The 144,179-nt window shown below is 32.9% G+C and overlaps 1 protein-coding gene across 8 annotated transcripts; it reads right to left on the reverse strand.

Annotated features, from left to right (window-relative positions):
- Nucleotides 1-4,113: 4,113 nt before the first annotated feature.
- Blimp-1 (PR domain zinc finger protein 1) lies at nucleotides 4,114-92,856 on the reverse strand. Of its 8 annotated transcripts, XM_074178600.1 has the most exons (8): nucleotides 44,575-44,839; nucleotides 39,615-39,695; nucleotides 35,182-35,231; nucleotides 23,909-24,097; nucleotides 23,713-23,832; nucleotides 17,064-17,316; nucleotides 15,354-17,009; nucleotides 4,114-6,405 (listed from the first exon to the last, which is right to left on the reverse strand). In XM_074178600.1, the coding sequence occupies exons 2-8, from the start codon at nucleotides 39,655-39,657 to the stop codon at nucleotides 6,173-6,175; spliced, it is 2,544 nt and encodes an 847-aa protein (XP_074034701.1). In that variant the 5' UTR covers nucleotides 39,658-39,695; nucleotides 44,575-44,839; the 3' UTR covers nucleotides 4,114-6,172. The 8 variants fall into 8 exon arrangements, with proteins under 8 accessions (XP_074034701.1, XP_074034703.1, XP_074034708.1 ...); XM_074178602.1 differs by lacking the exons at nucleotides 39,615-39,695; nucleotides 44,575-44,839 and adding an exon at nucleotides 92,518-92,856; XM_074178607.1 differs by lacking the exon at nucleotides 39,615-39,695.
- Between the last annotated feature and the right edge of the window lie 51,323 nt (nucleotides 92,857-144,179).

A 144,179-nucleotide genomic window follows, 5' to 3' on the forward strand; every position in this document is an offset into this window, starting at 1 on the left:
TGTACACACCTTAGCAACTTTTGATGCTTTATGAAGCTAAGATCAGACCTCCTTTAGAGGGCTCCTTTAGAGGCTACTTTTACTCACGCATCACGCTTAGTGGTGCGTGTGTAAAAGTAGCGATTTCTATAGTGCTCGGTGCTCGTATTTTGTCCTTAAAAATAATTTTTTCAAAATTCACGTCAAACAAAAACTAACTAAAACTAACTGAAAAAAATGCGAGTCAGGGACAGTTTTCATAAAATAAAAAAGTATATACTTTTATTCCGAGATGAACAAAGAAAAAATCAGTATTTTCAATAGAACAGTATCTATTATATTTTACTCATTTTATTCAACATATTTTTATAAAGAAGACAAGAAAAGTTAATAAAAAACCAATTCATACAAGTTCACTTTCAGGACGTATACAGACATGTATGAGTAAAATTCAAAATTTCATATATTACGTTGCTTAGCGTTTCTCTGAATGATATCTATTTCAATTCCATGAATATTTGTTGTACAAACTAACTATAGTCCGTTCATAATTTGTTGATAGCTCACTGCAAGTTTGACCCTCATTAGAGAACTGAAATACAGAGAGGACAGCTAATATGATATAATAACAAAAACCAAACTAGAACAGGCAGTTTAAGATGTTTTCGACTAACCCACCTTGTATCTGAAGAAATACAATACAGCTATAAAACTTTCAATCCGATTATGTAGGTATTTTGAGTGGAAATGAGTGACCAGTGTCGTAGAGTATATGATTAAAACATTAGTTACTTTAAATAAATAAATATATTAATATTCTTAAACTGTAGGTACTGTAAACTGTATTTTTATTTTGAAAAAATTTCTTTATTTTATTCAAAAATAATAAGTTACTTGCAATTTGTAAAAGATACATTTATTTAATTAATACCTATTTTTAAATGATATAAACTACAATTACTTACAAAACTATTCAAATTCAAAATAAACAGGATCATCTTCGAAATCCGAGTCGTCTTGCAGGTTAATAATTAGCGGTTGTGTCTCTACAGTCGCATCAATTATATTGTCAAGATCCCACATTTTTTGTTCTTCTTCTATTGCATGTCTTACTGCATCTCGCAGTATTGCATGTTCTGTAATATGTTGTAAAGACTCATATAACAATTCACGTACAGCTTGTATTTTATATGACGTATTTTTTCTAGCCACATAGCTTTTCATTTGTGCCCAAATGAGTTCAATTGGATTTAATTCGCAGTGGTAGAGTGGAAGTCTAAGGACTGTGATGTTTCGTCTTTCCGCCATTTTGTCAACTACGTATTTCTTGAACTTAGATTTGTGTTGCCGGGCAATTTTTAAAAGTTCTGCTTTAACCATTCCATCTTCGTAAGGCAGGGACTTATTCCGCAGCCAGTCAATGATATCCTGTTTCTTCCACGCAGTCGTTGGAAGTCTTTCAACTAGTCGTGAATGATAAGGTGCATTATCTAATACTATAATTGAGTTTGGTGGTATATGTTCAATCATCTGCTCAAAATACTCTTCGAAAACATCAGCTGTCATCTCCTCGTGATAGTCTTTTGTGCTTTTGGATTCAAATTCCAACAAACCATGCTTAGCAAATCCTTTTTCACTGCCAATCTGAGAAACTATTAATCTACTGCTTTTATCAGAGGGTGGGGAAATACCAGTAGACCAACCTTCCATAAAGGCTTGCCTGGAGCTTGATATATTTTTATCTGTCCAAATTTTTGTGAGAGTATGACCTGCGTTTACCCACGTTTCGTCCTGATAGTAAATTGGCCTTCCTTCAGCCCAAAATTTTCGTATAGATCTTAGATACTTTCTTCTCCAACATATTATCTCTTCCCGGTCAATCAAAAGTGATTTTCGGTCTGATTTCCTCCACCGGAAATTTAATTCTTTTAAAACTTGCCACAATTTGGTTCGTCCGACATGAGGCAAATCCGGGTCGTCTCTAACTTTTTGTAAAATTTTGTTTAAGTTGGGTATTTCTTTTTTGTAAAAAAATTCGTGAATTTTCCTTCAAATACCATTTTTGGCAAATTCATCAATTTCAATAGGTTTTCTCCCCCTCTTTAAGTATTCGTTTGTATTTGGGTTAGCTATACCTTTTTTTTCTTTCTGATAGGAACCTATATATTGTTGACTCCCCTACGCCCGTCATGTTGGCACAACTCTTGATTATGTTCTGAACAGTGTTTGTGGGATTCTGAGAAACCAGAGCATCGTGAACGTTCAAAACAATAGTCTTCTCTCTTGGTGAATAGACAGACTTACTGACTGTACGCAACAGTACCGGTGTAAAACTTGATGATGATGATGATGACGAAGCCATCGCAAGCAATCAAACAAAACAAGCAGGAACGAAAGGTACGTATATGTTTGTAGGAATATGAAAAAAAGTTACTCACGCACTGCACAAAATTCGCAAAATAAATATTAGAGACGTTAATTACTGCCGTAGACGCCGAAACACCAACGAGCCGTAAATTAAATGCGATTAAAAAATGTACTAAACCAAAAATTATTTTCGTTCGTAACAACTTCACCCTTTCAAGGCAAGTTTCGAATATAAACTGAAGCTTTATATTTAATGAATAAACATCTCAGGAACCTCCGCCTATGATTTTACGAGTTTTACGACCGTTTTATGACTTGGGCCCTCTTTTTGTGCTATCGACAAATTATGAACGGACTATAGGAAAAAGTGATATTCCTGTACTCGTAATTCAGTGTTTAATGTTTTGAAAGTAATTGTTTCGGTAGGGTTCTTTCCAGTTTGTGTCTGGAAGAAACTTCTGTGCATGATGCATCTTTGTGAATAGTTTATTTTGGAATTGATTCCTTAAGGGGTACCTAATTATTGAACTTGTAGCAAACATTTATCCACTGCTGATAATTGTTCAAACATTCATTAACTCAGCACTTGTGTCCGGGCTGTTTCAAAACATTACAAACTTTCAATATACTGTATAATATAAAGAGAATATATTCCAAAAACACTTTATTGTGAGATTTTCACTAAATTGTTTTACAAAAACGCAACACGTGTTTCGCCATACAATGGCTTCAATGGATTTTCATCAAGTATCGGCCGATTCCATTATATATATAAAGAGAATAAACAAACTATAAAACACTTGACGATGAAAATGTTCACCAAAGAAACTTTTAAAAAAATTTTTAAACCAACCACAAACTCACAAAATAATCCTCTATTCTAAAATTAACTGTGAATTGCCGGAGTAGGTGTTCGCCCGACTCACGATCGAAAAGTCGCGTGTTCGATATCCACCGGTTATATTTTTCGAGACAATTCATCTAATTGAAGTCGGGATGATTCTGCAAGGTGGCTTGGGAAGTTGTTATTATTGCCTACCTAGAACACGAATTTAATGATCAGAGTAATCCATTCCTTTGAAACAAAAAAAGTTCACTCACTGTCAGTAACGTCAAAATTGTTGTCACTATGTCACTGATGACATAGTGTGTTTGCAACCACGCATTACCTCTTTCTTCAGGTAACCCCTCGTCTGAAGTTGACTATATTTCGCAATCTCCCTAAACTCTGGTTTTCTCTCTTGCTGCAAAGCGATATCTTTTGCGAACGTCGGGAAACACAATAACGTCAGAGATCAAATATGTCGTTTGAGAAAGCGACAAAAAAATCATTATTTAATGAAAGTTGTGAGCAGGCTGTTACCTCAGGAAGTCTTCCCCATCTACAGTTAAGCATGAAACTCAAGAGTATCAACTATAACAATCATCAATATGGTGTCCGAAGCGAAGATCATCTAAGAAATTTCGGAAATTTCTTTTTAATATTGTTTCAATTCGTGTATAAGTATTTAAAAATTTATTGATTTTTACTATCACTTGTTCCAACTCTGGAATTAAATTTCTTCTTTGCTTAGACCTAATTTGTTTTTTCAATTTTTCGTTATTTGCACGTTGTTTGTTATTGAAGTTTACTTCTTTCGTAATACCTTACTCTAACATTTTGGTTTCAAATTCAGAATCTGTCAAGACTTTTTTGAATTCAGTTAGTCATCTGCTTAAACTCAAATTAAGTGAAACGGTAAACCTACTAAATGAAAGTGTATGGTGTATTTTTTATAATTTTAATAGTCATATGAACATTTTTACATGCATCAAATATACCAAAATAGTTTTGAAAACTTCAAAGTGAAAATGAAAAAGATACAAAAATCTGACAACGTAAATAGCGAATTTTCTAACACTAAGTATGACCTAAGTTATGGGGTGAAGAAAATAATCATAAAACCATACCTTTGTAAAGAAAAAAGAACAAGGTACCCACCTTAGTCTACTTTATCATTCTGAAATTCGTGCACATCATGTATTTGTTCAAAACAAAGGCAGCTCTTGAGGGTTTCACCCACCATAGAAGAAATATTAACCTCTACAGCAGACTAAGAATCTAATCCAGCCTACCAACTTTTGTTCGAGTCAATATTTACTGTCTGTGGAGGATATTATGAACAGCTTATGCTACAAAAATAAATAACGGATCCTAAAGGAATTGTTTGTACATGGTACATACTACTTTGCAACTATCTTATAAACTTTTGGATATTATTTGCGAAATTGAATATGATATTACCACCAGTTTATGAATAATGATTCACTGTTCCCGCAATTAAATAAAAACGAAAATATACTCTGCATAATAAATAAAATGTATGTACACAGGCAAGTTGTCGAAACCATTTACAAAACTTTTACAAAACTCCTACAAATTTCCAGGTAGGTACCTGAACTGAGAAATATTTACAAACTCCAAATATACAAAAATATGTTTTTACAAAAAATATGATCGATGATATATACTCATAATTTGAACCAAACTCAATTTTAATACTGATTCTCTTAGTGCAAGCGGAAAATTGATTTCTCCACTGCTAGTATCATTCAATCAATGGACCAGGTTGATGTGAAAACATGCTTTGATGTGATGTTGTAGTTGATCTATCGTATGTGTGTTATTTAAATCTGAGAAGAGTGATATCTGATTATATCGCCCAAAAATTATAATACTGATCCATCGACTATTTAAGCCGAATATTTTCACACACTTAAAAAGAATTGTCACAAGCACCATTTAGTATTCGAAATATTACGTACACAGAATTACATGTATTTAAATATTAGCGTTAGGAGAAATGGATGAACTTATTTGGTTTATATTTATTTGGATATATTGAAATAAGTAATTTATGGACGAGATATGCATTGAATAAATTGTTTCAGAAATTGAGAAGTTCATTTTCGCCAGTCATTGTTTTAATGCATATCGCAGATTTGGAAGTGAATTAAGAAGTAATTCAATATTTATCGTCGAAAGACCTAGATAAACTATGTGGAAATTTTCAACTGTTTAGTGAAACAATTTAATCTTTGAATTGTTACCCAAAAACTAGATCAGAAAAAGACAAGAACAAAAATGCCAAGAATCCCATTTATATACTGATCAAGTTCATCGGTTTTTAAGTCTTTTCAGGAAATTTTCGGTCATAACATCTAAACATTAAACCAAGTAACCGTCAATTTTAGACTATATAAAAATCCAAGTCATGGTTACAATATTGCTTTTTCATAATCAGTCTAAATTCAAAATTCGGGTATTTCCATAAAATACTTCATATATATATATATAACTATCAATAAATACTAAATAAATTATTCATCTCAACAGTAGTAATGAGTATCTTCAGAAAAAAACACTTTAATCAGTACTATACTTCGCTCCAAAATGCATAAAATTTGAATGTTTCTACAAAATCTAAGAAAAGGAAACAAAAATGTTCTCTTCGATATGTTATCATAATTATTTTCCAATTGGTTTCCAATAAGTATTCATGCCATTTCATGTTATCAGAAAATTTGGCATTCAACGTAATAATGAATACTATAACAAGTAACCTCCCAAAGATCATTTTCGTTTCCAAAAAAACTGAGTCTGCAACAAACATAAACAAAAAACATACAACATTTTTGGAACACAGCATGTCAGCATTCTTCAAGAATAAATAAACATTAAAAACTTAACAGAAATTATAACTAATGAGCAGTCACACAGATTTGGACTGTGTAATGGAAATATTCCACAATTATGTCCCAAATCCGCAGCAGAAATAAATACATTTTAGGTACACTCAATTATATGGGGTTGACTCGACTCTATGACACTCGGCCTGGTCTCCTTTCCGGGGTGGAGGTTGATTTGGGTAGACCTCTGGTGTGTGCCATTTTGAATCAAGGAAGGTAGCGGCCTGGAAAGTCCAGGATGTAGCACAGGATGGCTCAGTTGAGGTTGGGAGTTGTGGTTTTCGTAAAGATCTTTTGGGTCGTCGTGGCCATCCTTGAGATCCATGGATCCTGTAAAAGTTGAAAAAATTAAATAAAAATTCATTAGTTTGCTAAGTAAAGAAATAAAATATGTTGCAATAGGGACCTTAATTGATGAAACATCCAACTTTCGAGGACACATACAATGTAATCTAGATAATTTTTTTTTATATATATGAACAAATCAGGCCATTTACTGAAAAGTTTTTATCAGAACGACTGAACAAATGTTTATTGGTACCCAGAAAAAGCAATTGAGCACAAATTTTCAAAGAGTCAAAGAGTAATTCCCGAGAGTTATTTCTGCTTTGATAATTATTCATTTCAAATAATGGTGGACGAGCGGGTTTGATGTCGTCGAGTGAAACTACATTTTTATCAAGACTCGTTGCTCCGATCGACTTTCCACACGAGTACTTTTATTCATAAAATTGTCCAAGTAACCTTAATTTGTTGAAAAATATTGAAAAATATCTGTCATTTCAAAGTTTTGGGGTGTGGACCATCGGGGGTAGTCCGTTCCTGACTTTGTAGCAAAACAACTGACTCCTGCATGAAAGCTCATCGACGGAATTCATTTGTTTAGTCAACTACCAAAATTTGGATGATTTTGAATATTCACTTGAAAAGTTATCAAAGAAAAACATTTTTCATTTTGTAACTTCGAGGGCCCGTAACTTGGTTACGAAGACTTTTAGGAAAAAAAGTTATATGAAGTACTGGTGATATTTTGACCCCATCTATACATTCCCGAGAGGAAAAGAGGAAGTCCAGGGACACCCTGTATATCATTCGAAATAATTTTTTTGAACACTGAGAGAATGAAAGTTCGATTACATTTTTTTCTCATTTTTTCAGTGGAACATCCTTTATTTTATTTTTATTTGAAAGCTTTCTATGAAAATACGGGGTTGCTTGCGTATATACCAACAGACAAAACAAATTCCGAAAACAATTTTTGTCCGAAAGAAGAGTTGGAAAGATTACGTTATTTCATTATCGAAAAATAATCCGATTTCGATACTGAGGGAATCAGTATTTGAATAAATTTTTTTCAAAGGAAAAATTATGTTATTCTGTAGATTCTATACAACCCCGAATTTTTGCAACTGCTGTTGTGAAATGGGACGATCAGATAAATCAGCAGTGACGGAACAAGCGCTTAGTGAGAAAGATCACCAAATCCTCTTTGGAGGAGTTGAGTTGTTATCGCTGGCCGAGGAATATCATAGTCGGCTAGTCCAGGACGTGAAAGAAGAAACACTAGAACTCAACCCAAAATGGAACCCAATCCTCGCCAAAACGAAGATAGCGCACCGCCCAGATGCCCATAAGATCAACACAACTTACTGCTTCGTCGCCTCGATTTTTCCCAACCTATCTCGTTCAGAATTAAATATATCATTCGATCGAGAATACAACAGCCTGCTTTCAACATTTGAGAAGCCTCTGAAGAAGCTAACGATGTTATGAAACGTTATGAAAAAATTCGGCATTATGACGGCCCTCAAAACTGACAAAAGATACTGATGTTATATCAATCATTATGATATAATAATAATATAATAATCAATTAATGACTATAAGGAAATGAATATTCCGAAATAATAATCTCTCCCAACTACCTACACACTACGGTCTGGTAAACGTCTGTGGAAAAACTACTTCCCCGGCTAATACCACGCTGGATATTAAATTATATCCGACAGATATTTATGTAAGATTTCTCACAGAGGCTAGTCTCGCAGATGTTTCTCGTTTATCCAGCAGCAGGTCCATACTGAACTTATTCAAGTAGATCACCTGCAGACCGCGGTTACGAGGTATTAGTTTCATTATCAATAATATTATCTTGTTTGAATTGGAAGTGGGTTTATTTTTTAAGTGACATTAGTTTGTGGGAGACAATTTTTCGGTTTTCTACTTCCCCATCTTTATACGAAAAATGTTGTAAATGTCGGAAGTGAGAAAGCAATTAAATTCAAAGTGAACTGTTCACAAAGATGTACGGATCATGCATAGAAGAAACATTCAAATACGAACTGAAAGTGAAAGCCCTAACGAAACATCCACTTTCACATTATCACTAAGTATACACGAAATGAAAAGTACTACGAAAATCACTTTTTCCTATTTATTTTGTATTCCCAAACGTTCGCCAAGGAATTGAAACAGATATCAATCACAGAAATGCTACATAATATAATATCTGAAAGAGTTACGATATAAAATTCCACTTACGTGGAATGATATTCCCAATGGCGTACTTCGAAGTTTCGGAATAACTTACTTATATTATTACCTCATCAATATCTTTATTGATAACGTAACAAGACAAAGCATGCATATCATTCATAAAATTACGACTTTTTGTCATCTGACGAGACAATTCTATTCATGTCATGATGGTAGTACGTAAAAGCATTCGTAATTGCTTTCTTCATTTCTTAGGAAATTTTCCACATTTTTTGCGCGAAGATGGTGAAGTAAAAAGCCAAAAAGGTTTTTTTTTTCATCAACAAATATCCATTTTGTAAATTTTCCTTTTTCTAGGTTCTACACCTGGAAAAATGATTGAAATTCACCTCGGAATTTTCATTTCGAACGAAAAAAATTACTTCAGTTTTATTGAAAATATACTCTCTCTATTGAATAATTCACATCTCCGAGAGTAATTTCAGTAGGCAGTGTACTTTTCATTGAGAATTAAACGTATAATTTCATGTGGAGAGAATGGGTATTCCCTCTTAGTGAAATGTAAATTTTCGCCATCTCTTTAGCGAATGTAAAGTTACGCTTGTATTTGTGAGTGATTATTGTATTGTTCATTCTTGTCTACAAAAGCGCATCGGTTTGTCTGACGTGTGCATTAGAATATCTTTGTTATTGGTGAAAATAAGTAAAGAAGGTGAGTACATTTCTTGTAGAATTTCAATAACTAGTCCAATAAACAGATGAATTCATTGAGTTTTCTTGTTATGCATTATACAGTGTTTTTTTTATTACAAGTATATCCTAACCTCACATCGCGAATTATTTCATACTATATGGAATAGTACAACATATATTATTTTAACTGATTTTCAAATAATTACATAACATATATTTGAAAATGTTTGTGATAATTACTGAATGGTATTGAGAAAAAGAGATATACTCGATAGCAGTGGCGTGACTCATCAGTGACGCCGTATGCACGATCCATTTTAAAAATGAATTTCGATGAGGAATAAAGTTTCGTATTGGTGGTTGCAAATATCGACAATGTTAAATCGTAATTCCATTCACCTAAAAAATATCTGAACGTTTTATTCGTATCTCTCATAATTTTGGATAAATTTGAGGATTTATGATTCTTATTATTGAACTTGAAAACATTTTTGCGATGGGAGGCAAGTTGGAACTCAAAATTGAAGGAATCGAGAAACACTTTAGGACCTTTTTGTTTCTGTTGAAGAGGTGAACAAAACACTTCACCACCTCATACCATATCATTATAGCTATATTTGCTATATTTCAGATGTTGGAAAACATTTGGAAAAATCTAATTTTTTATTTAAACGGTTGAATATGTATCAAAAATTTTTGAGAAATATTAATATTGAATTCAAACTAGTAGTAGTTTTTCTCTAGGAATGTGTGTTCGTCAACTTACTGTGTTTTTAGATTTCTAAACCTATTCATTTGATGATATTTCATTTCTCTTTTAGGATAATAATAGAAATTCAGGAAAAAAGAAAAAAAATATTACTTTCATTTCTCTATCCGAATAATACCACCATGAGCAAGAAAGAAAATGTGTTAGTTTGAAGAATGTTTTTTTTATTTTGTACTGTTATTTGACTTTTTTGAAAATGAAAAAAAATGTTTTGTAGAATTTCATTTCAAGAATGTATATGAACTTATTTTGTATATATATTTTTTTAGTATATCAATGTGTGATATGTCTTGTGCATTCAATTATCTAAATTATGAGGAAAAATGGCCACTTAAGAGTCAAGAGTCAACATCCGATTGAGGTATCATTATCTTCAAAACTACTCTGAATACGGACCTTCTTACAACGGAATATCCCAAGGTAATATAACCCGTAAATGAAAAATTACACCGTAAAATTTTATCAGAGTATTGAATTCCACTGTGAAATTATATAATAGTGTAAAATTCTACTGTAAAATTCTGTCAAGAGTGTAATATCTCGATATAAATTTATATCGCAACTTTACCCTATAAAGTTTTATTTCAACACAAAAGTACACTCAAAATGAAAAATTACACTGAAAAATTCCACACTTGTCTCGCTAATATGGGCGGTAATTAAATTGCCACCGGTACCGGTGGAAAAATTTTTACCAGTATATGGGAGGCATGAATAATGACGCTTCCCTCTTATCTTCTGAAGGAACTCAGAAGAAACTATTGGAAAACAGCTTTGTTCACTCTGTGTATTATTTCAGTTTAGTTTTTCTTTTATGACTGATTGTAATATGTTTTCATAGAAACGATAAGTTATTGATAAAACAAAAAAAAATAAAACAAGAAGTTTGAGAAGTAGTTTCAACTGATTTTTCAATTGCAAAACTTTTGTATTTCTGCTAAATCCAAAAGGTTATGGGCCCAGTACACGTAACTGTGTTCTGAGAAATCCTGTAAATAAGTTTTGCACAAGTTTATTTTGCGAAAAAGTGTCAGTGTCACATCGAGTTATACTTCTGGTTCTAACAAGCCAAGAAAGTGAGTAAAGATGGACAAGCTGAGGTCTCTTCACATCCAAAAGTTTGATGGAACTAATTTCCACCTGTGGAAGTATCAGATGCAAATTATCTTCAACGCCGAAGGACTTCTGAACCTAGTTGACGGACAGAAACGAAAGCCTGCAATCACAGATGATGAAAAGGAAAAGAAAGAATGGGAAGAATCCAATTCGAAGGCCATGCTTATCATTTCAACAGCAATGGAGTTTGATCAATTACAGACAGTGATGAGTTGTAAAACAGCACCAGAAATGTGGAGTCGACTAAAAATCATCCACGAACAAAGGTCGTCAGTTAATAAGGTGACGCTGAAACAGAAGTTTTTCAACTATAGAATGTCCGAAATTGATAGTATTGCTCAGCACATTAGCAAAATCGAATCAATGGCACAAGCTCTTGCTGACGTAGGTGAACAGATTTCCGATATCGATAAAATAGCTAAAGTTTTGGGAAGTCTTCCTGCCAAATATGGATCCTTCATCACAGCGTGGGATTCCTATGATGAAACCAAGCAAACGTTCAATAACCTGACGGCTCGTTTGCTGAAGGAAGAAATGAGTCTATCCCAAAATGACGAAGCCGCAACAGCATTTGTAGCAGCAAAACCAAATTCGCATCATTCAGATAGATACGACTCCTCTAGTAGCCATGCTAATCGTTCGAATCTTCAGCAAAAGAAGAATGTTGAATGTTTTTATTGCCACAAGAAAGGTCACTATAAGTCCGAGTGCAGGTACAGGTCAGCTAATAAAAACAAAGATAACCGACAACTGAAAAATCATCAGTGGAAATTCAAACATCAAGCCTTGAGTGCCGAGTGGAAAAATCTCGAAATTAAAGGCTACGATAATGCTTGGTTGGCGGACAGTGCAGCATCAAAGCACATGACATTTCACAAAGAATGGTTCACAGAGCTCCATCCAATAAATCCTCGAGTATCAATTCAGCTCGGAGATAATTCTTTTGTATATGCAGAAGGAATTGGTTCAATAGAAGTGGAAGCTGTGTTAAGAAAGGAAAAGTTATCATGTACTTTACAAAATACCCTTTATGTGCCAAATCTGAAGAAAAATCTTTTCTCAGTGAGAGCTGTGACTGAGAAAAATTTGAAGGTTATTTTTAAAAATGATAAGATCGAAATTTATAACTCTACAAAGTTAGTGGCAGCTGGAAGAAAACAGTATAATCATTGCTTCAAAATGTTATTTGAAAACCCTAAAGAAAGCCAAGCCAATGTAGCAAGCATACTCAATTCAGTTATGTTATGGCATGAAAGATTAGGTCACGTTAATTTCCAAACTTTGAAGGAAATGGCTGATGAAGGTCGAATCCCAGGACCGAAAATAGCTAGTACAGAAGGTTTGTTCTGCGAATCCTGCCAATTTGGGAAGCAATCTCGAAAACCATTCAAAGCCAGTATCAATGAACGAGCTATTAGACCCGGAGAATATATACATTCCGATGTAAGTGGAAAGATGCCTTGTACATCCATTGGTGGAGCTGATTACTTCGTTCTGTTCAAAGATGAGAACACCTCATATCGCTGGGTGTATTTCATAAAACACAAAAGTGATGTGTATTCCAAATTCCTCGAATTTGAGAGAATGCTCGAAAGACAAAGTGAGAGTAAAATGAAAATACTCCGGACAGATAATGGAGCAGAATATATTAACCAACAATTCAAAAATCATTTACAAAGGAGAGGAATCATCCATGAAAGAAGCTCCGCATATAATCCTGAACAAAATGGTACAGTTGAAAGGGATATGAGAACAGTAGTCGAAAGTGCCAGAGCTATGCTTGCAAATACTGATTTATCAGACGAACTTTGGGCTGAAGCAGTCAACACATCAGTTTACACTCTGAATCGTCGAGTTTGTAAGAAAACAGGCAATGAAACACCCTACGAAAAATGGTCAGGAAAAGCGTTGGATCTAAGTCATATGAAGAAATTTGGGGTTGAGGCATATGCACACATTCCTAATAGATTCAGGAATAAACTCGAACAGAAATCAAAGGAAATGATATTTGTTGGATATGATGGTTACAGTTCTAATTATAGACTTCTTGATCCCCAATCGAAGAAAATTTCAATTATGCGAAATGTTAACTTCAACGAAGATATAGTCGCAAAAAACGGCCCCAAATATGGATACCTAGAACTTCAAGGAAGAGACAGTACGAACCCTGCAGCAGAACGCAATGAAATGGAAACAGATTTTCATCAAGATCAGGGGCAGGACGATTCAATCATTGATAATGAATCGACAGAAAATCCATCCAGTATTCAACTTCGAAATGGAGCCTGCATCAATATACCATTGAGATATCGTGAAAATTATGACATAGCAATGGCAGCTGTCATCGATGAACCAAAAACGTATTCAGAAGCAATGTCTAGTGCTTTCAAAACAGAATGGAGAAAAGCTATGGAAGAAGAAATGGCCTCTTTGGAACAAAACAACACCTGGTGTCTTGAGAAACTGCCCACAGATCAAACAGCTATTGGTTGCAAGTGGGTTTTTAGAATCAAATATAAACCAGACAACACTATTCTCAGATTCAAAGCAAGATTGTGCGCTAAAGGTTATTCGCAAACAGCTGGAATCGACTACCACGAAACGTTTTCTCCTGTGATTAGATATGACTCAATACGAATTCTTCTTGCACTGGCGGCAGCTGAAAACATGGAAATGAAGCAATTCGATGTCAAGACGGCATTTTTAAATGGAGATCTTCAAGACAATATTTACATGTGTCAACCAGAAGGATTTGAAAGTAGTGATCCTTCCTTGGTTTGCAAGCTAATAAAAAGCCTATATGGTCTGAAGCAGAGTCCACGTTGCTGGAATCAAAAATTTGTAGAATTTATGACAAAATTCTCGTTTACACAACTGAATGCAGACAAATGTGTTTTTCGAGCAAAGTTTCAAGGAGAAGAGTTATATATTGCTCTTTACGTAGACGACGGACTGATCTTATCGAAGTCAACTGAAATTATTGATATGGTATTGAAGGAACTTGCATTACAATTCAAAATAACTACCGGAAATGGAAATTACTTTGTGGGAATTGAAATACATCGAGAAAGAGAACTAAACCAGATTTTCATAAGCCAGCAGGGATATTTATCAAGGATCCTGGATAAGTTCAATATGTTCGACTGCAATCCGAATTCCACACCAGCAGATCCAAATGTAGTCCAGGAAATGGGACAACGCACGACTAGTGAAGAACAGGAAATGGAATCTATACCCTACAGAGAAGCAGTAGGATCTTTAATGTTTTTGGCAACTGTAACAAGGCCAGACATTATGTATGCAGTTAGTCAAGTGAGCAGATTCTTGTCAAAGCCAAGGAAGGTACATTGGGTTGCTGTTAAACGAATATTTAGATATTTGAAAGGAAGTCGTGATGTTGGTATCAAATATGGAACAGGAAGAATGAACTTGCAAGCCTTTTCTGATGCAGATTTTGCCGGGAACATTGATACTCGCAAATCAACAACTGGCTACGCAACTATGATGAATGGAGGTATCGTAACATGGTCTTCACATCAACAAAAATGTGTATCGAGATCAACAACCGAATCAGAATACATAGCAGCGTCTGATGCAGCTCAAGAAATTGTTTGGATACGTTCGTTTCTACATGAATTGAAAATTGTAGTAGAAGAATCGACAATATTGTTCGTCGATAATCAAGGTGCTATTAGTTTGGTTAAAAATCAAGAACATCACAGGAAAACCAAACATATCGACATAAAATTTCATTACATAAGGGAACAAGTGGAGAATGGATTGCTATCTCTATCGTATGTCTGTTCAGAGGAACAACTTGCAGACATGTTCACCAAGCCACTTCCAAGAATGAAATTTATGAAAAATAGAAATGCATTATCCATCTCTTCAAGAACGTGAACAAAGAGTGGGAGTATTGGAAAACAGCTTTGTTCACTCTGTGTATTATTTCAGTTTAGTTTTTCTTTTATGACTGATTGTAATATGTTTTCATAGAAACGATAAGTTATTGATAAAACAAAAAAAAATAAAACAAGAAGTTTGAGAAGTAGTTTCAACTGATTTTTCAATTGCAAAACTTTTGTATTTCTGCTAAATCCAAAAGAAACCATTCCTAGCTAGGCAACAATTTTTTGTTCAAAGTGATAAAGAATCAATTGATTGGTGATGAGAAGTTATTCATTGATAGATAAAACAAACTCACCCAAACTGCCATCAGATCCAGAATAGTCGTAGTAACAATTTGGAGATCCATCATTTTTAAGCTCTTCCTCATTCGGCCTGCAGCCTGTTGTCTTCCAGTGCGTCCTCAACCCCGAAGCACTAATATAGTTTTTGCCACACTCCAAACACATGTAAGGCCTCTCGTTCGTGTGCAGACGTTTGTGAAGTTTGAGATGAACGAATTGGGTGAACTTGGCAGGGCAGAATTCACATACGAACGGTTTGAGTCCACTGTGCAATCTCATATGCGTTTTTAGGTTGGAGGTGGAAGAAAATTTCTTATTGCAAACCGCGCACTCATGTGGACGTTCGCCTGTGTGCACCAGGTGATGTTTCTGTAGATGAGCAAGCTGAGTAAATGATTTCGAACAAACATTGCATGTGAAAGGTCGTTCTCCACTATGTGTTCTCAAATGAACCTTCAAGTTGGATAACTGGCCAAATGTTTTCTTGCAGACATTACATTCATAATGCATTTTACCATCTTTCTTTTTCAAAGGATAAGGAAGACTCCTGTATCCTCTAGAGGGACCTCCGTTTGGGCTAGTGGGGTTACTTGAGCACAAATCGACGTCATACCGTTCAGGGCTTCGGGAAGAAGGGGCTAGCACACTATTATTGATCTGAAGAGGCGGCAATGGAGTTAGCAAGTGGTGAGTCATATTGAGATGCGCTGAGGGAACCAGCAAATTTGTTCCATTATTGTGATGATTACTTACGAAATTACTCGCAGGAGGGGAGTGGGGATGAGGGGGAGAAGAATTCATAGTACTGTGAACTATACCACCTGGAGACGGGTAGACCGCATAGTAACTTGTGGGTTGGTTATTGTTGTGGTAAGATTCAGTGGTGTGAGTCAGATAGATATTAGTTTGTAGCGGACTTGTTGTTTTCAGTGCGGCTCTACTTGGGGAAACTATATGCGACTGGATATTGGAGCTGGAATCTGCGCTACAAGAAACTGTGCCATATCTGTGGCTCTTCTTGTACGAATACGCCATCTCCGTAGGTGAACTTGGAGGTGTAGATGTGTTGCCCTGACTTTTGTCGTTATTGTTATTGTCAAGCTTAGTTCTCAGTAAAATATTTTCCAGAATACTTGAAGATGGGGGTGTGTATTTAGGAAGTCCATTAGTCGATTTGACTTCTGCTTCATAAAAGTGTTTGTTATTAGGAACTTCATGGGGTGGTGAGTCCATCACGATCACGGATGTTGGGGGTATAATAATTCTCGAGGTTGGTGTTGTTAATTCAGGTACTGAATCATCCATTCTTGAGTCTTTATCAGCCTCTTGATCACAATCATTTTTAACAGGCTTATAATGATAGGGTTTGGTGACCTTGTATTTAACTTTCCTGCATTCATTTTCTTGGTTTTCTGGGCATACTGGTTTGATGACAGCGGTTTCTTTCGTGGATTTTTTACTATAATCTAAAACGTAGTTATTTTCACTATCAGAGTCACTGGATTCTTCGGGCGGGGTGAAAATGTCTTCGTGGTACTCATTGCTATGGTAGCCTTCGTCCGACCTGACACTTCCCTCAGGTGGAGTCAGTTGTTGTTCATATGGATTTTCCTTTAATGGTGGATCGATTGTACTAACTGTTAGCATTTCTGTCGACTGGTGTTCTTCCCCTAAACAAAAAAAATTATAATGTTTGGTCTCTTACATAATTCTTAAGGACTTACTTATCCTTTGAAGCATTTGCTCTGAAGATACAGGATAGTTCAGTCTCTCAGCAAACTCCTTGCAGTACCAAACCAGCAATTCTTGGTTTGGTTCGATAGGTTTGATAGTGTAGAAATAAATATTCATTTCGTGCTGATACGCGATCAAGTTTTGGGAATCAATGGAGGAAGGCGGACTGACGTATCTCATCCAGTTGGCTTTAGAAGTATCAAATCCATCAATGTAGTAGTAGAGTTCATTATCCTTGTAAATCTGAAATAATCATCAAATAATATAAGTTTGATATTCTCGATTACAGTTGATGATTATATGATAAAGTATTGAAAATGTTAAGAACAGAAACATTGATCCCATCTCTTAAGTAAAATCTTGTTTTACGGAATCATTGCCTTTGCAATCGTTCGAAAAGAAAGGAAATGCCTAATTATTATTATTCAGAGGAAGGTTGCAAATAGTAATGAAATAAATGTGCCTAATAATTTTCCCGTAAGTGCTACAACTACGCCTGTGTCGGACAGAGTAGATGAATTATTGAATAAGCACAAAATATTTTCTCCTATTCTTCCAAATTTCTTTTGAAAAAATTGTTTGATTCTATTATTTTTGTTTTAACACTAACTTGTATCACTTGTATCACACTATCTTCTGTCGAACAGTTTACTAAAAAATTCCATTAAGTTAGGTGCACAACATACTACAACTAGGTAACTGATGCAGGCGGTTTACAGGTAATCATCAGAGAAAAAATATATTCAATAAATAGGCAATTTTAAATAAACAATTTATTTAGAAGCCTGATTTCCTGAACTGAATATGAAACAAACAAAGATACCATTCTTTTATAAAACATTACATTTGAACATTATGTATCGAAATCAAAAATATTTATAGTGCTAAATAAATGAAATTTAGAAATCAAGCCTCCATATTCTTTCTACCACAATCGTGAAAAAACATGGATTTGAGTTTTCCCAGAAAAACTGATTTGTAGTTACCTAGTTGTAATATTCACTCCACGATATGATAGTTGGTCATCATTTCTATTATATCATATGAATAAAGTAACCATATGAATAAAACAGATTTGAGATTATGCGAACCACGGTTCAGAATAGTCGTCGATAGGAGTCACAATCATATAATTCGTGATCGTTATTCATAGTTGTGACAATATCAATCAAGCTTCAGTTGGAAAAATATATCATTTTAGTTATAGTAAATATGTTGTAGGTATTTTATTTTTTTTTTGCAGATTTCCACTTCGAAAAAAATATATATTGAGAAGAAAAGAGAAAAAAGATCATATTATAAAGGCAAATAATTGAAAGTATGAACATGCAGAACTGATAAGCCAATTTTTTCATAAAAACCTATTAATCTATTACTTATAAATATTGAAGAGGTGAGAAAATCTGAGTGCTGAGTTTTCTGAAACTTCGTCGGAAGTTTTTATAAATAAGTGAATTATTATCATTATTAGAAAACAGTGTTTCTGAAGGATTAGACAAGCAAATGTATATTTTTTAGTTAAACTCTCGGAAAACTTGATTTTTTATAATTAGACTGACATATTTGTAATAATTGATTTCTGACTTTGTGTAACTCAACATTACTCTTGAGTCATTGAGTCCTACTATGAAAAGTGGAATGAATAAAAAACTCAATATTATTCAGTCATCAATTCAGATAACCGTTCTAATTACCATGTAATATCACTAATCCATGTAATATGAATTAGTCGTCACAATCATTTCATAATGTTATCTCATCTAAACTTCTATACTTTCAAGAAAATGTAAATCGAGATCATTGTTACAATTCAATTCATTTTTTTTCTATAGTACTGAAAATAGGATAGATATAAATGTGATTTTCATAATAAAAATGTTCTCGATCCTTGTATTTTTTGATTTTTTTTCAAAAATAACGATATTATTAATAAAATATAGTCACCTCATGATGATTGCATCTGTTTTTATAGAATCCCTCTCTGAGTTGTACCTACACCAAGCAGAAAGAAACCAATCACCAAGGGTTATTGATATCAAGAGGATATTTTGATGAAATGAAATAATTTTTTTTCATTAAATATATATATATATATATATATATATATATATATTTATACAAACTATATATATATATATATATATATATATATATATATAACAGAATAATTAGTGACTGGATTAACTATAAATCGATTCAATTCGTGAGGTTGCAGTCAATAGCTGGGCTGTTACAAAGAAAACTCTTTGTTATATGTCAAGCTTTCGGTATATTTCACACCTTCGTCAGGACAACTACAATAATAAGATTATATATCTTGTAAAAAATATATAAATATGGAGAACTTACTAACGTGAGAATAAAATATAAAATGGTTCAAAAACAGATAGAAAAACATTAATAAATGACAGTTAATAAAAATTTTGGCTGACAATGTCAAGTGGGAAAATTCTGAATGATACTCGAATTACTAGATTTTTTATTTTCTTTATCATATTTCAGTAGGTACGTGTAAATTTTGCTGAGACTATCAATATCAGTTCGTTTATTCATTGAATGTTCTTCGTTATTAATATGTATCATTTCCAAAAATATTCTTTTCGTTGTATTGGTTTCTCTATCTAAAATATTTGGATTTTCAAAATTCATTTTATGATCCTCCGAATTAACATGTTCTGTTAATGCACAAGAATTAACATTTCGTCTACAGTCGCTCTTATGGGAAGTGATGCGACTACTTAGAGGTCTAGATGTTTGTCCTATATATGTTTTAGAACAATCCATACAAGAAATTTTGTATACTAAATTGGATTTTTGTTTATTTGAAATTGGAGCTTTTACTTTACTATATAATTTAGATATAGAAGTGACATTTGTTTTAGATATTTTGAGGTTATTATTTCGGAATACATTAATTAATTTTGGTGTCAATTCTTGAATATATGGGAGTGATTTATATATGAATGAAGGTATAACGTTGTTATGTTCAACTTCTTCATTATTATTTTGAAAGTTTGTTCTTTCACAAAATAAAATTCTGACCATACCTACAGATGGAAAAGAAGAAATTTTGAATGTATTTAATTCATATGATCTCAATATCCAATTCACTATTGAAGAGGAAATAAACAACTCAATTCCTTTCCTCGATATGAAGTTATTGAGATCAGAACAAAATATTATCATCACTGAATGGTACAGAAAACCAACATCAAGTAATAGATTTATTAATTACCATTCCTATCATCCAAATAAAATGAAAATCAATTTAATAAAATCATTAAAAAACAGAATCATCAAAATTACCCATCCTGATTTACGAAACCAAAGTTTGTCTAATTTCAGTAAAATTCTGATCCAAAATTCTTATCCTAAATCTTTAGTAAACAGAATTTTATTTTGTGAAAGAACAAACTTTCAAAATAATAATGAAGAAGTTGAACATAACAACGTTATACCTTCATTCATATATAAATCACTCCCATATATTCAAGAATTGACACCAAAATTAATTAATGTATTCCGAAATAATAACCTCAAAATATCTAAAACAAATGTCACTTCTATATCTAAATTATATAGTAAAGTAAAAGCTCCAATTTCAAATAAACAAAAATCCAATTTAGTATACAAAATTTCTTGTATGGATTGTTCTAAAACATATATAGGACAAACATCTAGACCTCTAAGTAGTCGCATCACTTCCCATAAGAGCGACTGTAGACGAAATGTTAATTCTTGTGCATTAACAGAACATGTTAATTCGGAGGATCATAAAATGAATTTTGAAAATCCAAATATTTTAGATAGAGAAACCAATACAACGAAAAGAATATTTTTGGAAATGATACATATTAATAACGAAGAACATTCAATGAATAAACGAACTGATATTGATAGTCTCAGCAAAATTTACACGTACCTACTGAAATATGATAAAGAAAATAAAAAATCTAGTAATTCGAGTATCATTCAGAATTTTCCCACTTGACATTGTCAGCCAAAATTTTTATTAACTGTCATTTATTAATGTTTTTCTATCTGTTTTTGAACCATTTTATATTTTATTCTCACGTTAGTAAGTTCTCCATATTTATATATTTTTTACAAGATATATAATCTTATTATTGTAGTTGTCCTGACGAAGGTGTGAAATATACCGAAAGCTTGACATATAACAAAGAGTTTTCTTTGTAACAGCCCAGCTATTGACTGCAACCTCACGAATTAAATCGATTTATATATATATATATATATATATATATATATATATATATATATATATATATATATATTTATACAAACTATATATATATATATATATATATATATTTATACAAACTATATATATATATATATATATATATATATATATATATATATTTATACAAACTATATATATATATATACAGTGTGTCCAAGATAAGGATCCTAAGCATGGGAATCTCAGTACCTGTTGGAGATACAGCTTAGGTTAAATTAGGAAAAAGTTGTGTTCTTTAAAGCTTATTTACATGCCGTTTAGAAACTTGAAGAATTTTCATGGCCTGCTGAGATATTTGGGAAAAACGAGAATTTGACAATATCAACTTTATTTTTTTAAATAGCCCGAAAAAAAAGTACACCCTGTATCTGATTCCATTTTTTATTACGAATTCAACGATGTAACACATGCCATTGTTTTCTTTTTAGTTTAAGGGAAAATTGCATTTTTTCTATTTTTAAATGTATTTTTAAGTAGGTTAATAATGATTTTTTTAAAGTAATGAAAACAACAAAGAAATTAACGCATTTTTTATTTAATTCAAAGGAGGTGTTCAAACAGGTTTCCGTTATTTTCCAAACATAAGTATGATCTTCTAACTGTAGAACTTAAAACATCACGTAACATCTCTGGTGTAATACTGTTAAATGCGACAGTTACACATTCTCGTAACTGCTGTTCAGTTTCAAAAGAATGTTGGTAAACCCGGTTTTTAACAAAACCCCATATGAAGAAGTCCAGAGGAGTTAAGTCAGGGGATCGCGCTGACTAAGACACTTCACTAAAGGTTCCAATCCACCTTCCAGGAAATCGCTGCGAAAGATACTCTCGAACTTGTCTAGAATTATGTGCAGAGCACCGTCTTGTTGAAACCAACAGTTATTGACCTGTGCCAGAGGTAAATTATCTAAACAGTCTTCTACATAGTTTTGCAATAAATGATGGTATCGTTCGGCGGTCAAAGAATTATAGTAAAAAAACGGACCTAGTATTTTAGTTCCTAAAATTGCACACCACATATTAAACCCAAAACGTTCTTGATGTCTTGATATTTTCTTAACACGCGGATTTTGCTGAGCCCAGTAATGCGTATTGCGGCGGTTGATGACACCATTATTAGTGACCATACTTTCGTCGGACCATATTATTTTTGAAGGGAAATTATAATCTTCTTCACACGCGCGTGTATACCATTCGCAAAAATTTCGGCGCCGTTCGAAATCCCCTGGTTTAAGTCCTTGGCAAATCCTAAATTTATAGGGGTGATATCTATTTGTACGCAAAATAAATTGAGCTGTGGATATGGCTACTCCTACATTATTTTCGATTTGCCTAGTTGATATTTCAGGGTTCTCAACAACTGCTTGTAAAACATTATTTTGGGCTTCTTCTGAAGATTCCTTTTTTCGAGATAAAACAGGCTTTTTAAATGAACCATATTCTTTTAAATTTCGAGCCAGCTCTAAGAAAATGGACTTACATGGCTGTTTTCTTTCTGGATATGTATTAAGATACATTGCTGCTGTATTTACAGTATTTTTGTGGCACAAAATGTAGCACGTTAGCATGTCAAACTTTTCTTCATGGCTATAATGCTCACCCGGCATATTCGACGATAATAACACAATATTATCTATTCAACAATAAACAATAATAACGACAACAGTAACAATAACTCTAAAAACAACAACTCGACAAACAGGCTAACAACAACGACAATTACTATTTTATCGTGTAATTAAATAATATTTGACAGGCTCGGTGACAGGTATTTACGTCAAAGCATTTGTTTGCAATGCCTACTTAAAGATTTTTTTAAAAATAGAAAAAATGTAATTTTCCTTTAAACTAAAAAGGAAACAATGACATGTGATACATCGTTGAATTCGTAATAAAAAATAAAATCAGATACAGGGTGTACTTTTGTTTCGTGTCATATAAAAAAATAAAGTTGATGATGGTTTCTTGAAAACGAAACGTCGGATATAAAATCTAAAAATACCATCGTGTAGTACCTTAAAAGTGCCAATGAAAAAGTCTTATTCGTTTTTTGATATCTTTCCAAATAAAGTCAGAAAAAAATTGATATTGTCAAATTCTCGTTTTTCCCAAATATCTCAGCAGGCCATGAAAATTCTTCAAGTTTCTAAACGGCATGTAAATAAGCTTTAAAGAACACAACTTTTTCCTAATTTAACCTAAGCTGTATCTCCAACAGGTACTGAGATTCCCATGCTTAGGATCCTTATCTTGGACACACTGTGTGTATATATATATATATATATATATATATATATATATATATATATATATATATATATATATATATATATTCAAGAACCTACCCAAACCCATATATAAAAAGCAGTACTCACCCTCCAAAAGTAGTTTCTACTTGAAGACGCAGGTATGGCATCTTTGGCATATATTTCTCCAACGAGAGGCCCATAGCGAGTACCCTGGGGTATGAAATCTGTACTCCAAACACCTTTGGACTGTAAGTAGAGAATATGAAATGAATACAAAGTTTTGCCTATATATATATTCTGAAATTATATGGAAAATACTTACATGCGGTAACACCTGGGAGGTTCTAAGAACCAGATTTCGTGGAAGAGTTCTTTCTGCCCTGTTTGGTGTTCCTGGTTCAACATGGCAGTCTAGAGCAATGTAGGAGACGTGATGTTGAAACTCTTCTTCGCGAATATTCAACAAATCGACTCCTCTGCTAGGAACTACCCTTCTGTCTTCCATTATTTCCTGCAATTAAAATTTCGATATGATATTTCAATTGGAGTGTGAACTCACAATTCAGTGATTATATCAAGTATCTGATTTTTGCCTTATCGAATTGATTTGTGCTGGACGTTGGCATGTGTTAACAATATAGAAATAGCTCAACACCATACAAATTTGCTCTAATAGTAACAGGTACTATTTGATAAACATATTTATGTTTCTAACTTTCAACCTTTTTATTTCCAGAGAGTGGATCGTGACCCTATTCTCCTTTCAATCAATAAAAAAGGGAAATGTGTCCTCATGTGCATGATAATCAGCTTGGTGTAAATGAACAATCGATAACTCACTGTGACTAACCATTGTTCATTGAAAATTTTTTTATACAAGTACACAAGTAATATAATGACTGATACTACATATTTTGATAAATGAATACCTACATGATATTTTTTATTTTTTTAAAATCTCACATATCTAAATGCTAAAAATAACTTGTTGTTACAATCTGTTGGATGATTGAATTGTCCTTCTCAACAAGACTGTTGAAATTGCAACAAAAATATTCAAAATTTGTTTCATTACGAACCAGTTGCGAAGCAAGCAACTGGTTCGCCCGAGATATTATTCCACATACCTACTGATATGTTAAATTTACTCGATAACAATAATGATCTATACTAACTGAATTGATGCAAATAATGAGAACTGTAGTTAATGTTGTTGACTTACGTCATTGTTCAGAAATATTTATACAAAAATCAAAATGTTTCAGTGAGGGAAACGTTTCAAGAAAAAAAATAACAAATATTTAGAAGATTGAATCAACATTTTATTTGAATGGAAATTGTTATTTATTTTCTTGTAGAAGCCTCACCAGTAACAAACATTTAAAATTGTTTTCCACGTATAATTGGTAACATAACATAACAAGTTTCCCCTAATAAAATAATAAATATCAAATGGAAAAAGAATTTTAAGAAAACTGAATAGTCACGAACAAAAACGAACTAGCATCCGATGCACATAGACTTACGGAGATTGATTTGATTTTAAACCACTGAAAATTTTGAAAGGATTCAAAAGTAGCGTATACCACAAAATCGAATGTTCAATTCAGATATTGATTGTATCTAATAGAAATACTACTATTCATTCAAAGAAAATAAGTCACTTCGTTAGCAATGAAGTAATAACTCAGACATCCAAGATATACAGGCTGATTCACGGTGGATGGCACATTAGACGTTTCTGGTGAACCAGACAACGGATCACTTTGAAAATTTAATGGAGAGCATATTCAGACATTCTCTAGCCAAATAAAATATTTTCGACAATGCGGTGTTGCCGCTTCTATTAGAAAGCAGTAGCAACTTTGATTTTTCAAATGGAACACTCTGTATATAATATTATTTTTGGAATCTCCAATAATTGCCCGACAACTTTATTTGATATTTCCCTATACCTATCTGTTACCGTTTTCGAAATAAAAATTAATTTCAATTTTTTTCTTCGAAAATCATGACTTCTAAAAATGCCGATATCTTTTAGTTAAGAAGTACTATGATATCGAAATTTGGTTTGGAATTAGGTGATACTTGGACACTTCCCACACGTCAGCCTAATCTCCGTTACTTCAATACAGAGTGGTAAAAAAATACAGTTTTTTCCTTTGCTTGAAAAAGTTGCTGAAATTTGATTATTTTAAATGAAACACCTTGTATATTATTGAAAATTCGGAAAGCTGCTGAAATTTGCTTTCTTTCTATGTATATCATACCTATACTTAACTAGTCAAGTTTCGGACTTATGAACATTTATTTGTGAAAATGTCCCTTCAGAATGGTATTTCCATTCGGTATTTGGTAAGCAGGCCATGATTACTATTTGACAGTAGCGTTGTGACATTCTCCTAATAATATCGACATTTTCGTCACTTCAGAAGTTGCAAATACCTTCAAAACGATGGAACAAAACTATTCAAACGAAGTTCTTATGAATTTGTTTATTATTTTTGAACAGTGTGACAAAATTTTCAGCAGAACATGTAGAAAGTTCAATGAAATGTATCCGAATCTACCGCCAATGAACCTCAAGAAATTTATACGAATTTAGAACAATTTCAATGCATTTGGATCAACTTTAAAAGCACCAAGAAACTTGCCTTGACCCGTAACTTTAGAAGAAAACCAGATTAATGTCTTAGCATATTTTCACGCATTTCCCGAGTCATCGATAAGAAGTGCTGAAGAAGATTTGGGTATAAAATATTCATCGGTTCAAAGAATCTTGCGAAGATATAAAATGCATGATTATAAATTCATCAAAATTCAAGCAATGAAGCCTCAAGATCCTCAACAGAGAGTAGAATTTTGTGAAATGTTGTTGACACGCATTCAAGAAGATCCATTTTTTTTAAATAAAATTATTTGGACTAATGAATCGAAATTTTCGAGAGAAGGGATTTTCAATAGAAAAAATCGGATTTCAAGAAAAATTTAGTTTTAATGTCTTCTGCATATTGATGGACAACAAATTGAGGTACGCGATATACGAGGAGTCATTAACATCCTGAAGCTACCTGAATATTTTGGAGAATACTGTAGACAGTTTCGTGGATAATCTGCCACTCGAAGATTATCGAAACTGTTGGTACCAACTAGACGGAGCTCCTGCACATTGCACAAGAGAAGTGAGCGCAGAACTGGATAGACTATTTGACGATCGGTGGATGAGGCGCTTGGGACCATGGAATTGGCCAGCGAGATCACCCGATCTTAATCCATTAGATTTTTATTTGTGGGGAATGTTTAAAGAAAAAGTTTACAAAATACCCGTGCGTTCGAGAGATGAATTGTTAGAAAGGATTGCCCAAACATTTGAAGATTTGGATCCCAATGAAATCAGATCTGCCACCACGAAAGCAGTCAACACCCGCATTTTAAAGTGCTTGGAAGTGAACGGCCAGCGAACATTCGAACATATTTTGAAATATTCCACATGACTGTTTTCCAAACATATTGAAATTGTTCTGAATTCGTATGAATTTCTTGAGGTTCATTGGCGGTAGATTCGGATACATTTCATTGAACTTTCTACATGTTCTGCTGATAATTTTGTCACACTGTTCAAAAATAATAAACAAATTCATAAGAACTTCGTTTGAATAGTTTTGTTCCATCGTTTTGAAGGTATTTGCAACTTCTGAAGTGACGAAAATGTCGATATTATTAGGAGAATGTCACAACGCTACTGTCAAATAGTAATCATGGCCTGCTTACCAAATACCGAAGGGAAATACCATTCTGAAGGGACATTTTCACAAATAAATGTTCATAAGTCCGAAACTTGACTAGTTAGGCATAGGTATGATATACATAGAAAGGAAGCAAATTTCAGCAGCTTTCCGAATTTTCAATAATATTCAGGGTGTTTCATTTAAAATAATCAAATTTCAGCAACTTTTTCAAGCAAACGAAAAAACTGTATTTTTTTACCACCCTGTATTGAAGTAACGGAGATTAGGCTGACGTGTGGGAAGTGTCCAAGTATCACCTAACTCCAAACCAAATTTCGATATCATAGTACTTCTTAACTAAAAGATATCGGCATTTTTAGAAGTCATGATTTTCGAAGAAAAAAATTTTTAAGTGATCCGTTGTTTGGTTCACCAGAAACGTCTAATGTGCCATCCACCGTGAATCAGCCTGTATGTATCATAACCATTAGATTGACTTCGATTCTTTACATTCTTTAGGATAATAAGACTCAGTATTTCGGTTGTATCACCAACAAATTTAATAATCAAAATCCATACAGAAGTTGAGGAGTAGTTTCCATGTTTATATTGATTGAACTGATTTATGTAATTTTTGAAAATGCTACTCAACTTGTGAATATAGTATGAGCCAGTTGAATATTTCTCTTTGAAAATTTCAGACTCCCAACTCTCAACCATGAAATTGATCAGCTATTTTGAATTAAATGTCAAGACATTTCGAAAATCACATATAATAAGGTTATGTTATGATGATAACAAAAATTATAATGTCTTTTGTTTAAGAGTTCTCTCGAAATAAAAATCGAAGGCAAAGAAGGATTTTCAGGTTTGTCTAGACTTCGGAGATAATGTGGACGTTACTCATAATCTTCAGCTGGGACACACTGTAGAACATATAGACATTCTTTCATCATTGAAAGTCTGGAAAATTCTACTGACTTGCAGCAACTTGATCTTGCATCAATTTTTAAAATTATGTATTCCATAAGGAAATATTTTTCTCAAAAGAGTATTTTTGTTTGAAACAGTAATTTTGCTCTGGTACAAATATTTCAATGAATGGATAACTGATAAATGTTGACAAGTACCCTAATATTCTTATATGTACTGTCATCTACAATTCGTCAGCACATGCCATGTATCTGAAAGTTCATTTAGCAATTGTTTCATCGCCATCCTGCCTTTTATTTTCATCCTAATTTGTGAACATTAAGTGAAAGGACAATATGGGTCAGTGTGTACAGAGAATATCGATCAGATTGAGGCGTCGCGACGACTTGCGTTCAACCACGACGTCACTGTTCGGCGCTGACGTCACTCATTGCAGCGAAAATTCTGCATCTCTTCCACCAATAGGGTTGGTGGAATCTTCTGATGGGGGCGGTGCTCAGAGATGACTGTAAATTTTTTAGTTTAATGTACGGGTGTGAAGGAGTGGTGTGTAAGAAATAATTGAAAACATCAGTTAATGAGCAAAGTTATGTTTGCATATATATTAACTGAAATATTGACTTGAGTAACTGAACGTTATATGAATTTCAACGAATTTCTCGTAGGCTTACAAATTATCTTTTCTTCATCCAAAATAGAAAACCAATCGTTTTCAGATCTATGATAATGCTTCGAAGACAAGGAAATGATAGTAGTAATAATACTAACAGTTACTAATAGTAACTGATGATAATCTTCGAAAGCACGTTGCTTGGTTAAAAAAAAACCTTTCTAAGAAAATTGAAATAAAATTTTTAATCACAATTTTTTTTCAATGTTCAAAAAATTTTGTGAATCATGTTCGCAAACATATTATTAACGTTTTTATTTTATTTTCCTCTAAACTTTCTCGATTAGAAAAATTTTTTCTGGAGTTTCTCAATATCTTCTATGAAACAATATAGAAAATTGGAAAGAAGCGTCAGTTCTATTTTAAAGGGTGGAGTTTCAAGAATTATTTCCAGATATCACGGTTCAACCCCCTACGTGGGGTAGATATTATATTCATAGTCTCAAATGGTCTTTTAAGTGTCTTCTTAATGAAAACTTGATTTATAAATAAATGCGTTCAGAAAGTATCGAAAGTAATTAGAACGTATCTTTAATGAGAGTAACTTTTTTCAAGTAACAATTAAAAAACTGTTGTTTTAAAATTCCTGTTAATAATTATGTCTGAAACGGTTAGAGGGTCAATTTTACTTTCAAAAAATGAATATAAAAAAATAATTCAATAGACATTTTGACATTTGCAATTGATGACTTTGAATTCTTTTCACAACTTTTTTCAAAGTAGCCAATAGCAAAAATTATTCAGCAAATGTCAATGATTTATATTGAATTGGAAATTCAATTTTTCTTTCTATGTTTATTAGAGATGAGTCTAGGAACCCTATTTCTACTCAATGAAAAAAATCGAAATGATATAAATCATCTGGATGTTCTTGAATTGGTTTGAAAGTTTTGCGGAATGAAAAATAGGAAAATAGTTCATCGATGAGTTGAGGTTTTGGAAGTATTGAAACATCTGAAATATAACTTGCAGATAGAGCTGTACAATATCAGATGATATTCAGATATATATTATTGAAAAAAATTGACTATTGCAGTAATCTCCCCTACACGGAATCGAATATCCTTGATCCTAAACCATTATTTTATCTAACCGCAGTTATATTGTGCAATACAAATATAAATATCAATTGTGTACCCCTGAACATCATCATAAACTAAACGTTGAATTTAAAATGAATAAAACAATAGATAACAAAATTTTAATTATCTGGAACCAAAAATATTTAATTTCTACCTGATTATACTGAAATGTGAACCAAATCCCAAAGAAATTGAAAGAAAGATCAAATATTATGTCAGACAACTTCACAGAAACACTGTAAAAGCATTAAATGAAACGTTATTGAGGCAACAAAATGAGAGGTATCCATAATCTTATGTTTACTAATGTGATATCTATAGTTTTATTTCTTATTGGTTTGAAGTTTCTATATTTTTATACCACTTGTATTTGTAACTATCGTTACTGCAATTTCATGTTATAAAGACACTTCCAAAATAAACTGTAGGTATTGTATTATTTGTATTCGTTCATAAATGTCCTTATTGAATGAAACTGCAGTAACAATAGTTACAAATACAAGTGCTATAAAAACAGGAAGTTTTATTTCATATTCGTCTTAATTGCAACTATTTAGGTTTTTAGATTTTTTATTTTCAAAATGTTAAAAATGTTGTGTAGTTTTATTTCGCATTGTGACTTCTTCATTCCTCACACAGGCAGGTTTTCATTATATTTATTTATTGTTATCACTAGTTGTTTGTATGTGAAAATTGATGTTTTCAGAAGCGTCCTCAAGAAATAAATGAAAATACCAAATTATCGAATTTCATTTCTTAAAACCTTTTTTTTTTTTGGAACGGACTTTATAAAAACTGGAGTTTTAATGTATCAGGGACAGCAATAATAAATCAGAAACATAATCATTTCACTACAATTTCTGAGAGCATGTTGCTTGAGAAAATTTTTGAAGGAAATCGTCATGAAAATATAAATATTCATCAGTGTATGTGGACCAACTTGTAAGAAAATGGTTTGCGGTTTGGTTTCTTATTCACATCGAGATATTAAAAACTCATTGTTTCATTGAATAAATGGCAAAAAGGACGTTCACCCCTTATTTTTTTGAATGAACGTAGTTGTATTTATCTACGTTTATTATAGGTTTTGAGTTCAATACGGGATATTATAAAACTCTAGAATTGATTACATTCCTTCACGTATAGAAAAAATATTAGTCTAAATCGCTCTTAAATATATCTTCATTTGTTAACGTTCCTTTGGGTAGTTTGAATACCAACATTTGACCTTTTCTCTGACCTAAAACTTGTTACGATTATCATACAATCTTTTGCGCATTTCCCACATCAGTGAAATGCACCAGACAGGTGAAAAATGCAAACTATGTTCCTAACAACTAAAGCAAAATGTCAAGAGTTCAACACATTCTACCCCTAACCTTTACTAATAAGAAATTTAGATAGTTACTCACGTTTGAATTATCACTAGTTCTTAAGTACTAGGCGGGATTATTTTTTTAACTCATCTCAAGACATTAAAAATATTTTCTGAATATTTTATATATTTACATTTCATATGTACCTACCTGCTATTACTTTTGTTTATATCTAAGAAGTATTAATTTTATATTGATGGTTCTCATAAATATAGAATAAATTTTATTTTCTGAACTCTTCTTATAATTTTTTGAGCATTTTCAGGTAATTGATAAAAAAAATTATATCACCATTCAACCAACCGTTGATGATCAGTTACGAATTTTTCAAAAAAAAAAACAGAAAATCCCAGACACTGAAGAAATATTCAATGAAGTCCTACAAGAATTCTAATTCAGTAGACTCATTGATATGTCGAAATAAAAATCATTTCTTTCCTTTCTTGAACAATTAGGTCAAATAAAAATAATTTTAAATAAAACTCATAAGAATAGTCATTATCTATCAAGGTGAACATAGGGTGGAATGGAATAGGACAAGAATGATTACCAATGAGCCTCATTCTAAGAGACGTAAGCTAAAAGAATCAGCGTATATTCTCATGTCTGTAGAGAATTGTATCTCGAATAGCTCCTTAGAAATAGACCGTACTTGGCTACCCATCTTGAAGAAAACTTTGGATAGTAGCGAAATGGCAACAAACTGATATCGGAGAGTACCTTGTATTTCATCAAATGTTTCAGTTGTCAATCAACAACATTGACATAATTTCATATTTCAAAACGTCTTTGACATCTGTCGAAGAAGTAAAGAAATAAGCTATCAAAAAAGGAATAACTGCATATTTATTCGAATTTTTATCCATTTCTGAAGACGGAGGCAGATTTTGGCCTCCGAAACGTAAAAGATAAGTATTATTTCTCAATAATTTTTTTGATAGGCAAAATTGTTAAATACGACAAGTTACTGATAAATAGAAGATTTTTCTTTGTGAAAAATACTTTGATTTTTACGCAGTAACTTATCGGGGTAAACTTAAAAGTTTGCCCTTCTACACTTGTATAAAGTTCTCCATTATAATTTTTAAATTTTTCAGATTGTGGAAGGTAACAAATACCCAAAAAAGGTCGATAAGAAACTGTTTTTTTCCTCCACAAAAATGACTTTCGTTGAATATTTGGATAATTTCCATATTATATATGAAACTACAGAGAATAGAATAATATACACTTCCGTGATAATAATGCTGGTATTTCACTTTCATCATCTCTCATGTTGCAATTTTTAAGTAAAACATAATGCGTGTGTCACTCAACAGCAGCTCCTTCAGGCGTGAATATTACAAAATTATTTAAAATATATATCATGAATTTTCATCGGGTTGGGACAATTTTATCATAAATATAGCCATTTCTCACCTAATTATCAAAAGAATCAATGAAAAAATTATACAGTGTGTCCAAGATAAGGATCCTAAGCATGGGAATCTCAGTACCTGTTGGAGATACAGCTTAGGTTAAATTAGGAAAAAGTTGTGTTCTTTAAAGCTTATTTACATGCCGTTTAGAAACTTGAAGAATTTTCATGGCCTGCTGAGATATTTGGGAAAAACGAGATTTTGACAATATCAATTTTATTTTTTTCTGGCTTTATTTGAAAAGATATCAAAAAACGAATAACACTTTTTCATTGGCACTTTTAAGGTACTACACGATGGTATTTTTAGTTTTCATATCCGACGTTTCGTTTTCAAAAAACCATCATCAACTTTATTTTTTTAAATAGCCCGATGTAACACATGCCATTGTTTTCTTTTTAGTTTGAGGGAAAATTGCATTTTTTCTATTTTTAAAATGTATTTTTAAGTAGGTTAATAATGATTTTTTAAAGTAATGAAAACAACAAAGAAATTAATGCATTTTTTATTTAATTCAAAGGAGGTGTTCAAACAGGTTTCCGTTATTTTCCAAACATTAGTATGATCTTCTAACTGTAGAACTTAAAACATCACGTAACATCTATGGTGTAATACTGTTAAATGCGACAGTTACACATTCTCGTAACTGCTGTTCAGTTTCAAAAGAATGTTGGTAAACCCGGTTTTTAACAAAACCCCATATGAAGAAGTCCAGAGGAGTTAAGTCAGGGGATCGCGCTGGCCAAGACACTTCACTAAAGGTTCCAATCCACCTTCCAGGAAATCGCTGCGAAAGATACTCTCGAACTTGTCTAGAATTATGTGCAGGAGCACCGTCTTGTTGAAACCAACAGTTATTGACCTGTGTCAGAGGTAAATTATCTAAACAGTCTTCTACATAGTTTTGCAATAAATGATGGTATCGTTCGGCGGTCAAAGAATTATAGTAAAAAAACGGACCTAGTATTTTAGTTCCTAAAATTGCACACCACATATTAAACCCAAAACGTTCTTGATGTCTTGATATTTTCTTAACACGCGGATTTTGCTGAGCGCAGTAATGCGTATTGCGGCGGTTGAAGATACCATTATTAGTGACCATACTTTCGTCGGACCATATTATTTTTGAAGGGAAATTATAATCTTCTTCACACGCGCGTGTATACCATTCGCAAAAATTTCGGCGCCGTTCGAAATCCCCTGGTTTAAGTCCTTGGCAAATCCTAAATTTATAGGGGTAATATCTATTTTTACGCAAAATAAATTGAGCTGTGGATTTGGCTACTCCTACATTATTTTCGATTTGCCTAGTTGATATTTCAGGGTTCTCAACAACTGCTTGTAAAACATTATTTTGGGCTTCTTTTTTTCGAGATAAAACAGGCTTTTTAAATGAACCATATTCTTTTAAATTTCGAGCCAGCTCTAAGAAAATAGACTTACATGGCTGCTTTCTTTCTGGATATGTATTAAAATACATTGCTGCTGTATTTACAGTATTTTTGTGGCACAAATGGTAGCACGTTAGCATGTCAAACTTTTCTTCATGGCTATAATGCTCACCCGGCATATTCGACGATAATAACACAATATTATCTATTCAACAATAAACAATAATAACGACAACAGTAACAATAACTCTAAAAACAACAACTCGACAAACAGGCTAACAACAACGACAATTACTATTTTATCGTGTAATTAAATAATATTTGACAGGCTCGGTGACAGGTATTTACGTCAAAGCATTTGATTGCAACGCCTACTTAAATTTTTTTTTAAAAATAGAAAAAATGTAATTTTCCTCTAAACTGAAAAGAAAACATTGGCATGTGATACATCGTTGAATTCGTAATAAAAAATGGAATCAGATACAGGGTGTACTTTTGTTTTGGGTCATATAAAAAAATAAAGTTGATGATGGTTTCTTGAAAACGAAACGTCGGATATAAAAACTAAAAATACCACCGTGTAGTACCTTGAAAGTGCCAATGAAAAAGTGTTATTTGTTTTTTGATAACTTTTCAAATAGAGTCAGAAAAAAATTAAATTGATATTGTCAAATTCTCGTTTTTCCCAAATATCTCAGCAGGCCATGAAAATTCTTCAAGTTTCTAAACGGCATGTAAATAAGCTTTAAAGAACACAACTTTTTCCTAATTCAACCTAAGCTGTATCTCCAACAGGTACTGAGATTCCCATGCTTAGGATCCTTATCTTGGACACACTGTATATGTCCGCACGTACGACTTAGTAAAAATAAATTTCTGCTAATTTCAGCTGGAATCATTTTTGAGAAATTTAATTTCTACGACAAATCCAATACATTCAATCAGAGTGAAATATTTTCATATATTTTCCACCTAACATAAAAAACGTTTCCCTTACCTCTCTCATTTTGTTTTGTTGCGGTGGTTGCAGCTCAAGGCATGTAAATCCTGTAACAAAAATTATATATAAACAATCGAAATGCATATTTTTCAGTATCACAAATGTGGGCTTTGCCTATTATATTAACCATAACGTCTACAATATTTACTGCAACACTAGTGTCGATGTGTTGTTATCTGACCAATGAATCATCCCGGCACAACGTATAGAATCAGTACCATATTACATAATTTGTTCAATCTGCAGATTTTTTCGGGACGCCAATCAATTTCTCTCTGCACGGGCACCATGTTTGATTTTTTCAACCGCGAGTCTCTGTCGCCCACCACCTTAGATGCACGTTAGTTTCTGCAACTAATATTAGTGCAAGGTTGAAGTGCATACGAAAGTGACGTGAAAATAGTTTTCATCTCTATTCAGCGAATCAGCTTCCTATATCTCACTCTGTCAAATGCAACCTTGCCATCATTTGGCAACGAATGAGAGACCCTGACTGCTCGTTGAGTGTTTCAATGTTAGGAACTATTATTAAAACTATGATAATGACCAGCAGAAAGAAAATTCATTTTCTCCTGGCAAACGCAAGTAGGGCTTCATTCCTGGATTTATCAACATATCAAACGACATCTATTGATACTGTATTATATGAGAAATGAAATAATTTACACGATGTGATAAGAGGTCACGAAACTTCCTCAAAAGTTGTTTAACTGATACAAATTATCTCAAAAAAAAAAAAAAAGTAGTTTTTGTAATTCATTACTGAAATAGTATACTTACTTATTTGTGAAAAATGAATATTGATTTTAGAAATTGAAGAAAGAAGCCGAATTTGTTATATATTTTTGTTCTTCCTTTTCAAAAAAATAAAAGATTATATAGTGTCCTCCCCAAAGTATGCACCATATGGAAAACTTATTTATTAAGGGTTTTTCGACAAAAAGTTATTCTTGATAAAAGTTTGTGCATCTCCTAAGGCATAAAACTAAACATGCACCAACAAATTACAGTAAATCATACGTAATATACGAGGAGCCTTCAAATATTTGATTTTGAGACAAGAGTAAAGTACTCTTATTTTGAAAAATCTTGGGAAATGTAATTTCAAAAAGTTGTTCAGCATTGAAAAATACATCTAGATTTGAAGTCACGTCCATCTTAGTGAAGTTTTATTTTTAACCATTTTTTTAATGACGATTACGAAAAAAAAAGTGCTAAAACGATAAATATACAGCATCCTATATATACGACGGTTTATTTTAAAAGCCTTCAATACTACAAATTGCACAACTATGATGTTAACCACGGTCAATTTTTCTGAAGGGTAAAATATTTTTCAAAGTTTTTTGAGTAAAGTTATTTTTATTTTTTATTAACACCGAAAATTATTCAAAATTATACAGTATTGTATATGATTTGAAATCCCTGAAACAAGTAAAAAAGAAGAATAACTTGTTTCAGGGATTTCAAATCATTTTATATAGTAGACAATGGAAGTCTGAACTAGTGAAACTGGAGATTATTTTGGAGAATCGTTTTAGCACTTTTTTTATTTCGCAGTCCCCATAAAAAATGCGTAAAAAAATTAAACTTCGCTTAGATGGCCATGACTTCAAATCTACATGTATTTTTTAATGCTGAACAACTATTCTAAATAACATTTCTCAAAATCAAATATTTGAAGGATCCTCGTATATTACGTGTGTTTTACTGTATTTTGTAGGTGCATGTTTAGTTTTAGAGGATGCACAAACTTTTATCAAAAATAACATTTTGTCGAAAAACCCTTAATGAATTATTTTCCTATATGGTGCATAATTTGTATGTATATAGAATAATCCAAACATTCTGAAAAAACTACAAATTCTTCCCACTTTTGAGAATCTATTCAAAATGTTTTCCTTGTTATGAACAAACATCCTTATAAACAAAAATCAATAAACTACATTCGTTTCATCATCATGAAGAACTGACTAATTTCAGTCTTATTCAAAATGTGTATCTTCATTCAGAAATGAAGTTTTTACATTTCATTCGTACGGTTTTGGCAAATGACTAACCAATTGTGGAATGTATTTAATTTACTGGAATTGCTTTTATCCATTTTCGAAACATTCGTAATTTATCTTAAACATCATAGAAGATGGAATATATAAAAATGAATAATAATAAAGCGACTTTTCGAAATGTTCGAAAATTTTTATTTCAGTTTCAATAAATTACTTCAGTACGACAATATGCAACATCATAGAACTATTTCTCAATAGACATTATTAGTTGTAAACTGTTTTTACTTTGTACAGAACAACGACCAGAATCGGTTTTGATTTTGAATTTTTCATAAGGTTGATTTTTAGAAAGAGGTGTGGGATAGAGGATTTTTTTCTAAAATAGTCTTCAGCTATGGCAATCATAAATAGATATATGGCAACAGTGCGTTCATATGACACTTAAATTATATTTACTTTTTATATAAAATTTGAGAGTAATATATTTTGTTTTACCATTTGTTATTTGAAATTATGATTCTTAACTTTATCGGTAATCCAGGATTCATAAGTAATCAGCCTGTGTCGAAAAGAAATAAAATAGTTTCATTAACTTTTTATTGAAATAATAAAATTCGAAGGGCCTCATGTTCTCATTTTCGTCTCATACTTCTTAAACTGTTGTTCAACAGGCATAAAAGTTATACTTACTCATTCTCAAACTTTAACAATTTTCAATCATGCAAGCTTTCATATTTTTGCATTACTTCATTTAGATGAATGGGCCTAAATTCGTTGAGAATAAATATTTCTGTAAACAAGATTGATTACTAGTTTTTGTAAAAATACTCAAAGAAAACTACGGCAGTGGTGTCCACCATAAAACACAGATGATAAAACTGTAAAATATAAAGTAGTAAATAATAATCATTCTAGTGCGATTTTAGCCCCTCCATAAGTTATAATTCAATATTACTGTTTTTTATGAGATTGTTATTCACCTGCAGTTATATCATTGAATTTTAGAAAACTCCACTGATGTCAACTATTAGTAACCTTCGATCAGGTTAGGAAGTGTTGAACGTTTATACGATTGATTAATATTATTTCGATATCGTGAAAGTACGTCAGCAAACATTTACCACAAAACTGATTTATGTATTCCCTGAATATTATCTTAATAATAACGAGGATATAGTCAATACATGATGTGAGTCTTATCGACAAATACATATTTGGAAACGTGTTGTATTCTTGCATTTTTTGTGGCTGTTTACCTCTTGAAGAGAAACCATAGGGTTTATTGCTTTTCTATTTCTTTTAAATTGTGGAAGGTAAAACAAAAAAGGTTAACAAAACTCTAATATTAATTCATCTCATATTTAAATATTTTCTAATTTCCATGTAGTTGCCGAATGAAGATATTTCAAAATCTTCAAAGAAATGCAATCATTATCTTTCTAATAGCTCAGATTTCAGATACTATGGAAATATAGAAAATTATAGGCTGGACTTTATTGTTTAAAAAAACATTATTTTAGATCTTGACCTGGAAACAGAACTTATTAAAAATATTCATGCGGGTACATAACTTTCAAAAAAATAAATATTTTTTTATAAAATTCATTATGATTTGTGAAAATGTTGAATGTGATTTGTTAAAAAAAAGGAAATTTTCATGAGGTATTACAGATTATTAATTGAATTGTTTCAATACCTTGATGAAGCAAATGGAATAAAACTATTTTATGTGATCTGAAATAGAAGCAAATATTGAATTTGAAGGTATAACAAATAGAAAAAAGTATCGTAGGTAGATGACATGCTCGTTTGGAGAGAAAATCAATCAAACAGATCACTACAGATTTTAAATTTTCTGTGGAAATCAACATAATCTACTGAATACTATTTGTAGGTTATAGGAATCAATGATACTTTGTAAATCGGGAATAAACAATAGTTCACTAATAATAATCTACTTAATAATAATGGCCTATCGACTCTAACCAAGTTTCATATTGTAATTCTGAACCTAACCTAACATCTAAAATTTCAATGGAAAAATCCCAGTACTTCTTCAATCTCGACATAAATAAACATTTATCTAATAATAAATACGTTGTTAGACAGTTGCCCTTGCCTTGAACTTGAATTCACTTTTCTAGAAGCCGCTTCAAATGCGTATTGTCATGCAAAAATGTTGCAACCAAATTGAAGGTTATGCAGTTTTACACATTATTATTGCTATGTAAGTGCACACTGTCAACAATATAGGAGGAAAAATATCATCAAAACTCTTGCTTTTAAGGTCAAAGTTCAGGAAACTGACATTGGAAAATTACAAAATATACATAAGCCAGGGGGATTTTTGCATGTACAAAAGGAAATATTTAGTTGAAAGTTACCTTAGTTTTGGGAAAGAAACGTAAAATAGGCTGTTACCAAGGCGTGATGGATCTGCGCTTTTCTCTAGAAACTCGGCCATCCGCCATCTTGAATTTTCACTTTTGATCGCGTCGGGCACTGAAAAATATTCAAATCACTTGCTGCCAACTGGTCTTTGATGAGAAAAACCTCCGGTTTTCACTGAAACTGCACCGAACAAATGCAACTGATCTTATGCATTGCGATTTTCATACTAGTGAAACTGTTCGACAGCTAAAAATAGGCGAATCGATAGGGAATTTCATTATCACAGGAACTTTTCCTAATTTCAAACGTTCTCACCGCTGTTATCGAAAATGCAGTCAGTAATTTTAAAATGCTATATTTTGCAAATTATGATGACGTGCAATTTGACATAGGTCAGCGAAATTATAACAAAGATTGTATAAGGCGCATATCGCCATTGTTATCTAATTAGTTGCAACTACTTTATGATGTTATCGTTTAATTATTCGGACACTTAATGCCATTCGTTGTTGTTGTTTTGTTACCGTATCGTTCTTATAATGAAGTGTGGAAATATACTGGATAACTACTGTTTTATTAATTAATAAAAGGTTCAACAAAAAAACTATTTCAACAAATTCAACGAAGCATTGAAAATATTCAGAATCTGTAACCCATCTATCGGAAATACTGTTTTATTGAACCCTAAAGATTGAGAGTATTCAATCAAGAAAAACTTTCCTACAACCAGTGATATTATGTTAATAAATTGAGAGTCCAAATCGAATGTTCAAATATACATCGTAGTTAACAAAGAGGTGTGTGATAAAGTTGATTTTAATTTGCATTGTGGAGATTTGTTTCCAAAAGTATGGAACCATATTCATAAATTAGTGTAGTTTCAGTTTTCTTACTAACTTTCATGAAATTGAGGTATCAATAACAATAAATATGATTTTATCTGTTCTGAGCTGAGATAAGAGTGATATGACATTATTCATGTAAATTAACAAAGCCAATTTCTTCTGTTTGAATCTGTATTATCACTCATTTAACCTTCAATGTTACTTTCAGTGATATTTCAGTGACATGATACTCTATTGAGCCAGGATTCCATAAACTTCCAAATTTCGGTTCTGTTCTGACTTTAGTAACTTTCGCCAAAAATAGATGTTAACCTTTTGGGTTATTGAGCGTTTAGGTCTGGCAGACCTGCACGAGTACTAGTGTTTTGTTTTTTGATTTATAATTTTTTTATTACTAATCCGATTTTTATAGAATATAAAGGCAATATTTTGAATTTGTCAATAGAAAGGGAAATAAATGTCGAGCATTCATATTACATAAAATACATTGCATTGGCTAATGGTAATTTTATTTCTTGGAATCGTCCACCCCTAAAAAGAAAGATACTGTTGAACTTGCTTCCATGCTTACTGAAGAAACGTCGAAACACAACCAACAAATTGATACGAGAGTTTCGAAAAAGGCGGAAGGTTGTAAACGTAAATACAATAACTTGTAGATATACCTCACGACATAACTGAAGTTGAAAAACAATTATTTTTGACATGAACAGTTAATCCTAAAATCATTGTGAAAATGTGCAAAATTCATAGGTATGCCCGACACTTGCTGTATCACGATTTTTCGGATTGTAATCTATGATGTTACATCAAATTTGTTAAAAATGTATTTATCATTTGTCTTATTTAGTTCATCAGGTATAAGGAACAATATCGAAACAATTCAAGTGTGATTATTTTAATTTTTCCTCTGAATTAGTTTCAGAAACTGAAAGAAAATAATGAATATGAAAATGTATTTTTTCAAATTTTTGTCTTCTAATTTCGTAAAATGATGTTGAGTGAATCAATAATCCTTGATTCATTCTAGCATTTACAATTTTTATTCTTTGTATATCTGGCAGGAATTAAAATGTACTATACAGTGTTATTTAACAGCATATAAATTTTTTACTATCCTCGGAAATATCTAATGGTCATTTTCCTAAAGTGAGTCCAGTGAAAAGCAGATGAATCATTGAATAATTTTCAAGCCAATTTTCATTTGATTTTTGTTCATTATTATGTTTTTTCATTTCAAAGTCATAATTTCCATGAGGTTCATCTAGCAAGCTTATTTTGCAAAATTGAAAATTTGAGTTGTGTTAAAAATCATATCTACAAGTTCACGAATTGAAACGTTAAAAAAAAGGCGTAGGTATCTAATTGAAAATGGAAATCAAGCTAGGACAATAAGTGATAGTGAAGAAGTTGAGGGGATCGCGTTTTATTCAAATAAGTTTATCTAATGAATGCATTTCCTTTTGAATGAAGTTACTGAAAGAATTCAGGACTATTATTAAAGTACTATTCATAGAAACAGGGATTCCAGGACTTTTTGATTCACAAACTGACTGTAAAATATATATAAATAACTCAAAATACACATTAAATCAACGACAGTGAATAATTTCACTAATATATCATATACCGTAAGTAACTTATTGGATTTTCGAAATTCATGTTCAAATCCTTGAAATTTGAAAGGATGTAAAAAATATGAAACATCGTTTCATTATAGTCATTAATTGATTTACGAAAGTCAAAAATGGGATAGACGTAAATGGATGAATAATCAGTGAAATAGAGATGATTGGCGTTTAGTTTTTCAGCTCTGCGTTAGTCATCCACAAAAGAAGGAAAAATAGTAATTTAGTTTTTTCAGTTTACATTTTGAATAAATAACTTGAGGAAAAAATAAAATTGAAAAACCCCATGTAACCTAATGTTTTTCGAATTCAATTTTAAATAAAGCAAAAACTGTTCTTTAAAAATTTTTAAAATATGTAAACCCATATTAGGGTAAATATTTAGGGAAATTAAAAAATCATTCGGCATATATATCTTCGACAGTCTACATTCAAGTCAAGTATTACTTGACCTATAATTTCAGTGCGATTTCAATTCAAAATAAAGTTAATCTATCAGTTTATTGAAAATAAATTGTTGCAAATTTTTTTGATATAACTACATAATGAAAACATAGGCACTATACAGAATATGCCTTTTCACTGCTGTGGAAAATTATTTCACAAAATTTTGTACTCTCGGTTATATCGCTTTCAGTCCTTCAATTTTTTCAGGGAAAATGTTTCAGTAACGATTTTTCCAATGAATTGTATGGATTGTCAGCCGTAAATGTCGAGAATTTGAGAATATATTTTGAAATATTTTCTGGAAAATGTTACTTTCGACAAAAAAATAGGTTGCTGTCCAAATAAAAGTTCGTTGAAGTCTCCACATTCGATGAAGCTATTTTTGAAATACGCGGTATTTCAGGATCACCGTCGAAATCGTATTCTTCCAAAAATATGTTATTTTTTGAGTCTTATAAGGTATGAAAGAAATGAATGAGTAAAATCTGCCACTGAACGGTCTCAGTGAGTGATGATCCATCAATTATCACACGAAAGAAAAACCCATTTAATCATATTTTCAAGAATGATTGTGTAAAAACTATAAAAATCCAGATAGTGAATTTTTTCTGGGTTAAACAATTTCATTAACTGAACAACGTTTTGCAAAAAGTGTTGTCAATTTTTCCCAGTTGTTCAAACACTCGTTATGTTATATTTTTTGGTTATAATTAATTCACGGATACAAACTGGAAAATTTGAAAAATATTTGAAAAAAACATATTGTTTCAACAGATTTCTTGTCATTTTATTTGAAAAAACTATTTAGTAATGAATTATTAGCTTTCATCGGGGAAGATTGCCACCTGGTCACTAATTTCGAAAACAAAGTAGTTATTGACATATGAAGAACAGAATTGAAACAACATATGCTTTTATACTACTTGTATTTGTAACTAATGTTACTGCAGTTTCGTCCTCCAAGTTTATTGTATTCATTTAAAAATGTCCTTGTAGGACGAAACTGCAGTAATGTTCGTTACAAATTACAAAATCGAGGAACTCAGTCCAATATTTCACAAGTTGTCCAAGATTACAAACAAGTGCGCCAGCAGTGCATACTACAGGTTTCTCAAAAATTACTGCTTGTGAAATATTCCATGTGTCTATCACATTTTGAAATGCTTTTTTTTCAGATAGACATTGAATTTAATTATCCCACCAGTGTAATCTCAGAACTTTCATCAATTTTTTTCCATCACTCAAACTTTGTAAGTAAAGACATCAAACGATATTGAATGGTAAATTTTTCGAACTATCTTTACTCATAACTTTTTTGATGATTAACTTATTTCAACATAATTTTGACATAAACCATTTCAAAATTATGTGAATTGTATGATGTAGTTAATGAGAAATAACAAAAGTTTTCCCTGAAATCTGAATTGAAATTCATGAAATTTGTTTTTGTTGAAGACTTCTTGAATGTCTGTCTAATGAAAATAATAATCCAATTTCTTGAAAAATATATTTTTCATAAAATTGTTTTCATTTCAAATGGGCCATGTTGTATGAGAATTGACATGAAGTAAACTACTTTTACGATTTTTTCAACCAAAATGAACAAGGGACGAAAACACCATTCCAAAATTTTCATACTTCTTGAAACTTCATGACTGAACTTCCATGGTTAGGTTTTTGAATTATAAAAAAAATATACCTGCTATTTAAAAAAAGGAGGACTACATCATTGGCATAATGAGGCTTATCAAGTCATGTAAAATTTCAACGAATGTTTCAATGAAATGAAAAAATGAAATCTGACTCCTACGTTAAAATTTATGAAATTTCAAATAGTCACAGCATTTTGGTAACCGCCCTTTTTTGGCCCTCAGTGTAAGTGTTTCAATTATTAAATCAGATATGATATATGTAATTTTTTAGATGGAAAGACACACATTGTACTTTATAATATCACTGAATAATTTATGAAACACGTGTTACTTTACACTAAATGGGACTTTCGCAACTTGTTCGCACCAGAAAAAATCGAACCAAAACCCTTTTACCCCTCCAACGCATTTTACACACCTTCAGAAAATAAAGAAAATCTTGTTTTGGCAGAACTAGAGCGCGGAAATGCAGTAGGCCGCGACCGACTCTCGACGACCGTCCCGACGCCCGACCTAGCACAACACACTCTGTGGTGGGCTCGTGCAATAGTGCATCTACTGCGTTCTGACTGTGTTGACGAAGGCGCTGCCTTGGTTCTCACACATATATCTGTAAATGCGCAGTTTTGTGTACTGGGTGTTTGAGTGCACACGTATCTTCCTAATTGTTTTCGAAATAAATTCTTATACAGTTGTAGTTACAGTAAAGGAGACAATGACAAAAAAATTGAAATCAAATCAATGTGTAAAGGACAGTCTCATTTCGGAAATACGGTGTATGCATTAAATAAAAATCATCTTGAATTCCATAAAGTCACCCTGAATTTAACAGGGTGATATATTTTCGAATAATTTCGTCATTACCAATATAAAACATCCCATTTTTTAATTTTCCAGAGATATTTTGCAGAGGTAATTTCAAAAATGTATCACGAGTTGCTTCCAACTGCTACAGCAACAATACCAAAACTACAAGAAAACAAAATTCATAATACAAAAAAAACTAAATTACGTACGGTGTATTGAAACTATTTCAATAAACTAATTGAAATTACACTTTGTATTGTTAACAATGTATTTTACCACATGCCTATTGACTGTAATGTTAAAACATGAAAGTTGAATTATATATGTTTAACGCTTCAACACATGTAAGTTTACGTAATATCTAATTGAAAATTATTATATTAGAACTGTTTTATGAATAAAACAGCTACACTAACCCGTTACTTCATGGAAATAATTAACACTAACTATAACGATTAAACAATTTCCACCCTATGAACTCTACCTAAGATACCATTTCATTCTTCACATTCTTTTCAACAAACCACATAATTGAGGTATGTTCTTCTTCTATATCCAATATGTCTGTCTGCCATATTGGATTTACAATGACATGACGTCATTGTTAAGCTAACCATGCATTGTCATCCAAACTTAACGTGTGAATTTCATTTAATTCGGTTGAGGATAACTGATTCATATTTGTACATACAATGCAAATTAAATAGAAACTTGTAATAATAAAAATTCTTTATATGAAAGGAAGAAACCTTCAGAACCTTTCCTAGAAAGAAAGGCAGTACCTGATCATTTTACCTTTGATCATTGGACTACTTTCAAGAAGGTTTTCCAAAATCTAAAGCCTATACGGAGAGACCTGACACACCCTAAGTGCTACAAAAAGTTAAAAACAAATATAATGCCCGTATAGGTTCTGCGGTCAATGAAAAACACTACGAACATATACTATGAATTTTACTTTGTTTCTGGTAATATTTCTAATAGCTGCGTAATTCAAAATCAAATTATAATTTTCCACGTGTATAATTTATGTATTGCTGGCGATCTGGCCGAAGCAAGGTCCTTCGATCATTCGTGATTTGAAGTTTATCGTTTTATTACAATTTCTACACAATCTTATATCACCTTCCTAAACGAAGCCGGGAACTAATAATAATGATGACTCTTGATGAGATTCACTCAAAAAAGTATGTTCTCAACTTTCAATTTCGAAAATCTACTTGAAGATAACGCACAAAACAAAAATTCGACCTTGTCGCATCGGTTTGCAGACCAATTGAATTTATTTTCTCGAGCAATATCTTTAATTTTGCGTTAAGTCGTAAAATAATAATTGAAATGCATTGACTGGAGGTAAATATGCATTAGTTTCATATTTGATAAGGATGAATATCGTATCCGTTTCCCAATCACCACATTATGCATGACCCATCATTTTAAACAACAAAATGTACATTATTTTTGAAAGACACAGTTAGTGATATATTTTCAATCACCATACTAACAATACGTTAGTAGCGGTTGAAACTTTTGGTGTTTATGGCCCGAAGTCTCTGTTTTTCGTTCATGAACTCGGAAGGAGAATAGGCCAAGCAACGAAAGATCACCGTTCTACCTCTTTTTTGATAGAAAGAATTAGTATTGCTATTCAACTTGGCAATGCTGCTTCAGTCCTAGGAACTATTCCTCCTTCACATAATTTTGATTAGATCATGCATTGCCCTAATTTCAGTACGGAACTGAAACCTCTTCGAAACAAGCCGAGATATGTGGAAATTCATCAGTCTCCTATCAAGGTTAATTCACAAGTGATTGATCCACCTTCTTCTTTTTCAGTGCGGTCAGTGGACTCAGGTCATTCTTGCCCCCCAAATATGAGTTGCAGTCCTCGTAGAACTGGTTCCCTTTCAGTGGAAGAGCTTCATGAAGCAAGAGCCGAATCGATCCCTCTACGAAACCCTTCATCACTTGGAAGGATCGATTGCAGCTTCTGTGTAGATTCTTCTTGTAGATTCTGTGAAACATATTCTTCCTTACGAATCAGTAGAGAGTTTTCCTGAAAATCTAGAGAAGAAAATTGGATTGGATAATTTAGGAAACACTTGCTACATGAATAACATTTTACAAGTGTTGTTCATGACGAAGAATTTCAAGAACGAAGTTTTAATGATGAACGAGAACGGGAATGTTTCCTACTTATGCATCAAACTCAAACACCTGTTCATGCAGCTGCAGTTTCGTAAGAAGGTATCATCTTTCCCTCCAACCGATTTCATGGAGTCTTTGAAGTCCACTAGATACTCGTTAGGACAACAAGAGGATTGTTCCAAATTCTTGGGGTTCTTGTTGAATACTCTTCGTGAGCAAATCAATAGCAAAATCAATACTCCTGACCGCTCTGGACTGAATGATTCCGTACAACCCATCTCATCTTTTGTTTGTAAATCTTTTGCTGGAAAAATCCTCACTTGTTTACTTTGTGGTAAATGTTCAAGAAGTAGCGAAAACTCATGTGAATTTCTGGAACTTCATCTAGCTTTTCCTAATATGACTAATAACCAGTCCGTGCAAAGCTTATTGTTAAATCGTCTGAAATGGAATGTTCAACAGGCGATGATCGACTGTATTGCCAAACATGCGCCAAACTAACTGACTGTTATAAGGAAACAAGTATATCTGACGCACCAGTCAATCTAATAATAACACTGATGATCTTCAAACAAGACTCAACCTCTAACGGAAGCAAGAAACTCTTTGGAAGGTTCGAAATAGATGAACATTTCAACCTAGCAGACCACTGTTATAATATTCATGCAGTCATTGTTCACTGTGGTTCTGGCGTTGAATGTGGTCATTATTACGCCTTGGTCAAAGAAGAAACGGACTGGTTTAAGTTTGACGATAGTCGTGTCACGAAGTGTTCTGGCGATGCATTGAATTTATTGGAGCCTCTGGAGACACCCTACATTTTGTTTTATAAGAGAGAGGACATTGTTAGATCAAGATCTTCAGATGAGGTGGTGCTGCAGGTTTTTCCGGGTTTTCCTGCAGCTGAAAAAGCAAATGCGCCACTGGAATCAATGAAGTCGCCCCGGAGCGCCAATTAATTTTTATTGTTGTTTTTATTTTACTTTTATCGTTGTTTACATGGAAAATAAATTTGAATTTGAAGTTTAAAAAACAATACGTTCATATAGTTTTTCAGTCAAATCCTTCAGTACCATTACGTCATGAATTTACAGAAGTTTCATTCATTTTTGGCACTTCTCTAACAAATATTAGTATCATAATACTGAATATGGACTGAGATAGATATTTCAGACTAATGTGTGTATTGTTGTTTGTTCTCATCATCTTTTTGTTCACTCATTGAAAACCAAAGCAGCCATCGAAAATGTTCTCTGAGCTGATAGACCCCTCCTATTTCTTTTTCCTGATATTTTGTGTTTGTCATATGTTTCATTTTCCTTCTTTGTGGGGGACATGCCAAAAATATAATTACCGTTTTATTTCGGCATTTTGGAATCAATCTAAAACAGGTTAGATGAATAATAATTGACACTCGTATCATCTCAGTAGATTCATGCACGATCCTTAAGTAAGTTGATCATATTTATAAAATTATATTTTCATTATCAGATCGTCAAACGATTTATTGTTCATCCGAAAATAGAACAAAGTTTGGGCATCCTGCATACATTTACAAAAATTACTGATCATTAATATCAACAAAATTCAAAACTAAACCTGGTAAAAAACACAAACAAGTGCTTTTTATATTTTGTGATTCCAATAGCTTGAAGTTATATAAACAAAAACATTATGTTAACTGGTAATCCCGCATTCAGAATTTATTTTCTATATAATAATTTGTAAAGAATGTTTTAAATGTTTTTTTTTTTGTAAAATCTCAACTCAGTCAATCTACTTCATCGTATCTAATAACATCGATTACGAGTTCAGATCATATATTTGGGAAGGTTTTTTGATTCTGGAAACTGAAGTACAATAATATTTACTGAACGCAATTTTAGGATGAATCGTTGATCAACAAAAAACAAAATGATGGAAGATCAAAATATTTGGGTCAATGTTATGCACTATGATAATATTTTGCAGTTAATCTCCTTCAAAAAAGTGGTGAATATGCATTTTGTAAGGTCAAACTATTATACGGTAATGCTACCTCGTTCTGAGTATGTTCACCTTTCCTTCAAATTCACGATGGTGATCAAAGTCGGTAGAGATATTTTTTAAAAAAGGTGATTTTTAATTTACCGAAGTGATATTCAACAGTTTTGTAACTGTCAAGAGGAAAAAAGTAGACAGGGTTTCTTGGTGCTTGTTCGTTTCTCTAAATTCTCTGGAAAAAATTGTAGTCTCATGAGCGTATTGTATTTTCCACACATCCCACACCGCAGTCAATTCGAGTGGGTGAACAAAGCATCCACGTCGAACCGCCTGGCTACCGACCGACCAAATAATGAATAAGTTTATTTATAATCCTCGTATTGAAAAATTTCAGGTGGTACCTTTTTTTTGTACCTTGGGAGCTGTCTGACTTGTCCATTCAGTCCAAGTGTCTAGAAAACACTGCAGCGTCTTGGACTTATTGCGTTTATTTTCCCATCTTCTCATGACACCCATTTCAGCAGTCTCGTTCCCTGTACTAGTTTGTACAGGTTCCGTGTTTTGTACGTCCATATATTGCCTGCCTCCTGTGATTCAGTGCCTCACATTCGCATGTGTAGAGCTGTTTCTCTCCCTTCGTTGCATAATCTGCAGCTGAGGTCTCCGTTGTACAGCCCCATTTTATTCGTGTGTCCTCTAAGCGGACAATGACCGGTTAGTAACCCTGTAATTATTCTGAGCCGATCCCTACTATATTGAAGTAGTTCTTCGGTTCTTTTCTCGGACGGTTCCCTAATGAAGGTTTTACTGTGTTTGTTGCCAGGTACTTTTGTCCAGTACTCTGTATGCTTCTTATTGGTCCATGTCCTAATCTGGTTTCGTACCAGTCAGGTGGTACCTTACTGACAGCACAATCATAGCCAACTAAGAATATAATTCAAACACAAATCTAAACAAAATCCATAGGAATATTATTTTTACATTTCGACAAACTTACTTTCGCTTTAATGCTAGTTACAACGTTTCAAAAAATTTTTCATACATGTAACTTTCGATAAAAATGCAATTTTTTATGTAATTTTTGAAGTTTCAATCCAAATTGCATCATAAAGGTTTTGTACACGAAAATTGATAATTATTTTAGAGTGTACGATTGGAAAAAGTCTATTCTGTTTGTTTATGATTCACAAAATCTAACAACTTTTTTTTATCCAAAAATGAAAAGGCATATATAGAGTGTTTCAACTATTACATTTATCAAAATTGCTAGGTCCTCAAGTTTTCAAAATATTTCTGTGTTCAGACGTAAGCAACGTGACATTGAGTTTATAGCAGAATGTCTTCAATTGTAAATAGTACTGTTATTCAAATAATTTGTCACCTTACCCTAAAAATTTAATACATTTCAAAATATTTTTTCATACAGAAAGAAAAATAGTCAGTGATTTGATAGGTCTATAATTCTTACGTTAACTGAGTGATTATATTTTTTCAAAAACATCAAACTAGTAGACGAAAAACTTATATAGTATATAACTCATATCACAAGACGAGACAAACTATCAGAATTTTATATCAACTTACCCGATTTTGATAGTACAGGTGACTCAATAAGATTAACGATAAATATGCTAATGAACGAATGAATGTACTAATTGGTATACTGTAACGTTGTTTATATATTAGTTGTTCAATGATATTTTTATAGTTCTATTTTTTTTAATTTCAATTGACATCACTCACAATTTTTAAGTTTCAACTCAATTGTCATGTCCATTTCTGTTTTTCATTTGTTTTTATTTATGTTTCTATCTTTCAAGTTTCTTGCACCATTTTAGACCATTACTTTCAATTTTGGAAGTAAATAATGGAGTAAAATATAACAGGAGAATGATAACTTCTACAATTGCGAAATTATTATCTCTTGTACCAAAAATGATCAATTGAAAGGTTAATGTTCTTCACTTGTTTTCAATTTTTTCCCTATAGTAGCAAGAAAACCCTGAAGAAAACCCGAAGAGGCAAAGAATTCAAGTAAAGTGGGCTCGTAGTTGAAATTCGTGGAGAGTTTCCGGGAGATCCGGGTCTCTCCGGGCGAAACGGTTCGTCGTAGGACGTTGCTCCCGTATTGATTTTCCACAATTTCACTTTTATTTTGTTTTGATTGGTCTCTCTCGCCATAAGTTACATCATTCTTAAATAAAAGTGAACTGTGGGAAAATAGGTGATTGGAAAAGTATACGTACTAGTATTCTGATTTGAAGAATGGGAAATTATGAAATAAAATTCAATTAGTATGTCATTGCAAATAGTCATAACCTAATATTTCACTAGAAAAACTAGAAATTTTGTTTATTTTTCATTTTTGATTTTTTGTCTCACAAACACGATTTCTACTTCACGATATTTGATGGGAACTTGACTTTTTGTGTTCTGAATGTGCTATAATTTTTTCAATTATCACGTGTTGAAGCTGGTTGAAGAGTCTACTTCCAGATGATGTAGAATAAAAAACAACACAACTATAAAAAATTGCCAAAAAGTGCGAATTACTTAATGGCCAAAAGTTGTGATAATTTCACAAAGATATTGGGTCAAAATCCCTGTAAAATATAGAATGAGAAATAAAATTATTACGTTTCAAATGGTTAGATCCAAGGTACCACAGTTAGGTACAGCTGGACAAAAGTATGCCTGCAATATTTTCCAATACACTAAAATTCATTTATCAGATTTCAAAAGCATTCCTGAAAAAAATTAGAGTTGTGAATAGTATTCATTTTAAACCTTTCTGAAATTTTTATTAAAACAACGATAAAAATAAAATAAATACAACAATAAAAATTGCATTGAATACTTATGAACATTACTAATTTCACAACACAACAAAGTTTTTGTTTCGGGGTTAAAATTAGATGATTTTAATGTATTTCCACGTGTTAAAACCGAAAGTGACCATAAAAATTATATATTAGCTCTTGTTTTCAAGATATAGTATCATTATATTACATAAATGTATATTGAGTTTTCAACAAATGAAATATTTCATCACCAATAGTTGGTACACATGTTTGTTTACATAACACCCCTCTCATCAGCTGTTCTCAAGTAGTAAACATAACCTATGTGAGTTTGTCAATTGTACGCACGTGGTTGCTATTGAAATTATCGTGTGAAGTTGATTTTTAAATTAATTTAAGTGCTGATCTGAAATGCCTCGAAAGTGTGTGAATTCTGTCGATAGCTTTTGCTATATATGTGGTGAAATAACATTTAAGGCTCAGAAACGTAAAATGACACCTATCGTTAAGACAGCCTATGAACATTATTTTGGTGTGAAAGTTGGGGACCAAGATAGATAGATCATGGGCTCCTCACATATGTTGTAATTCTTGTTCCGTCATATTGCGAGAGTGGCTGAAAAATAAAAACCGGGCAATGGCTTTTGCAGTACCTATGGTTTGGCGTGAGCCTACCAATCATACAGACGACTGTTATTTCTGCTTAACTCCTCCCATTAAGCAAGGTTTATCTATGAAGAAAAGAGGAACGGTTAAATACCCTAATCTCCCATCTGCTCTTCGGCCTGTACCACACTCAGACAATTTGCCAGTCCCTTCTCCACCCCAAAACTATGAAATTTTAGAGGAAGGTGATGAAGACTGTTTAGAAGGAGCAACCCATCCTTCTACATCCTATGACCCTGATTTTGAGGTAAGCGATAGGTCTAGTGATCCGCACAGAATTAGTCAAGCAGAGTTGAGTAACCTAATAAGAGATCTTTGCTTGTCTAAGGAAAAGGCTGAGCTGTTAGGGTCAAGACTAAAACAGTGGAATCTTCTAAAACATGATGTGAAAATATCTCAGTACTGACAGCGTCAAAAAGATTTGCTTCCTTTTTTGAGGAAAAAGAAAACCTCGTAGTTTATTCTGATGTTAATGGTTTGATGGACTGCTTGAATTTGGATCACACTCCATCTGAATGGAGACTGTTTCTAGACTCTTCAAAACTAAGCTTAAAAGCTGTACTTCTGCATAATGGAAATCAGCTACCCTCTATTCCTATAGGTCATGCAGTTCACATGAAGGAAACGTATATAAATATGAAAACACTTCTCCAATCAATCAAATATGAACAACACAAGTGGCACATCTGTGGTGATCTGAAAGTCATTGCTATACTCCTAGGAATGCAATTAGGGTTCACCAAGTACTGTTGTTTTTTGTGTCTGTGGGACAGTCGGGATAGAAAATCTCACTATAAAAAAATGAACTGGCCTACACGAGACCTAAACCCTAATGAGAAAAATCGTAAATGATCCTGCTTTTGACATGATTTTAACAGGAAATGAAAAAAGAGCCTGGGAAGCCTTTAAGGGGGTTGTACATGGGTTTTTAGGTAACAAAAGAGATGATAACTTCACAGCATTGGTTAAAGAGCTTCTTCAAGCTTACCACCAACTCGGATGCAACATGTCCTTAAAAATTCATTTTCTTCACTCTAATCTTAATTTCTTCCCACAAAACTGTGGAGCTGTGAGTGACGAACATGGAGAAAGATTCCATCAAGACATTGCCTTAATGGAACAGAGATATCAGGGACGTTGGAATGAAGCAATGCTTGCAGACTACTGCTGGTCTGTGTGTAGGGATGCTCCAGAAGTGTTTTATAAAAGACAAGCAAAACGACAGCGATTTACAATGAATCGGATGGACTTAATTGAAATTTGGTGGTACAAACTTCTCTTATTTGTCAAAACACTAAGAATAATGTTTTTTTTTATTAATTTTGTACTTAAAATATTCTAAAAGAAACATAACAATATTGTTTTATGTACTTTTACTTTTCACGTATAGTATAACTACTCTTTAAGATTAAGTACTGTGTATCTCAAAAACCAGAGCTAATAAAAATTTTTCATTGTTATTTTCTTTTTTTATCACCCCGAAATTAGTAGAAATTGACTAATTTAGTGTAGGAAACATTCAAAAAATATTTTTTGTTGTGTTGTGTTTCATTGTGAAAACATTTTTGTCCACATTCATTACAGTATTTGAAAATACATTAAATCATCAATTAATTTCAATCTGCGCCGCTCACTTTGTTTCAAGAAATCTAAATAAGCATGAAGAATTTTTGTCCGTTCAGGCGATATCGCATCACAGGGTAATTTAGAAGCCCCTTAGAAGAAAACATACTGGAAACCAATTATTCTTTCTTATTAATAAGAAATGCATACTGATAATAATTGTTATTGTATAAATGGAAAATATTGTGATTATGAGGAGAAAATTAATTCACCTCAAAATCGATCCAAGTTGAGAGGGATGAAGTATGGTGAACTTTCAAGAATTGCATAGTTTCTTACATTTTTCTCCGAAATTGGACATCTCAAAGTTTTGGATAATGAAAAAAAAAATATGGCAGCGGGAACTATTCTTTCAAACAATTTTTTTTTATTTCAACCCTGAAATTTAATTATTAACTAAGGCATTTGAAGAATTTCACTTAATGAAAAAACTCAGTTTTTTATTCATAATATTTGAGTTTCCATTTTAATTCTATGAAATTTTCCATAAGAATAATATCAGTATCCTAAAAACTGTTTTTTCTTCAATCAGTGGTGGTGTTATTTCGAAAGAATTTCTAGATGAAGTATCTATTTATAAGTTTCCAGTACTTTTTTATTAATTGTTATTGATCACTTTGAATACATTTTCTTCGATTTTTAAAAAATTTTAACCACAACTATGTTCAATGTAAAATATCTGCTTGTACTCATTTTTCCTAATAAGTTTCAATCAAAAAGTACAAATTAGTAATGAACAAAGTCTGATATTTTTTTCACAATTTATTTGAATAATTTTCGTTTTTCTTGTCAAGAAAAATCAGCTTTGAATTTTTTCACATTTGAAGTAAAATTTTTGATAATATATGTAGCTATTAATTACATTGATATGCACTTGAAACAACAATATATCAAGTCGGTCTTCTGTACGTAAACAAACCAAAACCCCGGGGTGAACAACCTCAGAGTTTCGGAAGCGAGATGAATGCGAAAGGTTCGGGTTTGACCCCTCATGACCTGGGCCAACACTTTCCATGGTAACCGTCACGCAAGTCGGGAAAATTCGATCGATTTTCCAGGCAATGATCCTCCCTCTCAGACGGTGTCCCGTGATCATCCCGATTGTTTTTCACTTATCGTGCTGAACATCGGAAATGCCAAAAAGAGATATTATCAATGAAATCTTTTTGTGTTTTTTAAATATTCACGTGCATATGATCGATTACTTCTGTAAAGTTTCATTATATCTACGACTCAAAAATTGCCAATCATAGATCATGGATTGTGGCTTTAAAATAACAAGTAAATAGGGATGGTATAACATGATTTAATCTCCAACACAATCCACTACTAGATAACACCAGAGCCCAAAACTATCTAGTTGCGTTTTACAGTGAAAGCTACTCATAGGTGGAAAGCGATTTCTCGGCGTTTGAGTTTTCTATCCCCCTAGATGAGATCGATAGATCAAGCCCACTTCACGAAATTACTTTATGTAGTTGTCTTCTTTCGAACTGATGTAAACAAAAGCGTCCTCAGGAAGTGACATCCTATTGGGAAAAATAGTAGGCAATGAAAATTTGAATATTCCCAAGTCCTACAGGCTGGAGTTAATATGAATGGTTCTGCATGGGATTTTCTTATAACTGTCACGAATATTTCAATGTACATACGAAATAACTTTAAGAATATTTGTGATTCAATTGAAAAATTGTGTCAAACTTGCAATATTTATGGTCCAATGTTTGTGTTGCTGTTTCTATAAAATGGCTCCTTCGCCATTTTATAGAAAACAATTCGGTGAATTCTCTTCGAAAAATAATCTCCATGTAACAGATAACTCCTCGAGAGAAAATATGTAGTAATCAATAATAAATGAAAATTCCCAAAAACTGAAGTGTCTATTTATAATCAGTTACGAGTAAAAAATGTTTCTTGTAATGATATAACTGTTTTTTCTAGTGCAAACACTTGAATGTACTTATGAAACAACCTTCAAAATCTTTGAAATTAATTTCCCAAAATTGTATGAAACTAGCAATATTTATAGTATCAAAAATATATTGTGTCGCTAGCGCCTTCGCCATTCTATTGAAAATATACGTTTGCTAACGGAACTGAATTTTTCAAATTAGTAAGTAGTTGTTTCCCATAAAAAATGATTTTGCTATGGACTTAATTGAAGCAGGCTATCTATTCCTATAATTGTGACCTTCTCACCATAAGTCAATAAATTGGGGAGACGAATATTGAACGAAAGTCATATTTTGTGGGGAAAAGTCAGAGTTTTTATCGACCTCCTTTGGTTTCCCATTATAATTTCATATTTATTAAAATTGTAGAAGATGAAAATACCCAAAGATCGATAAAAACAAAATCAATGAACTTGAACCTTGCATATTCAATTGAATTCAATTAATAATATTTCGATACATGATACATTGACTCCTTTGGTCCCCAACCAAATTATCTGAAATTTTATATTTCCATGTGTTTTATTGAACATAATTTTATATAATATTTGATTGACCTATTTTTCCACTATTTGTTTGTGGTACTGATCGGTTTTTGTCTCAGTACAAACTATAATTGATTGCCTCAAATATTCGTATAAGCATTTCTCTGATGATCCAGAATTTTGTCAATTTCTCAAATACTTGTCATTTCACAAATCTGCAAAATCCGTCCTATCAACTCATTCTGAGCCTCACACACGTTCTAATGATAAAATATAAGAATTTGCACTACTCCATAACTTGACCATGACGAGAATTCGCCATTCGCTACGTACAACCAGTGCATTTCCGTTCCATTCATGAACGCATGTTTATTAGCTAGTGATTGCTGGCATCGAAGATTGCCATGAATCAGGTCAAGATTGACTGTCGGCCAATGGCGATGAGAGACGTATGCGCGTGTATGGCTTTCGCACTAATACTACCTTGTGGCCTTTTGGCCTAAAAACGCCCATTTGACCTACACTACACTTAATTTTCTATAAACACTCATAGAAGACTAGATTGATTGGTCAATAAAAACGTTCAGGATATGTTACGACAAATACTACTATAGGTTGTCTGCATAGTTTGTAAGATGCTCACATAGAGTTTTTCTTTTGAATTATATGTATAGACAGGTATCTACAAAAGTCCACCAAAAATCAAGTAAACAAATTTCTTTTCCAAATAATTTGAGAGAACCAAGTTTTCAGTAGTAATATCAAGGTACATTGGATTGGAAAAGAGAACAGATTGATTTTTTCAATTTTTTTTTAAGTTTTAATTAGTTTACGAGCTGAAAAACAGATAAATCCGGATCAACAGATAATCTGTTCAATTTTAATGAAGGAGAAAAAGAAAAATCCTTTCCGAGAAGTTATTGAGTAATACAAACTTCAGACGAGTCCAATTGATCAGTAACTTGTATGTATGAAGTTTGCTTATAAATAAAATCTGTTCTGTCTGTCTGTTTAAAATCTGTTTTTCCGTTAACCAGCTGTCGCACCCCTACGAACGACAACCCTCAGAAGTCGAAACTTGTGCGAGCTAAGGATTAACGAGGTCTTACCTTTTAACGTATGATTCCTAACACGGGTTGGACGGTAGCAAGTGAAGATCGATCGTTCAGACTAGGGCTTGAACCACCGACCAACACGGCAGTCAATTCGAGTGAGTGACTGGAAAAATGAAATGGCCGACATATTGGAAAGCAGTTTCTAGGAAAAATAAGACTGGGTTCAATAGGTGCAAAATTGAATAATAACAAAGCAATTTAGCTCTATCACATATAAAAATAAATAGGTACTAATAAGTACTCAAAGACGGTACAACGATGTTGACACCTGAATACATGATCCATTTTGTCACTCTTTAGATAATGAAAAATAAGAGATGAAACTTTCTATGTTTTTTACTACTTTTATTTGACATTTTCAAACTTATACATTAAACTAAAAATGATTGATTACATTAGCCCTTATATATTACCACTGTAGGAAAATGTCCCCATAGGACGAAACTGCAGTAGCGTTAGTTACAAATAAAAGTGTTAAAAAACATAAACAGTTTTATTTCTCATTTTTCATTATGATTTCCTATCACGTAGTGACGGCTGCATATATCAATTTACTCTTAAGATGGTTAATCAACTCTTTGAAAAAAGACATTTTCATTATTCATCATGTCAAAAATTTGCATAGAGATTATATTAAACAGATATTTATCAATAAAGAATAATTCCGAAATAGCACTTGTAAGAGCTTTCAGATGAAATGAAATTCTGGAATCACAACAAAAACTGAAGTACGTACTCTTAACTCAACAACAACCGTTCAGGACCATCGAAAGTTGAGTTATAATGATAAAATGAGTCGAAACTGAAATGGAGTAAAGCAGCAAAAGTTTACAGATAAGTTTTTAATTCTTTATTTCTCAGCAGGAATCATTAGAGAACGCAGAGGAAAAAGGAGTCCGTAAAAGAGTTTCCTGCCCCCCCCCCAACCTCTTGTTTCTGAATACTTATACAGAAATATTATACTGGAAAATTGCAAGTCATTTGCAATTCGATTATAATTTTTTGTTCTAACTTGAAAACAATTCAACATTTTGTTATTCAGAAGTTATCCTTGCACATATAATCAATCAATTACTTGGCTGGAAGGAAAATGGAAGGTCATTTGATAGTGCCACATTGTTGAAATTCATTTTTCAAAATATTTTTCTCATGAGATTATTGCTTTCTCAAACTCCGAGAGCAATCGGCTCCTAAAATCCAATTTTCTTTGTAGGAATCTAGGAAGCGGAATCCAACTTGCCGTTCTGCTTAAAAAAACAAGGACGAACCGATCGGTATTTCGCTTCGTACAGACGAAGAAATGATGTCAACATCGAGACCAAGAGTTCGTTGACCGGCACACATAACTTCCCCTACTATTCCTCCCACCTGTCTGGATCGGAGTTGCCGTATAGTGAATGATTTATGAAAATTCCGGATAGCATCCCTCAGCAGGGAAATAAAAAATACCCACTTGGGAATCGTCATGCCTTCAGTTACAAATTTTCTTCTATCTCCTTCGTGAAACTATTCACGAATTCTACTTCTCCATCTTTCCCAAAATTCAATCTCCCAAAAATATACCCTTTCAATTTAAATAGTGAATGAGCAAGTCTATCAGTAGCAGATATAATTCTTTCAATTTCAGTAAATAAAACTCAGCATCTCAGAGAAAATGAAAGTTACAGCAGATACTTTATGCCCTTGAAAAAATCATGACAGAAATCTAAAACCGTAAGTCGAAAGTTAATTTTAAAATTCGTTGTCATACAAAGTACGTACTATTCTTGGAATATTAGACCTTTGACAATCATCCCCAAGAAAATAAGTCAGAATATTGAATGTGAGATTCACTTTTGTGTTTTTTTTTCTATTCTTTGTGAATCATATCTATAATCAGTTATTATCAATATATTTTGATAAGACTAGAAAACAATTGATTCAATGTTAACTTCAAATTCAAAAACAATTTTCTAAATCTTCTAGGTACCTGAAATTTACAAAACACGTGCCTGAAGTATATATCTGAGATAGGCCTGATAAAGCCATATTTTATAGTTTATAGTGGAAAACGACTAACTTCAAGTGTTTTCGATATGCTTTAATTATAGTATTTCAATATAGGAATATGAAAACTATTGCCCAAAATAGTTCCGAACATTAGTGATTCTATTCAACTATCATAGAGACTTGATATTTATATTGAAACCAATCATGATTATCAGTATTTATTTCAGCATAGAGATTCAAAGAGAAATTTCTCTAATACAATTTGGCAATACCTCAAATTTATAAATCATTCTGCTCTCCTCCCAACAAGATCTTCGTGAGGTCGTTCAGGAAATAGATATACGCGGAAATATATTTGTCTTGAAAACCCCATGAAAAACTAGCATTCGATAGTGATCCCAGAATTAATGCCTTCGCATTTTCTTTAGATGATTATGATTTAATCACCACCGCAACTATAAAATATATTTTCGAAACCTATTTCCTGGTAAAATTTGAGATGTTACCTATAACACTTTTGAATTGGTTAACCATATTTTCACTAAAGAATGAAATATGATTTTTCGAGATCATTCGAATTATATTTCAAAGTCGCAGAGCAAAAACCAGGATCAGTAGATATGTATAATAAAACTTTTCATTTCATTCCTGTTTATCTCAATACGGAATTCACGTGTGTTCATTTGTAACCAGATGAATTTTATTTCAGATGAATAAAATTTGTATGATATTTGAACCAAACTATAATTTCAAATTCTCATTGTTGATCAAAAACTTTTAGTTTTCGCTTCCAATCTTGTATACCTCTTTATATCCATTCAAATTCATCCCCGTGATCGATTGTTTGTAAAACAAGTATCCCTTATTTCGTTTTTGGTCACAGTTGAATGAATCAATGTATTTAATAAGACTTTATTGTCCGAAGACAAAATCTTGTTGACAAAGCTAGTAAGTATAAAATAAAATACATAAATGTCCTATGAATTTAAAAATATAAACGAAATATAGTGTACAATAAACTAAAGTATGCTGAATGAAAACAACAAACAATGGTTGAAACAAATACACACATAAAACACGCACGGTATGGAACTCAGTCAAACTATCAACTATCAAGTTTTATTGTCTGTTTTGACCAATTCATTCATCCTAACAACCCTATATGGATATAACATAGATAAAATAAATAATTTTAGTTTATTACAGATACATAATAATAATAATAACAGTCAGTACATAATAATTATAATATAATGTGTCCATAACCGCAACTGTCAATACCCAAGAACCTCAGGGAAAAATTATACAGAAATATTAAGTAAAAAATTCAATATCATTTGACAATTTGTGTGATTGATGACTTGTTTACTTTATGGTAATTCATGATCACTTAATATCAAGTATAATGGGATCAAACCGGAAACCGGTCGTAAAATAAAATCAAGTGATCATTTGACAAAACTGTTTTGAAATAAGGTCCAGTCTAATGATGTTGAGATACCAATTTGATTGATATACTTAAATACTTGACACACTCAAGACATTTTTGATGAAATGTGAATGGTATTTATTACTTGGTCTAAAACACGTTTTCGTTTTGATGATTATTTGGTTTAATAAGTAACTCTTTTGTGGAATATAAACAAATATTTTTCAAGGCATAATGAATAGAATACGTATATAAAAAATAACTAATAGTAGTCACAGATACGTATTTCAAGTTTATTGACTCACATCAGTGAGGTGTAGTGTATTTTTACTTCGACAATTGAGAAACTTTGTTAACATAGAGACTCTTATTTCAGCTTATTATGCATTTTTTCATTCTCACGTCAGCTGTGGAACTCTACTCTGGGATAAATCCTCCAATATCAGAAAAGTTTTCACGCTTCAAAAGCGTGCAATTGAAATTATTTTGAATGTAGGTTTCCGTGATTCATGCAGGTCATTTTTCAGAAGACTATAGTCCGTTCATAATTTGTCGATAGCACAAAATGAGGGCCCAAGTCATAAAACGGTCGTAAAACTCGTAAAATCATAGGCGGAGGTTCCTGAGATGTTTATTCATTAAATATAAAGCTTCAGTTTATATTCGAAACTTGCCTTGAAAGGGTGAAGTTGTTACGAACGAAAATAATTTTTGGTTTAGTACATTTTTTAATCGCATTTAATTTACGGCTCGTTGGTGTTTCGGCGTCTACGGCAGTAATTAACGTCTATAATATTTATTTTGCGAATTTTGTGCAGTGTGTGAGTAACTTTTTTTCATATTCCTACAAACATATACGTACCTTTCGTTCCTGCTTGTTTTATTTGATAGCTTGCGATGGCTTCGTCATCATTATCAACATCATCAAGTTTTACACCGGTACTGTTGCGTACAGTCAGTAAGTCTGTCTATTCACCAAGAGAGAAGACTATTGTTTTGAACGTTCACGATGCTCTGGTTTCTCAGAATCCCACAAACACTGTTCAGAACATAATCAAGAGTTGTGCCAACATGAAGGTCGTAGGGGAGTCAACAATATATAGGTTCCTATCAGAAAGAAAAAAAAAAGGTATAGCTAACCCAAATACAAACGAATACTTAAAGAGGGGGAGAAAACCTATTGAAATTGATGAATTTGCCAAAAATGGTATTCGAAGGAAAATTCGCGAATTTTTTTTACAAAAAAGAAATAACCAACTTAAACAAAATTTTACAAGAAGTTAGAGACGACCCGGATTTGCCTCATGTCGGACGAACCAAATTGTGGCAAGTTTTAAAAGAATTAAATTTCCGGTGGGAGAAATCAGACCGAAAATCACTTTTGATTGACCGGGAAGAGATAATATGTTGGAGAAGAAAGTATCTAAGATCTATACGAAAATTTCGGGCTGAAGGAAGGCCAATTTACTATCAGGACGAAACGTGGGTAAACGCAGGTCATACTCTCACAAAAATTTGGACAGATAAAAATATATCAAGCTCCAGGCAAGCCTTTATGGAAGGTTGGTCTACTGGTATTTCCCCACCCTCTGGCAAAGGCAGTAGATTAATAGTTTCTCACATTGGCGGTGAAAAAGGATTTGCTAAGCATGGTTTGTTGGAATTTGAATCCAAAAGCACAAAAGACTATCACGAGGAGATGACAGCTGATGTTTTCGAAGAGTATTTTGAGCAGATGATTGAACATATACATCCAAACTCAATTATAGTATTAGATAATGCACCATATCATTCACGACTAGTTGAAAAGGTTCCAACGACTGCGTGGAAGAAACAGGATATCATTGACTGGCTGCGAAATGAGTCCCTGCCTTACGAAGATGGAATGGTTAAAGCAGAACTTTTAAAAATTGCCCGGCAACACAAATCTAAGTTCAAGAAATACGTAGTTGATAAAATGGCGGAAAGACGAAACATCACAGTCCTTAGACTTCCACCCTACCACTACGAATTAAATCTAATTGAACTCATTTGGGCACAAATGAAAAGCTATGTGGCTGGAAAAAATACGTCATATAAAATACAAGCTGTACGTGAATCGTTATATGAGTCTTTACAACATATTACAGAACAAAATTGGCGAGATGCAGTAAGACATGCAATAGAAGAAGAACAAAAAATGTGGGATCTTGACAATATAATTGATGCGACTGTAGAGACACAACCGCTAATTATTAACCTGCAAGACGACTCGGATTCCGAAGATGATCCTGTTTATTTTGAATTTGAATAGTTTTGTAAGTAATCGTAGTTTATATCATTTAATAATAGGTATTAATTAAATAAATGTATATTTTACAAATTGCAAGTAACTTATTATTTTTGAATGAAATAAAGAATTTTTTTTTAAATAAAAATCCAGTTTACAGTACCTACAGTTTAAGAATATTAATATATTTATTTATTTGAAGTAACTAATGTTTTAATCATATACTCTACGACACTGGTCACTCATTTCCACTCAAAATACCTACATAATCGAATTAAAAGTTTTATAGCTGTATTGTATTTCTTCAGATACAAGGTGGGTTAGTCGAAAACATCTTAAACTGCCAGTTTTAGTTTGGTTTTTGTTATTATATCATGTCCTCTCTGTATTTCAGTTCTCTAATAAGGGTCAAACTTGCAGTGAGCTATCAACAAATTATGAACGGACTATAGGCATTATGACGGTACCATCTATCTTTATATATCAGACACTTTTGGAAATACATAAGAACATAGATGAATTTTCGACCAACTCCCAATTTCATGGGTATAACACTAGTGGAGCTAATCTTTTGAGACCTCACCGGTTCAATTTAGAAAAATCATCTAAGAACTCACTCGATGTCAATCTATATAATATTCTGCCATCTAGTATCATAAGTTTACCCTTGCCAAGTTTCAGAAAGCGCGTCAAGGACTATCTAATGAAACAGTTTTTATAGTACGGAGGAATATATTGCCACAACATCAGTGCTTGAAGAATTTTTATAATATACTATTTTCATTATTTTATGTTTACTTTCTTTGTGAAATTGTATGTACATTTTATTCCATTACTTTACTGTATATTTTATTTGATAATGTTTTTTCTTTATAATATACTGTTACTGTTTTATGTTCATTTATGATGTTCATCTACATGCTGTACCACCGACTTGCTACTAATGTACCTTTATATACCGTATTGAAATAAATATCTATCTATCTATCTATTAGGATTGGAGACAAATGTTCGCTAGAAGAACAGGCGTACGGAGTCATCATCAAGACCCAATATGGCCATTATTAATTTGCATTACCCAGCCACTTGAAATTCTTTTGAAAAATAAAACCTGGACCTAGTTGTTCCGTAAGTTGTGTAGTTGTCTTTGTAATGATATCAGTTGAATCATTACAAATCACAAATATACTTCATGTCTCGACTCAACCATGTGTTGCCAATTCTTGCCCGAGGTTACATTGTAACGATTACAATATATTGAACTACGTATGTATCTACTATTCAAAAATTATTTAACAAACTAAACCTTGGATACTGATGTAGAGCAGGCAGCTATAGCTGACTAGGTTACAATTTTTGTAACCTAGCCTCTTAGGCTCCTGACCTCCACACGCTCGTGATTTTTGCAAAAATATTATGAGCTGTTATTATTAGTATGTACGCCGTGCTGTAGTAATGGAGGCTTATTCACTAAAAACACATATCTACTGATAAGAATATTCAAAAAAATTATAGGAGAAATTAAACTCATTCATGCTCATTGGCCGAAGTTCTGTTATCAGAAAATAAAAACAGCAAATATCATTAAATATCTAATCAACTACCTTTTCAGCCATACCTGACAGGAAGTTGGATGGTGAACTTGAATATCATTGATAAGTGTCTATGAACTTTTCATTTGATATAAGAATTAATTTTTTAAGTGTTTGTCTTTGCTTGAACGTACATATATATATATATATATATATATATATATATATATATATATATATATATATATATATATATATATATATATATATATATATATATATAGTACCTGACCTGAAGTTAGGTATCTGATTAATGTCCTTGAACTTCTTACTTCAAGATTTATTTATTCTGTTTTGGTTTAAAGCATTATATCATATACCATCATTTAGAGCTCTAGTACTACCTGCTCTAGTCTCAATATAAGTGTATATTAAAACCGTATTAGGACTAACGGTTATAGTTTTTATCAAAACCTGAAACGGTATACATTCCATAGTATTAATATGTAGAGGTAGTCGGTCCTGCGTAAGTTCAATCGGTGTGGGTACAAAACAAAGATACAGGTTCTTTATCACAGTCTATCAGTGGCGTAGAGAATTTTTACTTTTTACGTTGGTACTTGTGATGCACTGTTTGGTGTGGTAATGGATATTATTTTAGTTTTATCCCAACACCTAAACGTGATCATCTTAAATAGAAGGATTAAACTAAACTGTTTAGTCTAGTTTGATCTTATTCTTGAAAATGATCAATTGGTGATTAAAACACGTATCGGGGTGTTAAAAATAACGGTTTGGTGTTGAGAGTAAACTCCAGTAATTTTTATGTTGGTATTCCTCATTTTCAAGAACTATTATATATGAACATTCCTAAATTATTATCTACTCTTTCTGTTGGCAATTTCTTATTTAAGTTTTTTTTTCAGTGGATAGTGATACATGAATGAATAAATTCAGATTCTAACGTAGTTGAAGGTTCAGCTGGAAAATGTATCAACATTTATATAAAATTATCAACTCTCTAACGGAATTCGTCTGACATTGATCTTATTTTATAATCAACAGAAAAAAGAATTGTATGTACATTGGTGAACTTCAAAAATTTGTCTGAAACCAGACCTGATGAATTCATAATTTTCCTACTCCTTCCTTATTTTATCTATACTTTTTGTATTGTGATTGATGTCAGAAAGTCACTTATAGATAACATAGAACTCGGTCAAAAAATTCAAAAAAGTCTTAAATAACTTGATTGCTGAATATTTACAAGGATTATCGCAATTTTTTTCCATTATCTATATTTCTTGCCATTAATGGCAGAAGTAATCATTTATCTGAGTCTAAACTCCACTCAGGAGAGACATCCTACGTGTAAAAAAAAACATCTTCGAAAAGAAAGAATGTACCTGACTCAATTATTGATCTTTGAAAATTAACGAGTATAAGTGATGATTCAAAAGGTGGTTATGACTAAGGATTCTCCTTTGATTTTCATATATTTTTGTATCCAAAAAAATTACAAATTAAGAAAAGTAACAAAATCTTGTAATATAAATTACAAGATCAATATTAACCCAAATAAACCGCTAAATAAACCATCATTTTTATGTAAAATAATTTCTGGTCAGGTGTAACGTAGATCATATAATAGAATTATTATTGATTTCTGATATATCATGATGTAGCCTACCAAAGTGTATAGTGTATGGGAAAACAGGTCTAATGTCTTTAATTTATTGACATCCTGATCAATAATTTTCAATTATGAGTAAATGTTTCACCTGCCGAAACAGTGGTTTGTAAAAATAAAAATCAATTGAAGAACGAGCTGACCTGATTCCAAATCTGAATATCAGTTAAGATGTAAAAGTATTATGATTGATGCAAAAGAACCTCTCGAAAGATTACTTCGAGATCAAATGAAATGAAGTGCAAAACTTTGAAAAATTCATATTCATTAAATTGTAGATATTATGAGCTGTAATAATTTCTTTTGTTTCATTTTAAATCAAATAATACAGAGTTGAATATCTTAATCCAAGCTGCATGTTCAATACGCAGCAAATTTTCAAATATTTCAATGTAAATGATATCAGTGTCATTGAAATCTGCGTCATTTTCTATATTCACTTCGAGATCAAATGAAATGAAGTGCAAAACTTTGTTTCTATATTCACTTCGAGATCAAATGAAATGAAGTGCAAAACTTTGGAAAATTCATATTCATTAAATTGTAGATAATATTAGCTGCAATAGGAATTATTGATAAATGTTTTTAAAATTGTTCATAATTCTTATCGTTTGTAGGTTCATCTTCGGTTTGAATGAGTTTTGTGCATTCTCAGTCATATGATAATCATTTAATTGGACAAAACAAATGATTGACTTTCAAAGTTCAATTCGAATAAAATATGATATTTCAGCTTGTCTTCCAATTATTACCAAAAAGTATTCCATTCTAGCGCCTTCTACGCCTATGAACTAAACTCCAACGAAGGTCGCTCTTATAAGGGTCGGGATTCCTAAGACCGTCATTAATCTGAAGATTATTAGTACCGTTAGATGACCTCTTTTCCTGTTTTGATTGGGTAACCCTTTTTATATCTTAATAGGACAAAACATTCTCTCACCTGTATGCAGCTGTGAGGAAATGTATAAAAGAGTTTCGAAGTTGATGTATATCCCATCTTTAATTATTTAAAAAAAAATTGGTTCAACTCATTTTCATGATAGAGTAAATGTTTCGTTTTGCAGGAATCCTTTCAGCTGTTTTAATTTGTCTCGACATTTTATATTTAAAAAGTATTCAAACTTTTTTTCTGTTCTGTATCTATACGATTCAATTTCGTTTCGTAACCATGTCCTGTAATTTTTGGAAAATGTATAAATTTAACTATAGTCCGTTCATAATTTGTCGATAGCACAAAATGAGGGCCCAAGTCATAAAACGGTCGTAAAACTCGTAAAATCATAGGCGGAGGTTCCTGAGGTGTTTATTCATTAAAAATAAAGCTTCAGTTTATATTCGAAACTTGCCTTGAAAGGGTGAAGTTGTTACGAACGAAAATAATTTTTGGTTTAGTACATTTTTTAATCGCATTTAATTTACGGCTCGTTGGTGTTTCGGCGTCTACGGCAGTAATTAACGTCTCTAATATTTATTTTGCGAATTTTGTGCAGTGCGTGAGTAACTTTTTTTCATATTCCTACAAACATATACGTACCTTTCGTTCCTGCTTGTTTTGTTTGATTGCTTGCGATGGCTTCATCATTATCATCAACATCATCAAGTTTAACACCGGTACTGTTGCGTACAGTCAGTAAGTCTGTCTATTCACCAAGAGAGAAGACTATTGTTTTGAACGTTCACGATGCTCTGGTTTCTCAGAATCCCAAAAACACTGTTCAGAACATAATCAAGAGTTGTGCCAACATGACGGGCGTAGGGGAGTCAACAATATATAGGTTCCTATCAGAAAGAAAAAAAAAAGGTATAGCTAATCCAAATACAAACGAATACTTAAAGAGGGGGAGAAAACCTATTGAAATTGATGAATTTGCCAAAAATGGTATTCGAAGGAAAATTCACGAATTTTTCTACAAAAAAGAAATACCCAACTTAAACAAAATTTTACAAGAAGTTAGAGACGACCCGGATTTGCCTCATGTCGGACGAACCAAATTGTGGCAAGTTTTAAAAGAATTAAATTTCCGGTGGGAGAAATCAGACCGAAAATCACTTTTGATTGATCGGGAAGAGATAATATGTTTGAGAATAAAGTATCTAAGATCTATACGAAAATTTCGGGCTGAAGGAAGGCCAATTTACTATCAGGACGAAACGTGGGTAAACGCAGGTCATACTCTCACAAAAATTTGGACAGATAAAAACATATCAAGCTCCAGGCAAGCCTTTATGGAAGGTTGGTCTACTGGTATTTCCCCACCCTCTGGTAAAGGCAGTAGATTAATAGTTTCTCACATTGGCAGTGAAAAAGGATTTGCCAAGCATGGTTTGTTGGAATTTGAATCCAAAAGCACAAAAGACTATCACGAGGAGATGACAGCTGATGTTTTCAAAGAGTATTTTGAGCAGATGATTGAACATATACCACCAAACTCAATTATAATATTAGATAATGCACCTTATCATTCACGACTAGTTGAAAGACTTCCAACGACTGCGTGGAAGAAATAGGATATCATTGACTGGCTGCGGAATAAGTCCCTGCCTTACGAAGATGGAATGGTTAAAGCAGAACTTTTAAAAATTGCCTGGCAACACAAATCTAAGTTCAAGAAATACGTAGTTGACAAAATGGCGGAAAGACGAAACATCACAGTCATTAGACTTCCACCCTACCACTGCGAATTGAATCCAATTGAACTCATTTGGGCACAAATGAAAAGCTATGTGGCTAGAAAAAATACGTCATATAAAATACAAGCTGTACGTGAATTGTTATATGAGTCTTTACAACATATTACAGAACAAAACTGGCGAGATGCAGTAAGACATGCAATAGAAGAAGAACAAAAAATGTGGGATCTTGACAATATAATTGATGCGACTGTAGAGACACAACCGCTAATTATTAACCTGCAAGACGACTCGGATTCCGAAGATGATCCTGTTTATTTTGTATTTGAATAGTTTTGTAAGTAATCGTAGTTTATATCATTTAAAAATAGGTATTGATTAAATAAATGTATCTTTTACAAATTCAAGTAACTTATTATTTTTGAATGAAATAAAAAAAATTTTAAAAATAAAAATACAGTTTACAGTACCTATAGTTTAAGAATATTAATATATTTATTTATTTAAAGTAACTAATGATTTAATCATATACTCTACGACACTGGTCAATCATTTCCACTCAAAATACCTACATAATCGGATTAAAAGTTTTATAGCTGTATTGTATTTCTTCAGATACAAGGTGGGTTAGTCGAAAACATCTTAAACTGCCAGTTTTAGTTTGGTTTTTGTTATTATATCATATTAGCTGCCCTCTCTGTATTTCAGTTCTCTAATGAGGGTCAAACTTGCAGTGAGCTATCAACAAATTATGAACGGACTATAGAAACTAAAGTAACGTATGAATGATAATGTTTCAATTGACGGTAATTTGAGGGCATGGTCATCTCACGTGGAGGTGATGTGAACTGACCACCAAGATCGTGAAATTCAACCACATTGGAATTTTTCTTGTGGGGTTTTCTTAGGTCGCAGGTGTATGCGAGTAGGCCACAAACCACAGCGTTTCCCGGTCATCTGTCAAAAAATTAGGCTTCAGAAAATTAGACGTTTCGAGTACGCTTCAAATAGAGAAGGCGTGGCGGACATTTGAACAATTTTATATTCCACACATAATGGGATAAATAGGCCTTTCAAACACACTTTGTTTTTTTTAATTTAAAGATATAGGAAGCGCTTAATGAAAGACCTTTTACATACATGATAATTAGCACTATTAGCAGTCAGTGGAAATCTACTGCTGAATTGTGAACCTGACAATACTAAACAGGGCAATTTTCTCCCGTTATTTTTTTTTCATCTGCGGTGGATTAATTCCCAATATTTCTTAGTGTAATTGTATTACGATTTTTCCTTATACCTATTGTATAAGTTTGAAAATGTCCGTATAGGACCGAAACTGCAGTAATGTTAGTTACAAATAAAAGTATTTCATCAGTTCGGACTTCCATTGTCACAGTTATCACCCGAAGACGATTGTGGATATTAACAATCGAAACGTCGTGAATCTTTTAATTTTTATTTCCATTTTTGTTAATAATATTTCAATTTTTTATTTTTTGGTTGTAGCTTGTATGTTATTTCCTTGTAATTTCAGTTTTTTGTTTTAATAATATTGTTATTTTCGGTTGATATTTCATTTTTTTTCAGGGATTTTAAATCAACTTATATTATATTAGACAATGGAAGTCCGAACTGATGAAATACACCACGAAACATCACCTTCAAACCTTCAAACAAACAAATAAAAGTGGTAGAAAAAATTTTATTTCTCTTTTCTTCATGATTTTTTTCATAAAAATGACCAAAACTATTTTAAACTTATAACTTTTTGTGTGATAATTGGGGGGAAATTCGAAACCGGCCGTACAAATAAAACAATTAGTGGAAATTAGACAAAAGTATTTTTATTCATCTCATTAGAGTTACCATGATTTTCCGGAATATAAAGAAGTTATCAATCACACAGATTAGATGCATCAAATCAGAAAATACTTACGGCAATACCTCCACTACTATAGAATTCAATATATTTGAGAGATGTGTGTGACGATGATGTTGTTCATTATGTATTACGAGTACATTCAATTTTATTCATATGAAACATCAAACAAACTAGAAAAAAGGTAGAGCAGCTGCCGCTTTTTGAAATTTCTGAAATTGCTTGTCAAGTGGACATTAGCAACAGTCAAAAAGACCGATGGTCCTAATCTCTTGAGTAAAGAATCCAACTTCCAAGTAAATATAACAATTGAAGTACCATCAGGTCAAAACCGGTATATAATGGTTGTGGTCAATAGGGCTGTGGAGATTAGAAGGATCAGGATAACAGTCCTGAGTGATTGCCCATAAATGAACTTTCTTTAGAATATGGGTTCAGTATGAAAATAAAGAAAGTAATACAAATTATGAGATTATGAAACAACAAAAATTAATATGAGGTTGAGTTCTCATGTCTACAAGATTTTCTCAAGGTTCTGATCTAATTTTCAAAATGAAATATACTTGGGTAAATCTCATTTCCTTTTCAGAAGCTTCTAACAACGATTGATTATGACCCCATACGTTTTTGCCGCTTTCTGCAGTATCGTTATTCTTCTATATCTCAAAAACAAAACTGTTACTTCAGTATCACGAATATTCTCCAGACAAACTACAGTTTATCACAAACCATCCTATACGGATATTACTATACATCAAGATTCGCAGATTAGTGAATGTTTCTCTTTCAATAGATAATTTCAATAAAGAACTTGATATCATCAAGCAAATTGCGGTTAACAATGGGTTTAAAGCCGAATCAATAAACAAAATACTTGCCAAGAAAGTCTAGGCAAAAGCGATTCGAGACGTTTTTCCTATTGATAAGGTAAATAATCAAAATTATAGAGCTTTAACGTATTTTGGACAACCAACGGAAAAAGTGGCTTAATTTTTAAGGAAATGAGATATCAAAATTGCATATAGAACAAGTAATACATTGGTAAAGTTAGTTTAATATGTTTCTGTTTAATACGTTTTTCCGTTAATCAGCTGTCTCCCCCATACGAATGACAACTCTCAGAAGTTGAGAAACTTGTGCGACTAACGAGGTCTTACCTTTCAACGTGTGATTCCTAACACGGTTGCAGAATCATCTCAGCTTCCTTCAACCAGATAAATTCTCTCGAGAAAAATATTTTGTCGAGGCGGGAATTGAACCCACGGTCTTCCGATCGTGATTCGGGCGCGCTACCACCGCGGCCAATTCCACAAATAACAATAATAAAGACAAAACATTCAAATTCGAGAAATCAGAAGTATATAAATTAAAGTGTGGAACGTGCCCTAAGGTATATATTGGACAAACGGGCAGAACATTTAGGAATCGAATTCAACAGTTTCAAATCATCTTCTAGAAGAAAATCATATCTTTAACGAAAAGTTCGAAATTTTGCACATAGAAAATAAAGTTTTGAAACTGAATCATTTGGAAGCAATAGAAATTAATAAACTTGAAAATTCAAACAGTCTACTGAATGACCAATTAGATTTGAATAGATCACCATTATTGAACAAGTTGAAGTATCCAAATCACTTGAGAAAGCTACTATGCTAGCGACACATATTGTGATATATTTTTCAAATAAAGTTTGTAGAGATCAAATCGTGAGGTGTAGTTTTTGAATTGATTCACAACACAACAAAGTTTTTGTTTCGAGGTTGAAATTAGATGATTTTAATGTATTTCCACGTGTTAAAACCGAAAGTGACCATAAAAATTATATATTAGCTCTTGTCTTCAAGATATAGTATCATTATATTATATATATGTATATTGAGTTTTCAACAAATGAAATATTTCATCACCAACAGTTGGTACACATGTTTGTTTACATAACACCCCTCTCATCAGCTGTTCTTAAGTAGTAAACATAACCTATGTGAGTTTGTCAATTGTACGCACGTGGTTGCTATTGAAATCATCGTGTGAAGTTGATTTTTAAATTAATTTAAGTGCTGATCTGAAATGCCTCGAAAGTGTGTGAATTCTGTTGATAGCTTTTGCTATATATGTGGTGAAATAACATTTAAGGCTCAGAAACGTAAAATGACACCTATCGTTAAGACAGCCTATGAACATTATTTTGGTGTGAAAGTTGGGGACCAAGATAAATCATAGGCTCCTCATATATGTTGTAATTCTTGTTCCGTCATATTGCGAGAGTGGCTGAAAAATAAAAACCGGGCAATGGCTTTTGCAGTACCTATGGTTTGGCGTGAGCCTACCAATCATACAGACGACTGTTATTTCTGCTTAACTCCTCCCATTAAGCAAGGTTTATCTATGAAGAAAAGAGGAACGGTTAAATACCCTAATCTCCCATCTGCTCTTCGGCCTGTACCACACTCAGACAATTTGCCAGTCCCTTCTCCACCCCAAAACTATGAAATTTTAGAGGAAGGTAATGAAGACTGTTTAGAAGGAGCAACCCATCCTTCTACATCCTATGACCCTGATTTTGAGGTAAGCGATAGGTCTAGTGATCCGCACAGAATTAGTCAAGCAGAGTTGAGTGACCTTATAAGAGATCTTCGCTTGTCTAAGGAAAAGGCTGAGCTGTTAGGGTCAAGACTACAACAGTGGATTCTTCTAAAACATGATGTGAAAATATCTCAGTACAGACAGCGTCAAAAAGATTTGCTTCCTTTTTTTGAGAAAAAAGAAAACCTCGTAGTTTGTTCTGATGTTAATGGTTTGATGGACTGCTTGAATTTGGATCACACTCCATCTGAATGGAGACTGTTTATAGACTCTTCAAAACTAAGCTTAAAAGCTGTACTTCTGCATAATGGAAATCAGCTACCCTCTATTCCTATAGGTCATGCAGTTCACATGAAGGAAACGTATATAAATATGAAAACACTTCTCGAATCAATCAAATATGAACAACACAAGTGGCACATCTGTGGTGATCTGAAAGTCATTGCTATACTCCTAGGAATGCAATTAGGGTTCACCAAGTACTGTTGTTTTTGGTGTCTGTGGGACAGTCGGGATAGAAAATCTCACTATAAAAAAATGAACTGGCCTACACGAGACCTAAACCCTAATGAGAAAAATGTAGTTTACGAGCCTCTTGTAGATCCTAAGGATGTTCTCCTTCCCCCATTACATATTAAGTTGGGACTAATAAAAAACTTTGTGAAGGCCATGGACCAGGAAGGACAAGCTTTTAAGTACTTGAGAGCAAAGTTTCCCAGGTTTTAATGAGAAATTTTTGAGTGACATTTATAACCCTGAGATGATTATCAGTAATACCTCCCCACACAATTATTCCATAGTTGATATGGGACTGTACTAGACTGAAATATAATGTTCGTAGCTGTGCTATGTCAAAAATCTTTTTGAAAAACTTAAATTTGTTCAGTAGAAACCTTATTTTATTCGCAACATATTCTGCGTGCTTACTCCATCTTACATTTTTATCTATTATTATGCCAAGATATTTTATATGTTCTTTCATATTTATAGTCATTGTGTCATTGTCATTATCGATTTCCAACGAGGTATAATTTGGCAATTTGTTGTTGAAATAAGAGAAAGGTACAAAGTGAGTTTTTTTTGTGTTAATTGTCAGCAACCTGCTCTTAAACCAACTGATAATTTTTATAAAATCTCCCTCAACCTTGTCCTTCAATTCATTCCAAGTTTCAGCGCGATATAGTACGGCTGTGTCATCAGCGAAACTGATAATGGTACCTTCTGAATTGACTCTAAACAAATCATTCAAGTAGATATTAAATAGGAGAGGCCCCAATACCGTTCCTTGGGGGACTCCATATTCTATGGTACGGTAAGAACTAAGTGTTTCATTTATTTTGACGCACTGTTTCCTATCAGAGAGATAGCTTTCAAATAATTTCAGCGATGTCCCTCTGAAACCTATGTTTTCCATTACCTTTATTAATTTCTTATGTGAAACCGTATCAAAAGCTTTGGCCAGATCGACAAAAACACAAAGACATGGTTTACCATTATCCATCGAATCGTAAATTTCTCTCATTAGGTGAATCATTGCATCTTGTGTTGAACTGGCCTCTCGGAATCCGTATTGATTGTCAGAGAGTATTTTATATTTTTTCAAATATTTATCTATTCTTACTTTCAATATTTTCTCAAATATTTTAGCTATATGACTGATTAATGATATGGGACGAAAATTAATTGCCTCATTTTTATTTCCGGATTTAAATATTGGTTTGATTATCGAAGTTTTAAAGGCTTCTGGAAAACTACCGGTATTCATGGCTCTATTTATAATATGGGTAATTGGTTCAGCTAGGTAATCGACGAATTCTATAAGAGTTTCAGACCTGATGTTATCAAGACCTGGTGATTTACCTTTATTTAGATTATTAATTACATTTTTAAATTCATGTTCATTGGTGTCTTCTAAGAAGAATGAGTTGGATATTGTTTTCTCTACAATTTTGGTTTCTTGCTGACTGATGAATCCGGCCAACTTTCCTCCAATGCTTGAGTAGTGTGATAAAAAATATTCAGCAATTTCCTTATCATTGGTTAGATGTATTCCATCATTAGTTTTGATATTTCTCATTTTATTTAGGTTTGTTGGTTTATCTTTCATTTTTACAGCTTGCCAAAGTTTGTTTGAGTTATTCTTTAGTTTGTTGACTTTATTTATGTAAAATTTTTCTTTGGTTTTTCTTATCACCTCATTGAGTTTATTGCGGTATCGTTTATATTGATTTCTCAAACCGTCGTTGTATGGGTCAATGCGCAATTGTTCATATAACTTGTTTTTTGTATTTATAGAATTTATTAGACCATCAGTTATCCATTCTTTGCTGAGACTTCGAGTTATAACTTTCGTACATGCAGTCAATGTTTATACCACTGATGTCAGCCGCAGTAGCAGCCGAAACATTTGGTACTCCAGGTTTCATTCGATGACAGTCTAGCAGTCAGGAATTTATTTTCTTCAATCGTGACTCCGGCTGTGAAAGCCTATGTTCTTATATTCTACAACCCATCCTTCTACATCCTATGACCCTGATTTTGAGGTAAGCGATAGGTCTAGTGATCCGCACAGAATTAGTCAAGCAGAGTTGAGTGACCTTATAAGAGATCTTCGCTTGTCTAAGGAAAAGGCTGACCTGTTAGGGTCAAGACTACAACAGTGGATTCTTCTAAAACATGATGTGAAAATATCTCAGTACAGACAGCGTCAAAAAGATTTGCTTCCTTTTTTTGAGAAAAAAGAAAACCTCGTAGTTTGTTCTGATGTTAATGGTTTGATGGACTGCTTGAATTTGGATCACACTCCATCTGAATGGAGACTGTTTATAGACTCTTCAAAACTAAGCTTAAAAGCTGTACTTCTGCATAATGGAAATCAGCTACCCTCTATTCCTATAGGTCATGCAGTTCACATGAAGGAAACGTATATAAATATGAAAACACTTCTCGAATCAATCAAATATGAACAACACAAGTGGCACATCTGTGGTGATCTGAAAGTCATTGCTATACTCCTAGGAATGCAATTAGGGTTCACCAAGTACTGTTGTTTTTGGTGTCTGTGGGACAGTCGGGATAGAAAATCTCACTATAAAAAAATGAACTGGCCTACACGAGACCTAAACCCTAATGAGAAAAATGTAGTTTACGAGCCTCTTGTAGATCCTAAGGATGTTCTCCTTCCCCCATTACATATTAAGTTGGGACTAATAAAAAACTTTGTGAAGGCCATGGACCAGGAAGGACAAGCTTTTAAGTACTTGAGAGCAAAGTTTCCCAGGTTGAGTGATGCTAAAGTCAAGGAAGGCATCTTTATTGGGCCTCAAATCCGTGAAATCGTAAATGATCCTGCTTTTGACATGATTTTAACAGGAAATGAAAAAAGAGCCTGGGAAGCCTTTAAGGGGGTTGTACATGGGTTTTTAGGTAACAAAAGAGATGATAACTTCACAGCATTGGTTAAAGAGCTTCTTCAAGCTTACCACCAACTTGGATGCAACATGTCCTTAAAAATTCATTTTCTTCACTTTCATCTTAATTTCTTCCCACAAAACTGTGGAGCTGTGAGTGACGAACATGGAGAAAGATTCCATCAAGACATTGCCTTAATGGAACAGAGATATCAGGGCCGTTGGAATGAAGCAATGCTTGCAGACTACTGCTGGTCTGTGTGTAGGGATGCTCCAGAAGTGTTTTATAAAAGACAAGCTAAACGACAGCGATCTTACAATGAATCGGATGGATTTAATTGAAATTTGGTGGTACAAACTTCTTTTATTTGTCAAAACACTAAGAATAATGTTTTTTTTTATTAATTTTGTACTTAAAATATTCTAAAAGAAACATAGCAATATTGTTTTATGTAGTTTCACTTTTCACGTATAGTATAACTACTCTTTAAGATTAAGTACTGTGTATCTCAAAAACCAGAGCTAATAAAAATTTTTCATTGTTATTTTCGTTTTTATCACCCCAAAATTAGTGGAAATTGACTAATTTAGTGTAGGAAACATTCAAAAAATATTTTTTAGTTGTGTTGTGTTATGGATCTTCATCAAGTAACGGTCCAATCAATCAGAAAAAAAAGGAGAATTCACAATTTTCCTGAAATTCAGATCGAAAATTGTTTTAACATTTGTTTCATTGAATATATTCAATGTATCATCTGTTCATTAAATATTTTTCAGTTGGCATGTCAATTGAACTTTTTGATAAATATTGTTTCAGTTGAAATGAGGAAGGAGTTCATGAGTATTGCGTCACATGAATACAAAGTAGGTTAAGGCATTTTCACTGACGTAATTCCAAAATAATTTCCGAAACTCATATGCGAATTTCCAATCAACATATACTTCTGTACTTTGGCCTTCACGTTGAAGCAAATCATTACCAACACAATAAATAACTGATCTGGAGAGTTCGTTGAACTTGCCCCAGTGTCCTACTAATCCCAATGAAAGGTAAGAAAGGAAAAAGCGCGAACGTTACGTTATATATCTAGTAGTTTCGACGGTAGAAGCATCTAGAAGTGTTATCTTCGCGATTTCGCGAAACCTTTATGTAAAATTGTTACAAAGTGGCGTTAAAAAAGAGTAGAATTATCTTCAATCTTGTCGACCTTGAAATGAGCTATAAGAATACGTCATCACGTCAGTGTAATATATAGAATTTTGCTGTTTGCAGTAGAAAAGGAAGTGAAAATTAAACTAGTGATTTTGTAATTTCTTTTGTTTAATTTTGAATCAACTAATACAGAGTTGGATAACTCAATTCAAGCTGAATGTTCACAACGCAGCAAATTTTCAAATATTTCAATGTAAATAATATCCGTGTCTGCAGCATTTTCTATATTATGTAGATGTAATGAAAATGTGGAAGTACCATTATCTCTTATCCTCCTCATAAAAATTGACAGTCGTATCTCAATGGAGTTAATAGTGTCAGAAGGATTTCCCGTACACCAATCGATTTATTATAATTGCCAATAATGACATGTATTTCGAAATGATTTCAACTCATTACTATTTTCCAGGTGTGAGCAACCAAAATTTGATAATATAGAAACAAAAAATGAAAAGTTAAACGTTATAACAAATGGAGACGGGGATGGTAGTAATTCGACATGATGGTGTATACACTATTATAAATTAAATGTTTCAATGTCCAAACATTTAGTATCTAAAAAAGTAATGCAATTTTATGTTCTGTTTTCTCAACCTTGTGCTCTGAATATATATAATTACTTTTCAATATCTCGCCATATGGAAGAGCTATACACTTGTATCACATCTGCTTTGAGGATTTTTCTCACTATGCCAGATACATAAACACTTTATATTTTTGCGAGATGATTAGAAACCCTGGTGCTGTTGATCGATTCTCTTTTATTTCGTCAAAATCTCTCGATGTGATTGAAAAGAATACCCAACATTGTACTTATGTTGATGGATGGAGTACAAATCGGATTCTGCAAAACTGTTCGGGTCCACCAGCTTTACTGCCGAATGTAGCAGACGGTAATTGCCCAATCCAGCCGCTGCGCTGAATAACACAGTTTCAAAAAGCGCTTAATTCAGACGTGCTGCGCCCTAGACTTAACCATCATCTCTGGTAGCGGTAAAGTGGATTCACACACTGGAAGCTAGTGAACGCAAGCCATATTTTCCACAATTTCTTCAATTATTTAATCATCGACTCTGATTGGTATTTTGTATATGGTTGTATACAATGGTTGAAAATGAAAATTATGATATCATATTTTCCAAATAGGAAATTTGCAAATGTGAAGTAAAATATAATATAACGAGCAAAGACTGATAGTCAATCTTTATAATAATAATAATAATAATAATGTTTATTTCATAAGACTGAATTAAAATGAAACAATAAATCAAGTTGACACGTTTTGTGTGTGATGTCAATTGAAAGGGAAAAATAAATAAAGATATCATGAACATGAACCAGTGAACAAACATTACAAACTAAACTATCGGTCATAACATTCATCATTCATACACCATATACGTATAGCAAATGAAAGTCATATATCTTATATTTCATTCACTTCCCTGTTCTCAATATGGTCCTTGTTCACTGCACTTCTGTAGAGTCGCTGTCTATTCTATAAGGTAAGTCCTTGTTCAGAAAGATTGCGACAGTACAGAATATGGTGAACAATAATGACAGATGTGGATTAGAACATATGAATAAAAGTTCAAATATAAGTATGAAGCTGGTGTATATCATGAATTGTGAAATTATTTCCATTTATACTTTAAATATTAACATTATTTTTTGTGAGAACATGTGATTTTTCTTTCTGTATCACTACTTCATGTTTTTTCGTTCCAATATTTCATTTATCTTACCTATTGTTATATTCGTTAGCCATAATTTCAGTTCTTTTTTAAATCTGTTATTACTTGTAATAGACTTAATTTCGAATGGAACTTCTGCATAGTCAATAGGGCACAAGTATGTGAGAAATCTTTGACTTCGAGATGTACTTACTTTAGGAATTCTTGAGGTGTTGTGCTTGAATCTGGTATCGTGCAAGTGATCCACAGACAATAATTTTGTTTCATATTTCCTATGATACATAGCGAGACTTTTAAAATATAGATGTCTGCATGTAAAAAATTTAGATTCTGCGAAAAGTATTTCAGACGCATAAATCTCTATTGAAAATAATTTAAATGAGAAATTTTTGAGTGACATTTATAACCCTGAGATGATTATCAGTAATACCTCCCCACACAATTATTCCATAGTTGATATGGGACTGTACTAGACTGAAATATAATGTTCGTAGCTGTGCTGTGTCAAAAATCTTTTTGAAAAACTTAAATGTGTTCAGTAGAAACCTTATTTTATTCGCGTGCTTACTCCATCTTACATTTTTATCTATTATTATGCCAAGATATTTTATATCTTCTTTCATATTTATAGTCATTGTGTCATTGTCATTATCGATTTCCAACGAGGTATAATTTGGCAATTTGTTGTTGAAATAAGAGAAAGGTACAAAGTGAGTTTTTTTTGTGTTAATTGTCAGCAACCTGCTCTTAAACCAACTGATAATTTTTATAAAATCTCCCTCAACCTTGTCCTTCAATTCATTCCAAGTTTCAGCGCGATATAGTACGGCTGTGTCATCAGCGAAACTAATAATGGTACCTTCTGAATTGACTCTAAACAAATCATTCAAGTAGATATTAAATAGGAGAGGCCCCAATACCGTTCCTTGGGGGACTCCATATTCTATGGTACGGTAAGAACTAAGTGTTTCATTTATTTTGACGCACTGTTTCCTATCAGAGATATAGCTTTCAAATAATTTCAGCGATGTCCTCTGAAACCGATGTTTTCCATTACCTTTATTAATTTCTTATGTGAAACCGTATCAAAAGCTTTGGCCAGATCGACAAAAACACAAAGACATGGTTTACCATTATCCATCGAATCGTAAATTTCTTTCATTAGGTGAATCATTGCATCTTGTGTTGAACTGGCCTCTCGGAATCCGTATTGATTGTCAGAGAGTATTTTATATTTTTTCAAATATTTATCTATTCTTACTTTCAATATTTTCTCAAATATTTTAGCTATATGACTGATTAATGATATGGGACGAAAATTAATTGCCTCATTTTTATTTCCGGATTTAAATATTGGTTTGATTATCGAAGTTTTAAAGGCTTCTGGAAAACTACCGGTATTCATGGCTCTATTTATAATATGGGTAATTGGTTCAGCTAGGTAATCGACGAATTCTATAAGAGTTTCAGACCTGATGTTATCAAGACCTAGTGATTTACCTTTATTTAGATTATTAATTACATTTTTAACTTCATGTTCATTGATGTCTTCTAAGAAGAATGAGTTGGATTTGTTTTCTCTACAATTTTGGTTTCTTGCTGACTGATGGATCCGGCCAACTTTCCTCCAATGCTTGAGTAGTGTGATAAAAAATATTCAGCAATTTCCTTATCATTGGTTAGATGTATTCCATCATTAGTTTTGATATTTCTCATTTTATTTAGGTTTGTTGGTTTATCTTTCATTTTTACAGCTTGCCAAAGTTTGTTTGAGTTATTCTTTAGTTTGTTGATTTTATTTATGTAAAATTTTTCTTTGGTTTTTTTTATCACCTCATTGAGTTTATTGCGGTATTGTTTATATTGATTTCTCAAACCGTCGTTGTATGGGTCAATGCGCAATTGTTCATATAACTTGTTTTTTGTATTTATAGAATTTATTAGACCATTAGTTATCCATTCTTTGCTGAGACTTCGAGATATAACTTTCGTACATGCAGTCAATGTTTATACCACTGATGTCAGCCGCAGTAGCAGCCGAAACATTTGGTACTCCAGGTTTCATTCGATGACAGTCTGGCAGTCAGAAATTTATTTTCTTCAATCGTGACTCCGGCTGTGAAAGCCTATGTTCTTATATTCTACAACCGTGTTAGGAATCACACGTTAAAAGGTAAGACCTCGTTAGTCCTTAGCTCGCACAAGTTTCTCAACTTCTTAGAGTTGTCGTTCATATGAGGGCGTCAGCTGATTAACGGAAATACAGATTTTTTTTAAAACAGATTTATTCAGGCACTATCAAACTATCCCTAATATTTGCCGAGTTATAATTCTCAAGTTGGCTGCAAAAGGGTTGCAGCCAACTTGTTCACCGCCATTTATTTTTTTTTCTGTTGAAACCTTCCATTTGATATCCATTTCATAGGGATGCCTAAAAACATAGTCCATAATCTTTAGTAGGAGTCCACCATATTAGATGTAAAATAGTCAATTGAAGTTTCGTACTTTCGTATATGCCAAATTTCAGGTCAATCCGTTGAGGATAAATGCTTTAAAATTCAGTTGCGATATTTGTTTCCAATTAGCATAAATACATACATTCACACATATAAACACACATATATACAAATGTTACAAGTTCAGTAAATGATTGTAAAAATAAAGAACATGTTACTCGCGAACTTCTGAAATTGGTTAGGTGGTTTTTGAGTTTATTCGTTAAAAACAGACAAGCAAAAAAATAAAATATTTTATCGTCATGATATCAACAGATACTCTTCAACTAACAAAAACTTCACTTTTCTGCAATATAAAATATCTCATATTAGTCATTCATTAACATTCTATTGAAAATCACCCATCGCCTGTGTTATCTTGGGAAATTGTTATTTTTTTTTCACTATCAAATTTTCACTGACCCACCCTGAACCTTGAATTCAAATATAAACTTGCAACTTGCGAAATTAAACGAGTTCGTTACATTAAAGAGAACCAGTTCAGTGCAATTTTGGACTTTTTGTTCAAGGTTATGGGAGACGATTACGTTGGCGGTTCAATGAACCTTGGCGAGTATTATCTGGAGAATGGTCGATTTGAATTTATTTCCTATAATTGTATTCTATAGGCCGGATAATGGCTATTTGAATAACAGTAAAACAGCGCTGGCTGGTATCAGATCGTATATGAAACGTATTTGGGCTCTGGTTTCATATAGATGCCTATTGGCAATAATAACTACAGAGATACAGAAAACGTTTCTCATTCAGCAGTCTATGTCTAAACTCAACATTACAACACATTGCCGTCGAGACTCTTGTTTATCTTTTAATAAATGACGTCTTCGTGATGCCAACCTGTCGTGAACTCTTCACAAGATATTTCCTGATATATCTGCCTCCCTAAATGAAATTCCCATGGATGTGCTTAAAGTAACTAGTAGTACGAGTGATTTTTACGAACCGTCAAATGAAGTTGAATTCTAGCTCGCCAAAAAGAGTAGGAAAACATATCCAGCAGTCGAGTGGTAATCTATTTTATTATCATCACTCTTTCCCTTCGCTGATCAAATTGAAATAGACACCAGTGCGAACTTGTCCATGATTGTGAGTTTATCTCGTTTCGTATTCAATTCAAGGAAGAGGCTTTGAATGAACATTTTGGGCTCTACAGCACATGTTTCTGCTCAAAATTTTCGAGGCAAGTAACGTAGATATATGTCGGTTCCAATAGATTGCAGAGTCCAACAATATATTTTTGGATCAGCCTAGCAATTTTATTTCATTCTACTGACCACAGTGGCATTGAATAGTAATTGAAGATATTCCATGAAAAGAAATTTTGAGATCATCTGACGATCCTCTCTTGAATAACAGCTTTGAAGTAAAATTTAAATAACTGACTTTGGTGGTTGAATTTGAATATAAATGAATGTTTCGAATATGTCAGTACAGTTTCTTCAGAATCAAGATTCTAATTCAAAACAACACTCCATTTTTAGGATTATATTGGAAATTCATGTTTTTTCTAAACGGTATCCTTATATTATAAACAAACAATATATAATAATTCTTGTACGAAACAATATTTCAGATAAAATATAACAATTTTTGACTAAAATTTATAGAGGAGTTGTAGAAGTTGCAATCAAAACTAAGTGTTTACATTGAAACGGTAATTAATTTCATTTTCATTAAATACCTAAATAAATCACAAATAAAACTACTAAAAACAAGTATTAAGTTCTCATGGAAGACGGATTTACGATGTATTTTGAAAGGGTAATGAGAGTATTTCCTCTAGAACATGAATCAGAAAGAAAAACATAACTAGAGACCATTTCAAAGCTAGCACCGTTCTGAGCTACTTTGAATCCTATAGAGGTCTCTGTACAATACCTTGTCAATCAGTCTCATGGTGCAATCTAGAGAACTCGCAAAAATACAAATTCATTCCTTAGAAATTAGTAAAGCATCAGTAGCATATAATCCTAAAAAATACTTGTTTTCTTCCCATTAGTACTTATATAAATTACCTTCGAAATTATGTGAATAACTTCTAAAATGATCCGAGAAATCAAAATTTTCTAATCATGAAATATACAATACAATATCTTTTTTGATACTGTCAGAAGCATACTAGGCTAAACTGTATTTGAATGCAGAGGCGAAATCTTTTTTTGAGTACCAAGTGAGAAGGCAAAAACATATATATATATATATATATATATATATATATATATATATGTTTTTGCATGTGTGTGCATGATATATATATATATATATATATATATATATATATATATATATATATATATATATATATATATACAGTGTGTCCAAGAGAAGGATCCTAAGCATGGGAATCTCAGTACCAGTTGGAGATACAGCTCAGGTTAAATTAGGAAAAAGTTGTGTTCTTTAAAGCTTATTTACATGCCGTTTAGAAACTTAAAGAATTTTCATGGCCTGCTGAGATATTTGGGAAAAACGGGAATTCGACAATATCAATTTTATTTTTTTCTGACTTTATTTGAAAAGATATCAAAAAACGAATAACACTTTTTCATTGGCACTTTCAAGGTACTACACGATGGTATTTTCAGTTTTCATATTCGACGTTTCGTTTTCAAAAAACCATCATCAACTTTATTTTTTTAAATAGCGCGAAAAAAAAGTACACCCTGTATCTGATTCCATTTTTTATTACGAATTCAACGATGTAACACATGCCATTGTTTTCTTTTTAGTTTAAGGAAAAATTACATTTTTTCTATTTTTAAAATGTATTTTTAAGTAGGTTAATAATGATTTTTTTAAAGTAATGAAAACAACAAAGAAATTACCGCATTTTTTATTTAATTCAAAGGAGGTATTCAAACAGGTTTCCGTTATTTTCCAAACATTAGTATGATCTTCTAACTGTAGAACTTAAAACATCACGTAACATCTCTGGTGTAATACTGTTAAATGCGACAGTTACACATTCTCGTAACTGCTGTTCAGTTTCAAAAGAATGTTGGTAAACCCGATTTTTAACAAAACCCCATATGAAGAAGTCCAGAGGAGTTAAGTCAGGGGATCGCGCTGGCCAAGACACTTCACTAAAGGTTCCAATCCACCTTCCAGGAAATCGCTGCGAAAGATACTCTCGAACTTGTCTAGAATGATGTGCAGGAGCACCGTCTTGTTGAAACCAACAGTTATTGACCTGTGCCAGAGGTAAATTATCTAAACAGTCTTCTACATAGTTTTGCAATAAATGATGGTATCGTTCGGCGGTCAAAGAATTATAGTATAAAAACGGACCTAGTATTTTAGTTCCTGAAATTGCACACCACATATCAAACCCAAAACGTTCTTGATGTCTTGATATTTTCTTAACCCGCGGATTTTGCTGAGCCCAGTAATGCGGTTTGCGGCGGTTGAAGATACCATTATTAGTGACCATACTTTCGTCGGACCATATTATTTTTGAAAGGAAATTATAATCTTCTTCACACGCGCGTGTGTACCATTCGCAAAAATTTCGGCGCCGTTCGAAATCCCCTGGTTTAAGTCCTTGGCAAATCCTAAATTTATAGGGGTGATATCTATTTTTACGCAAAATAAATTGAGCTGTGGATTTGGCTACTCCTACATTATTTTCGATTTTCCTAGTTGATATTTCTGAGTTCTCAACAACTGCTTGTAAAACATTATTTTGGGCTTCTTCTGAAGATTCCTTTTTTCGAGATAAAACAGGCTTTTTAAATGAACCATATTCTTTTAAATTTCGAGCCAGCTCTAAGAAAATAGACTTACATGACTGCTTTCTTTCTGGATATGTATTAAGATACATTGCTGCTGTATTTACAGTATTTTTGTGGCACAAAATGTAGCACGTTAGCATGTCAAAATTTTCTTCATAGCTATAATGCTCACCCGGCATATTCGACGATAATAACACAATATCTATTCAACAATAAACAATAATAACGACAACAGTAACAATAACTCTAAAAACAACAACTCGACAAACAGGCTAACAACAACGACAATTACTATTTTATCGTGTAATTAAATAATATTTGACAGGCTCGGTGACAGGTATTTACGTCAAAGCATTTGTTTGCAACGCCTACTTAAAGATTATTTTTAAAATAGAAAAAATGTAATTTTCCTTTAAACTAAAAAGAAAACAATGGCATGTGATACATCGTTGAATTCGTAATAAAAAATGGAATCAGATACAGGGTGTACTTTTGTTTCGGGTCATATAAAAAAATAAAGTTGATGATGGTTTCTTGAAAACGAAACGTCGGATATAAAATCTAAAAATACCATCGTGTAGTACCTTGAAAGTGCCAATGAAAAAGTGTTATTCGTTTTTTGATATCTTTTCAAATAAAGTCAGAAAAAAATAAAATTAATATTGTCAAATTCTCGTTTTTCCCAAATATCTCAGCAGGCCATGAAAATTCTTCAAGTTTCTAAACGGCATGTAAATAAGCTTTAAAGAACACAACTTTTTTCTAATTCAACCTAAGCTGTATCTCCAACAGGTACTGAGATTCCCATGCTTAGGATCCTTATCTTGGACACACTGTATATATATATATATATATATATATATATATATATATATATATATATATATATATATATATATATATATACCCTGTATTTCAGAAACAACTCCATCATCATGAAACCTTGAGAAACTCGCAGGAATTTATCAGCAGTCATCGCTAAATACACAACAATAAGGTCGTTCACCTTCGATCATTGTAAACACAGTACCTATATTCACTATTCATTCACCTACAACAAACCTTCGAAAAAATACCACAGCTTCGAAAAAATTCAATACAATGATCTTGTGCTCACCAATAAGGAGAGGCTAAAGTGAATGGCATGACTAAGGTCATTAACATTAGTCGGTGATGTCATGAACTTGCCAAAAAATTGAAGGTTATGTAATAAAGCCTAGCAACGATTGAAATAGATCGAACTATTTAATATCGTATTCTGGCGGGAATGATTAATTGCTTCCAGCCACTTGGTATACTCGTATGAAAGCAAGATGAAAGTTTAATGCTTTATTCATGCGAATAGATACTCACCAAACAAAAAAAACTAACTACTACCAGAAATAAAAAAGGTTTAAGGTGACATATAAAAAACATAATGTTTTCTTGAATAACTTCAATATGAGATAAACGTCTATAGTCCGTTCATAATTTGTCGATAGCACAAAATGAGGGCCCAAGTCATAAAACGGTCGTAAAACTCGTAAAATCATAGGCGGAGGTTCCTGAGGTGTTTATTCATTGAATATAAAGCTTCAGTTTATATTCGAAACTTGCCTTGAAAGGGTGAAGTTGTTACGAACCAAAATAATTTTTGGTTTAGTACATTTTTCAATCGCATTTAATTTACGGCTCGTTGGTGTTTCGGCGTCTACGGCAGTAATTAACGTCTCTAATATTTATTTTGCAAATTTTGTGCAGTGCGTGAGTAACTTTTTTTCATATTCCTACAAACATATACGTACCTTTCGTTCAACATCATCAACATCATCAAGTTTTACACCGGTACTGTTGCGTACAGTCAGTAAGTCTGTCTATTCACCAAGAGAGAAGACTATTGTTTTGAACGTTCACGATGCTCTGGTTTCTCAGAATCCCACAAACACTGTTCAGAACATGACGGGCGTAGGGGAGTCAACAATATATAGGTTCCTATCAGAAAGAAAAAAAAAAGGTATAGCTAACCCAAATACAAACGAATACTTAAAGAGGGGGAGAAAACCTATTGAAATTGATGAATTTGCCAAAAATGGTATTCGAAGGAAAATTCACGAATTTTTTTACAAAAAAGAAATACCCAACTTAAACAAGATTTTACAAGAAGTTAGAGACGACCCGGATTTGACTCATGTCGGACGAACCAAATTGTGGCAAGTTTTAAAAGAATTAATGGGAGAAATCAGACCGAAAATCACTTTTGATTGACCGGGAAGAGATAATATGTTGGAGAAGAAAGTATCTAAGATCTATACGAAAATTTCGGGCTGAAGGAAGGCCAATTTACTATCAGGACGAAACGTGGGTAAACGCAGGTCATACTCTCACAAAAATTTGGACAGATAAAAATATATCAAGCTCCAGGCAAGCCTTTATGGAAGGTTGGTCTACTGGTATTTCCCCACCCTCTGGTAAAGGCAGTAGATTAATAGTTTCTCACATTGGCAGTGAAAAAGGGTTTGCTAAGCATAGTTTGTTGGAATTTGAATCCAAAAGCACAAAAGACTATCACGAGGAGATGACAGCTGATGTTTTCGAAGAGTATTTTGAGCAGATGATTGACCATATACCACCAAACTCAATTATAGTATTAGATAATGCACCTTATCATTCACGACTAGTTGAGAGACTTCCAACGAATGCGTGGAAGAAACAGGATATCATTGACTGGCTGCGGAATAAGTCCCTGCCTTACGAAGATGAAATGGTTAAAGCAGAACTTTTAAAAATTGCCCGGCAACACAAATCTAAGTTCAAGAAATACGTAGTTGACAAAATGGCAGAAAGACGAAACATCACAGTCCTTAGACTTCCACCCTACCACTGCGAATTAAATCCAATTGAACTCATTTGGGCACAAATGAAAAGCTATGTGGCTAGAAAAAATACGTCATATAAAATACAAGCCGTACGTGAATTGTTATTCGAGTCTTTACAACATATTACAGAACAAAATTGGCGAGATGCAGTAAGACATGCAATAGAAGAAGAACAAAAAATGTGGGATCTTGACAATATAATTGATGCGACTGTAGAGACACAACCGCTAATTATTAACCTGCAAGACGACTCGGATTCCGAAGATGATCCTGTTTATTTTGAATTTGAATAGTATTGTAAGTAATCGTAGTTTATATCATTTAAAAATAGGTATTAATTAAATAAATGTATCTTTTACAAATTGCAAGTAACTTATTATTTTTGAATAAAATAAAGAAATTTTTTCAAAATAAAAATACAGTTTACAGTACCTACAGTTTAAGAATATTAATATATTTATTTATTTAAAGTAACTAATGTTTCAATCATGTACTCTACGACACTGGTCACTCATTTCCACTCAAAATACCTACATAATCGGATTAAAAGTTTTATAGCTGTATTGTATTTCTTCAGCTACAAGGTGGGTTAGTGGAAAACATCTTAAACTGCCAGTTTTAGTTTAGTTTTTTTTATTATATTATATTAGCTGTCCTCTCTGTATTTCAGTTCTCTAATGAGGGTCAAACTTGCAGTGAGCTATCAACAAATTATGAACGGACTATAGTTCTTCTCTGTTCGCCAGTATGTTCGTTAAATTGGTAGACGATATTTTGATGTGGAATAATATCCTTATGAATACCTATCTTCCTTGAAGTTCATAAGTAATAGAGTCAGTTCTCTTTTCAAGGAGATCGAAGCAGCCCCAAGTCATTGTGATTCAAATATCACAACTTCATTTTCATGCCTGTTGAATTTCCTATACATATACTTTTTTTAATAATACTTCGTTGAGCTTATTCAAGTTTATATGTGCACGTTAATTTGTATATTTCCGTATACTATACTTCATGTTCTGACCCCACAAACAGGCAACATTCGTTACTTCAGTGAGTTGTTCAATATCCAATTTCATTATATTTCCCATAATGTAATTTTTCAACACAGGACCAGATAAATATCATTATTATTTTTATTATATATGTTATATGATTGAATCGCTGAATATGATAGATATACTTTTGAAGGTATTAAATAGATAATTTTATTTTGTGACAGCAAAATACAGAATTTTCTGTAATTTTATGAAATCACAAGGAAATTGGTGAAGAATCAAGTATTACTTGGGTATTACTCGGGAATAATAAGTATACCTTTGGAATGTAGAGGGATTAGTGATAAACATTCAACGTTCCTGATTATGCTTCTGATATCTATAGAATGCCATGAAAAGAAATTAAAAAGTAACATTTCAAGTGAACCTCCGTTAATTGAACCATCCATATGAAAAAAAATATATATATTACTAGAAATATTATCAGCTATAATATCCCAAGGACATTGATAACTAACGAAATAATTTTATCACAGTTTTCGAAAGCACGTTATTTGGTAACATCCCGACGCCGAAGGTGGAGGGATGTTACCTAAAATAACGTGCTTGAGGAAGTTGTGATAAAATTATGAGTTATTTATCAATGTTCGAGGGATATTCGGTAAGAAAATTTTTTGCAATTCGAACAAAATTATTTATTGAACACACAGTTATTAAAAAAACAATTCGTATAATGATATTCCGTTGATCTTGCTGTATTTGTCTCGAGAGTACGATTTCCATCCAATTCATATTTTCTGGCGTCACAAAACTCCATAAATATTTTCCAAGTGTATTTTTTACTATTGACAGTATTTTATGGTGTATTTTCTTCAATGATTTTGTCAATTGCCGCATCATTTTGAACACCAAAGCGAGGAAGTGACATTTTCGAAATAAATTGAATTACTGAAATGTCAAACAACTTTATTGTGTTGGTTGCTTAGCAATGTCATGACATAAGTGATAACTACCCGTGAAAAATATCCATGGGTACTTATCAGTGTAATGATGGTTTCATTCGTTATTTCGACACACATGACTAGAAATAGACAAATTTGATAGGATAATTTTTTTGGCAAAAAATTTTCAGTGTAATGATGGTTTCATTGGTTATTTCGACACACATGACTAGAAATAGACAAATTTGATAGGATCATTTTTTTGGCAAAAAATTTTCAGTGTAATGATGGTTTCATTGGTTATTTCGACACACATGACTAGAAATAGACAAATTTGATAGGATCATTTTTTTGGCAAAAAATTTTCAGTGTAATTAATCTGTTTGGGTCATTTTATCCATCTGATCAATAATGTACTAAATTGATTGGCTTTCTATATTAGCAAATCATTTTATGACCCTAATACTAAATGCGGTAAAAAGTTTAAAACAGTAACAAACGGAATTATTGGAAAGAAAATTAAAAGAAAGTGAATGCAAACGTATTGCATCTGATATAAGATTCTCAAGAAATGTATTCAAAATCTTCACTGATATAAACAAACATAGATTAGGAAATATATTAATATTTCTGCTTTATTATTCGAAAATTAAATCCTTCATGTACCAATAACAAATAATCTATCTGAAATATATTTTTCTCAATCTAGGAATTATAAAAATCAATTATGTTTACATTAAAAACCAGAGTTGGTGCAAAAATTTTGTTCATTCAAAGAAATATTAAATATACAATTATATAACTTTGTATCCATAGTCATTAAAAAGTGGCCTGATATTTCACTAATCTTATGAATGATTTAGTTGTGTTACACACAATAAATGTTTATGTTCGTATAAGATCCAGTAAACTTAGATGAATAGTATAAATAATGATATCCTGACCAAGTGCAACGTAAAATACATTATTATATTACAGTGGCCAGATTTTGGAATGATATTTCCTTTATCTTTCAATTCATATACAATGAGTTCTTTGGGTTTTTATGGGATTATAAAATCAATTGGAACTCATTCAAAAATTACCCATTTGATAATACTCCAAACTGTTTTGACAATTAACAAATTTTGTACAAGACATAATTGAGTAAGACAACCATAATAAATAACAAACAAATCAATTCATTATAATCTCAATGTAGATATCAGAGTAATTGCATTGTGTTATGATGAAATGTGCAATATGAAACTGTTAGATTTCAAAGTTTTTACTACCTTATTCAGACATGATTCCGATCATGTTCAGTCATATTTAAATAAGTAGGTACAAATACTCTTATCTTTGAAACTTTATTGTATGTGTATAAATATAAATATTCATAAATATGATATATACAATCCTAAAAGTTGTCAGATAGTTACCTCCGTCAGAGCCTTTCGGAAGAATATAAGGTATCCAAGGTATCCAAAAAATGTTTGCGGTTTCACTTAAACTTATCCAGCGAAAAAATCGTCACTCACATACAGTTTTAGCACACTAACAAAAATAAATGTAGACAGTTGACGTGAGATCCAAAGTTGACAAATATTAACACTAAGAAAAAATCAGTCTTGCAAGAGTCACTAGAAGGAATCGTTCAACACCGTACGGTTTTGAAAATTTTTCGAAATCTAACAGTCACGTGGTGCTTCTACCACCACCTACGGCACCATCACATATCTTCTGGCGTAGCGTTGCCTTCAATGTCTTTCGTAAACTAAAGCATGAGCAGAGTTAAACTTGACCGTGTGTTTCAAGGTAGCGCCAGTGCGGCCATGGTTCGAACCAACAGGTAACGGAACCACGGGTGAACAACCTCCAAAAGTTTGTGCTCAGGTCTGAGGATATACCGCCAAGAGATTTCAATGCTTCAGCTCACGAACAAGGAAGTTGCGTTTTTGTTGCTCTTAGACTGAGATGGTTTGTGTTTCGATTTTGTGATGATTTACTGGGTAGGTCAAGATTATTATTGTGCCCTTTTGTTATGTATAGCCTGTTCCATATGTATGTTTTCTTTTGAAAGGAACCTCTGATGAGGTTAAATTGTATATGCAGTTTTTCGATAAATAACGTATAAATTTCGGAAATTGCTCTATACCGGGTGTCAACGAATCTATTAGACAAGTCATAATTTCTAGACTATTAGGAGATTTGGTATAGTTGAATGGTATGTGGAGAGAAATGTTTTCACATATTTTTCACTTTCCGGTCACTTCCGGTTTCAGCGGAAATGGCTCCGGTTCTGAATTTTTAAATGGAACACCCTGTATATTGTAACATTTTTGGATTTCTGAGACAATTCTGGATCAGAAACTGACATTTCCGGAAGTTTTTCAGCCAACTTGATTTTTTCAGAGTCACTTTTAAAATTGCATCTAGGTGGCCATGATCGGACGTAAACTAATCTATGGACCTCAGGTGATATCAGAAAATTGCAATAGCGGAGTTTTAGTGACTAGTGTGTTGAATATGAATGAGACAAGTTTACAAAATAACATTTTCGTGTCTAACTATTATTTTTCAAATGGCGACCATTTTTTGACAAGCAATTTCCGAAAAAAGGATTTTTTGACGAATCTAACGTTACTAATTTATTTGCGATTGGATCAACAAATTTAACAAATTTAACTAATAATTTCAGCGATGCACTTAGATTTTTTGCAATATCCTAAGTTCTTGAAAATTCCACTATAGTAAATTTTCAAAGTGCATCCCTCCTTGTTCAAGACACATTTCAGCTCGTTCAATTGTTTCTCTCAACACGTTTTGTAACATTTGAGGCGATATACTTCTAAATGCCTGTTGAATCCTTTCTTCTAAGATTTCGAGAGTGGCTGGGGCTGTTGCATAGTAGACCCTTTCTTTTACATATCCCCAAATGAAGAAATCTTACACAGTCAGATCCGGTGAGCGGGCAGGCCACCGTACTGGACCGTTGGTTGCAATAACTCTATTATTAAAATGCTCTATTAAAAAATCAAGTACGTCTCTGCTATTATGGGGTGGTGCTCCATCTTGCTGGAAGTAAATTTGCCGTAAAACTTCTAAAGGCATATCATTAAGATGATCCTCGATTTCATTTTGAAGAAAACCCAAGTATCTAACCCCTGTTAACTGACCTTGAAACAATATTGGACCAATTATTCTGTTTCCAACGATACCAGCCCAGACATTGACGCCAAACCTTTCTTGAAAATTGCCCTCTCTCATTGCATGTTGATTTTGTTGGGCCCAGTACCGACAATTCTGCTTATTAAACATGCCATTATTTGTAAACCGTGATTCGTCGGAAAATAGAATGAAGTTGATAAAATTTGGGTTAACTCTATGATTTTGAAGCAACCAATCACAAAATACTACTCTTCTATTGCCGTCGTTAGCATACAAATGTTGATGTAACTGATATTTAAATGCTCGATATCCGTGCTTTTTCAGTATTTTTCTTGCTGATTCGTGACTTATCTGCATTTCTCTACTAATTTCTCTTAAAGAAACCGTTTTGTCAACTTCTACCATAGCAAGAACATTAATCTCAGTCTCCTCATTTATGACAAACCTCTGTTCTGCGTCTCGATTTCCCTAAAACGATGCCTAAAACGACTCTCAACATAGGGAAAATACTGATGAGATGGGTATTGCCGATTGGGATATCTCTGAGCAAACAACTCAGCAGCTTTCCTTGAATTTCTGTGGCATTCTCCAAACAATAACAACATATCCACTTTTTCACTTTGAGTATACATTATTTCGACGAAAAATTAAACTAAAATTAACGAAAATCAAGAGAAACTTCTACTTTCTGCTCATAAAGCTTATGTCACTGTCATAACCTAGGTGAGCGTTTTGTTCTCCAAAGTGGACTTGATGGAAATAACCGCAAAATATTATGCATCATTCCTATCCATGGCACCTTCGACAAAAGTAAATGAATTTGTATCGAGTATTTTCCTCAGTAATATTTAATTTATGTTCTTATTTGTAATCCAATCGCAAATAAATTAGTATCGTTAGATTTGTCAAAAAATCCTTTTTTCGGAAAGTGCTGGTCAAAAAATGGTCGCCATTTGAAAAATAATAGTTAGACACGAAAATGTTATTTTGTAAACTTGTCTCATTCATATTCAACACACTAGTCACTAAAACTCCGCTATTGCAATTTTCTGATATCACCTGAGGTCCATAGATTAGTTTACGTCCGATCATGGCCACCTATATGCAATTTTAAAAGTGACTCTGAAAAAATCAAGTAGGCTGAAAAACTTCCGGAAATGTCAGTTTCTGATCCAGAATTGTCTCAGAAATCCAAAAATGTTACAATATACAGGGTGTTCCATTTAAAAATTCAGAACCGGAGCCATTTCCGCTGAAACCGGAAGTGACCGAAAAGTGAAAAATATGTGAAAACTCTCCTCTCCAAATACCATTTATCTGTACCAAATCTCGTTTTGATACACCTAATAGTCTAGAAGTTATGACTTGTCTAATAGATTCGTTGACACCCGGTATATAATATAATATAATATAATATAATATAATATAATATAATATAATATAATATAATATAATATAATATAATATAATATAATATAATATAATATAATATAATGTAATGTAATGTAATGTAATGTAATGTAATGTAATATAATATAATATAATATAATATAATATAATATAAAATTCAACCCCCCACCCCCTCAATATATTTGAGATTGGAGTGGCAATTCATCTAGCAAAGTATCTTTTGTTAGGTGGTTACCTCAGGAACGCATACTTTCATTTCCAAAATTATTAAATTTTTATCAAACTTACAGGTTGATGACCTTCAAGAGTTTTGCTCAGGTCTAAGCAAGAGCAAAAGCTTTTAGTAGTAAGAGATTTCAATGATTCAGGACACAAATAAGGAAATTTCTTGTTCGGTGCTCTTAGATAGATTAGGATGGTTTCTGTCTCAGTTTTGGAATTGAATCTATGCTAGGTAGATGAGTAGAGTTCGGAAACACCGGCTTAAAATGAATCTACTGAAAATACTCCTTTTGAGGCACGTTTTGCTAACTAAGTGAGCATGATCTCCTGATAATCCTAACTTGGTTAGCAGAACGCCCGTCGAGAGATAGCATTTTTGTTCTGCTATACAAAACTTCATTTAGTATACACATAAATCTGTTTCATTTTGTTTCAAAAGAGTACTGTATATAAAAAGTTCGGATATTTTCTCACATAACTGATTTTTCCAAATAACTTCAACATGTTTACCTTTTTATAGGTGATCCACCCTCGTCATAAGATAATCTGCGTGAAAAATGTTGTTGAATTTTTGTTTATTATTCAGATATTGAAAATAATGAACATGACCATGGTCACAAAATACAGATTGTATCACTCCAAAATTTCTTCATCCGTAACTGAATCCACTACTATTGATGAAACACTCATGAAGGAGTCTACCAACGTAGATGAATATTATTATACAAACTTTTATGGAGAAACATCAGTGGAATGGGCCCCAAAGGGGTGTTCACTGGACATGGTCTATTAAGAGAACTCCTGAAAAAATGAGGCTGTACAACTCAGACTTTAATTGCAGATAATGTAAAAAAGGTCATATTTTATGCGAATGTGAGACCCTGGTTCACAGGAGGCAAACCAAAATTTTTAATAATTATAATGATGATGTCTGTCAAGATGGTTGTTCTGATTACACAACACAACAAAAAAATATTTTTTGAATGTTTCCTACACTAAATTAGTCAATTTCTACTAATTTTGGGGTGATAAAAACGAAAATAACAATGAAAAATTTTTATTAGCTCTGGTTTTTGAGATACACAGTACTTAATCTTAATGAGTAGTTATACTATACGTGAAAAGTGAAAGTACATAAAACAATATTGTTATGTTTCTTTTAGAATATTTTAAGTACAAAATTAATAGAAAAAAAAAAACATTATTCTTAGTGTTTTGACAAATAAAAGAAGTTTGTACCACCAAATTTCAATTAAGTCCATCCGATTCATTGTAAGATCGCTGTCCTTCAGCTTGTCTTTTATAAAACACTTCTGGAGCATCCCTACACACAGACCAGCAGTAGTCTGCAAGCATTGCTTCATTCCAACGGCCCTGATATCTCTGTTCCATTAAGGCAATGTCTTGATGGAATCTTTCTCCATGTTCGTCACTCACAGCTCCACAGTTTTGTGGGAAGAAATTAAGATGAGAGTGAAGAAAATGAATTTTTAAGGACATGTTGCATCCAAGTTGGTGGTAAGCTTGAAGAAGCTCTTTAACCAATGCTGTGAAGTTATCATCTCTTTTGTTACCTAAAAACCCATGTACAATCCCTTTAAAGGCTTCCCAGGCTCTTTTTTCATTTCCTGTTAAAATCATGTCAAAAGCAGGATCATTTACGATTTCACGGATTTGAGGCCCAATAAAGATGCCTTCCTTGACTTTAGCATCACTCAACCTGGGAAACTTTGCTCTCAAGTACTTAAAAGCTTGTCCTTCCTGGTCCATGGCCTTCACAAAGTTTTTCATTAGTCCCAACTCAATATGTAATGGGGGAAGGAGAACATCCTTAGGATCTACAAGAGGCTCGTAAACTACATTTTTCTCATTAGGGTTTAGGTGTCGTGTAGGCCAGTTCATTTTTTTATAGTGAGATTTTCTATCCCGACTGTGCCACAGACACAAAAAACAACAGTACTTGGTGAACCCTAATTGCATTCCTAGGAGTATAGTAATGACTTTCAGATCACCACAGATGTGCCACTTGTGTTGTTCATATTTGATTGATTGGAGAAGTGTTTTCATATTTATATACGTTTCCTTCATGTGAACTGCATGACCTATAGGAATAGAGGGTAGCTGATTTCCATTATGCAGAAGTACAGCTTTTAAGCTTAGTTTTGAAGAGTCTATAAACAGTCTCAATTCAGATGGAGTGTGATCCAAATTCAAGCAGTCCATCAAACCATTAGCATCAGAACAAACTACGAGGTTTTCTTTTTTCTCAAAAAAAGGAAGCAAATCTTTTTGACGCTGTCTGTACTCAGATATTTTCACATAATGTTTTAGAAGATTCCACTGTTGTAGTCTTGACCCTAACAGCTCAGCCTTTTCCTTAGACAAGCGAAGATCTCTTATAAGGTCACTCAACTCTGCTTGACTAATTCTGTGCGGATCACTAGACCTATCGCTTACCTCAAAATCAGGGTCATAGGATGTAGAAGGATGGGTTGCTCCTTCTAAACAGTCTTCATCGCCTTCCTCTAAAATTTTATAATTTTGGGGTGGAGAAGGGACTGGCAAATTGTCTGAGTGTGGTACAGGCCGAAGAGCAGATGGGAGATTAGGGTATTTAACCGTTCCTCTTTTCTTCATAGATAAACCTTGCTTAATGGGAGGAGTTAAGCAGAAATAACAGTCGTCTGTATGATTGGTAGGCTCACGCCAAACCATAGGTACTGCAAAAGCCATTCAGCCACTCTTGCAATATGACGGAACAAGAATTACAACATATATAAGGAGCCCATGATTTATCTTGGTCCCCAACTTTCACACCAAAATAATGTTCATAGGCTGTCTTAACGATAGGTGTCATTTTACGTTTCTGAGCCTTAAATGTTATTTCACCACATATATAGCAAAAGCTATCGACAGAATTCACACACTTTCGAGGCATTTCAGATCAGCACTTAAATTAATTTAAAAATCAACTTCACACGATAATTTCAATAGCAACCACGTGCGTACAATTGACAAACTCACATAGGTTATGTTTACTACTTAAGAACAGCTGATGAGAGGGGTATTATGTAAACAAACATGTGTACCAACTGTTTGTGATGAAATATTTCATTTGTTGAAAACTCAAGATACATATATATAATATAATGATACTATATCTTGAAAACAAGAGCTAATATATAATTTTTATGGTCACTTTCGGTTTTAACACGTGGAAATACATTAAAATCATCTAATTTCAACCCCGAAACAAAAACTCCAATAATTATTGGAGTCCTTGGCGGAATGATGCCCTCTCTACTCTCGAATCTTAAAATCATACCGGTTTGCCGCACTAAGGCAGAAATCTTAGCCGGACAGATGCAGAAGGCTGTCATTCTTGGCTCACTGTGCTTGTTCAGTGGCACATGATTCTTGGACCCACTGATCACGGTGTGGAAAGTGGTCGTTGGTTGATAATGCTGGCGCGCCCTCCCAAATGTATCGGGGCTTCGGGGGATAAGGCCTAACCAGCGCATACTACGATAAAAAATAACAATAATAATAATAATGGCTTTTATTGATGATTCCATACAATTACAACCAATAGAATGGCAGGATTCATTATCTGCGTATGATAAATCATCGTAGAGATTGTTCTTCCATCCAACCGTAAGAACAAAAAAAAATGTTACGAAGAACATTGCAAACAGCGAAATTGAAATACAAACATATATATTTTTTTGAGCTTGGAGAAAGGTTGATTGATTTAGACATAATTCGATTAGTTGGATCTATTTATTGTAAGAAGATTTTTTTTATTTTTCGTGTGAAGCATTCTAAAACTTTCACTCTTCAAAACTCCTGAACCATAAACCACGTCTGCGTAGTGGGCATGAGAAATATACCTTTTTCCTAATCAATAAAAGTCAATTTTCATTCCAAATTTGCGAACTCAATCAACTTGCAAAATGCTTAAAATCATTCCTCAACAGTAGCGATAATTACTGAGTATAAGATATCGCTATTCAATTAAAATATTCGTTGCTAATTAAATTTTTCATTCTCAAGCTCGTACAAGAGAATGCTATTTTCAAAACATGCATATATCATTTGGGGTTTTTCTAATGAAATAAACAAAACCGGAAAATTCATAAGTGATGTTGGTGGCTGTGTGAAAGTGGTGGCTACACATCATATTCTTTTGAAAAAACAGACTCAAAATATTTATTACACAAGGACGCCGTTATTCAAATAGAGTTCTAAAAATTTTCAGTTCGATGTGAGTTGAACTGAAACATATAATTTTCGAAAAAGTTCAAATATTCATTCAGGCGTACAGCTCTCTTCTGGATAAAATCTAACACCCACATGGTAGGATCGGCCATAGTACAACTTTCCAGATGAATATATTTTTGAAAAGTTGCTGAAAAGCAGCCTCTGCCATTCAATCATATGATGTCCAGGTTTTCTTAGAATTGATTTTTTCTGATTACTGTCACTTCGAGCTGAAATTCAATGCAAATAATTGTGAAGATATACAATTTCTTACATTAGTAGTTGATGTTGGGCGATTTAACTGGAAAAAATATATGTATGCTGCCGTGAATGAAGCATTTTTCATACCCAACTGACGTGTTTTTTACTCTAATCATGTGGAAAACTATTAAGTATTTTACGATCGAAGAAATTCTACTTTGTCTTTGCAAAAATTTTCCAAAAATATTTAGTTTAGTTTATAGGTCACAGTCATATCATGAATAATCTCTAGGTAATTTATTGCGTATTGAAAGTGAAAAATCCAAATACTTACATTCATTCCTTCCTACAACAAACCACAATGCATTCAGAATCAGGTGAATTCATCCGGAAATATATATTTCTGGCTGGTGATGGCAGAGGAATGCAGAAAGGAAATCCGCTACATGATACATCCTCTATAGATTCAACTTGATGAAATTAATTAAACTCACTGAGATCGTTTATCCCAAATATTCGAAAACTCAATGAAACATTTCTGTTTTCTTCATTTCTTTCGTTTCGCCTTCTCTCAATTACTACCCCTGAATGTGATATAGGTACTCATTTAATATTCATCCACACAAGATTTTCCTAATTCTATCTAAGGCTTCAGTTTTTTGGTTATACAATTATATAAAATTATTATTTGAAATTTACAACTATCAAGATTTTTTGTAGGTTTTAACCCACATTCACGTTATTTATTTATACTATAGTTGTCTCTGAATATTCTAAAGATTGTTCAGTATTTGAGTCAGTCATAATTGAGAGTCCTACTGTAATAAATTGCATTATTATCAAGATAATGATAATAATGCATCTATTGCACGTTAGTAATAGAACAGTAACAATTACAATTTTTAGATGTGACTTATTGAGCGATTTTCACGAATTTGAAAATGTATGTATTCCAATATCAATGATTGCAGCACAAATGTGTGAAATTTTCAAGATATCACAAGTATTTGAAACAGTTTTGTGACAGCACAATCTTTGCATAAAGGGTTCAATCGTGAAATATATTTTCATGTATATAAGTAACTAGTACTATGTTGCTGTATCGCTGCTGTTCCAATGTTTTTACAGAATCAGAATCAACGAACTTAGGCATGCGCAGCGTTATAGAACAGTGCTTTCAAAAAATTGTTCCACAGCGACATCTAGTGGTGAGTTACAGAAAAATTGATAGCCTAAAAACATTCTCTATGGAAAATTACTTACACATGTCAAGTTTCATCACGATCGGTTGAGCGATGTAGAAGTTCATCACTAACAACCAACCAACCAACAAACATTCATTTTTATATATTAGATGATAAAATGAAAGATTCATATAACCATTTTGAAGAACTGAGTAACTTGTATTTTATTCTGTTCTCACTGCAGTCATAAATCCAGATACCAAAACTAACATCTTGTGAGACCAAAATTTTATGACCACAATAAAAACGTTAACTTTGAAATTATCCAAGGAATTAAAATCCATTTAGGTCACCCCAACTGTCGATTGGTGTCATAATTCAAAATGACACTGCTATCAAATTCATGGTAAATCTCGGTAATTCGAAAATAGGTACTGGTCGACCAGCAACCGCAAAACTTTTACTGTAATCTATTATTCCTCACTCACCAGGGGGTGGAGAATCTTCGTTAACGTTATTTACCAACCGTATCGAGAGCGTATACAGCAAAAACGGTACTTTCTCTGGGGTACCGCAACAACTGTTAGATATGGTCTTTTCTAAGATTTGCCTAAAGGATTGTGTATTGTTGTCATTTTGGCGCTTTATCGGTAAATTTTATTAAATATTTGGTCCCAACTTGTTGTTAACATTTACCAAAAAAGTATATTGTGGAAAGAAATGTTTGAAATACTTTTTTTTAAATCTTCTTGGTAAATATTCATATCTCATGAATATTTACTCAAACCTGTAGATTTATATAGTTATGCATTTCAATTTTGCAAAATACAATCAGAAATGCTTAGTCAACCAATTTTGAAAGGTCACCAAAAATATATTTCATAAGTATATTATTTATGATTATTTATTTGGTCCTTCAGGATGAACACAAAAATCAATGTTTCATTCGAGTTAGACAGCAGTTTAGTGATTATTTGAAAATACATAAAATAATCTGATCGAAGTCAAGTTACCGTAAAATAAATATCAGTCGATTTTTTGTCCGCTTATCTCGTGAATGAAGTACAATCGTGTAACTCTGGTCTGTTTTTGGAGATAGGGCATTTCAGAAGTTGAAACTGTTGAAAATAGATAGGGTCGAATAAACCTGCAACCCGCAGGGTTCACTGTGGCTCACATTCATTTAAAGTCAAACAAATAAGTACTACTTGTTAACGAAGCCAATTATTCCCCACCAACTCTTGAAGATATCAGAGTCGAACAAATTTTTTGAAAAAAGAAATAATTTTTAGTAGGTACTTTCTTTCAATAATATCTTTATTTTCAAATAGTAAGTTACGTCTTTAGAAATTTCGTATGAAAGATATTAACAATTATTTTCACTGACCTTCACTTGCCAGATTTTTTGAAATAAACGTTTATTGGAAAGAGAAATAAATGCAATATATAAGTATTGATTTCGAGAATATAAAAGCATTTTTTTACCTCGTTTTTATTCATCTTATACATAAGTCATTTGGATAAATGTTCAAAATGTTCTCCTTCAATCTCATGGCAGTGAAAACGCCTATTTTTTAAATCATTTCTAACATTTTAGAATGTTTCTGGGGTAATGCTAGCACAAGTTTCGGTAATCCTACAGTCAAACGTTCCGGCATTAACTTCTGAAACTGTATTTTTCTGTCAGGGTCATCTTAATTTGATTTATTAATTATTGTCAGTTATACTGTTGAAAAAAATCTGTTTTTCCATTAACCAGCTGTCGCACCCCTACGAACGACAACCCTCAGAAGTGGAAACTTGTACGAGCTAAGGATTAACAAGGTCTTACCTTTTAACGTGTGCTTCCTAACACGTGGTGAAACTTATGTCTTCTGAGGTATTTCTTAACAGTATTGTTGAGACATCACTCTCACGAGCAACTGTTGTTGTGGACTGCAGGAGATTATTCACTACTCTCGTCTGTTTCTTGTCTGTTTCCATGTTAGGAATCACACGTTAAAAGGTAAGACCTCGTTAATCCTTAGCTCGCACAAGTTTCTCAACTTCTGAGAGTTGTCGTTCGTATGGAGCCGACAGCTGATTAACGGAAAACAGTTTTTTTTAAAACAGATAGATTTTCTTCCAGCTCCTCTAGCTTTAACCACACTTCCAGTTGTTTGCAAGTTTTCAACCAATTTCCTCAGAAATTTTCATTAGAGCGGATATCAGGATGTCTGGCGCGAACTATTATTGAAAATTCAAGCGAAAAAAATGAAGCGAATTGAAAGGGGTTTATTTTTAGGAGAGATTATATTTTAGGAAAGAAAGGTTTTGGCTTTCTACTTCTCCATCTTGATACAAAAAAATGTGCGAATCTTCAAAGAAAGAAGGAAACAATCAATTTAAAAAAATCAACTCTATACACAAAAGTGTAAATGATGTAAAGAAGTAAGTTTCATTGAAAAAATGGAAAAACAGCCCTCTCGAAACAGCAACTCTCATAAGAACATTGAATTAGGCGAAAGAAACAAAAATACTTTCGAAACAAATACTTTTATATAGACACTGAATTAATTGTATTACAAATATTCGTTACGGAATTGAATCCAATATAATTCACAGGATTGTTACACAACATAGTAAATGAAGAAGGTAAAATCTCATTTACATGAAATACTGTCATCCTCACTGGTGGATTTCGGCGGGAGACACTTGCCTTATCACCTCTTCTATTCCAAATCTGGTTAACATTATAAGGAGCGATTGAGGGAAAGTTTGAGAGGTTGAAAATGTCCTTATAGAACGAAACTGCGGTAACGTTAGTTACAAATAAAAGTGGTGAAAACCATAAAAGGTTTCAATTCTCATTTTTCATAATGATTTTCTAACACGTACTAACGGCTTTATCCATCAATTTATGAAAAATTTCAATAGATCTCAATATTTTTTAGATTTCAGAAAATCAAACAACCTGAAGTCTACGAAAAAGGGCATATAAAAATTGTGTAACCTATTCCAAACAGAAATAATCAATCTCATTATTCTTATTATAATGCATTACAGAAATACCATTGAAAATATCGCAAAATATTAATTAATTTTCTGCACATTAACACTTTTTTCGCGAAAGTGTAGTGTTATATTGAACTAGGATTTCACGAACAAACTTACACATAATTGTATGATTAACGAATTGGCAATCCAGTAAAAGTTCCACTTTTTCAACGGGGTCTTTGACACCAGCAATATTTGTTTATCTTAAATGATATAACCTTATTTCTGTGATATCATCTGACTAATTTGGTGAATACCTTTCTCTTATTCATGACGAAGCGAAGAATACAATTTCGTCAACAGGTAATAAATTCGTCGAAAACCATTGATTTCATTTTGTGTTGATGAAGTAAAAATTTTTAGGTAATATACCAAACGCATTCGAGCACAGACTCAAAATTTTTCAGGAGAAAAATTCCTATTGCGAAAAAGTTTTACTGAAAACTCTCTAATTTGAAATTAAATATTTCACACATTTTTTTGTTAATTTTTCATTTCTGTTTAAAATCTGTTTAAAATCTGTTTTTCCGTTAACCAGCTGTCGCACCCCTACGAACGACAACCCTCAGAAGTCGAAACTTGTGCGAGCTGAGGCTTAACGAGGTCTTACCTTTTATCGTGTGATTCCTAACACGGGTTGGACGGTAGCAAGTGAAGATCGATCGTTCAGACTAGGGCTTGAACCACCGACCAACACGGCAGTCAATTCGAGTGAGTGAACAAAGCACCCACGCCGAACCGCTTGGCTACCGATCTATTGTCGATGAAATTACTCATGAAATTTAAAAAACTAAACTATAGTCCGTTCATAATTTTTTGATAGCTCACTGCAAGTTTGACCCTCATTAGAGAACTGAAATACAGAGAGGGCAGCTAATATGATATAATAACAAAAACCAAACTAAAACTGGCAGTTTAAGATGTTTTCGACTAACCCACCTTGTATCTGAAGAAATACAATACAGCTATAAAACTTTTAATCCGATTATGTAGGTATTTTGAGTGGAAATGAGTGACCAGTGTCGTAGAGTATATGATTAAAACATTAGTTACTTTAAATAAATGAATATATTAATATTCTTAAACTGTAGGTACTGTAAACTGTATTTTTATTTTGAAAAAATTTCTTTATTTTATTCAAAAATAATAAGTTACTTGCAATTTGTAAAAGATACATTCATTTAATTAATACCTATTTTTAAATGATGTAAACTACGATTACTTGCAAAACTATTCAAATTCAAAATAAACAGGATCATCTTCAGAATCCGAGTCGTCTTGCAGGTTAATAATTAGCGGTTGTGTCTCTACAGTCGCATCAATTATATTGTCGAAATCCCACATTTTTTGTTCTTCTTCTATTGCATGTCTTACTGCATCTCGCCAATTTTGTTCTGTAATATGTTGTAAAGACTCATATAACAATTCACGTACAGTTTGTATTTTATATGACGTATTTTTTCTAGCCACATAGCTTTTCATTTGTGCCCAAATGAGTTCAATTGGATTTAATTCGCAGTGGTAGGGTGGAAGTCTAAGGACTGTGATGTTTCGTCTTTCCGCCATTTTGTCAACTACGTATTTCTTGAACTTAGATTTGTGTTGCCGGGCAATTTTTAAAAGTTCTGCTTTAACCATTCCATCTTCGTAAGGCAGGGACTTATTCCGCAGCCAGTCAATGATATCCTGTTTCTCCCACGCAGTCGTTGGAAGGCTTTCAACTAGTCGTGAATGATAAGGTGCATTATCTAATACTATAATTGAGTTTGGTGGTATATGTTTAATCATCTGCTCAAAATACTCTTCGAAAACATCAGCTGTCATCTCCTCGTGATAGTCTTTTGTGCTTTTGGATTCAAATTCCAACAAACCATGCTTAGCAAATCCTTTTTCACTGCCAATGTAAGAAACTATTAATGTACTGCCTTTACCAGAGGGTGGGGAAATACCAGTAGACCAACCTTCCATAAAGGCTTGCCTGGAGCTTGATATATTTTTATCTGTCCAAATTTTTGTGAGAGTATGACCTGCGTTTACCCACGTTTCGTCCTGATAGTAAATTGGCCTTCCTTCAGCCCGAAATTTTCGTATAGATCTTAGATACTTTCTTCTCCAACATATTATCTCTTTCCGGTCAATCAAAAGTGATTTTCGGTCTGATTTCTCCCACCGGAAATTTAATTCTTTTAAAACTTGCCACAATTTGGTTCGTCCGACATGAGGCAAATCCGGGTCGTCTCTAACTTCTTGTAAAATTTTGTTTAAGTTGGGTATTTCTTTTTTGTAAAAAAAATTCGTGAATTTTCCTTCGAATACCATTTTTGGCAAATTCATCAATTTCAATAGGTTTTCTTTCCCTCTTTAAGTATTCGTTTGTATTTGCGTTAGCTATACCTTTTTTTTTTCTGATAGGAACCTATATATTGTTGACTCCCCTACGCCCGTCATGTTGGCACAACTCTTGATTATGTTCTGAACAGTGTATGTGGGATTCTGAGAAACCAGAGCATCGTGAACGTTCAAAACAATAGTCTTCTCTCTTGGTGAATAGACAGACTTACTGACTGTACGCAACAGTACCGGTGTAAAACTTGATGATGTTGATGATGATGACGAAGCCATCGCAAGCAATCAAACAAAACAAGCAGGAACGAAAGGTACGTATATGTTTGTAGGAATATGAAAAAAAGTTACTCACGCACTGCACAAAATTCGCAAAATGAATATTAGAGACGTTAATTACTGCCGTAGACGCCGAAACACCAACGAGTCGTAAATTAAATGCGATTAAAAAATGTACTAAACCAAAAATTATTTTCGTTCGTAACAACTTCACCCTTTCAAGGCAAGTTTCGAATATAAACTGAAGCTTTATATTTAATGAATAAACACCTCAGGAACCTCCGCCTATGATTTTACGAGTTTTACGACCGTTTTATGACTTGGGCCCTCATTTTGTGCTATCGACAAATTATGAACGGACTATAGGTGAGATAAGTATTCAAACGCAACAACGAGTTTGAACAAAAAAACGTATTTCAAGAAATCCACTTAAGGATTTAAGACAGCCTTATTGATATTGAAGTTTACAACTAACTTCTCCTAACCATCAACTTTTTCGAAATATCAAAGGAAATGGTCATTTTGTGAATTTTGTAGGACTTTTGGCATAACAACGGAACAAAAAAAAATTTTTTTTGCTTTCAAGAGTTTGTAATGTTTTTTACCTGAATTCAGTGTTATATGTCTGATCAATTAGTGAGAACTGATCATTGTGCTCAAAGTAATATTTACAGAGATGTTGTTAGATATAGATGCCTATAACGTATGAATAATTGTGTCTCATCGAAAAGTTGTTTCGTCTGAGTGGTTAATTTCTTTCTTGTATTTTTATAAGTCATTTTTAAGCTAATTTCAAAATGTTAAGATATTTAGCAGTAATTCACCCCCAGACAATAATTCCGTACTTTAATTGTCTCGCAACTAATTCGGCATGTTATATTCCAACTTACGAGTTTATCGATATCACCTCTGGAATATTTAATTCTTCAATTCAAATACTGCCCCTAATTGTTATCATGTTGTAGTTGCACTGCTTGTCAAAATAATTCAAGCCAACATCTACACATCTTTGTGAAGAGTTTATTTTCAACTTAATTAGCTACTGATGAGGTATTATTCCAAAACTTCCGAGTTCGCCCTTGAGGATGATATTGTTCCGTGTAAGTGAAATTTCATAACGTAACTCTTTCATATACCTATTTTATTGTGTAGCTTCCTATAAATCATATCTGACTCATTCCATAACAAATGTTTGGAGTACAAATTCAATGTTCGTATAAGTGTTGTTGTTTCCAAAATATTAATGTGGAAGTAGTTGTTTTGAAGAGTTTTTCTTTCAGTTTATATCTGATAGTAACTTCTATGCCCGATCTACAGATTTTCGTGAATGAAAAGTTCATTTCGAACTTAATTGCTTTCTTGCTTCCTTTGGAAATTTTGGAAGTTCCCACAACTTTTTGTATGAAGATGGAGAAATGATATAGGTAAAATCATTTTTCAAAAAAATAATCTCTCCTGAAAATATTCTCGTTTAAAAAATATTTAATATATTTGCTTGCTTTATCGAGCATTGAGATCACTGAAATGCTGCGTAAAACCAGAAAAGAGCGAAGCATCCCCTCTATAATATTTCTAGGCAACAACAAGGCAAAAACAAAAACTTAGATGAGAAATATTATGCTAATGTTTGTTGCAACTTGAATAATATTTCATTAATTTCCTTTATTTGTCATCCACAATATCAGATGGATGATATGGATATGATTAACTGATGAATACAGCACCTCTTGAATCATCATATCCAGATTTTCCACTTCTATTTCGTCTTCCTATTTCTTCGAAATGGAAAGACGTCTGTTGGACTTTGGCGGACAATGAGTAATGAAAACAATAATGAATATTGATAAACGAACTGAAAATAAACAAGAAAATGCATTACTAAGAAATGACAATAGGCACTGAATAAAACAAGGATGTGTGAATTGTATATATGATACTTTCTAAATAAAAAAATATTTAAAATATGACTAAAAATAAGGATATCAAAATATAGAACCCCCACTTAGCCGACATCAGATATCTAGCTGAAAATTTCTTTCATCAAGGAACTAAAGATAGTCAACGTCATCATCATAAGTTCATGCCCAGAAACCATGAAAAATCATCAACTGATGAAAGACATAAGTTATCACGCGTTTAAACATTATTGTAAAAACATTACTACGGAACTACATAGATTAAATCCTGTTTATAATCAATAATACACAGTAATGAATAATAAGTCGCCTGGGTTGATAAGTATAGTTTTTGCATTAGATTTTTCAGATTAGGTACTCATGATAAACCGTATAACTATAGTCCGTTCATAATTTGTTGATAGCTCACTGTAAGTTTGACCCTCATTAGAGAACTGAAATACAGAGAGGACAGCTAATGTGATATAATAACAAAAACCAAACTAAAACTGGCAGTTTAAGATGTTTTCGACTAACCCACCTTGTATCTGAAGAAATACAATACAGATATAAAACTTTTAATCCGATTATGTAGGTATTTTGAGTGGAAATGAGTGACCCGTGTCGTAGAGTACATGATTGAAACATTAGTTACTTTAAATAAATAAATATATTAATATTCTTAAACTGTAGGTACTGTAAACTGTATTTTTATTTTGAAAAAATTTCTTGATTTTATTCAAAAATAATAAGTTACTTGCAATTTGTAAAAGATACATTTATTTAATTAATACCTATTTTTAAATGATATAAACTACGATTACTTACAAAACTATTCAAATTCAAAATAAACAGGATCATCTTCGGAATCCGAGTCGTCTTGCAGGTTAATAATTAGCGGTTGTGTCTCTACAGTCGCATCAATTATATTGTCAAGATCCCACATTTTTTGTTCTTCTTCTATTGCATATCTTACTGCATCTCGCCAATTTTGTTCTGTAATATGTTGTAAAGACTCATATAACAATTCACGTACAGCTTGTATTTTATATGACGTATTTTTCTAGCCACAAAGCTTTTCATTTGTACCCAAATGAGTTCAATTGGATTTAATTCGCAGTGGTAGAGTGGAAGTCTAAGGACTGTGATGTTTCGTCTTTCCGCCATTTTGTCAACTACGTATTTCTTGAACTTAGATTTGTGTTGCCGGGCAATTTTTAAAAGTTCTGCTTTAACCATTCCATCTTCGTAAGGCAGGGACTTATTCCGCAGCCAGTCAATGATATCCTGTTTCTTCCACGCAGTCGTTGGAACTAGTCGTGAATGATAAGGTGCATTATCTAATACTATAATTGAATTAGGTGGTATATGTTCAATCATCTGCTCAAAATACTCTTCGAAAACATCAGCTGTCATCTCCTCGTGATAGTCTTGTGTGCTTTTGGATTCAAATTCCAACAAACCATGCTTAGCAAATCCTTTTTCACTGCCAATGTGAGAAACTATTAATCTACTGCCTTTACCAGAGGGTGGGGAAATACCAGTAAACCAACCTTCCATAAAGGCTTGCCTGGAGCTTGATATATTTTTATCTGTTCAAATTTTTGTGAGAGTATGACCTGCGTTTACCCACGTTTCGTTCTGATAGTAAATTGGCCTTCCTTCAGCCCGAAATTTTCGTATAGATCATAGATACTTTCTTCTCCAACATATTATCTCTTTCCGGTCAATCAAAAGTGATTTTCGGTCTGATTTCTCCCACCGGAAATTTAATTCTTTTAAAACTTGCCACAATTTGGTTCGTCCGACATGAGTCAAATCCGGGTCGTCTCTAACTTCTTGTAAAATTTTGTTTAAGTTGGGTATTTCTTTTTTGTAAAAAAATTCGTGAATTTTCCTTCGAATACCATTTTTGGCAAATTCATCAATTTCAATAGGTTTTCTCCCCCTCTTTAGGTATTCGTTTGTATTTGGGTTAGCTATACCTTTTTTTTTCTTTCTGATAGGAACCTATATATTGTTGACTCCCCTACGCCCGTCATGTTGGCACAACTCTTGATTATGTTCTGAACAGTGTTTGTGGGATTCTGAGAAACCAGAGCATCGTCAACGTTCAAAACAATAGTCTTCTCTCTTGGTGAATAGACAGACTTACTGACTGTACGCAACAGTACCGGTGTAAAACTTGATGATGTTGATGATGATGACGAAGCCATCGCAAGCAATCAAACAAAATAAGCAGGAACGAAAGGTACGTATATGTTTGTAGGAATATGAAAAAAAGTTACTCACGTACTGCACAAAATTCGCAAAATAAATATTAGAGACATTAATTACTGCCGTAGACGCCGAAACACCAACGAGCCGTAAATTAAATGCGATTAAAAAATGTTCTAAACCAAAAATTATTTTCGTTCGTAACAACTTCACCCTTTCAAGGCAAATTTCGAATATAAACTGAAGCTTTATATTTAATGAATAAACACCTCAGGAACCTCCGCCTATGATTTTACGAGTTTTACGACCGTTTTATGACTTGGGCCCTCATTTTTTGCTATCGACAAATTATGAACGGACTATAGCATCGTAGTTTCAGCGTTGGGAACAACGAGAAACAACTCGAACACCAATTCGGGCACTGCGACTGTTACCACATCGCCTTCTTCGAAAATGTCTACCGCCGTAATAGACAAAACGTCAAGTATAAAAACCTGCAGACCACGACCAAAAAACCCGGAAAATAGCTTCTACACAGAACCATAATCTTAAATTTTAGTAACAATTTTCGGTAACATTTGACATACTACGAACAATAAAAAATTTTTTTCTCCATCATCAAGACCAACTATTTTTTTGGATAATCAAAACATTCTCAAAATAAAATTCCAAAATTTTCTTCATAATATCTCCAGTAACATCAATCAGGGAACACAATATATATCATGTTGACAATATGGGGTTTCAAGGATTTAAAAAAAAGGTTCGGATGTTTTTCAGTTGACATCGCTCCCCAAAGGTGAAACGTTCGTATTGAAATCTTGAACATAATATGAATATAAAAAGTAAAACTGCGAAATTGTTTTCAGTAAGTTCTGTTCAACCTGTTTTATGATTACGTTCATGATTGTGCATACTTCACAATGAAAACTGAAAATACCCTATCTAGATCCATGTAAAAGTCACTCCTTTAAGTTCCTTGTGAGAGTGTATTCTATTAAAACAATAATTACGCAAAGGATCATTTTATATGATTTTTGAAACGGAAAGACTGTTCGTAAAATCTTTCCTGAAAAGGTTTGTGAAAGATTTTTGGAAGGTTTGCTGACATTACTGAATAATGTCCTAAATTCTGAGATGCTGGGACTTCTAGCAAATTGATCAGTTTCCTGGAAGGTAAATCCTTGATATCAAAAGACATTGAGGTTATCCCTTCCGAAAAGTTGATCATTTTGCAGATCAGAGTTTGGGATTTGCAAGATAAATGTTCTGTAGTTTTCGCAGCAACTCCTAATGTCCGATTTTCCTATTTTGCTAAATTGCTACATCGGTGAGCAGTGTCTTCGTCAACAAATTTCGTCACCTATCTCAGGTCTTTCTTGTTCTACACTGGAATGTGTCTAGCTTTCTTGGGAGCTCATCTTTGCGGTCATCATCATGTCAGCGACATTTCGAGTGATCAATCTTTCCCCAAATGTTTATTCGAGAGATCATATAGATCATATCTTAAATTTCATTGTCACCTGGCATCCACAACAAGGATACTTAATTTCTCTATTTAAAATATGTCTTTCCGTTAATCAGCTGTCGCCCCCATACGAACGACAACTCTCAAAAGTTGAGAACTTGTCTGATTCCTATATTAATTGTCTTAAGGTTTTTGTAGTTTCAGTCATTTCAGACTCACAATTAACAGATACTTCAGAATTCAAAACTGATGAAATACAGATGCTCACATCACGAGTGCATCTTTCGATCCTCTCAAGAAAATACGTCTCTCTAGCATCCAATACTGTGTTAAAAATGGTATAGAGATGATATCTCTGACGCCATTCATTTTGGATCCTTTATTTTACCAAACCAATATATTTCCACGCTGCTGGGGCTCATATGATGCGTATGTTTGACAACATACTTCGTGCCTAACTAGTACAACATTTTTGGGTTTTGATATGGAACTCACTGAGATAATATATGAAAACTTCATCTATCCACATACATTTTCTGGTTCACCGTATAAAATACTAATTACTACCTATTTCATTGCACAAACTTGCAAAAACTGTCAAGGCTTCAAGAGGAATGATTTTGGTGGAAAATGTGCAGGGTAGATTCTGGAAGATACTCAAGAAAAAGGGTAATAATAGGTAACTAGATTAGGGCAATGAAATCGATGAAACAGTTCAATCAACCGAAAGAATCCTGAACAACTCTTTCCTTTTTGCGTGTCAGGTAAAAATTAAAATCGGACCGATGTCTCCCCAACTATACAGAGTGTCCCTGGACTTCCTCTTTTCCTCTCGAGAATGTATAGATGGGGTCAAAATATCACCAGTACTTCATATAACTTTTTTTCCTAAAATCCTTCGTTACCAAGTAACGGGCCCTCGAAGTTACAAAATGAAAAATGTTTTTCTTTGATAACTTTTCAAGTGAATATTCAAAATCATCCGAATTTTGGTAATTGACTAAACAAATGAATTCCTTCGATGAGCTTTCATGCAGGAGTCAGTTGTTTTGCTACAAAGTCAGGAACGGACTACCCCCGATGGTCCACACAATATTTTTCAACAAAATAAGGTTACTTGGACAATTTTATGAATAAAAGTACTTGTGTGGAAAGTCGATCGGAGCAACGAGTCTTGATAAAAATGTAGTTCTACTCGACGACATCAAACCCGCTCGTCCACCATTATTTGAAATGAATAATTATCAAAGCAGAAATAATAATGATAACGTTAATTCAACAACATTTATAACAGGAATAATACAAAGTATGCTAAAATGAAGTCGTAAACAAAAAGTACAGTACCTATATGGAAGTTTAAGTCACAATTGTGATAGCAGATATTTTTTCAAAAGAAATATCAAGTTCTGTAGATTCGTGGTGTTTTTAAACTAACAAGCTACTCTACTATGAAATATCGAATTCATTCCATATTTTGTATGCACATAATACGTGTGGAATAATCACGTTTCGTGTTGATCAGTTATCTGAATCTCATGAAAGTCAACATTCGAATGTTTCAAATTCTTCTTCACAGCTAAACTGTTGAGGAGTTTCACTGATAATTATAATTTTATGGGAGAAATTCTTCAACACGAATCTAAATTTAGCTGAAAAAACGCACATCGGAAAAAATATTTACTATACTAATAAAAAGCAAACGAATGAACTACAAAAACGGCTGCACATGATCAGGTGAAAAATATCCAGGAAATAATTATGTTCCATTTCTTTCAATGATGTTGACAAAAAAACCTTTTAGAAAGTTTTGATAAAAAATGAGAAACTGGAATGCGATTTTGTTTTGTTGAGTGGTGCGTTGTCATATGACTATCATTGTATTGTCAATATTCCATAGGATATTTGGAATTTTTTTGATATGGCCGAACAGTTTACATTCAATGAATATGCAGATATGCATGTATTTTATGGACGAGCATTTTGTAATGCTGCAGAAGCTCGTCGTCTGTATTCCGAGCATTTTCCCAATCGAACGGTACTGTCAAGAGAAACATTCGAGCGTGTCGATCGCAGCTTGAGGGTGACAGGTATGTAATAATTGATAATTAATTTGAGCACGTTGTTTTATTTCGATATTATTGTAGGTACAGTTTTGCCAAAACGAGGTGGTGAGGGCGCTCCTAGGACTGTACGTACCGTTGTATTGGAGGAAAATATTTTGGAAGCCGTCGCTGATGATCCTTCAATGAGCATTAGAAATCTATCAGAACAGTTCCATACATCCAAGTCCACTATTCATAGAATAATTAGGGAACAACTGCTCCACCCATTTCACATCCATAAGGTACATCCCATGACACCTCAAGATTTTCCAGCACGACTGGAATATGCCAATTGGTTCATGGATAGGCAAAGAGAGGATATGACTTTTATTAATCGAGTTTTATTCACTGATGAAGCAGGTTTCAGTATTGATGGAGTTATCAACTCCCATAATCTCTATATGTGGGCCGAAGAAAATCCCCATGGGATATTGCAAACCAAACACCAACGGAAATTCAACGTGAATGTTTGGGCTGGTATCATAGGAAACCATCTTATAGGACCATTCGTTCTACAGGACCGATTGAATGGAGAACGTTATTTGGAGTTCATTCAGAACGATTTGAATGGACTTTTGGAACATGTTCCATTGCAAACCCGAAGAGATATGTGGTTTATGCATGATGGCGCTCCTCCTCATTTCAGTTTGATTGTGCGTGACCATCTGAACCATATTTTCCACAATAGATGGATTGGTAGTGGTGGGCCATATTCATGACCATCGCGGTCTCCGGATTTAAATCCATTGGATTTCTTTCTGTGGGGGCATCTAAAAAGCCTTGTTTACGCTACACCTATCCACACAAGAGATGCATTGTTGAATAGAATAACATTACATTGTGAAGCCATACGAAACGACCCTGGAATGCTATTTCAAGTACAGAGAGGGTGTCTTCGCAGACTAAGAAAATGTATAGAGAGAGAAGGTGGTCATATCGAGCAGTTTCTGTAGCGGATTTTTCATTTCCGTTTGCTCTTGAGGCTCTTGAGTTTCGTTAGTTAAACGTGTTTGCATTATAAGAATTCGTTATGAACATTTTACCTATCATTTCCATTTTCCTTAAAAACTAATATTTTCGAATAATGGTAGACATCTCAGGATAAATGTTGTTGAATTAACGTTATCATTATTATTTCTGCTTTGATAATTATTCATTTCAAATAATGGTGGACGAGCGGGTTTGATGTCGTCGAGTGAAACTACATTTTTATCAAGACTCGTTGCTCCGATCGACTTTCCACACGAGTACTTTTATTCATAAAATTGTCCAAGTAACCTTAATTTGTTGAAAAATATTGAAAAATATCTGTCATTTCAAAGTTTTGGGGTGTGGACCATCGGGGGTAGTCCGTTCCTGACTTTGTAGCAAAACAACTGACTCCTGCATGAAAACTCATCGAAGGAATTCATTTGTTTAGTCAATTACCAAAATTTGGATGATTTTGAATATTCACTTGAAAAGTTATCAAAGAAAAACATTTTTCATTTTGTAACCTCGAGGGCCCGTTACTTAGTAACGAAGGATTTCAGGGAAAAAAGTTATATGAAGTACTGGTGATATTTTGACCCAATCTATACATTCCCGAGAGGAAAAGAGGAAGTCCAGGGACACCCTGTATACGACTGCTTGAAATAATGTGTCTAATACAAAGTTTTTTGATACATTTTTCATTTACTAAGTGATTTTGACCATTTTCGTCGCAGTTATCACAATTCATCTTCGAACCCCGGAGGAACGTGGGGTGAAACATCACCATAGCAAAGGTCTAGCTTCTCCGAAGCATTTAATGAATTTCAAGAATATACGAGAATAATCGAAAGGGATATATTATATCAAAAAATCGAGTTGTATATTGTAGACAAATTAGATTATTTCGGCAATTCGTTCAGAATGTTTAATAGTTCGGAAACTAAAATAGCGAGGAGTAAACAACTGAAATAATTGCGCTAATTATAAAGTGTAATCAGCTGTTCAGCAGTTAGTTATTGAATATGAATAAGTGCATCATTCATCAAGAAGGCATAAAAGTAACAATATTTTTCTGAGCGGATTTCAATTTCCATAAAAGATGTTTAGTATCTAAAAAAAAAAAAATTTTCAAATCATCTCAGACATAATGCTCCATCTCTTGAAATGATGCATTTTTTCAATGTTGCAGTTATTCGATTGAATTCATAAGTGAAATACACATAATTAAAACACCTCTCTATTGTTATCAGTCAAGTACGGCAAACGAAACGAAAATCGATTCGAGTTTGAACTGTTCTAGATAATGAAGAGTTCGTTAAACTCTCGTCGTAACACATTCGATTTACCACCACCTCTTGAGGAGTCGAAGAACGAGGTCTGAAAATTCCACTTTACCATCTTCGTCATCGTTGACTGTATGTCCTGAAATTTACGAGAACGACATCAGAGACACAGGTGTATTCTTGAAAAAATGATGACGAATCAGAACCAGGACTTCCTTTTAATGTACGACATTTTACTGTACGGTTTTGAATATTTCTTTGAAATTGCTCATGAAATGGTTGAAAAATTATCGGAAAACCTTTGTTCTCATTGAGGAGCAATTGCGGATCAATTGAAAGTATCATGTAAATCAATTTTCCAGCCGAAAGCTATACTGAAATACTTTTGAAATACAGTGTGTCCAAGATAAGGATCCTAAGCATGGGAATCTCAGTACCTGTTGGAGATACAGCTTAGGTTAAATTAGGAAAAAGTTGTGTTCTTTAAAGCTTATTTACATGCCGTTTAGAAACTTGAAGAATTTTCATGGCCTGCTGAGATATTTGGGAAAAACGAGAATTTGACAATATCAATTTTATTTTTTTCTGACTTTATTTGAAAAGATATCAAAAAAAGGATAACACTTTTTTATTGGCACTTTTAAGGTACTACACGATCGTATTTTTAGATTTTATATCCGACGTTTCGTTTTCAAGAAACCATCATCAACTTTATTTTTTTATATGACCCGAAACAAAAGTACACCCTGTATCTGATTCCATTTTTTATTACGAATTCAACGATGTATCACATGCCATTGTTTTCTTTTTAGTTTAAAGGAAAATTACATTTTTTCTATTTTAAAAAAATCTTTAAGTAGGCGTTACAAACAAATGCTTTGACGTAAATACCTGTCACCGAGCCTGTCAAATATTATTTAATTACACGATAAAATAGTAATTGTCGTTGTTGTTAGCCTGTTTGTCGAGTTGTTGTTTTTAGAGTTATTGTTACTGTTGTCGTTATTATTGTTTATTGTTGAATAGATAATATTGTGTTATTATCGTCGAATATGCCGGGTGAGCATTATAGCCATGAAGAAAAGTTTGACATGCTAACGTGCTACATTTTGTGCCACAAAGATACTGTAAATACAGCAGCAATGTATCTTAATACATATCCAGAAAGAAAGCAGCCATGTAAGTCCATTTTCTTAGAGCTGGCTCGAAATTTAAAAGAATATGGTTCATTTGAGAAGCCTGTTTTATCTAGAAAAAAGGAATCTTCAGAAGAAGCCCAAAATAATGTTTTACAAGCAGTTGTTGAGAACCCTGAAATATCAACTAGGCAAATCGAAAGTAATGTAGGAATAGCCAAATCCACAGCTCAATTTATTTTGCGTGAAAATAGATATCACCCCTATAAATTTAGGATTTGCCAAGGACTTAAACCAGGGGATTTCGAACGGCGCCGAAATTTTTGCGAATGGTATACACGCGCGTGTGAAGAAGATTATAATTTCCCTTCAAAAATAATATGGTCCGACAAAAGTATGGTCACTAATAATGGTATCTTTAACTGCCGCAATACGCATTACTGGGCTCAGCAAAATCCGCGTGTTAAGAAAATATCAAGACATCAAGAACGTTTTGGGTTTAATATGTGGTGTGCAATTTTAGGAACTAAAATACTAGGTCCGTTTTTTTACTATAATTCTTTGACCGCCGAACGATACCATCATTTATTGCAAAACTATGTAGAAGACTGTTTAGATAATTTACCTCTGGCACAGGTCAATAACTGTTGGTTTCAACAAGACGGTGCTCCTGCACATAATTCTAGACAAGTTCGAGAGTATCTTTCGCAGCGATTTCTTGGAAGGTGGATTGGAATCTTTAGTGAAGTGTCTTGGCCAGCGCGATCCCCTGACTTAACTCCTCTGGACTTCTTCATATGGGGTTTTGTTAAAAACCGGGTTTACCAACATTCTTTTGAAACTGAACAGCAGTTACGAGAATGTGTAACTGTCGCATTTAACAGTATTACACCAGAGATGTTACGTGATGTTTTAAGTTCTACAGTTAGAAGATCATACTTATGTTTGGAAAATAACGGAAACCTGTTTGAACACCTCCTTTGAATTAAATAAAAAATGCGGTAATTTCTTTGTTGTTTTCATTACTTTAAAAAAATCATTATTAACCTACTCAAAAATACATTTTAAAAATAGAATAAATGCAATTTTCCCTTAAACTAAAAAGAAAACAATGGCATGTGTTACATCGTTGAATTCGTAATAAAAAATGGAATCAGATACAGGGTGTTTTTTTTTCGGGCTATTTAAAAAAATAAAGTTGATGATGGTTTTTTGAAAACGAAACGTCGGATATAAAAACTAAAAATACCATCGTGTAGTACCTTGAAAGTGCCAATGAAAAAGTGATATTCGTTTTTTGATATCTTTTCAAATAAAGTCAGAAAAAAATAAAATTGATATTGTCAAAATCTCGTTTTTCCCAAATATCTCAGCAGGCCATGAAAATTCTTCAAGTTTCTAAACGGCATGTAAATAAGCTTTAAAGAACACAACTTTTTCCTAATTTAACCTAAGCTGTATCTCCAACAGGTACTGAGATTCCCATGCTTAGGATCCTTATCTTGGACACACTGTATATCAGAAGTATGTTCAACTTCTGATGAAACTACTCGTTTATTCCTGAAAACAAAATATAACAAAATAAACTGTTTGAATATACAATAAAATTTAGAAAAGAGTACATTTTCTGATAAAGGTTTAATCAGAATAAAATTCAAAATCGCGCCTGTAAAACAAAAAATAAGAAACTCGCGATGTCTGGTCTACGGTCTTGACCGAGGAATCGTCATACACCAACAGCCGACATGGAAGGCATCGGTTACGTAGTGTCCTATGTTGGCCTCTTTGCCGTCGTGGTACATACCCTTGATAATCTTAGTATAAAAACACCTCTCTAATCTGTTTTAGGAGACCAATACCTCAAGCGCTTTCCTGACAGTCTCAACTTTCTCAATGTTGAGAGGCAGCGTGAGGAAAGTCTGAATATTCTCAGTAATGTGATCTCCGGCACGATGTATGCTTGACTTTAGACTTCCCTCAAATATGTCGCTTATCGCTGTACTAGCAAAGTTGGCGCTTCTGTTCACATATCTTTTATTTTTTTATCCTATAACCTTCCACTGACCACTTGAATCACTGCCCATAACAGAGTCACCAGGAGGTTTTCCATCTTCTGTATAACATTTAAACGAATCAATCAACTCTAACATTTCACTATTGAGACCTTTCAAAAAAAAACTTGAAAACTCTTCCGCAGCTGTCAACCGGCGATCTAATCTGTCCACATGCTCTGCTATGGTATTTCTTGTACCCACTCCTGTCTTCTGTTCTAATGTTGGAAAATGACACATTCCAACTATAACCTGGAGGACTTCCTCCTCTCTTTCAAAGAGATGTATTTGCCCAAGCTGTTCAGCAAGTTATGAAGTGGTGGACATACGACAAGGGTTTGTGAAATAGAGTTAATGTAGCAATTCCTTTGATTAAGCACACTTCTTGGTTGCGAACTCACTGCTCTACTGTCGATTGTTTATGTATAGAAGAAAACTTGCCCATCCTCTAATAGTCAGGATCCGCAAACTGGTCGAACCTTCCGGAGTGCTCGAAGGGGCAAATGGCTCCTCTTCTGTTGAATCTCGACCATTTTACTGCAAGTCTTCCACCACACTGCACATTTACAGTTCTCGCACTGTTTTTAGATATTCGTATTCACCATTGTTCAGGCGGATACTGATATATTCATGGGAAACTAACTCACCTAGTGTTTTGAAATGAGGAATTGTACCTCAACATGAAGCCACATGTTTCCTCTGTATAAGAATGCAAATTATTTTGAATAAGAAAGGAAGTAGCTCTTGGTTCTTTTGTCTCTTTGGAGATCCTTATGCAGATTTCATGAATGAACTCCAATGCTTGGGGGGGCAAAGATACCAAATGTTTCGATTCATATTGCTGCCGAACCTCCAGATATGAAATTCGAAGGAACGTTACTTGCAGCCAGAGTATTGACGCAGGTGAAATCCCAGACAAACTGTTTTCCTCTCCGCCAAGGAATGAGAGTTATACTATCTGGTCGTTTCCCATCATCGCTGCAAGTACCTGGAGGTTCTGAGATGGACGGTATATTTGCCGAACCTAATGCACGTTTGATGACATCATTCACAACTTGATAACCGGAACAGCGTCCGGCGTTATATTTCCAACTCAATCCATGTTATCCTCGTCTGTTTACAGCCAATCCACATTTGCATTTGTGTTGAACAGAAATATTGGAACCTAGTCGAAGACCTTTACCATTTCTAAAGGATTCATCGTCTAATAACACAACACAACAAAGTTTTTGTTTCGGGGTTGAAATTAGATGATTTTAATGTATTTCCACGTGTTAAAACCGAAAGTGACCATAAAAATTATATATTAGCTTTTGTTTTCGAGATATAGTATCATTATATTATATATATATATGTATATTGAGTTTTCAACAAATGAAATATTTCATCACCAACAGTTGGTACACATGTTTGTTTACATAACACCCCTCTCATCAGCTGTTCTTAAATAGTAAACATAACCTATGTGAGTTTGTCAATTGTACGCACGTGGTTGCTATTGAAATTATCGTGTGAAGTTGATTTTTAAATTAATTTAAGTGCTGATCTGAAATGCCTCGAAAGTGTGTGAATTCTGTCGATAGCTTTTGCTATATATGTGGTGAAATAACATTTAAGGCTCAGAAACGTAAAATGACACCTATCGTTAAGAACATTATTTTGGTGTGAAAGTTGGGGACCAAGATAAATCATGGGCTCCTCATATATGTTGTAATTCTTGTTCCGTCATATTGCGAGAGTGGCTGAAAAATAAAAACCGGGCAATGGCTTTTGCAGTACCTATGGTTTGGCGTGAGCCTACCAATCATACAGACGACTGTTATTTCTGCTTAACTCCTCCTATTAAGCAAGGTTTATCTATGAAGAAAAGAGGAACGGTTAAATACCCTAATCTCCCATCTGCTCTTCGGCCTGTACCACACTCAGACAATTTGCCAGTCCCTTCTCCACCCCAAAACTATGAAATTTTACAGGAAGGTGATGAAGACTGTTTAGAAGGAGCAACCCATCCTTCTACATCCTATGACCCTGATTTTGAGGTAAGCGATAGGTCTAGTGATCCGCACAGAATTAGTCAAGCAGAGTTGAGTGACCTTATAAGAGATCTTCGCTTGTCTAAGGAAAAGGCTGAGCTGTTAGGGTCAAGACTACAACAGTGGAATCTTCTAAAACATGATGTGAAAATATCTCAATACAGACAGCGTCAAAAAGATTTGCTTCCTTGTAGATCCTAAGGATGTTCTCCTTCCCCCATTACATATTAAGTTGGGACTAATGAAAAACTTTGTGAAGGCCATGGACCAGGAAGGACAAGCTTTTAAGTATTTGAGAGCAAAGTTTCCCAGGTTGAGTGATGCTAAAGTCAAGGAAGGCATCTTTATTGGGCCTCAAATCCGTGAAATCGTAAATGATCCTGCTTTTGACATGATTTTAACAGGAAATGAAAAAAGAGCCTGGGAAGCCTTTAAGGGGGTTGTACATGGGTTTTTAGGTAACAAAAGAGATGATAACTTCATAGCATTGGTTAAAGAGCTTCTTCAAGCTTACCACCAACTTGGATGCAACATGTCCTTAAAAATTAATTTTCTTCACTCTCATCTTAATTTCTTCCCACAAAACTGTGGAGCTGTGAGTGACGAACATGGAGAAAGATTCCATCAAGACATTGCCTTAATGGAACAGAGATATCAGGGCCGTTGGAAAGAAGCAATGCTTGCAGACTACTGCTGGTCTGTGTGTAGGGATGCTCCAGAAGTGTTTTATAAAAGACAAGCTAAACAACAGCGATCTTACAATGAATCGGATGGACTTAATTGAAATTTGGTGGTACAAACTTCTTTTATTTGTCAAAACACTAAGAATAATGTTTTTTTTAATTAATTTTGTACTTAAAATAATCTAAAAGAAACATAACAATATTGTTTTATGTACTTTCACTTTTCACGTATAGTATAACTACTCTTTAAGATTAAGTACTGTGTATCTCAAAAACCAGAGCTAATAAAAATTTTTCATTGTTATTTTCGTTTTTATCACCCCAAAATTAGTAGAAATTGACTAATTTAGTGTTGGAAACATTCAAATAATATTTTTTTGTTGTGTTGTGAATCAAAGATAATATTAAAAAGGCGATTCGATTGCTTTATATTGACTGCGAAAAAAAACATGAAAGAGAAGTCTCAACAGTAGCAATTCAAACAAATAAAACACTACTAAAATGAAGTGTCCTTTCGCAGGGTTGAACTAACAGTAACTGAGACTCTCTAAGTGACCATTCATTGGACACTTCTCTAATAAGTTCTAATGGAGGAGTTGTATAATTAGATAAGTTAAATTGGAACACAAAAAACTTTATGGTAATTTTGACAGGCTGGAGATTTTTATCGATCTCTTTACAATTCAGAAATGATGTTCTGTAATACACCTTTCCTCTGATATGAAATCAGTTTTAATATCTTCATTTTTTATAAATCTCCAGAACGTTTCAAAACAATTAACGTAATGGTAGTATATTATTTGAAAACTTCGTCAAATATCAACAATTCCACCAAACTCAGACCACCTAACAACAAGTTTGAATTCAGTAATAACCCATTTTTTTCTCCGAACAACATACCAAACGTTCACCTCCATCGGTCAAGAATTCAGAGTCCAACAACGATTGTGTTATTTGTTACTTCACACTTTTCTCCATCAATTAACAACAGGACAAATTTAGAATCTTATGTTCTCAGAAAATACGGGTGAAAATCGTCGAAAATCGAATGGGAATATCGGGTTCAATGACATGCTGACGTAGTGGACCTAACCTAACTATAAGTGATGACCACGAATAATCGAAGGTGCACGCCTCGTTGCCAAATGTAACTGTTTTCATTACATTCAAGTAATTTGATGAACCCGTCTGATCGAAATTAAAAGTAATTAATTCTGTATTCGCAGAAAACCATTTTTCAACAAGTTTTTACTGGTGATAGTTGTGTTTTTTTATTATACTTGTAATCTATTTGAAATGTATATTGGTTGTTCATATATTTGCATAGCTCAAATATGGGTTTGCAGGACTGCAGGTCAGAAAATTGTTCTCAGTAGACATTGCTCCCGTAATCTTGTAGGAGGACAGAAATTCTGCAGGTCGGGTATGCCAGACATGAATCTCGACCAGGTCAATCATTTTCGACAAAAAAATTCCAACCCCCATCCTTTGAGTATGGAAAAGTTCCACATCTGTTTAAAAAAATCTGTTTTTCCGTTAATCAGCTATCGCCCTCATAAGAACGACAACTCTCAGAAGTTGAGAAACTTGTGCGAGCTAAGGACTAACGAGGTCTTACCTTTTAACGTGTGATTCCTAACACGGTTGCAGAATCATTCCAGCTTCAACCAGATAAATTCTCTCGAGAAAAGTATCTGGTCGAAGCGGGAATCGAACCCACGGCCTTCCGATCGTGAGTCGGGCGCACCACCACCGCGGCCGATTCCACAACATTCCTCATTAAATTGAAAACAAACCTTGCAGGTCTGCTGAAATTCCTGCAGGTCGGATCTGCCAGTTATGGATCTCGTCTGGATTATTCATTTTTGACAAAAAAATTCCAACCCACACCCTTTGAGTATGGAAAAATTCCACATTCTTCATTAAATTGAAAATAAACCTTGCAGGTCGGCAGAAATTTTTCCAGGTCGGGTCTGTCAGACATTATTTTCGACAGAAAAATTTTCCAACCCCCACCCAAAAGTTTCACAATTCTTGAAAAATTGTAAATACATTTTGCAGGTTGGCGGAAATTGTTGCAGGTCGAAAATGAATAGTCGAAAATGAATAGCCTGGTCTGGGAGACCCGACCTGCAATAATTTCCGTCGACCTGCAAAATGTATTTTCGATTTTTTACGAATTGTGAAACTTTTGGGTGAAGCTTGGAAATTTGTTTTACTGAAAATGATTTACCAGGTCGTGATTCATTTCTGGGAGACCCGACCTGCAAGAATTTTCGCCGACCTGCCAAATGTATTTCCAATTCTTTAAGAATTGTGAAATTTGTGGGGGGTGGTTCGAAAATTTCCCCGTCGAAAATGATTAACCTGGCAGACACGACCTGAAAGAATGTCTGTCCTCCTACAAGATTACGAGAGGAATATCTACTGAGAACAATTTGCTGACCTGCAGACATGCAAAATAATTATACGCCTCAAACATTATTGTTTTGACTTGCCACAAATGTATTTTTTTACATGCTGAAGTAGGACTTTTCACTCAAATATATGTATTTTTTATTCACTTGAAGTTTGAGTACATGATTGAAAGACACTGAAATAATTATGAATGTAGATTTTCCGGTTTCTCAGCGAAAGACATATTGATACTTGATGCAAGTCAAAGTTGAGTTTCGTTTGTTCGGAATCAATAAAATCAAATAAATAGTTGAAAATAACAATATTAATAAGCAAAAAACCCTGAAATGAAATTACAATGGAATCTTTTCATTGTAACTTCATTTCGAAGTTTTTTCACTTGATATAATTGTTATTTTCAACTATTCATTCAATTTTATTGATTCTTTCAAGGATTTCAGATCATTCCATATCATATTATACAATGGGAGTTGAACTAATGAATTTCACGTTGAAACATTGTCAACCACCTTCAACCCAAGTCAAAGTTCATATTGCGGGATTCATATCATATCATATTCATCTGACTAAATTACTAATGGTATAAATATACATAAATAACACAAGACAAATAAACAAACAAATGAAGGTGGTCTATCAAAAGGCAAAGTTGGCTTTTGTCAATACCACAGGAAACAGAAAAATGTTTTCTTCCGTTCATCTTTAAAAAACAGAAATATAATGGTAACTATAGCTATAGTCCGTTCATAATTTGTTGATAGCTCACTGCAAGTTTGACCCTCATTAGAGAACTGAAATACAGAGAGGACAGCTAATATGATATAATAACAAAAACCAAACTAAAACTGGCAGTTTGAGATGTTTTCGACTAACCCACCTTGTATCTGAAGAAATACAATACAGCTATAATCCGATTATATACGTATTTTGCGTGGAAATGAGTGAACCAGTGTCGTAGAGTATATGATTAAAACATTAGTTACTTTAAATAAATAAATATATTAATAAACTGTAGGTACTGTAAACTGTATTTTTATTTTAAAAAAATTTCTTTATTTTATTCAAAAATAATAAGTTACTTGCAATTTGTAAAAGATACATTTATTTAATTAATACCTATTTTTAAATGATATAAACTACGATTACTTACAAAACTATCCAAATTCAAATAAACAGGATCATCTTCGGAATCCGAGTCGTCTTGCAGGTTAATAATTAGCGGTTGTGTCTCTACAGTCGCATCAATTATATTGTCAAGATCCCACATTTTTTGTTCTTCTTCTATTGCATGTCTTACTGCATCTCGCCAATTTTGTTCTGTAATATGTTGTAAAGACTCATATAACAATTCACGTACAGCTTGTTTTTATATGACGTATTTTTTCTAGCCACATAGCTTTTCATATGTGCCCAAATGAGTTCAATTGGATTTAATTCTCAGTGGTAGGGTGGAAGTCTAAGGACTGAGATGTTTCGTCTTTCCGCCATTTTGTCAACTACGTATTTCTTGAACTTAGATTTGTGTTGCCGGGCAATTTTTAAAAGTTCTGCTTTAACCATTCCATCTTCGTAAGGCAGGGACTTATTCCGCAGCCAGTCAATGATATCCTGTTTCTTCCACGCAGTCGTTGGAAGTTTTTCAACTAGTCGTGAATGATAAGGTGCATTATCTAATACTATAATTGAGTTTGGTGGTATATGTTCAATCATCTGCTCAAAATACTCTTCGAAAACATCAGCTGTCATCTCCTCGTGATAGTCTTTTGTGCTTTTGGATTCAAATTCCAACAAACCATGCTTAGTAAATCCTTTTTCACTGCCAATGTGAGAAACTATTAATCTACTGCCTTCACCAGAGGGTGGGGAAATACCAGTAGACCAACCTTCCATAAAGGCTTGCCTGGAGCTTGATATATTTTTATCTGTCCAAATTTTTGTGAGAGTATAACCTGCGTTTACCCACGTTTCGTCCTGATAGTAAATTGGCCTTCCTTCAGCCCGAAATTTTCGTATAGATCTTAGATACTTTCTTCTCCAACATATTATCTCTTCCCGGTCAATCAAAAGTGATTTTCGGTCTGATTTCTCCCACCGGAACTTTAATTCTTTTAAAACTTGCCACAATTTGGTTCGTCCGACATGAGGCAAATCCGGGTCGTCTCTAACTTCTTGTAAAATTTTGTTTAAGTTGGGTATTTCTTTTTTGTAAAAAAATTCGTGAATTTTCCTTCGAATACCATTTTTGGCAAATTCATCAATTTCAATAGGTTTTCTCCCCCTCTTCAAGTATTCGTTTTTATTTGGGTTACCTTTTTTTTTTCTTTCTGATAGGAACCTATATATTGTTGACTCCCCTACGCCTGTCATGTTGGCACAACTCTTGATTATGTTCTGAACAGTGTTTGTGGGATTCTGAGAAACCAGAGCATCGTGAACGTTCAAAACAATAGTCTTCTCTCTTGGTGAATAGACAGACTTACTGACTGTACGCAACAGTACCGGTGTAAAACTTGATGTTGTTGATGATGATGACGAAGCCATCGCAGCAAGCAATCAAACAAAACAAGCAGGAACGAAAGGTACGTATATGTTTGTAGGAATATGAAAAAAAGTTACTCACGCACTGCACAAAATTCGCAAAATAAATATTAGAGACGTTAATTACTGCCGTAGACGCCGAAACACCAACGAGCCGTAAATTAAATGCGATTAAAAAATGTACTAAACCAAAAATTATTTTCGTTCGTAACAACTTCACCCTTTCAAGGCAAGTTTCGAATATAAACTGAAGCTTTATATTTAATGAATAAACACCTCAGGAACCTCCGCCTATGATTTTACGAGTTTTACGACCGTTTTATGACTTGGGCCCTCATTTTTTGCTATCGACAAATTATGAACGGACTATAGAGTGCAGAACCAACAATAAAATTATTTATACATACGCAATTGTGAAATGAATACCCTTTATAAAAAATTAAGCATTAAGTAGGGGAAAACATTATGCAAATAAGAGAAATGCAAACAATAAAAAATGTAATTGAAAAGTTCTTGGAGAATAAAGAACAACTATCATAAGTTCAACGCACATTCTTGAAGTCTTCTTTTCATTTGTCGCTTGAAACTCAAAATATTCAATCTTTCAAACTCATCAGGAGTCCAGTGTGACTCTTGATGATGTATGGTGAGGTGGTGACGTATGTCACCTCTAAGTTGGAAGTAATGTATCTCATATGGTTTGCTAATTCTCATTCTTCATTGTTTAATATTTTCTGATGTCATCAATGATGGGGTTTTATACAGTATGAACAGTGATTATTGTAGATTGAACTTGAGAAAATTGAAGAACTAAAAGAAAAAATAAACAAAAATTTAATAATTGAAAAACTGCCTCCATGAATGATAGATATCATTTATTTTTTGTGTACTGATTCCATTATTGAAAGCTATACAGTATAAGTACTAGGTAAATGGCGGTAAAATTCTTGGAGATTTTATTTCACAAATTATCTACTTGCAGTATTGTTGATGGTCAATGATCTCAGCGTGAAATTCGGTGCCAATTCTAATCTGCAAAAAAGAGAAACCATCACCTCTTCATTATTTGTAAAAAGTGGTATAGATTGATAATTGGTTATACAAATAGATTTCATGAATTCTGAAGTTTCATTGTTTAGAGAAACAGTACACTTCAAGGTCAGTTCATTTGAGGAGAATTTGTTTCAAGATTGAAATTTCAGAATATTCTTTGATCCTAACCGAATTTTTAATCAATCTTCTGATTGATGATATATCAAAGTTCTGCAGGGATGAGTTTAAGTCACAATATTAGGAAAGTTACAATGAGCATTCACTTATATACAGTGTGAGTCACATATGAAGCTTCCAATGGAAGTTGAGGTATAGGAGTGACTTCATGAGAAAATGTTTACCAATATACAAGGTACCGAATAGAAGTGTGTCATATCAAAGTTAAGTTTTTAAATTAAACGAATGAATGAATTCCTACCAAAAAAGTACTCTGAAATAATATAGGATTGTATAGATATATACCGAATGAGTTAGATGTTAGGTACACCAATAATAATGACAAAAATCTGATATATTCAACCGTCCCCATTTTCGATGAAAATGCAATTGAATAGTCTGTTTTATTACAACGATATTTAAAAAGTTTTTCATTATCGAATAACATTTGATCAAAATCGTTTTTCTTATATCGAGTAAATTGAAAGTTGAAAACAATTTTTCCTTGATGTTTTCAAATGCAAAACATCGTACATTCTTACATACTAAAATTCCTCTTGGGAATCATGTAATATGGTTAGCTACCAAGTTGTTTGTCACTTATAACGGAAACAATGTATGATGTCGAAAAATATGCTATTTTCAACATTAAACATTAACTGATAATTCAGTAGGTGACCAACTCAGTAACGACGCCAAATTGAGTTTTATATGAAGTGTTATTTTTCTGGCTTTAAAAGTTTGCCTCTCTCTATATATTGATAGAGAGATAGAAATCAAAAAAGTTTTTTTCACCAATATGAAACATGAAACTTCTGAAAGTCTACCATAAGCTTCCATCTCAAGTGAAATTTCATACCAAAGTTTTTCCTTGCATCAACTTGCATAGTACCTATGCTCTGCTTCAATTCCATTATGGATATTTGGTGTCCAAACTAAATAAGAAAAAGTAATTTCCGTTCATAATCGATTTCAATGTTTATTATCAAAAAAATGTTGCCAAACTGACCTTCTTCTGTCAACTCTGGGATTTCAATCTATATCAGAAAAATTAATTCAAGGAATACCTGTTTTTCTATTGAACTATAGTCTATTTCAAAAGATTGTAGAGTAATAAAATCTCATTAAGTATTCAAAAGCGCTACAGGGTGATCCGTCAATAAATTCTGTCACTTCCCTAGTCCGCATTGCAAAATTATGTCGTTTCATAAAGAGCAGGTAGGTATCACCCTGTTTTAAGGGATTTGTCCATTGTTATCGACGGATAAATACTGAGCCAGAGGCGCGCTAGTGGGATAATTGCCAAAAGAATATGCATTCATAAAAATTATATTAAAGGAAATAAAAATTTAATACAGCAGAACAGTGTTATTAAAAAAATATAAAATGTAACAATAAAATATATACGAACCGAAATCGGGAAATACTCACAAACACACACGAACGAACTTTACGTATTGAAACACTTGTGGGGACTTTAAATCAATTTATTCACAAAAACGACAAGAACTTTACTGGATACGTTATTACAATTTGACACTTGAACAATACTAAAAGTGTGAACTTCCCTTAACGTTTAACAGCACTCTATTTATACCCTAATTGAATGTTCTAGAGATTACTAGGTACAATTTTCGAGAACCTTCCGAGAAAATAATTATTCAGACTACCCTTAATTCTAAACCCTAACCTAAGCAAAAGTGTCACTGTCACTGATACACTGGTCTCTGTCCAGATTGCTTATCCCGCTAAAGTATATTTACAATTCAATTAAATTATTCTACATCAGTATAGTCTTCATCCGAAGAACTGTCATCATCCCCTGGTGTTATAATTATAGGGTCAACCACCTGATCGACCTGATCGATCTATGAAAACTTGGCGAGAACTTGTTATATTTTTATCTTGCCACATTTTTTTGACTATATAACCTTCGTTTATCCACGTCTCATCAAGATAAAAAAATTTCTTTTGCTCTCTGCGGTACTGCTTTATAGTTGTCAAATATTTTCGTCTCCAGCAAACAATTTCATCACTTTCCAGTAATAGTGCCTTTCGATTGTGCTTTTCCCAGGCAAAATTCATACTTTTTAAAGTTTTCCATAAAAGTTTTCTGGATATCAATGGAATATCGTTATCTTGGCTTATCTCAATAAATATTTTTTCAAGAGTGGGTATTTCCTTTTTAAAATAAAACGAATGAACTTTTCTTCGAATGTCACATTTGGTGTCTTCATCTAAGATTTTTATTGGTCTTCCTGATTTCCTCTTGCATGGACTTACCTGGCCTGATATCTTTCTTTCTCGCAATAATTTAAAAATCGTGGACTGTCCAATTCCAGTCATTCGGGCACATCGCTCAACACTTTCTTGCACAGACAAACTAGGGTGATCGTGTTTTATGCAATCATATACATTTAAAATTATAACTTTTTCGCAAACAGATAGCGGAGAATTTTTTACACTTCTTTTCTGTCCCCATTTTATAACTTTTTCACTATTTCTATATCACAATATCACTGTACGTTTAATTGGTGTAGTAACAATTACTATTATAACTCGAATGTTTAAGACACCGTTACAATATATTTAAACCCTTTTTCTTAATTACCTGGGTTTAATAGGTATTGCATGATTGGTGGGCAGGGTCAAAAAGGGATTATTATAATGACATGGCACCTCGGAACTAAGTGTTAACCCTTTTTTGAGAAATCATGCTCAAGTATATGAACCCAAATTGCATATTAAATAAGTTTACAAGAACCACTAAAATTAATCTTAATCTTTTTTTAAGAAATTTTACTTACCTAAATACATGTAGGTACTTAGTTTTAGACCAAATTACTTCCCAAAAATGGCCTTTTATTATTATCTATGTCTGTAATTTTCAATTTACTTTAATTATTAAGTTTAATAATCCTAAGATTTGCCTACGCCCATGGACGACAACGAAATTCAGGCAAATTTTATGACACTTCATGATTTATTACTCTACACTCTTTTGAAATAGACTATAATTGGTTACCTTTTTTGCTCTTCCGGTTTGATCTTGATAGTGTTATCTGTTTGAGAATGGTGTTGTTTTTATGACTATTTTGATTATAGAATTTCAATTTCACTTCTAGCAAATGGTAAATAATTGCAGTATGGTCTTCTTCTTCATCTATGGGTATACCCTCAACCTCAACCATTGAGGTTTTCATTGATGTACATACACCTAAGATTTGGCTAGAGATTAAGACACAACTGATTCAAAAACATCTCTAGAATTGGGTTAGAAGTTGTCTCAAACAACTAGTGGTTCTTTTCTGGTGAGATATATTTGTGAAACTTGAAACGTTCCTAAAAAATGTCTTTAGTAAAAAATGAATGTATGCATCTCTTTATTAAAACGGCATAAATACCCACACAGCACCAGATATTCATGGAATATTCCCTGTATATCATAAAACGAACGTATATATTCCAAATATTCATAGAATATTCTTGGAATATATACATGCCTTCAGAATATTCATAGAATATGCTTGAATGAATATGGCAGGATTATTCCCGAAAGAATGTGCATTGAATGTCTATAAATGGATTATTCTCCCTTGAATATTCTAAGAACATTCTCGATCGAATATAGCATATGGTATATTCTTAGAATATATCCCCACGGTATATTTTGGAATATTCTATACAATGGAATTTTGAATTATCTTATAATACCGTATTCAAATAATTCAATATTATTAAAAACAAAAATATTTGAAGATCTTAATCGAATGTATAACCTAATGTATATAACCCTGATAGTGTTAACCAGTTTTTGAACTCAACGCGAAGATTCTGGATGAATTGCTCTAACAGCAACTGTTGGAAAAGACAAAAAAAATTTGAATGGGCCAAAAAATGAACCAATTGCATCAATAAATTGCTTAATTCTCATCCTATTTGTCTTTTTGTATTTGAAATTACTTAATTACAAAGCGAAAAATCCTGGAAACAGAGAAATGGGGAAGTGAAGAATTGGAGTAAACGTTTCTCATTGGTCAATTGAAGTGTAGCGCGCGACAGACGAATAAGCTCTGCGAAAGCGGCTGTCCCTTAATGCTTGGTACCTTTGCGTTAAATTCGACATTTGATTCAACATGGCGGTTGACGTGGCAGGTTCGCGTGTGTAATGCATGGTGTGTTGGTGTTATTATCAAAGTATAATTCTGTCACGTTCAGTGTACCATTTATAATTTGGGGTTGTCCAATTTGCAGTACAGCGAATAGTTTGATTTTGGATCTTCAAACAGGAGAGGTGCATATATTCAGTCTTTAAGAAAAGTAAGTAAAATGCAATAGTATCGATAGTAAAGTCACGGTGATTACCCTACTATACCTCATTTTAGGTTCGAGGAGAGTTGGTGTGTGGGATTTGTTGGTTTGACTAAGTACATATTTGAACTAGAGTGATTTCAGTTGTGTATCTTCAATAGAGAAAAGTAAGTGAATGACACATTTTTTTGTATCATTTGTTTTCATAATTTTTATCACTCGTTTTCAAGATAGTATCAATTTGCCCAAAAAGAAACAGAGTGGTACCTAATACAGGCAAGTGCGCCAAGGAACTGAAAACGTAATGAGTACTTTTCAACAAGACAATGCAAGTTGCTCTCCAAGTCATAAAATGTTGTAAATGTTCATGAGTAAACTATGTGAAAAATATCTATTTGATTTTCATTCCAGTTTTATTGTGCCACTTTCAAATAGTTATAATGAACGTTAATGTACATTTTGTTCCAGGTATTACTATTGAAACACTGGCTGATGCATTGTTGGACAAATATTAAGGAAAACTATTCTGGTGAGCAAAGTTTGGATAACTTTAAGTAAGTGAAATTCATTGAAGAACCCATCATACCACTCATTTTAAATACTTCATTTGTGTGTTTATTTTTTTGAGTGAGAAACCTAACCTAACCTATTTCTTGATGTAATACATTTTTTCTTTTTTAATGAAGTGATATACTTATTATTTTTTAATTAGTGCTGATGAATTCACAGAGTTGTTATTTTAGTATATTTTTTAGTATGCATTTGTTTGAGAGTAGGAACATCCTAATTTGAATACATTTGTAATATAACAGTATTCAGGAATATTTTATTCAGTGAATAAATATTTTGAATTAGATTTTTTATTTTTAATATTGGTTGAAACGTCAAATATTTCAGTGTATATTGTTTTTAAAATATATTTGTTTATGAATATTATGTGTTTTATTACTTGTGTGAATCTTGTATCAAAATGCAATATATACATGCCTAATAGCGGTTACTCGTCACATTCTTGGAATATTCCAAATATTCCTAGAATATTCATAAAATATATTTAAAGAATATTCTATGGTGTTTCTCTGTTGTATATTCCTACAATAAACTAAGAATATCCTGAATATTTTATGAATATTCCTCGGGTTCTATTCCTGGAATATTCTTAATAGAATATACCTTAGATATTCTAAGAATATCATAAGATATTCCAAGAATATTCCCAAGGAATATTCTTAAAATATATCAAAGGTTCGCCAGGAGCACTTCCAGGGAATATTCTCCAGAAGATATATATATATATATATATATATATATATATATATATATATATATATATATATATATATATATATTGTTATAAATATATAAAATTAGAAGAGTATTTATGATTTAATTAATTTGATTATTGATTGTTATTCTGATAGTTCAAATAATTTGAAAATTTTCTGTGATATCAAAATTCTTAGTGCTCCGGCAGATACCTATCCTTACCTCTAAATCTTACCTCTATTCTTCAAGGTTGCTCAGCTCAATCGAAGCTCATGCAGCTCTCTTTCTCAGAGTAGAGTTCTTGGAAACGTGTTATAAATAAAATTTTGTATGTCTGTGTTTTTGAAAATAAAGCTTTGTCTCAAAGTTAAAAAAATATATAATGAATGTCAAATTTTTGTAAATGTTTTGTCAAACCAAACTTAAATTACCCTAAAACTGCGCCAAAATACCTTATGCTAAGAAATATTCCAATAAAAGTTAAATTTGAAACAAAAATATTCTTAGAATAGTGTTCCGTACAGTTAAATTCACGTGTAACGGCAAATTAGTTACTTGAAAACTTAAGATGTCTGTGATTCGTGCGTGGGAAACGATTCTAAAAATATCTGTGCTAAATGTCAGTGAATTTTTCAAATTTTCCTAATATTAAATCCAATAATAGTTCATGTAAATAAAATGATGAAGTTCGTTAATAAATAAAAGTTCAGATGTTGTGATTTTCACACTGGAAGTTCCTTGTGACTGGAAAACTTTTGATTCGATTTGGAGGTTATGAATTGTTCAAGATTTTCAAAAAATGTATTCTTCTTATGGATTGGGAATTATAAATAATATTGTAATACCTCAAAACTGGTACAGCTTCCCTGGATTGGTTTTCCCTTGATTGGAATTTTGAATTCTTCCAGACACTCTAAAATCTCCAGTAAGTGTCCTTTCTTGTTATTATTATTTATACTCTGGCTCCTATTGATGGATTTATATTGATAAGAACATGCAAAACGGCCTTTTCTCTTTCTTTTCCTTTTTTTAATTTCTAACAGCTCTTCAAAAAATTCGCGTCTGGACAATTCAAAAGCTTCTCTCCTCCCCTTATTGATTCACCCCTGGCAACCAGACAAAATTTTCCTGCCTACTGCTTTTCATAACAATAATTTTGAAATTTCTTCAATTTTGACACTTTTCACTGTTCACACATATTATATTTACGATTTCTGTTTCCCAATTTTCACTAATACTAATAATGATTAATTTTGATTACATTTCATCACATTTTGTTTTCAATTTTTCTAATTTTGAACCCAAAATTCATCATTTTTCAGAAGTTAACACCTCCTTTTCAATTTATCAATCTGATTGGCTACTCTTTAGTTGCATCCAAATCATGTACTGAGTGTTCTTATCATTTTTCAGATAAAATTCCTAATGTCAGTGTTAATTGAATTTTTGTTAATAATTTGTAGTGTAAATCTGTTTTATTGTATGTTATTATGTTGTATTAATGTTTTTACTGTTTTCAGTGTATTTATCCCGATGATTGATGGTTTCTGGTTAGTTGTGCTGTTTGGAAATGATCTGAAATACTCTAATACTGATAAGTCACAACTTTGCCTGATCTGGGCATGAACATTACTCCAAATTATACAGATAAGAATTTGAATAAAGGTAAAGTATCTGGCTTTCTAATAAAATTAAACATCTAAGAATAACTTTGATTTTCACAAACTTTCAACACTGAACTAACAAAATAAATACAAACTTTTAACTTTTAACTACTAAAATAAATGTAAACTTTTAACTAATTAAAATTTGAAAATCTTCAACTTTGCAATAATCTTATGCCATGGATATATATATATATATATATATATATATATATATATATATATATATATATATATATATATATATATATATATATATATCCATGGCATATTCATAGCATAATACAATATCCTTAAATGTATATTCATGAAATATACCTGGAATACCTATTCCAGGTATATGATATAACGACTAATATATTTCTGAATTCAAACTTTCCTAAATATTACATAATAGCCATCCTATAAAGCGAATTTCGCTTCGCAGCAGCAACATTTGTCGAACCACTCTGTAAGTACTGTTACTCCAAGAACAAATTCGTGAGTTCAACACGGCAGTGACCGCCAAAAGTGGCCATCACCATTGGCACTGTCAAGAGTATATTGCAACATTCTAAAGCTGTATGAAGCCAAGTTCGATGAACCTAGATCATAATGTGTTACGCCAGCATTTGCAACAGTCCAGCTACGACTTACGTAGCGCTATGGTTACCAAGAGCTCGATGGTAAAATTGTTGAAAATACGTCGGTGCTAGAGAGAAGCAGTAGGTGTAAAAATGTTGCGAATTGAGGGCGAAAGGTAAACCGTAAGGTGTATGGAGTAAAATCGAATTGAAATTGAGTAGGAACTTGCTTTTGGCCAATACGATTACGTGTATAATTGTTTTACCGAATTCAGTTATAAGGATTTCATCTCTATCGGCAAAGAATTTATTAGTATTTTGGCCATAGGTTATTGGCCTGTAAGCTTCAGTGAATTTTGAATTCCAGGAATAATCATTCTCTAATGAAATTAAGTGAAATGGCGTCCTCTTGATTTTGTTTGTTGTAATTGTTATTATATTATCATACACAAGTATTTGTTTTATTTTCTTATTGATACAGAGCCAGTCCACTTGTAATTCCAACCTTTTTGGCAAACAAATTTGCCACAAAGTATTTTCTTATCAACAGATAAATTGTAGCCTTTTTTCACTTCTGTCAAATATTAATATCGGAATACTTTTTCACTTTAAAAACCTTGGAATTATAATTAACCTGTTTCAAATCAAAATTGTAAAAGGTTCCTATGGAAAAAATTTACTACACACTTGATGAACTTCAGACATATTTTTTAAATTATCTTCTTTACGACAACTATCAAAATTATGAAACAAAATTTACACTTTTTTATATATTGTTTTTACCTAACCCAACCTAGTTTTATAGTTAAGCATATATGATTCATATTCAGGTATTTGAATTATCAGTACTATTTTGCAAAAATAATTTTATTTTATAACTGTTTCCATTCCTAGACAATTTCCTGGTACATACAGGCTGATTCACGGTGAATGGCACATTAGACGTTTCTGGTGAACCAGACAACGGATCACTTTGAAAATTTAACGGAGGGCATATTCGGACAATCTCTAGCCAACTAAAATATTTTCGACAATGCGGTGTTGCCGCTTCTATTAGAAAGTAGTAGCAACTTTGATTTTTCAAATGGAACACTCTGTATATAATATTATTTTTGTAATCTCCAACAATTGCCCGACAACTCTTCTTGATATTTCCCTATACCTATCTGTTACCGTTTTCGAAATAAAAATTAATTTAAATTTTTTTCTTCGAAAATCATGACTTCTAAAAATGCCGATATCTTTTAGTTAAGAAGTACTATGATATCGAAATTTGGTTTGGAGTTAGGTGATACTTGGACACTTCCCACACGTCAGCCTAATCTCCGTTACTTCAATACAGGGTGGTAAAAAAATACAGTTTTTTCATTTGCTTGAAAAAGTTGCTGAAATTTGATTATTTTAAATGGAACACCCTGTATATTATTGAAAATTCGGAAAGCTGCTGAAATTTGCTTTCTTTCTATGTATATCATACCTATACCTAACTAGTCAAGTTTCGGACTAATGAACATTTATTTGTGAAAATGTCCCTTCAGAATGGTATTTCCATTCGGTATTTGGTAAGCAGGCTATGATTACTATTTGACAGTAGCGTTGTGACATTCTCCTAATAATATCGACATTTTCGTCACTTCAGAAGTTGCAAATACTTTCAAAACGATGGAACAAAACTATTCAAACGAAGTTCTTATGAATTTGTTTATTATTTTTGGACAGTGTGACAAAATTATCAGCAGAACATGTAGAAAGTTCAATGAAATGTATCCGAATCTACCGCCAATGAACCTCAAGAAATTTATACGAATTCAGAACAATTTCAATGCATTTGGATCAACTTTAAAAGCACCAAGAAACTTGCCTCGACCCGTACCTTTCGAAGACAACCAGATTAATGTCTAAGCATATTTTCACGCATTTCCCGAGTCATCGATAAGAAGTGCTGAAGAAGATTTGGGTATAAAATATTCATCGGTTCAAAGAATCTTGCGAAGACATAAAATGCATGATTATAAATTCACCAAAATTCAAGCAATGATGCCTCAAGATCCTCAACAGAAAGTAGAATTTTGTGAAATGTTGTTGACACGCATTCAAGAAGATCCAGTTTTTTTAAATAAAATCATTTGGACTGATGAATCGAAATTTTCGAGAGAAGGGATTTTCAATAGAAAGTATCATCATTATTGGTCCAGTGAAAATCCTCACGTCACAAAAGAAGCCGGATTTCAAGAAAAATTTAGTTTTAATGTCTTCTGCATGTTAATGGACAACAAATTGAGGTACGTGATATACGAGGAGTCATTAACATCCAGAAGCTACCTGAATATTTTAGAGAATACTGTAGACAGTTTCATGGATAATCTGCCACTCGAAAATAATCGAAACTGTTGGTACCAACTAGACGGAGCTCCTGCACATTGCACAAGAGAAGTGAGCGCAGAACTGGATAGACTATTTGACGATCGGTGGATGAGGCGCTTGGGACCATGGAATTGGCCAGCGAGATCGCCCGATCTTAATCCATTAGATTTTTATTTGTTTGGAATGTTTAAAGAAAAAGTTTACAAAATACCCGTGCGTTCGAGGAATGAATTGTTAGAAAGGATTGCCCAAACATTTGAAGATTTGGATCCCAATGAAATCAGATCTGCCACCACGAAAGCAGTCAACACCCGCATTTTAAAGTACTTGGAAGTGAACGGCCAGCGATTCGAACATATTTTGAAATATTCCACATGATTGTTTTACTTTTTTATAAATATTCATATCAATATTTCCAATTTCAAGTTTCTTGAAATTGGAAATATTCTGAAGGGACATTTTCACAAATAAATGTTCATAAGTCCGAAACTTGATTAGTTAGGTATAGGTATGATATACATAGAAAGAAAGCAAATTTCAGCAGCTTTCCGAATTTTCTATAATATACAGGGTATTCTATTTAAAATAATCAAATTTCAGCAACTTTTTCAAGCAAACGAAAAAACTGTATTTTTTTACCACCCTGTATTGAAGTAACGGATATTAGGCTGACGTGTGGAAAGTGTCCAAGTATCACCTAACTCCAAACCAAATTTCGATATCATAGTACTTCTTAACTAAAAGATATCGGCATTTTTAGAAGTCATGATATTCGAAGAAAAAAATTTAAATTAATTTTTATTTCGAAATCGGTAACAGATAGGTATAGGGAAATATCAAGAAAAGTTGTCGGGCAATTGTTGGAGATTCCAAAAATAATATTATATACAGAGTGTTCCATTTGAAAAATCAAAATTGCTACTGCTTTCTAATAGAAGCGGCAACAACGCATTGTCGAAAATATTTTAGTTGGCTAGAGAATGTCCGAATATGCCCTCCATTAAATTTTCAAAGTGATCCGTTGTCTGGTTCACCAGAAACGTCTAATGTGCCATCCACCGTGAATCAGCCTGTATATAAATATTGTATTTCCGCCTACCTCTATCCAGAGTATACATTTCCTGGCCTCATTGTAGGGAGCAAAGTCGTACTTTTCCTTACTAGGGAGGAAAAGTAAAAGTGACGTCATGGTAAATAATCAATGAAACAATTTATACGGCATTGACAACATAAACTATATTCTAATATATAAATATAAAGTTTACCGTTTATTTATAGAACAACCTGTATTTTGCAATATGGTATAAATTAGTAGGTATTTTAATTTAACGATTTTTTCATTGATAGTTTGTTAGATTGATAGATCCATCCGGTTTTCGAATTTATGACAAATTTTATAGCATGCTATGGTCGTTTGACAGTTTCAAAGTGTGATTCACCATACATAATGGGTATATCTGTAAAATATTAAGAATATTTTAAAAATGAGTGATTCAAGCGATTTTGAAGATATAAATAATACACCACCTGATATTTTGGAACAAGTTAATGTAACGGTACAATCTTTATTGCCCCAAAAATCTAAAGATAAATATGAAAAACAATATTTACATTCCAAGCGATGGGCCGAAGTAAAGCATATTCGTATTTACTCAGAAAATGTTATGTTGGGATACACTAAAAGCCTCTACATTGTGGTCCAAGTATTCGATGCTACGTACCATGCTTCAAATAAAAGAAAATATGGATATTAAACACCCAAAATTAATTGCTTTCTTGAAAAGGCAAAACCAAGGATATAAACCTAATAAGGCAAAAACCTTCTCAAGAGAGGAACTAAATAAATTTTTATTAGATAATAATTATTTATTAATGAAGGTATATGGAACGCCGTTTTACTTTTTATTGTCACAAATATTCATTCCTCAATTTATTCAACTAACAATTTATTTGTTTGAATTTAATTGACTCATGCATTTGTTCAACACATTAAAAACGATTGTTCGCAAAATTTGTTCTATTTTAAATGACACTTGATTTAAAATGTTACATGAATAAAATTGTTATTTGAATGAAAAAGAGTAATGAAATAACTTGAAGCTTTTATTGATTCCGAAGAAAAATATTGTTTCAGAGTATTGGAAAATGGAACGCCAATTTATTATATATTATGCTGAAAAATAATCTATATACATATAGTTCAACTCAGCAATAAACCAACATTTTAATTCAACAATCAATGGAATGTATTATTCGAGTAAATTCAACAAACGTTTCAATTCCGCATATAATTTTGACCTTTCAATAAAATGTTAGTTATTTATATGACTGTTGAATTACAATGAAACTTTAAATTCACTTTCTAACAGTAAGTTTGGGAATAAAATTTCAATGAATATATTTGAATGACTGTTAAAGTTTTTCCATGAAACATTGTTGGTAATAAAAATAGACTTTCGTTTGTCTGAAAATATAGCAAATTAACTTTCCATACTAAATATTTTCCAATGAATAATAAAGATTGTTATATTTCAATTTTATTGAAAGTGTTCAATATTTGCAACATTCACTTTAATGCATTCAATTTAAAATTTGGTTACAACTTTTGTGCAAAACATTCTCAAGCAAGTATCATTTTATTTCATCAGTCTTTTTAAAAAGTTAATTTCTGACAAAAAATTAAATTTTTTGATGATTTAAAAAGTTTCTTGTATTTGAAAGATACATTTAAAACGATTGTTGATAATTTTAATTCGGCGCCTGGTATCGAGTGGATTTATCAAGAACTTCAATTGTTACATATGGCAACATGCTAGTTCATTTATAGTACGACAACACGCCGTTCAACCGTGGCGCCGAATAAAAATTATCAACAATCAATTTAATTCATGTATCACTGAAATTCAACAAACAAAATAATTCAGATCATTTCAAAGGAATATTAATAAAAAGCAAAACGGCGTGCCACGTGAAAATGAATTGTTTTGACTGTTGCATTTAGGTGATACATGAATTAAATTGATTGTTGATAATTTTTATTCGTCGCTGCGGTCTAACGGATTATTACCGTACTATGACCAACGCCATACATATATACAGTTGAGTAGTTCCATAAAAATACGCCCGACGACAGCGCCGAATAAAAATTATCAACTATCAGTTTAATTCATGTATCACTGAAATTCGACAAACAAAATAATTCAGCTCATTTCAAATGAATATTAATAAAAAGCAAAAGGCGTACCACGCCGTTTTACTTTTTATTATTATTCCTTTGGAAAGAAATGAATTAATTTGTTTGTTGCATTTCAGTGATACATGAATTAAATTGTTTGTTGATAATTTTTACTCGGCGCTGACGTCGGGCGTTTTTTTGCGGAACTACTTAACTGCATATAATATTTATGTCATTGGTCATAGTACGGTGATAATCCGTTCGACTGCAGCGCCGAATAAAAATTATCAACAAACAATTTAATTCATGTATCACTGAAATTCAACAAACAAAATAATTCAGATCATTTCAAAGGAATATTAAAAAAAGTAAAACGGTGTGACACGCCGTTTTACTTTCTATTGGTATTTTGTAAAAATGAATTGTTTTGATTGTTGCTTTTAGGTGATACATGAATTAAATTGATTGTTGATAATTTTTATTCGGCGCTGCGGTCGGACGGAATATTGTGTTACTATCACTAAACTGTCATGTTGCCAGATTTAAAAATTCAGCTTCTGCAAGAATCCGTTCGACGCTAGCGCCGAATTAAAATTATCAACAATCGTTTTAATTCATGTAACTATAATTATCAACAAACCATTTTATTCATGTTTCACAGAAATTGTAGTAAATTATTCGTTAGTTACAAAAAAAGTATATATGACAAACATTTACTTCCAAAAATTGCAAACAATGAATCTATATTATAACTGTTCGCAACTTTTCATCAAACAAATTAATTCATGTAACATTTTAAATCAAGTGTCATTTAAAATAGAACAAATTTTGGGAACAATCGTTTTTAATGTGTCGAACAAAGGCATGAATCAATTAAATTCAAACAAATACATTGTTAGTTGAATAAATTGAGGAATGAATATTTGTGACAATAAAAAGTAAAACGGCGTTCCATAACGGTAAGATATTTTCGAGAAGTAAATATATTTAAAAAATAAAAGTTAAATATTATAATAGAACTAAAGGTTTATGCTATGTTTATGATTCCGCAAAAGTGGTTTATAAAGCTCAGTAGCGCAGTGAGTTTACTCACTCCGCTACGCGTCGGGCAGTAAACTTCATTCTCGGGAGGAAAAGTAACACTTTCCTCCCTTGTTATACAAATAGCTATTTCTAACTTTGTATTCTTTAACATGGAATGAAAAATTATTACAGTTACACAATACACAACTACAACCAATGACCACTTCCCACACCGTGAGGTAAGTGTTCATTGGGCTTCAAAATATTATACCCTAAACAGACGCAGTGAGACATGAATAACACTTTTCTGCAATTGTCCGGCTAAAATTTTTGCCTTGTTGCGGCAATCCAGCCTGACCTTGAGATTCGAGAGTAGAAAGGGCATCACACCACTAATAATAATAATAAAAAAACTTTATTCACCGTAAGAGTACAGAATATAAATAAATGAACTACATGATAGAGTGGGAATAAAGACTTGAACGATAAGCGCTATTGCACTTGTTTCGTTATTGTGTAACAAGGAGTATAATTTATAGAGTACGCTACAAGACAAATAGAATGTAACATAAAAAATGATAATTTGAAAAGACATGATGTTATGAGTTGACAAAAAATATAAATGAA

The sequence above is a fragment of the Leptinotarsa decemlineata genome, unplaced genomic scaffold, assembly GCF_025532065.1.
Source record: "Leptinotarsa decemlineata unplaced genomic scaffold, Ldec_3_MD MMD2_tig00004204_RagTag_RagTag, whole genome shotgun sequence".
NCBI classification, from domain to species: domain Eukaryota; kingdom Metazoa; phylum Arthropoda; class Insecta; order Coleoptera; family Chrysomelidae; genus Leptinotarsa; species Leptinotarsa decemlineata.

Bases quoted from the DNA above. Each gene is read 5' to 3' on its own strand.
- Blimp-1 (XM_074178600.1), bottom strand. From the start codon at position 39,657: ATGGCCGAGTTTCTAGAGAAAAGCGCAGATCCATCACGCCTTG. The intron at 24,098-35,181 runs GTAAGGGAAACG...TTTTAATTGCAG, and splicing joins AACAAAACAAAATGAGAGAG to GAAATAATGGAAGACAGAAG. The intron at 6,406-15,353 runs GTGAGTTTGTTT...CAACTTTTACAG, and splicing joins TGGATCTGATGGCAGTTTGG to GATCCATGGATCTCAAGGAT.